Source organism: Strix aluco, chromosome 6 (assembly GCF_031877795.1).
Source record: "Strix aluco isolate bStrAlu1 chromosome 6, bStrAlu1.hap1, whole genome shotgun sequence".
Taxonomy (NCBI): domain Eukaryota; kingdom Metazoa; phylum Chordata; class Aves; order Strigiformes; family Strigidae; genus Strix; species Strix aluco.
This window is the reverse complement of record NC_133936.1, coordinates 23,847,968-23,978,508: the sequence shown is the minus strand read 5'-3', so window position 1 is coordinate 23,978,508 and position 130,541 is coordinate 23,847,968. Positions and strand designations below refer to the sequence as shown.

Below are 130,541 nucleotides of genomic sequence, written 5' to 3'. Positions count from 1 at the left end.
GTGTGACGGAAACTACCTACACCAAGCATAACCAGCACAACACTTCTGCCTCAGTTTGTGGAATGTGGACTCTTTGTGGCACATAGAGGAGCACTACCACATGGTGAGGCCAAATTTACAGAGTCTAATTCTAGTACAGTTAACTTGCTCATATTTTGAACATCTGTGAAGTCTAATGTGAATTGAATGTTAAGTAAATCAACTTAGTTTATTAGTAGAGCATGGCATATTGCCATTTATGTCAATTCAACTTCTTTTCCACACCACATGCCTTTTGTGTATTTCATGCATGCTTGAAAGACATTATTTTTGGAATCGTTTTCAAGGGTTTTATTATGTTTATGGGACAGATTCTTGTATTTTTCCTGAAAATCTGGGTAGTTAGACCCTTGTGTGCAAAGCTCACAGAGAAAAAAGATCAGATCAATGAGAGTAAAACAACCCAGAAACTACCGTGCATAAATTTTATTCATTTAAAATTCTAACTTTAGGTGGTACTGGGAAGCCTTTCGAGTCAGAAAATAAATGCTCAAAAATAACAGAAAGAAAAAGCTCCTATTTCTCAAACAATTAAAGCACAAGTAGACAAGTTATTGAGCTTTTATTACTGCAGAGCTGAATGTAGCCTAGTCGGCATCTCAGAAGTAATTTGGGGAAGAAACTTAGGAGCTAGGGAGCAAGAAATATTTTCTGACTATTACTGATATTAAGAAAGAGGCAGCTGCTTAAAAATGCTCAGTGGTTTGGAATGTCAGCCCAAGTACTGGGGAATGACTTGGTGGAAACGTTCACAGCCAAAATCATCCAGTGCACCTCCATGCTTCCAAACCAGGCCTTCCATAGGCACACCAGGTTGTTGTGTGACCTGGAAATGGGACACATTAGCAGCATAGAAGAATTGCTACGCACAAGGTCTAAGCGTGTAGACAGACACTTTCAAAGTCTCATTAGGATACCAGTCTTTGGAAAGATGTGGTTACAAAGACAGCATAATTTACTTTGCTGGCATGTTTTGCCACAAGGCTATGATAGATCTCAAGCTCTCTGGTTTTTGGTATGTGAATATACACCTAGAGCTACGGGTACAATAAATATATCAGAGCTAGATTGTGCCTCAAGGCAAATATTCTGTTGATTCTACTGTCCTTCGTGTTACATCTTGTGATGTTTTGCCATACTCATCTACTCACCCCATAAGACATCCATGTGAGCAGCTCTGTGGTTTTATTTTCATGTGTAAAAAAAGTTGCCGTAATCAGCTTTTCTGTAACCTAAACTACAGTTGTTATGACCATATTAAAGTACAACTTTTCAGGCTCAGCCTGTAACTCTGCTATTTGAGGTTTAAACCTCAGTGTGGAGAAAGTCCATAATGAAAGTGAAGCTCTCTTTCATTTCCTATGATTCAGAATAGACATACTTGAGAATTGCCCGTTTTTCCTTCCCGTGCTGTGACATTTGAGATCTGCTCTCTGAGTGCCAGTGGGAGGCTGCGGACTCACCAGCCCAGCGTTATAGATGATATCGCAGTGATGGTAAACCACTGCCTCAGTGCTGGCTTGGAGGCAAAGATACACCAAATGAGTATGTTGGGTGGTTGTTGAGGACTCTACTGACGAACCTCATCAAAAGCTCATTAATTTCAGAAGGAAGGTGGTTTTTCAATTATTTCAGTGCACTTTAGATTAATACCCAAGACATTCTTCCTGTTTAAAGTGTTAATGAAAATATTAAGAATCATGGTATAAGGAGACACTAAATGCAGGAACAGAATATTTTGAAGGCAGTAACCTGCTTTATGGCCACTAGTAGTACTACATTACTACTTAAATAAAGATATGGGGGAAAGTGTTTTATCCCCTATGCAGGTACTTCACTTTTGCTGTAAGAATAACACTAAGAATTATATAGGAGCAAAATTTTAACTGTTTGTTTCCAAAGCATGTTTATTTGATGGTCCCTCAGTTTAGTCGTTACCTCTCAATTGTATTTCCTGCATTAAAAAGTCACTGTGAACAACCTCTCATCCTTCTGTTCCAAAAATAAGAAGTGCAGACCAAGCCAGCAGCTTTGCAGTCAGAAAGCCTAGGAACCAAATTCTGAAATAGCTTCAGCTGTGACACTTAGGAAATCAGCCAGTCCGGTTTCAACTCGTGTGAAATTAGAAACTTCAGTCTACCAATAAAAGGAATGGACACTTTTTCTATCTTCCCAGACAGTACTGATATGCGTCTTAAATATGTCTAATTGAATCAATATACTGTCAAAGTGAGTCAGTCCCTTAGTAGTAGTCTCTGGAACAGTGACAATCCACCAGTTCCTAATGATGTTCTTGAAGCTATTCTAGAAGTGACACTTTGAAGGCAAAGATCTTACAGCAATTTTTAAATTAGATCAGATTTTTGAACATGGGGTGGGCAGGTCTTTCTCCAGTGCAGGTGGAGTTAATGCCTCCTATTCACCAGGCCCCATTTTTTCAGTCATCTTAGACTACCGCAAAACTTGGTGATTGTTTCTGATAGATCACTTGTTTAGTTGGATTTGGGGAATTTAGGTTTCTTTTTTCCACTTGCTTTAAGGCTTATGGTAGGAAAGACTTCCGTCATAGGTACATCTGGACAACGTATTATTGGATTCAAAAGCTAAATTAAAAATGAGGGGGAAAAAAGGTTCAGTTCAAGCAAAATGCAGGGTTTTTGTACTTTTCTAAAAAAAAATAAAATCAGTTTCTGTTAATGCAAAATATTTTCTTTAGCCTAAATGTTTCACTTTATAGTTATTTTGTCTTCTAAAATATTTTAAAATGAGAACTTTATTTTCAAAATAAAAACTGAATGTTTTGATTCATAAATGTCAAAATAAGCTCTAAATTTGACTTATTTTTACCTACCCTTAAAGCTATTTTACAGATTCATGGATTTGGAAAATAATTATTATTTCTCTGAAAATGTTGATGTGAACTTAGTATTTGCATAAAATGCCTTTTAAATGTCTTTCCCTCACATTTCCAACATAACTGCTGATACATCTAGTAGTGGGGGACTGATTCTTATTTTCTGTCTAATAAGGCTTGCAAAATGCACATTTCCTGATACGTTGCAAGGACTCATCATGGAAATTGTCCTTATAGGTATCAGACTAAAATTATTTTCTCTTTGTTGTGTAATTTATACCATAGACCTAAATTCTATGTCCTATCTCCTCCTTTTGTTTTTATTTACACTGTTATCATTCAGACTTAGCTATTTTAAAAATAATTGAATTTTTGAAGCTCAATTTGTTTCATATTTTTCTTCTGGTATATATACATATTCTAAACCTAGATGATGTCAAGCAATACTTGGACTGACAGAATTTCAAAATACTACCTTATTTATTTGAAATTATTGATAATCGAAGGAAATAGCTCACCTCTGTGTAAGATCATGCTTCTCCTTTTTGCTTTTCTAACATAACTACTACTTTGATATAAGAGATACGCAGCTAGAATGCTTCTGGTTTGCTTTCAAACTGCATTGGTTTAGCTTTATATTGTAATCTAAACTCTAGTCCCCGTATACTTGTCTCTGCTTGTATATAGCTATAGTTTTTTTTAAAAGACTAAGGAATCTGAATATTAAAATTAAGATACCTTATAAGGGCTCAATTTCAAAGGATTTAAGCTTATGTCATAACTCAAAAATATATTAATGTGTTATGTATACATAAATATGTATAACTGTGATATAGACATTTTAACAGAGGGCATTTTAAATAATGCTATGAAACAACATAGATGTATAATGTTATTTAATTTGTTTTAAAAGTGATCATAGTTGTGTGTGGAAAGGATTTATTTCACATGATTTTCATAGAATTCCTGATTAGAATTCATATCAGGGATTGCACTTTTATTGTATAGAAACACTTTGGGTTTTGTATGAAGCTGCTTGGTCAGACAGAAACTAGCTCACGAGAATAAGAAATTGTGCTGTGAACTCCAGAATTAAAGAAGCCAGTTACTCTCCCAATGTGTGTCTCTTGGTTGACTGACTCTGTCTTTAAAAAAGGTGCAACTTCAAAATAAGGCTTTTCTTGTGACTAATATATTCGGCAGGTTTCAGTCTTGCGTGGCTTATACAGGATTCTCTGGTGGCTTATAAGGGGTGATCTCTTGCTGTAACCTTTCCCTTCATTGATCTTGCAAGGTCTTTCTTTCTCCTCTCTCCCTCTGGCTGCCTATTTTTACAAAACTGGTAGGACCATAATTATTGTTGAAAACTCTCAGCCTGTGTCAAATCTGGTCGAACTAGTTGGCCAGTTTTCAAAAGTTCTTGCAGAGTAGGAGGCACTGAGAGGCACACAGAGAGAGTACGACAGCATAAGCTTTCCTGCATTGGAAATTAGTATAATCAACAGTAGCAACAAACTTTATTTCCTAAAATCCTGTAAATTTTGTAAAGCTGTGTCAAGAATACTCCAGTTATTGGGCTGAAAAATGCAGTAACGGACTTTTCTGTTCCAACAGCTTTTGATGGGATGCCCTTATTAAGACCCCCTGCCTCCCTGTTATGCCAATATCTGCCTATTAAGCATGGTCTTGAACCACCATTTCACACAGTTCTACAATGTGGTCATTTCTTTTCTCCCCTATTCATTTTCTTTTATGAATTTCCAATGTGGCAAGTGGCTTTGACAGTTTGGACACTTCAGGAATGGAACTTGTAAGGTGAGCAAAGTCTCAAGCGTCTTCTATCCAGCCGTCCTGGCAATAGAGACTTCTTTCTTTTAATGCAACTTTGCAATTCAACTGCCAGTATTTTATCTTGAGGCTTAGGAGATTCTGGAGACTCAAGACTTATGAGATTCTTCTAATTTTATCTCCAACATGTCTTGGAGCTGTAATGTAAGGAACCGTCCTTAGTTCACAAAGACCATTAGTAACATGTGCTGGCAGGCCAGCTGCACTCAATGCAGGTTTCAGTGATGTTCCACCAACCTCCATTTAACGTTTGTGGTTCTGTGGCCAGAATATGTGGTCAGGGTATTAATTCACAGCATTTCTGAGGAACAGCATCCTGGGTGGGCTGTAGAAGTAAGTAATGTAACTAGTCATTAATTAAATTCACCCTTCTGCAGACAGCCCCCTATCCTTGAAGGATCTATCCCTTAGTGAACAAGCAGCAAAGAAAATACAGGTTTATGAAAGTTAATTCAGGAAGATACACACTGATGTGTTTACTCACCAGCATGGGCCCTCCCTGGAGCTCTGCATGACAGACATGTTTGGGAATGAGAGAGGGCAATCCTCCTTTGCTGGAGCTGCTTCTGTTTCTAAAATTGCACTTCATATCCCACATTTAAAGTTTGCTATGGCATAAATATTACTGCAGTGAGAGAGAACCAGGCAAGCTGAGGGCTTGAGTCTTGAGTGTTGATGCCTTGTTAATAGCACTGCTCATTATGATAGTTTTCTGACTAAAGTTTGCTTGCAACAGTATAGCTTTTTTACTTACTTGCACTAAAAATACATCTTGTTAGGGTTTGTACTAGTAGTAAATTTTCTTCTTGATCAAAGTGCTAGTTATAGGGTAAGTATTTCATATTAGGCCTACAAAATACATCATCCTCCAGTAAGCACAGCTCTATTCAAAGGGCTTTTTCTTTATAACTCGGCTCAACTGACCACAGAATGGGAGAATAGGGGTGGCTCAGAGGTGGTAATAGCAGTAGAAACCAAAAATAAAGCACTGCTGTTAGCCATTTCAACTTGAACTACTGTCTTTTACCAACTGCTTCTTGAATGTGCTGGGGAGTAATTTGAGGAAAGATAAACAAAACCTGGAGCAGGCACTAACTTACTCAAAACACTGTAGCTCCAATTTTAGGAATGAAAATAAATATTAAACATATATATCATCATATATAATGGCAAAGACAGACACAGTGATGTCTCAGGCTTTCTCTGTGGTGCTGCTGGCATCCAGTAGACTAATTGCCACATTATCCAGCACAATTTGAATGGAACTGAGTCAAATTTAATTAGCTCCTGTCTTTAGAGCATTTTTTCATCCACAGCAGTTGTAGTCTTCAGGGTCCTGCTGTGCAACTGAAATGTTCTACACAAAATGCAAGCTGTTAGGGGAATCCCATTCTGAAATCTGCCCTAGTTTACCATTACATACTGTAACTCCTACACTAGTGGTGGTCTGGTTTTTGTTTATCACTTTCTTCTAGGTTATCTTTACATTCTTAGTTCACATGGTACTGTATGGCAGCCTGGCCTGTCCAGCCCTTAAGCCTTGGAAATGCCCTTCATGGATTTGACCATATTTAGACCCTGAGCTTTTTTCTTACAGATTTTTGTTCCATATCTGTCTGCAGTCATTGCCTCACTGCCTTTACCAAATGACTTGTCTCCTCATCTGCTCTGAAACTTTTTGCTTTTCCTTCATTGATAAAATGCTGTTGACCATTAAATACCATTTTGGACTTTAGTTCTGTTTTATTTTTGTGAAGAAGTGCTACAAAGTAATGATTTTAAAATGCTACTTTATTATTTTAGTTTTGTATTTAACATAAGTACAGTCTTCTAAAATTACAGATTACTTTCTTAATTCTAATGATAGACACCACAAAATTGTCCACCAAACTTATAGAAGGTGGTCTATTTCAAATTCAGAATTGCTGTTTGAATTATACTGAGTATGACAGAAATACTTCCAGAACATTTTAATTACTCCTAAATGATAGAAAAATATTTTCTTAAAATACAACTTTAAAAATCTACAGAAACAGTTGTGGAACTCTGAATGCTTAATTATTCCTTCTATTCCTGGCTTTTTGCAAAAGTATAAAAAAACCCCACTGACTTGTTCTACTTAAAACTGCTGATGTAACTCACATTAAACAGATTAAATACAAATTTGGTGAGACTGCATTTCAAATTACATGATAAAACTAAAATGTGGATAAAGCAGATAAATTTTAAAGAGTAAAAGTTCAGAGAATTAAGTTTTGCAATGAATGCTGGAGACATGGTTTTTCTCACACAGGCTTCTTCAGCTCAACTGATCATCGGCTTTAACAGTGTTGAACTGTTACACTGGTTGTTGAGCTCTCCTTGCCCTGGGAGGCACCTAATCCCTCTCGGCTCTGTTCTATCCCGTCAGTTGTAGGGATCTATAAAACAGTAATGGAGAGAGAGGGAGCTTTACCATTCAGTCTCCAGCCAAAGCATTGCCTGCTCAAGTTTTTTGGTTTCTAAAAAGACTTAAGACTAAAATATTCGTGAGTTGATTAAAGTATATTAATGGGGTGATGATACCGGCTTCAAAGTTGTTTGATGTTTGGTTTCTCATGCTCATCTTTAATGAACAGCAGCAATTGAATCCACTAGTACCAATAAATATTAACCCAGACACTAAATACATGCCCCATTTTAGCTACATTAATCGTTCAACTGAAGTCTAAAAGGATGGCTGTCCTTACAAGCTGAAAGAATATAAACCATTTAAGAAATTATAATTTATCGAAGTTCAGTTATTTACATATTTGTTGGATCTTTCTTATGGGATAATTTCACACCAATAACAGAATATCACTCTCACCCAGAGTTCCTGAAAGTCTTTTTCCTTGCTCAGTTCTGGTTTAGATACCCTTTTGATGTACTCATAGGGAATGTCTTGTTTCTGTTAGCATTGCCCCCAAAGCATAAGCACAGGCATGTGTGTGCAAGAGGAGAGAAATTTTGAAAGAGTTAAGCAAAGGCAAGAGTAGCCACAGGAACATTGTTCCATTCAGAAGATGCTTAATCACTCTCTGATGACCACTGAAATGGATTCCTTTTGCGATATATGCTCTAATCAGAGTGAATACTGAAATAAACACTGTAACTCAGTGGCAGTTTAAACACCTGGGTTTGCAGAAGTGGTCTCAATTGTATTTTTTTCTTGGAAATACTTTCCTCTTTGTCTGTCTTCATTAGATTCATGAGGTCGTACACTGCAACACCGATTTCCTTTTTCCCCAAGATTTTGAGCTGCCCCCTTGAAACCCCCATTTTTTTAATATGCTTAGATGACAAAACATAGATGCTTCTTGCTCAGTGCAAATCATTTGCTTACTCACTGTTGTTTCACAATATTTCAAGGAAACCACCAGACTGAATGTGTAAGATACTCTCCCTAGGTTTTATTGCAGTTATTCGCTATGATGAAATCATAAACTACGTCACCTTCCCAGACTTCTTGCTCAAATTCCAGAGGTCTTTATCTTGAATTCTTCTGATCTTTTTAATCATTGTTTCTGCAAACAATTCTATTATTTCTTTCACGTGGGTTCATCTAGAACGCAATTCAGAGTTTTTCCTCACTAGAAACCAATCAACTCTGATAAATATTGTTCTTCCTGAGCAGCACTGCTAGCCAAAATAACCTATACATTTTCCTAGTTAGGGTAGGAAATTGTAAGGAAATAAGAGTCCTTTGATGCAATTAAATCTGTTTTCAGGATCTGTAATTACAATTCGTGCTTTCTCAAGCATGAGACAATTCGAAACACAAGAGTATCTTCCTGCTCCAGCCTCTTTTAGCCAGCACTCGGTACAAAGGCCTCTGACTTTCCTGGGCAGGCTTTAGGCTTTGTTATTATGTTGCTCCTGAGCTCTGCCTTTGTTTTCTTTGCACTGTCTCCTACGTACTGCCAGGCTCCCCAAGCAGCATGCAGAACGTTCTCTGCCCACAGTGTTCAAACTGCTGAGCAACCTTGTATTTACCTTTGGTCTGTGAGAGAAACATTTGCTCAGTATTCTCTTGCAGCCTGATTTATTGAAAGATGGTGGTTACGTCCTGCAATTTCAATCCTACCTACAAACACTATATGAATGACTTATCTCAAGAGGATGTAGGAGAAAGATCACTGCTACTTATTCTAGATAAGACCTACCTATTCTGAAAATAAGAAACATTTGTTAGTCTTACAGTGAAACTATCCATATTAAAATTTTATTCAAAATGGTGTTTCCAAGTGTATCTAAGACTGCTAGCAGCAGGTCTCGGTGAAATGCCATTGTCTGTGTGATGTTTGAAAATACAGAAGAAAGTCTCAACAATTTTTTCCCTGCTTGTATCAGAACAATAAAGCATTAGAAAATTGTATCAATAATGTTTTCTTTTTATTGCAAAATCATGATTAAGGCTAATTTGAAACTGTGTCATAGGTTTTGAATCAACCTGTGAAATATTCCAGGCATTGTGAGTCCCAGTTAAGTCAAAGTCAGTTGGCATGTCTGGGAGAATGTATAAATTTCACCATTGATTTGAGTAACAAGCCAGTGAAACAATTATTTTCCAAGGGTTAAGTATTTAGACTTCTAAATAATTGTTACACAATTTGGTAACAACAGTTGCCAAATAATTGGTAACTACCAGTGCTCGTTACTGGTCTCCTATTTATTTTGTATGATTTTTATATATGCTCAGTGGAAGTAGCGATACTAGAAACTAGACAGTCATCCAGATTCTGTCTTTAACTGATAATTAGGTTGAAGCGAGTGCTTTTATTTGGACTAACAAGCCAGAGAACTGAATACGCGCAATACTGCTTGCAAATCTGCGGTTATGACTGCCCACGGCTACCGATGACGGGCATCATTTCCTCCGTCTTGGGGAGCTGCCGTGACTCCCCGCCCGGGGAGCAGGCGGGGGAGCAGGCGGGGGAGCAGGGCAGGCTCGCCCGGCCGTCCTGCGCAGGACTCGCTCGCAGGGGGGAGGACACCGCGCTGCCCGGCTCCCGCGCGGAGGAAACGGGCAGCAGGTGGGCGCGGGCAGCCCTGGGCCCCTCCGACCAGCCGGGAGCTGCCTCGGCTACGTACCGGCGCTTGGGTGCGATACTCACCTGCTCGGGAGGGGTTAAAAACATGATTTTTAACAGGAAGGGGGGGGGGGGAGGAGAATGTTTGGCATTGCAGTTACTTCCGGCTGTCAGTGCCTCGGTCGTGGCAGCTGCCGCGACTTTCCCTCCGCCCGGGAACGACGCTGCTCTGCGGTGAAGCCGGGGCAACCGCTACCCCCGCCGCGGCGGCCGCCGGGGCTTTGAAAATACCGCGCACCCCCCCAGCGCCGGCAGCTCGGCGCTCGCCTTCCTTCAGAGACACCCTCACCCCCGTGGCCCTCCCACAGCGCCCGCCGCCCTCCCTCGCCCCGGCATCCCCCGTCCCAGCCGTTCCCCCGCCGCGGCGGGGCCGGTGAGAGACCCGCACCCACCGGCGCCGCGCCCCGCCCTCACGGCCGCCAGCAGGCACCGGGCAGCGGCGGGCCGACCCCGAGCCCGCTCGCCTCCCCGACATGGTATCACCCGAAACCCGCATCCCGCTACGGCGTGGTATCTCCCGGGGCGGGAGGCGCTTCCCTGGGGCCGGGCGCGCCCGGCAGCCCCTCTCCTCCCTCACGCTGGGAGGAACGAGGGCGCGCCCGCCGCTCCCTCTCTTTGTGTGCGAGCGAGGGCGCGCGCGCGCGGGCGGGCCCGAGACACAGCGCGGAGGAGGGCGCCGGGCGGCGTGAGAGCCAGCGGGGCGGGCGGGCGGCGGTCTGGAGCGTCGCCGCAGGGGCGGGAGGAAGGTGGAGTGAGGAGCGCGGGGCGGCAGCGCCGGGGCGGGGGGGGTGGGAGGGCGGCTGGCGGCGGATAATGATGGCGTGGTGTGCGCGGCCGCTGGGCGGCCGGGAGCGCTGAGGGGAAGGAGCCGGCGGGACCCCCGCCCCCAGGTAGGCTGGCTCGGAAAGTTTGGGGCGAGGTGCCCGGGGCGGCCCCGCTGCGCGCGCCCCGCAGGGCCCCGCGGCGAAAAGGCGCCGTCACGGGGAAGCCTCAACTTGGGGCCGAAACTCGCGGCTTCCGGGCAGCGCGGGGGCGGCCGGGCCCCTCCGCTCCGCCGGGCCGCGGTGCGTGCGGCCGGGTTCGGCCCGGGCCCAGCCTCCCCCGGGCGGCAGGAAGGGCCGGGCGCTGCCCCCTCCCCCGCCGCCCGGCCCGGGACGGCCGTTGGCGGGAGGGGCGGGAAGCCGGGAGCGGCGCGGGGGGGGGCCGCCCGCCGCCGCATCCCCCGCCGGAGCCGCCAGGTCGGTCCCCGGGCGGGAGCGGCGGGGTCCGCGGCCCCGGCGGACACAATGGGCTTCATCCCGCGGGGAGTTCTCGGGCGGCGTTTCTCACCCCGAGTTTCGGATTCGTGTCACACGACGGCGAGGCCCCGAGTTAACGCAAACTCTGTCTCTCTGCAGATGGATTTCAGGATACCGCCATCCGCACTGGGGATAATACCCGATGTGGCCATTTACGCGCTTTGATTTCTTTCTCTCCGCGTCCACTCCCCTGCGCTCCATTTCAGTGCGAGCGGGGAGGCCGGCCGAGTGAAAGGCTGCTTCTCGGATCTTCTGTGGGATCTGCTCTGCCTGGTGTTGGAGGGTGGAAGCTTTGTGCCTGGGAGTCGTCCTTCCCATTCTTCTGCAGGAGTCGAGGGAGCTTTCTCTCTGACAATGATGAAAACCGAAGGCAAAGGGGAAAGGACTTTAAGAAGTGCTTCTCCACACCGAAATGCCTATAAATCCGATTTCCATGCTATCAAATGCTCATTTGATGGCGTAAACAATCCTGAAAATGCTTCCAACAAAACAGGTTTGCATCAGAAGCTGAACACTTCTTCCAACGGAGGGGGAAATGACCCACACAGTCGAGGCAGAGCTGCCACTTACGGCAATAGAGTACACAAGATCAAAAATATGTTTCTGCAAATGGGAGGCTCATCTTCCACACCCTCTTGTGAAAGCAGTCCACCTGCTGAGACCAAATTGATCAGCCGGGCCACAGCAGCAGAGTACGGACCTTCTCCAGGTAGTCCATCTTTCCTCATTGTCCAAAAAAATAATCTTCTGAATACAAGTACCAGCCCCTCCAGCAGTCCTGTAGATTCATTGTCTGTGCCTTCTGCTGCCGACAAGATCATCCGTAGCAATGATGAGGCAGACTTGGACAAAGTTGCCCTGGCAGAAAAATTTTCAGAGACCAGGAAGCTATTTGAGAGAAATATAAAACAACGGAGCTCAGTCGACAGATACTCCCCCAGCAAATGTGAAAGAAGTGAGGATAAGAGGAGACGCAGTTCAGCTTCTGATTGCAACAATGCGGTGGACCACTTCAGTTTTAATACAGAAGCAAGTCTTCCAGTTGCACTGGAAAAAGTTGAAAATCAAGGTAATGAGGAGTTGAAGCAGCAGCATCCCCACGGTGGTTCCAAATCCTCCTTCCTGAATGCTGGGCCCATTTCTAGGAGGCTGGAAAGCTTTCTGGGTGACAGTGATACTGAAGAAGCCAAAGAAATTTCAAAAAATTACAGTCCTCCGAATCAGGACCCTTTGAGAGGCCACCACAGTTTGGATTCATCTGCTGTTGCTGAAGGATGTCCGGAGAAGGCTGTGTCAACCAAAGTGCCTGTGATCCTCAGAGATGAGCTTAGTGAGGCGTTTGGAAAAGACAAAAGAGAACAACTGGTACTTGAGAGAAGCCTGTGGGGTATGGGCAGTACGCCTGGTCAGGAGGCTCAGCGGAGATCAGACGGTGTTCTCTCCAAGGTTTCCCCCATGGAGAGGACTTGCGCAGAGCTGGTTGCACAAGATGAAACCTCAGGGCATGAAAAAGAAGGTTTGGAGAAAGATCACGTTGTTCAAGAGGATCAGCTGCTCAGATGTCAAGTACAGGAAGGAAAGAGGAACGACTACTCCTTGGAAGTGGTAGAAGAGTTTATGAAAGGCAGCGAGACTGGTCAGGAAGAAGAAAGAGATGGGATGTCTCCCATTACACGAGTTCAGGATGTTCTAGAGCAGGAGGGGGGTATTGAAGAAGAGGAGCAAGTGGGAAGGCAGAGCGAGAACTTCAGTGCTTTTGGAATAGAGAATGCAGCTTTTGATGATGACAGGGATACGGAGCCAGAAAACCAAGGGCCTGAAGGCAAAGAAATTTTGGAGGGAGAGGAGGAGGAGGAGTATATGTATGACAGTGAATATGAGGAGTTTCCTGGACTTTCTGAAGAGGAAGATCCTGAGCCAGACCGAAAAGTCAAGTTCTCAACAGCTCCTATCAAAGTAAGTATATTTGAATTTTTTTTTTTTTAATTGTTTTGCAGTCAAAAATACCCAGGAAATACATTTTTGTGGTGTTTTTTTCAAAGCTCTAAAAACCTTTCAAAAAGTGTAAGTTTATGGCTTTTATTCAGATTTGAATAAGAGAGAAGTTATAACTTCTCAGTAATTGTATAATTCACAAGTGATTTCTGAATCAGCAGCTTCAGATAGCATAGTGCAACATGTGAGATTTTACTTACTGGACAGTTTCAGGAACACTAAACTTTTAGGAAGAGATACAAACACATGACCTTTAGTACTTGTCTCCATTTATTTAAAATTGAGGCATTGCATTAGGAAGGATTTTTTCAGTTTTACTTTCTGTACAAAAGTTAAAAAAAAACTAAACAAAATAACAAAAACCCCTAAACAACAAAAACCCCTGTAGCAAACCTTCAGATTCAACTTCAGACTTGTTTTCAGAATTAACTGTGAGAAAATATCAAATGACTAGTTCCTGTTATTTAAGATTTTAGAATTCTCTCTAATAATAACCATATATATGTTGGGGGTTTTTTTATACTGCCTTGGTGAACAAGTTGTAGGAGTGTTAACATGAGCATTTTAGAGTTAGGAGGTTGCAGAAGTAGAAGTTACAGGGCAGACTGGATAATGAGGAGTACTGTAAGTTACAGTGCTAACAAAAAGATTTAGGTGTCTCATCTTCTCTCACCAAAAATACCCACAAAATAAGTCATTCCACAACTCAAACCGTGTTTACCCCTAGTCTCGTAGACTTCAGTTATTCTAGTCTCTCTTAAAGTTTGGGAGGTGAATTGGGAGATGCAGACCAGGATGGAATGGGAAACTGTCCAGGCTTTCTCAAGCACAATTCCCTTCTGCTATTACATGAATGAAAAATACTGTCTTTAATAAACAATTTTTACACTTTGTTCATACAAAGTCAGGACTCACTTTTACTGATAAGAAGGATGTGTTGACTCCTGTACCTCCTGCAGTGGAGAGCTGTAATTTCCCAGTTTGCTAAACACACACCAGTGCTGTACCCCAGAAAATATTTTGGCTGTGGCAAAATACGAGTTGTGTTGCATGTGTTTTTTCCTGTGGTCTCTCCATAGACAGGCTGACTTTATATGGCTTTCTTATATTTGATGCTGCTTTAGTGGTGACCTGGAGCACTGGAGGGGAAAGTGCAACTATTGAAAACTGCATAATGAGTCTGGTGAAGGCTGTGTGAGAGCCTGAGGGGCATCAGTCCATTTCCCCTCACTTTTGTGCGCTGAGTATCTGAGGAGAGTGCTGTGTAGAGTCTGCTGTAAATGTGTGCTCATTGACTTTCCTGCTGTAGGCAGGGTTTTACTGATCATTGATGAAATCCTACTGAAGCAGTGACTCTAACAGACTTTTCCTGCATTCCCTGTTATGTCTATGCCAGACTTAGTTGAAAGCATTAGTGGAAATTTCTGTGCCAACTGTGATGGAAGCTCTTGTGTAGACAAAACTCAAGTTTTTGGTAACTAGCACTGTTCAATTATAGCTGCTTCTCTGAAAGCCACAGTAACCAACCTGTACCAGATTATCAATTACACAATGGAGAGATGAATGGTTGGTAGCAACTCTTAGCAGTTTTCCATTAAAAATAACATAGTTCTTGTCGTAATATCCCACTTGGATTGGCAGAATAAACTGTACTTAATAGCAATATGGTCACAGAACTTTAAGGCCCTAAAATTAAAGCTTGTGATACTTGCCTTCCTTTATCCCTTTTCGGTGAAACTTGACTATATCTTTCCTATAATGGGTATAGAGATCTCTTTCTGTATGTCATTTTCAACAGCTTTTTTCCCCCTGTTCCTCATGCCTAAGCAATGATTTCTTTCCCGTTGTCTGCCTTTTTGTTTCATATTTTCTATGATACTTAGTGGGAATGAATCCTGGTATATGGTTTTCAGCTTTTGTGCTCTGTAAAATAAAGAATTTCAACTTTTTTTGCACTTCCCCAGAATCTTTGTTAGTAACGTACCTTTAATATCTCATGAACTTTTTAGAAAATCCCACTTTTACCTCACAGAAGGAAATCTCTTTTGTTTGACTTTATGAATAGATTTTAGTGCATCTTAAATTGGAAGAGAAAAAAAAAATCCTGAGTGGTAGCAAAAGCTTATTCCTGGGCCCTGCCACAGCTTAGAGCAGTGCCATAGTAAGAAATGTATCCTAGTAGCTTCTTTTTTCAGCTTTATTTAGACTGGTAAGTTTGACTGACATGTGAGTGCCATTCCAGACATCCATAGCCACTGGAGGAGAAGGTCGGTGTTTCTCCTCCTCTTAGATGCTCCTGAGAGAGGCCAGGCTGGCCTTGACATTCTTACTGTTTTCCTTCTGCATCTCTCTAGTGATTATGGAAAAACCATCTCTGTCTTTTGCAGTTGTGTTTAGCAAGTGTCTGATAAAGTCAGAGAACTCAAAACATTCAGAAAGTGTTTGAGCAAGAAAAAGCACGTTCTCAGATCATCAAGACCCTGCAGTGATGGAGCTCTGACCATTGTACTTGATATACCCAAAAGGGAATTTGGATATGTGTGTAGGTAATGGATATAACTTACACACAGGCACCCTAAGAACAGTATTTATGCTGCAGCAGCAAAGAGAACTTTATTAATATCTCTGTGTCGAAGTTTCTAGTAAGTTGTACAGTTGGCAAGGCTTTTGAGTAAAAGAAGGAGACTGTGAAGCTCCCAGGGGATGTATAAGGTAGCTAATACTGTTAACACTGTATCTGACCCATGCTAGAGATCTGTAGTTGTTGACATCTGTAGCAGGGCCTAAGAACATAATTTGATCGGATAATTTCAGGAAAGATGGAACATAATTATGCAAATACTCCATTATTTTGTGTTGCCCTGTGCCTGTGAAAATAAGCATAGATGAGACTTTTTAAAATAAATCTTTCAATTCTGTAGAAACTGGTGATAAAAAATGTGTGGGAAGATTTCCTTCTTGCTGTGGGTGACCTGACTCTTAAGTCCTGCTGCTGTTTGATGTCTGCAGACTTTAAGGAGCATTACGTCTTGGTTGCTTGTTTTTCCTGCAGTAGTTAAGAGAGTGATACTGTACAGCAGAACTTCACAGACTGGGTTTGTGTTATGGTACATGAGCTATTTTTAGTCTCTTGTTTCCACATATGAAGCCAGTAAGGAATGTAAAGCACACTCAGCTGTCCAAGGTATTTTCAAGGGAACTGAATTTGTCTTTGTCTTGAAGTTTTCTGAACAAACTGTGTAAACAATCAGCATTACAGACAGTGCAAATAACATCAGGTAGCTGTGCTGTCATCCCTTTATATTTCACTTTGCTTTTGTGATGTAGAGATTAAACTCACATTCAATTATGCAATTACCTTGAAAGGCTTTAATTAACATAAATGTGATGACTGAGTGCTGTTTGACATCTGTAATTTTGAAACTTTCCATTGGGAAAACAAATGTCTGTTTCCAAATTGACTTCTTGAGATGTTTTTACCTCTGACTGTGTCAAACTTTGTCCTCGAAACCTTTAACAGCACTATGACTAACTTCTGCAGTGATTTATGATCCTTAGAAATTCTGTAGCTCAGGTAAACTGAAAAGATAGTACAGCTGCTATTTGCTTCCCTAGGTCTGTTTCATTAACAGTGTTACCCAGTTTACATTGCATGGGACTGTCTGTCCCCAGCTTTTTGTGAATAATACTTTCTTATAAGGTTGTTAAGTCAAGAACACAGTTAAAAAAACAAAACCAAAAAAAAAACCCAACAAAACCCAAACCTTCTTAAAGGCTTTACTTTTATATTTGCCACAGTTGAGCAGAAGTTTAAACTTTTCTTAAGTAAGGAAACCAAAAGCAGTTTCATAGCTTGTGTGTTGTCCTAACCAGCCAAGTATCAGCTGCTTCTGGGCGAAAATACGGAAGTCCTTCATAATATTGCCATTTGTCTTGTGCATTGGAATAGAGCTGTTTTATCTATAGCTGGGACACAAACAGTAATTTTCTTCAGGCTGGCATACTCTTCAACCTTTTTAGTACAGAACTGCTTACTGTGGAAGTTAATGAAGCAGTAAATGAAGATACACTTGAATCGGATTTCCTGTATAACAGAATATCTGTAAATGCTTACCACTTCTAGGAGATGCACTTATTTTCTAGGTCAGTGTGTAGTCTCCTGAACACTGTTTTAACAAAATGTTTCAGAGTAGTGCTAGAGCTTTATACATCCTCTGATTTTTGGACTGTAACTTCTTATACTTATGACATCATACACAGAAAGGGTTACAAAATACGATAACTGGTGGAAGATACCCAAACCCTGGAGTTTCCTCAGTAATTAAGAAAATTGTTTGTCAGCCATTGGTCAAGTACTTCAGTAAAACAGTTCTGTGGCATTAAGAAACAAGTATGTGATATGGATGTAGGTTGATCTAGGAAAATAGAGATTTGATCTGACAGTAGATTTAAACAGAATTGAGTTGTATGTGGGATTTCATCTGCCTTTTTTCTTGACATAAATAATGTAAGTGTATTTCCATCATGCTTTGTTTGGGATCTTTTGCAATGACAATTTGTTTGTTGTAACTCATAAATCTTAATTGTTCTGAAGCTCTGTTTATCACTTGCATCAACATTACAACATTTGTAACTTAACATCCTAACAATTTTTCTTCATATTTTTATCTCAAATTTAAACTCTCCATGGTACTTTTCCGTGACTTTTCACAAAAAGTAACCCTGTTGTGTTCTGCCTGCATCTGAGAGTATGGTATTTCTTGCTGGTTAAATTAACAGCATGAGATGTTAAAAACATGGATATTAACTTGAGGAAAAAGGTACATATTTTCACACATGTGAAAATTTTGTTATTTTGGTGGAGTTTTTTTAAGGAAAGATAATCTTTAAACTCTTATGGAAATTTAAATTTTCATAAAAATTAAACATTTACCTGGTTTTAGAAAGTTCCATATCCAGTATTTCTGATGCCTTTCTGGTCCTTGTTATGTTTTGATTCCGTGACCTTTGTTCAACTCTCCAGAAAGAAGCATTTTCAACTCAAGCTTTTATTGGCTTTTTTTTTTAATCATAAGTCTTCTGTTTTGATTTTTAGGAAATATTTGATATGTAAGTTTTACAATGCTAGATTGCTTTGTCATTTCAAGAGTCTTTGGGTGAGAGTCCAGTGCCAGGGTATGGGGCTGTAGAGCAGAAACTAAACCAAAACAGAAAAAGCAAAGAGTTTTTTATATCCTGGCCCACCACTGGAGCAGCTTGACTCTTTACATTAATATCTCAATGTATTTCTAACTGAACTATTCCCTGGATGCAGTTATATGACATACTAGCTGCCCTGTTTGATGTACTTGATGATGCTATAAAACAACGCTGATGTTATGGATGTCAGGTGAGATGACAGTGAGGATGACAGGTTATCACCTGCCAGTCCTCACTCCTTTTTCAGTCCCTCCAACTTCTAACTTCCTAGCAGTTTCACCCGGATTTGACAGGGAAAAGAGAGATATTTTTTAAGGTATTTTTAAAATACAGTTTGCTTTGGGGAGAATTAGCACTTGTGTCAGAGTTGCTGATTTGTGCCCTCACTGATGGCAGTGCTGCACCTTTAGTTCAAGTTACTTGTTCTTTTTGACTTAATGTTAGCTGATCACTATGCATGTCCAGCCTGTGCTGTGTTTCACTCTGAGAATACCTGTGGGGAGCAGGAGGGAGGAAAGGCAGTGAATAGGAGGCATTTGAGGGTTTCATGGGAGATATAGTCAAAAGAAACACTGAGGAGGTGGGGAAGGTCAGCAAAGATAAGCAAATTTATAGGCGGCGAGTTCATTAGTGCAACAGTTAAGCTGCTGAAAGATTTAGCATCTTTTTGATGATGATTACTGTTATTAACACCTGAGAATACTTAACCTAGACTGATAAAGAATGAACAGGCAGTAGCTGAAACTTGTTTGTAGTTTACCTTTTGAGAGATGGAAAAAAAAATTGCCCCTTTTCATATCATTCTAACATAAAAGAGAAGGTGAACACTCAGAAGGACATCAGTAAAAATAAGTGTGTCCCTGTATTATCCGAGTACATATTTTGTAATCTTGACATCATGAAGGTGCAGTGTAGCAGAGTTTTTTTACAGGTTTCGTATACTTTTATTGAGTAGTAAAGTATTATTCCAAAAGGCAACATGCAAATTCTGTAGATTTAGTTCTCAATCATGTTCCTCCATCCACCCTCTGATATGTCTTGCTATAGTGAGATGATTTTCCTTTTCAGACCTGGGGTATTGGTCATTGCTAGTGACAGCATTACTTCAGATTAGTTAATTGAGTTGATCTGGTATGGCAGAATTATTTTGTTGTTGTTTCTTCTTATGGTCTTTAGAAAACAGCCAGGTGGACTATATTTGTGTTCATTGTTAATCTTTTGAAGTTCCTCCTACCAATTTATTTGCTATTTAGATGTGGTCAGGTCAAGATTTTTCTTTAGGTGAATACTAAATAAATACATGTATCTAATTCTTCTGGATTACCAGGCTTAAATTGGTGGTACCAAGACACCTGTGAAGCTTATGGATGTTCAGAAGTGAATCACTTTCTTTATATGCAGAGTCTTTCAGGAGCCAAGATTTTTTGGGGGTGTCCCCCCTTTATGTGGTACTGGGAGTAGTTTTTGCCTCTTCTGGTCATGTCCTATTTATTCGGAGTCTTTCAGTCTCTTAGAGAGCAGTGCTACCTCAACTGAGACAGTGGTGGAGTACAACCAGATCACAGCAGAGCTCCACTTCCATGAAGGGGGAACATAGCTCATCTCTCAACTTCTCCTCTGAATGTTTGAAATTAAATAAAATCAGTACACGGAATTGGAATGGATGCTTTTCTCTGTCTTCAGTATTTCTTTCACTTGGATTTAAAAATTAAATACCCAGAAGTGAAAGAGTGTTCCCCCTTCTGGAGTAGGTAGCAAACCCGACTGAACCAGATACCACATTGCCTTTCTTGCTCTTTCATTAGCTCCAGTGTCTTTGCTACTGCAGTGAAATACAGAAGTTTTACTGAGAATTAAGTAGAGAATAGTGAGACTGGTAAACAACTTGGTTTGTTTATGATGAAGTTGTCTATATGAAATTGTACTGTAGGTCTGAAGCAAGGTTGCAGTTATGCCTTTATGTAAACTGACTTGGGAATTTTGATGAAGTCGTGCAAAGCTACAGGATCAAGTGCCAAAGTGTGCACAGCCTGCCTGTCCACCTGTTTGGTAACAGAAAATGCTGCATTGAGTGTAATGGCTTATAATATTAATCTGTTTAACAGTTACCAACCACTCTGAATGCTTTTTGAAGAAGAATGAAAGTGTGTTTAAAAAAAAAAAAAAAAGAAAAAAAGCAAGGTGTTTCTGTTTGCTGATTAAAGGATTTGATAGCATGAATTGACTTAAATCAGGTATAGTCACTTTTCACTTAAAATCTAACAAGTAGTAATATAAAATACTGTGTAGCTTTCGGAAACAGAGGGAAGAGTGGGTAGCGGTAACAAGATGTCTACTTTGACTGAAGAGGGAGATTGTAAGAGTAAACTGTAAAGTGTACGTTATACTTCAGTCCTACTTCAGTGATGCTGTTTCAAATGATTATTCGTGTTTGCTTGGGCACTTCACATTTTGCAGGGTATTGCAAAGGCGGTCAATTTGAAAAGCTGAAACTGTTCACCTTTAGATAATTTTCCCTGAACTGTAACTTGTGTTTTGAACATGCGGCTTTATGGAGTGTCAGTAAACTCGTGTGCTTGAAGCCAGAATTGTTTCACAAGAAACATGAACGAACTGGTGTAGTCATTGCTAGGTGTGTGTGGTGTCCAGGCAGGAGTGTCGGTAACACTTCAGTGCCTCTCTCAGCTGTCGAGTGTTACTTTAACTGCCTGTGCAGGTGCTGTGAGGCTTTCCAGCAAATACTGCGGTATTACATGAGAATTTTAAAGTGATGTTGACATTGCTTCCGTTCTGATTAGTTGGGAACCCTTCTGGACAGTTATTGGTTTCTTAATCTTACTGTTTAATTACTTTTGTAATGTTATGCTTTTGATCAGGCAGAAACAAATCTCTCTACTAGAAATGAATATGGGAGTGGAGGTCTTTGGCTTGTGTTTTATGATTCCGTAGCAGTTTCGTGAAAAAACGTGGTAAATAAGTGTTTAACCTCTAACAAAATTAACATTCTGCTAAAACTAACATAGTTCTTGAGTAGAGCTTTTTACGTCCTGCTAAGAGTTTGTATTAAGCAAGGTCATTGTTGGTTGCCTGTGATAATGCTGTTTTCAGTGATAGCACTAAGATGATATAATGGAGATTTTTGGTTCTGTGTGGTAACAGGAACTGAACAGTAGGATCTTTTAGACAGTATCATAGAATCATTCAGGTTGGAAAAGACCCTTTGGATCATCAAGTCCAACCATCAGCCCTACTCTACAAAGTTCTCCCCTACACCGTATCCCCCAGCATCTCATCTAAACGACCCTTAAACCCATCCAGGGATGGTGACTCCACCACCTCCCTGGGCAGCCTATTCCACTGTCTGGCCACTCTTTCTGTGAAAAATTTTTTCCTAATGTCCAGTCTAAACCTCCCCTGTTGCAGTTTAAAGCTGTTCCCCCTTGTTCTGTCACTAATGACCTGTGAGAAGAGACCAGCACCAACCTCTCTACAATGCCATTTCAGGTAGGTGTAGAGAGTGATGAGGTCTCCCCTCAGCCTTCTCTTCCTCCAACTGAACAGTCCCAGCTCCCTCAATCTCTCCTCATAGGATTTATTCTCCAGGCCCTTCACCAGCTTCGTTGCCTCCTCTGCACTTGCTCCAGCACCTCCATATCTCTCTTGTATTGAGGTGCCCAAAACTGGACACAATACTCCAGGTGTGGCCTCACCAGTGCAGAGTACAGGGGGACTATCACCTCCCTACTTCTGCTGGTCACACTATTTCTAATACAAGCCAGAATGCCATTGGCTTTCTTGGCCACCTGGGCACACTGCTGGCTCATGCTTGTCAGTTAGAACCCCCAGATCCTTCTCTTCCAGACAGCTCTCCAGCCACACCTCCCCAAGCCTGTAGCAATGCATGGGGTTGTTGTGGCGCAAGTGCAGGACCTGGCACTTGTCCTTATTGAAGCTCATCCCGTTAACATTGGCCCACCAATCCAATCTGTCCAAGTCTCTCTGTAGTGCCTCCGTATCTTCATGCAGATCGACACTCCTGCTTAATTTGGTGTCATCTGCGAATTTACTGATAATGCACTCTATGTCCTTATCAAGATCATCAATAAAGATGTTGAACAGAAATGGTCCCAACACCGAGCCCTGAAGAACACCAGATGTGACCGGCCACCAGCTGGATTTAGCTCCATTGACCACCACTCTCTGGGACAGTCCCTCCAGCCAGTGCTTGACCAAGCAGACCGTTCGCTCATCCAGGCCATGGGCAGCCAGTTTTTCTATGAGAATCCTATGGGGAACTGTGTCGAATGCTTTTCGAAAATCCAGGTAGACAATATCCACAGCCTTTCCCTCATTCAATAGTCGGGTCATTTTGACACAGAAGGAGATCAGGTTTGTCAGGCAGGACGTGCCTTTCATAAACCCATGCTGACTAGGCCTGATCCCCTGGTTGTCCATTAAATGACTTTTAATGGCACTCGAGATGACCTGCTCCATGACCTTCCCTGGTACTGAGGTCAGACTGACAGGTCTATAGCTTCCTGGATCGTCCTTTCTGCCTCTCTTGTAGATGGGTGTCACATTTGCCACCCTTCAGCCCAATGGGACCTCCCCAGATAGCCATGACTTCAGGTAAATCATGGAAAGTGGCTTGGCGAGCACATCTGCCAACTCTTTCAGCACCCTTGGGTGTAACCCATTCGGTCCCACAGACCTGTGTGCATTCAAGTGGTGTAGCAGGTCTCTGACCATGTCCTCTTTAATTGTGATGACATTGTTCTGCTTCCCCTCCCCATCTCCCAGCTCATGAGGCTGGGTGTCCAGGGAACAGCCAGTTCCACTGCTAAAGACTGAGGCAAAGTAGGTGTTAAGCACCTCAGCTTTTTCCTCATCCTTTGTTACCATGTTTCCCTCTTCATCTGATAAAGGAGGGAGATTTTCCCTAATCCTCCTTTTGCTGTTAATGAATTTATAGAAACCTTTTTTTTATTATCCTTAACAGTTGTAGCCAAGCTGAGCTCTAGCTGCGCTTTGACTCTCCTGATGTTCTCCCTGCATGACTTCACTGCATCTTTATAGTCTTCATGAGAGACCTGGCCCCTCTTCCAAAGGCAATAGATTCTCCTTTTGTTCTTGAGATCCAGCCAAAGGTCCCTGTTTAGCCAGGCCAGTCTCCTTCCCCACCTGCTTGTTTTTCGGCACGCGGGAACAGCCTGCTCCTGTGCCTTTAAGACTTCTCTTCTTGAAGTATGTCCAGCCTTCCTGGACTCCCATATCCTTCAGGGCAGCCTCCCAAGGGATTTTGTCAATCAGTCTTTTGAACAGGTCAAAGTTAGCCCTCCGAAAGTCTAAGATGGCAGTTTTACTAACCCCTCTCTTTGTTTCTCCAAGGATCAAAAATTCAATCATCTCATGATCACTGTACCCTAGATGGCCTCCAACCTTTACTTCCCCCACAAGTTCTTCGCTGTTCACAAGAAGCAGGTCCAGGAGGGCACCTTCCCTGGTCAGCTCACTCACCAGCTGTGTGAGGAAGTTATCCTCCACACATTCCAGGAACCTCCTGGATTGTTCCCTCTCTGCTGTGTTGTGTTCCCAGCAGATACCTGGGAGGTTAAAGTCCCTCACAAGAACAATGGCAGGTGACCGTGAGATTTCTCCCAACTGTTTATAGAAAGCTTCATCCACCTCACTGCTTTGGTTGGGAGGTCTATAGCAGACTCCCACAGCAGGATCTGCTTTAGTGGTCCTTAACCTAATCCAAACATTCTCAACCCCGTTATCACTATACTTGATTTCTGAGCTGTCATAGCATTCTCTTACATACAGGTTCCACTCCACCACCTCTCCTTCCCTGTCTATCCCTCCTGAAGAGCTTGTAGCCATCAATTGCAGCACTCCAGTCATGTGATGCATCCCACCACATTTCTGTGATAGCTACTATGTCATAGTTCTCGTGCTGCATCATGGCTTCAAGCTCCCCCTGTTTGTTGCTCATACTGCATGCATTGGCATAGATGCACTTGAGATGAGCTAATGAATCCAATACCTTTTTGTGAGTGTGGACCCCATTCCCTACCAGACCCTTCTCAGGTGCTTCCATGGTTCCTAAACATCTTTCCCTTCTCTCAAATGAAATGGCAGAGGGAGAGCCCTCACCAGTCCACCATCCTTCAAGCTTTGGCATGCTTCCCTTGAGCTTATTCCTAACAGGCCCAGTTATCTCCCCGTCCCCCCTCATATCTAGTTTAAAGCCCTGTCAATAAGCCCTGCTAACTCCTGCCCCAGAATCCTTTTTCCCCTCTGGGACAGCTGCATCCCACCTGTCTCATTTGTCACCAGCAGACCAGGTGCCTTATAAACCTTGCCATGATCAAAGTAGGTTGTGTTGGTTTTTTATGGGTGCTGAACTTCATGATGTTGATATTAGCATCTTCATAGAAGGTGAACTGAATTTTGCATTCAAAAAGTGATTCATTTTCTTGGTGTGAAGAACGCCAAGAAAACGTTCTTGTGCGCTGTCTCCAAATAAATATATTTTTCTGTCCAAGGACTAAGTATATATTTGAAAATTTTCAGTTATGTATCTTAACAATTTAATTTTTTAAAAATCCTTAAAAATTCAGGCCTCTGTCAGAACTTTTTGGGATTAAAATTATTTTTATTCATTCTGAAGAAGAGAGGTCTTCAGTGTAAAAGGAATTTTTTTTTTTTCAGATAGCAGGGGTTTCCATCATTTATTAGCTTGACAGGATCCAGAAGTTGTTAATGTTCTGGATATAACAAGCTACAGTAAAAGGCTTGTAAAATTCACAGGTTTCCACAGTAAATTTAATCTGGTTTCTCCTGTGTTGAGATAATAACTTGTGTTTGCTAAAGCATATCTTTTAAAAATATCACTTGCACACTAATAATTTTATGATCTCTGGCTAGCAGTGGCTTCTAAATAGTAAGATTAGAATTTCTTTTGTCCCTAATGCGTTTGCAACTAAACCCCGCCAGACACAGCGCAGAGATGAACTGTTTAGCTTTCTCATCAGTCTTCTAAACTGTGTAACTTGTAACTTATATTATTTATTACCCACATTTTAACTGAGTTTAATGTTACTTTTGCTACTTGGCAAGAACATCTTGCTGAGCAATTCAGTGTTTGCTATATTAGTGTCAACAATTTTACTGTTTCCATCTCATAAAAGATGAATACCATGTTATGGTTCCACATGTACACAAAAAAAATTTCTGTCTTTTGCCCTTGACTCTTCAGCCATGGTTTTCTTAGTGTGGTCTTGCTTTTCTTTCTGTTATTGCAGCGTTTGGCTTCTGGTTATCCATCAGTTTTGCTTTTCCTCTGTTTTTTGTAAATTTGTGTTTTTCCTCAAAATTATTTTTCTGAAGTCAAGGGGGTAGGTGTCTTACTATTTTGAAACAGATCTGTCTTGTCTTAATTGTTAGCTTATGGTTTTTAGAATATTACCTACACTTTCTCACACGCTTGCCATCTGTCACTTTAAGAGAAAAGTAGGAATTGTTTCTTTTAGTGGCTTAGTCAGAATTGATTTCAGATAGATTTTTCTTAAAAAGCTAGTGTGCATAAATACTAGTAGTCTTCATTTGCATAGTTATGTTTGTGCTATTTTATGAATAACTACTGTAAACATCACTGGAATCTAAGCCACCACTAATTTTAAAATCAGTGATCAATTCCTGTGATCAATTTTGTGTCAAAATGGGCAAATTCCATGAGACTCAAGTACAATGCTATTACTTTCAAGTTGGAAAAATATTTAATAATTTTTAGAAATTCCAGAGATATTTTAGTGCTGGCAGCCTAGGACTTAGAGCATATGTAATGCTGTTATGATGGTGCAACTTTGCTTACAGTGCTTTATAAATGGTCGTGTATGGAACTGGTCATTTCTTTGCTAATGTAATTCTTCAGTAGATAGTGACTGCTTTGCATCATCTTCAGCTTTGTGAGTGAGACCACTAAGTTATAAAGAATCAAGAGAATACAGTTGTTGGTGTCTCCAAAATGAGCTACTACCATTCTCCACATTTTGCTCATTCAGTCATTTGAATAGTTAGTGATTTTTAACATTTTAGTCATGCTATTAATACTAGATCATATGTACACTTATAAATAAGCAAACTTGATTTTTTTTATGCCCCAGTATTTGATTTGTTCTCGAGAACTCAAATATTCTCATTAAAAAGTTATTTGTCCACTCATGACTTCCTTTTTATTATTAGTTTAAAATTAATCTTATTATAACTTGACTATGTTTTTAGAGAGATTAGTTTTTCTGTTGGGATGGAAAGGAACCAAACTAGACTGGTCTTGTTCCAAAGGGAGAATAGTGCTTCCTTAAATGCTTCTGCTTCATATCCTATTTATTGATTTGGGGGGGTGGGGAGGGAGATTAGTTGAAAGAACTTGGCCACCTTTTTCCTGATAGTGATAGAGTAAGGTTACTTGAGACCATTTGGATGGTTTTCTTTGTCTGTTTTTCAGATTTTTCTGTAAAGTTTATGGAAGACAGATCCTGTAAGTGCAACCCTTGTCTTTCTGTGTCCAGTTGTTGCCCACTGGTGTCTGTGTGGTAGTCCAAAGGAGTCTATTAGTTTATTTTCATTTATGCAAGACTTAGGAAGAATAACTTTTCAGGAAGGTTCTTTTATTGGGGGAAACGTAAGACTCCCGAGAGTGGGTTTTTTCCTTCCCTTTCTGCCAAGTGGATCTAATCTTGCTATATATGCCAAGTTTCTGGAGTAGCTGTTTTGCAGGATTTGGCAAAGCGTTTGTGAAACTGTCCTCCAGCTGTAGTCTGGAGGTGAAGCAGTAAGCTCCCCATGGGAAATATGGAGTTTATATTAGTTGCTTTTTGGTAATCTGTTTCAATAACCATTTTCCTGTGTCTGAGGCTACTGCCATGCAGAGCTAAAACCATATACTAGCGGATGTAAATTCATTGGGAAAACGTTAATTACAGCTAATTACAGTTAATTCTGTCTTATTTGCATGATTGCAGTTACCTGTCTAGGTAGTCTTAGTGTGAAAATGCAACAATTGCAAAAATTTAGTAGGCCAGTGTAAATTAACTTTGTGTCAGCACTGCATGTTCTTGATTAGAGAGATGGCTGCTGCAGCTGCAACCCATAACTGTTTTTTGTCTTACAGTGGTGTTGAGTAAAACACTCAGTGCATGCAAAAAACTTAAGCAGATAAACCTTGTTTTTAGATAAATGGGGTTTGGTATATTATTTTTTCTCCTTTTTTTCTAACTTATGAATTTAAATACAATTAGTGAGCATGCTGACAAGTAAAATTAACCCTGCTACATGTAGCTCATTCTTCCTTTCTAGATTTCTGTCTTAATTCAAGTACTTTGTTTGCCTTTTATTTTTAACAATTCAGAAATTCAGCTGGAGTGATTACTAAAAATAGTAATGTATGTGACAAGGCATTTCCTTTTCCTGGGAAACTGCGTGATTCCCTTGCAAAATCAGAAAACTGCATCTGTTTGAAGCACTGCAATTGGCAGATGGTGTGGGGGGAGGGAAGAAGAAAGGAAGAAGGATTTGGGGGAATGTAGTCCTAAAAAAAAAAAAAAGTCGCACTATATCAAAGAGGAGGTGTCTGATTTCTTTTAATGATTTGGTGCATTTACAACACAAAAATTGTTCAAGGAATTGTTTTGAAACTTCTAAAATGTTACTTCTGTGCAAGTTGGAAACTGTCTTACAGCAGCGGTATTTATTAAATTGATGGTTGTTTAGAAAATGGGATCTCTAACAATACCACTTTAATTTCCTTACTGATTTTCTTTCAATTATATCATGTTTGGAAGGGGGTGGGAAAGCACTAAAAATGTTTTCTGTTACCTTTCTTAGGTTTTCAGTACTTACTCAAATGAAGACTATGATAGACGTAATGAAGAAGTTGACCCTGTGGCAGCCTCAGCTGAGTATGAACTTGAGAAGAGGGTGGAAAAAATGGAAGTGTTTCCTGTGGAAATTGAAAAAGGTGCAAATCAAACCTTGAACATTTGCAAGAGATACTATGCGCACAAAAGATAAAACAAATTGAAACTATTTTCCCTGAATTTAGGTCTTGAATTTTTGAATGTGTGTTCAGGCTTTCATTTGTAGCTGGTTCTGTTGAATTTAGTGAATGGACAGGCCTGTACTAAGTGCAAGTTATTCTACTTAATTGAAGTTAGGGAGGCTACATTACTGCACCAAAATATAATACAATTCATAAATCTTGCCATCTCCTCCAGATACTGTGAAACTTTGAATCTAACAGGCAGTCATAACTACAGAACAAAAAGGCTTTGAATAGTATCTAGATAGAAAATATGTTGTCTTGGGTGGGGTTTTTGTGCTTTTTTTTTTAAAGTAAGTTTTCATATCTTTTGTGTGGAAGGACTTGGAACACTTTGAAACAGCTCGCTACTGCTAAGTGTTACATCTTGTGTTATGCAGCTAATGCTAGATTTTTGAATCCCTTAGGTGACAGTGGTCTGGGCATCAGTATTATTGGAATGGGAGTTGGTGCTGATCAGGGACTGGAAAAACTAGGTATTTTTGTAAAAACAATAACAGATGGTGGAGCTGCTCAGAGAGATGGACGGTGAGTTTTTTGTTGAATTGATTATGCTTTTTACAAATTTCTAACTGAGCCCAAGCATTTTCACTGGATATGCTAAATACTGTGAATAAAAGTACAAAAACTGAATGCAGCTGAAGAAATACTACATTCCTGCTTTATGTTAATTTTTTAAAAAACAGGTTTTATTTAATATAAGACATTTTTGCAAAGTAAGTGTAGATCTGCTTACAGCATATATGGGAAAAACTTAGCATGTTCCCATGTGTAAAAGTGTCACAAAATCATGTTGACACCCCAGGAAACCAATCACTGTGTAAGTAGTATAACACACATCAAGACAAATACTGCATAAATTTTAATTGGTGATTTGCATAGTAACTGAGGATCAGGAGATTGTTTCTAAGCAATGAATTTTGGACTCAGAATTTCTCATTATAAATATTGGTGAGTTTTAAGTGATGCTTGTCATGTCAAAAATCTGTCAAGCCAAAATACTTTTGTTAACTGATAGCTAAGCATTTATTTATTTTGCAGAATTCAAGTAAATGATCAGATTGTTGAGGTTGATGGCATAAGTCTAGTAGGAGTTACTCAGTTCTTTGCAGCCACTGTATTAAAAAACACCAAAGGCACAGTGAGGTACGTATGTTTCCTATGAAATAATACTTTCTTTTTGCCATTTTTCATTAATGGAGAATACAAAGCCATAATTGAAAGTTTTGCAAAGATGTTGAAGGCAACAGTATGGCAAACTAATTTCTTTAAGAATATCTTGAGCTTTTTGCTGCGAGGTAATTTGTTTTTCTTCTGTAGGTTTCTGATTGGGAGAGAGAAGCCAGGGACTCAGAGTGAAGTAGCCCGCCTCATTAGTGAGACCTTAGAGCAAGAGAGATGTCTGTATGAGCAGCACTATGTTCATGATGATACAGAGCAGGTAAGACATCCTACATGCTTACATATTTTTAAAAGTACCTGATTACCGCTACGTGCAATAAATTTTTTAATTTGATTAAATTTTTTTAAAGCAAAAAAAGGATAAAACAGGAACTTGTTAAAAACAGAAAATACAAACTTTCATACATTGCTGTTATCAAGGCACATGATTATCACTGCTTGCTATGCTTTCAATTTATCAATAATCCGAAAGATACTTTTTAAGTATCAGTTGTGAGTGATTGTTTTGTTCATGGCTTACTTAGCTCTCATTTGTGAAACTTTGATGAAGGTGTTTGCAAGTCATCTTTAAATCTTACCATAGGTATAATAAAGTAAAAGAATAGTAATTAGTTGAGAAAAGTTTTGCAATTGTTTGGATTCCTTGATTGTGTGCTTTTGTTATTGTTACTACCATAATGCAAAGTGTGTGTGTTACAGAATGTCATGATTTTCCCATTTTGTCAGGATGATGATTATGATGATGATGACGATACGTATGAGTCACACTTACATGGAAAATCTGTAGAAGTTTTTGATCTTCCTGAAAATGAAGATATCTGTTTACCACTGGATATGGATTCAGCACAGTCTCTTCTTAAATTTAAAGAGGTGTGGTAGCATTTTCTTAAATATTCTTTATGATGCACTGGGGAGCATCTGAACCATGTAAGAGTTGGATATAATCTCCTTCATGTCCCCCTCGTTGTGGTTTTGGGTTTGTTTTCCCAAAATCGCCAATAAAACTCTCTGGTAAATGTCCCTTGAAATGTAGGTCTTCTGCAATTTTCTAATCCCAGCTTCCTTATACATATGTATATTAAATGGTCCTTTGATTTAAATTAAATTTTAAAAAGCCCTTGGAAACAGACATTAGAACCCAATACCACCTCCCTGCTTGTTGTGATGTCTGAACATTGCATTAAATAGATATGGTACTTACTTCTCTTAGTTCTTCTTTGGCCCATCGGACTTTGCATTTATTTGCTGCGTAGTATAACGGCTTTAGCTTTGGGGGAAGAGAGAGCATGGTGTGACAAGAATGCCGGTTCTGAATGGTCTCAGGTGTTGTGGTTAGGTGTTCTTCAGGAAGACAAGAAAAACACATCTTATTTCTTGCTCTAGTCCCTGAGGTCTTCTGGGAAATCTCTGTGTACATAAAAGCACTTGATTCTGTAGATTGGCATGGTTTTGACTTGGAGGGTTTTTTCAGGTGATCCCTTCTGGGGTTTTTTATGGTGTATTTTTTGGAACTAATGAGTTTATAAACCCCATAGGACATTCCAGACTGAATCCCCACTTAACATAGTTGGAAAATTGGATTCCAGTTTCCCAGGGTTTTTATAAAGGACCATATTTGCTTTATTCAGATCTGTGGAACCCCCTAGTCAGGGATTTAAGTGGTACAGTCTTTGGCTCTTAGGGGTCTGGGCTTCTTTGGTAGATTTAAGTCCCTGTTATTTTCACTTGGGAGGAGAAAAATATACTGCAAGGAAACTGTTTTGTCAGGAGCAGTATTTTGCAGACCTCTTTAAGTTTGCTCCCTTGATAACATTGATGACGTTGAAGAAGTTGAAATTTCAGGCTATTGATCACTAGAGAACATCTATAGTTTTTCTAGGTTAGGAAGCATAGCAGCAAGCTACAGCATCTTTTCAGAAGTGCTATATTTACTTGGGATACAATTAAATTCTCAGCTAGAATCATTGCTATGCTGTTATTAACATAAATCTAAATAAAAGGTAGTCATGGAATCATTTGTTTTAATGTGTGTTTGGTGCACTATGCCTTGCCCAAAAAAAAAAAAAAATCCACCCAGGATTACAGATGGAAAGTGAGATACAAGAAATAACTAATGGTTGTTAAAAAAAAAAAAAAAGTGCTTTTGCACACATATGTGTGCTGTTTTCTTAAGACATGTTAACCATAATCTTTACATTTGGCTTAGGTGTATCCTTTATCCATTTCTAATAATCCTGTGAAGATCTGTGGTGTAAAGTACAAGGCTTAATTTGAAAACAAAGCCACCATATTTATTTGCAAGTGCTGATAAGTAAAAATATTTAGTACTGTTAATTTTTTATTTGATTCTGTGTACCAGTTGTCATCATAAGTGCATTGCTGCCTTTTCATTTTCCTGGAACACTGAAACACTATATTAACCTCCTCACTTTTCTTAATGTGTAGACAACAATGTGGGATTTTTAACTATAGATGATCATGAATTGATTTTTGTAGCAAATAGAATACCATGGAACTTTCTTTGGTTTTGACTTCAACTTTTTTTTTTAATAAAAAGCTCATGATCACTTCTGTAATTGACAAATAAGTAAGTTGATTTTATGCTACTATAAAAATGGTTTGAGGAAGAAGGGAATCATGAACAAGTAAATCTAGCATTTCAAGTGTCATTTTGTGTGTGCTCACAATTTTTTGTTTCTTTCAGCTACAATTAAAACATGCAGTCACAACAGCTGAAGTGAATCAACTGAAGGAGAAAGTAAGTTTTCAAAGAACCTTATTATTTGGTGGTGGGTTTGGTTTGTTGTGGGTTTTTATTTCTACCTATGAATTTTACCAAGAATAGGCTGAATGCAGAAGGCAGCAATCAGTTTTAGGCCTCAGGCTTTATGTAGTCTGTTATGCTAGACTGGCATTTCTAAACTGAAGAGCTGTGCTCAAATTAAAAAAACAAAAAACAAAAAAACCCACAAAAAAACCAACAAAAAACAAACCTACCAAACAAAAAAGCCCAACTGCAAAATCCCCCCTGTGCCACTATAAAATTAATGCTTCAGTATTACTGCTTGGAGTAGAACTGAATGTAGAGAAGTACTGTATGAAACAAGCTCCCAAACAAATGTGAGAATATTTTCCGTGGATAGAACCTGTCTTATTTCAGTATAGATCTGGCACTTACAGACAATGGTTTGTGGCTGACTTTCTGTTACCAGAAGGTTATTTCTGTTACCTGGTTTCCCCTCTTTCCCTCCTCAAATTTCTGACTGCACTGGAGAGAGAGTTTTTTCCAGCTTTTTTTCTTTTTGGTGAGGATTGGTTCAGCACCTCTGCTTTCTCTGCAAAAGGGTTTCTTGTTCTTTTTGCTGCTTTTTCCATTGATGGAGATCTGTGCATGGCCTTTTTCTGGAAATGTTTGTTGTAGGTGAGCAGCTTTTTATTCCATTGCTCTTCTGTGTTGCCGTGCCGAGAAATGTGTACCCTAGGACAAGTTGAAGCACATTGCTGGGGGCAGTTAGCAAGTGGGAAGGGGTTAGTGCTTCAGATTGCAATAACTTTGAATAATATTGGGGTTTTTTCTTGCACTCTGTAAATGTTCAGAGCTCCAAGTGTAGAAAGGCAAGGCAGCCCAAGTTTCTTCATGTTCTTATCATAGTTCTGATTTGATTTCTGACAGTGTTCCTGCTCCTTGTAGTATTATTGAAATTTGGCCCAACTGGATTACTAAAATGCTAATATTAAAAATGTCTGTATTAGCACAACTTACTGCCCCATTTTTAATTCAAGAAATTCTTGGTCCTTTCAACATTACTGTTCCATCAGCAGGTGATCTTAACTGGCTTCAAAAAGCAGTGATTTTCTCAGTGTAAATGGTGTCCCCAAAGGAGGCATGGGCAAACTAAGCGGTATCCTGCCTGCTCACTCCTCCAAGGCCTGGAGAACTTCACCTGTTAACATTCCCTTTTATAATGTGGCTTCGGTCAAGCTGAAGCAGCCCCATCCCTTTCCTTTGTTAAGAGAATGTTTGTGTCTTTATACATTAGCCCTAGGAAAGCGAACCATGGGTATATCATCATTTACTAGGAAGACCAAAGTATCAGGGAAGGTCAACTGGTCTCATTAGCTTTATTCAAAAAGCTGTTGGTAAGAAAGCAGTAGGACAGGGAGCTTGTCTTATACAGGTTAAGATACTGTATCTCCAGTTGCCTTTGAAGTTAATCAGAGTAGGCCTCTCCAGAGGTATTAAGAGATGGTGAGATCTTGAACAAGTCAACATAAGCTAATAATAAAGGTCTTTTATCTCTTTAAAACGAAGCAGTACTAATGAGGAAGTAGCAAAAGCCTCTCGGGTTTGAATTCTAAACTTTCTTGGATTAGCAAGGGTTGGGAAAGTTGATATAATTTCTTTAAAAGTTCAGTGTCTTGTTTTAATATTACTGGTAAGTATTTAATTGCTATTCTCTACTTAAACGTGTATAAACAACTGGTTTTTTATTTCATCTTTTAGTTTAGATTAATTTCTTAAATATTAATCTTTTCAGTTAAAAGTTGTTGAAGCAGAAAAAAATGAATGGAAACTGAATCGAGCCCAGCTTCAGCAAAATTTAGACGAAAGCAAAGAGAAAATTAAGAAGTTAGAGACCTACTGGTTAGAGGCACAGAGTTTGTGCAAAACAGTAAATGAGCATCTTAAAGAAACTCAAGAACAATGTGATGCCCTTGAAAAGAAATACAGCAAGGCCAAGAAATTGCTTAAAGATTACCAACAAAAGTAAGTACCCCAAAATACCAGGTCTCTATTTCTTGCCTGTATGTTTTGGACATTATGGGAAAAAGTGACAGCAATACCTAGGATTAGGATTTGCTTAACACACTTTCTTTTCATTTGTCAGAGTTTAGGGAAGCAGTGGGCTATACATGCTAAATTCTTCCATACCTTAAAGTCACCAGCTTCTGGAAAGGTTCCCCAAAGATTTTGCTGCTGCTTTTGATTCTAAGCTTAGGAAAAATGATTTGACATTTCAGTAAAAAATTTTTAAAACAGATTAGTTGAGAAACTGTAATGCATCTGTACTTTTGAAAGGACTACTTGAAATTTGGCATGAGGTATCTGGCAATACCTTTTGCCTTTTGTGAAAAACCCTCTAGCTGTGACCGACTTAAATGTTCCAGATAGGGTAGGCATCTAAGGGTATATAATAAGGGCCAGATACATGTCATTCAGTCTGAGTTAGGAGTGTTATCTTGTAGGGGGAATAAAAGGAATTCTGAGAAAAATTAAGAGTTTGGGATATGTATCTAGCCCATCAAAATGACAGCATAAAACCAGTATCTTCAATCTGTTAACAGATTTGGGGTTTTTAGTAGAGATAATGTTGCTTATTAGATACACCTGTATAAGACTGGAATCCGGTTGTCATGCCGTTGTGTCTATTTGTTCTACCTTCTTTCCTCTTAGATAAATGAGATTGCAAAATACTTGAAGTGTCTTGATAATACAGAACACAACTGTTGCTTTTGGTAGTTATTGTAAGCATATAACTCTCTTGTCCCCAGTTTCTCCACTTGCTATTTACTTTTAAAGGCAGTTTGCACGATCTTCTGCTCCGTAGTCCACATCCAGAAATGTTACTTTTCACAGTGCATTTTTGTGCTGTTTGGTGAGCTTTTTAAAGGTCTCCATTCCCCTCTCCTCCCAAGTGTATCTGCATGGAAGTTCAAAAGCACGTTAAGATGACTGCTAACGTGCTAGTTCCCATTTCCTTGCTGTTTGTCAAATTCCCATTACTCCTTTGACTGTCCCTGAAGCTTTTGCCTTTTGCGTAGATGATCTACACTTATTTTCTGGTTTTGTGTGTTATTACATCTGCCTTTCAGAAAAAAGCAGCTTTTATTTTTGTTTCTTTCTTGTAATCATTGGCGTTTTTTTGTAAAAGCCATTGCAATTTCTGTAGGATGAACCAAGTAGAAACTTGAAATGCAATTTATTTTCCTACAAAGAATTTTACCAAAGCTTTTGGAAGGAAAATCCTGTGTGTGCGGGTATCTTTGTGGAAGAGAATAAGATACAATGATTGTAGTCATGCAGACATTTCACACTTTAAACATATATGCAACTTGCCACTTTTAAAAGTAGAGAAATGGTTGTAACTTTGTAGAAAAAGTTTACCAACACATCCTTTTTCAGCCTAGAGTAAATTATAGTGTCATATGTATTTTCTTTTGAAGACAGTAGAAGCATTACAAATACATTGAAAAAATCTTTTTAGTAAATGCATCTGTGCATATTTCATGTATTTTTCTACATTTCTAGATATGACTGTTTCATATATATGTATATATTTCTTTCACCAGAGAAATAGAATTTATGAAAAAAGAAGAGGATCATTCAAGGCTACTTGAAGAGAGAGACCAGAAATATGCGGAACAGCTGAAAATATATCAGGAAAAAGTAACGCAGTATTATGTTTTGAAATAAACTTCTGCATTCTTGGAGAGTTGTATCTCTGAAATTAAAATTCTGAATTTTAATTCTTGCAGATTTCAGAGCTTGAAAGTAAATTAAAAGTATATGAGAGAATACCATATGTGTTTGGAGGTGGCAGCTTATTGGAAGATGGCTGTCAAAGTCCAGGCCAATATAATGAACAGTCAAAGATAAGAGAAGAAAATGAAAAAGAAAGAGAGTCAATAGAAGAAAGACTAAATTCTTCAGATATGTTGATTTCTGGTAAGTAGATTGTAGGATCTTTGATTTGCATTTAACAAAAATTAGGAGGTAGTAGTGTAGTGGTTTTTTGTTGTTAAAAGAAGTTAAGTGTTTGCTATTTCCTACTGACTGGGTAAATGTTTGACCTGAGCCAGTGTGGATATTTTTTTTTTTAAGTCCCCCAACATTTCCAGTATTGTAGTAATGTATTTCTTAAATGCTGGGGCAAAGAGGTAAATGAAGGGAGATCATCTTCACTGTTCCTCTGATTCTCTATTAGTGGGACTAAAACACTGAGATATGTCAATTAAAATCCCATTGGGTTTGAAGCTATGATTTACACCAAAACTTGCTGTGATTTTTTTTTTTTTATTTGTCTTGTAATTTTATGCCCAGAATGTTATAAAATATCAGATGGTGATTCAAAGGAGAAGCATATTTTAAAAAGATTTGGTAGATGCTTATGTACTTTGTAAAGACTTTTTATCTTAAAGAACAAGGATAAGAAAGTACATTTTGGGCACAAATCTCATCTGTTTGAGAATAAAATTCAGTTTTCAAGCCATAATAGAACTACATCCTGATGGATAATTTTTTTTTTTATTAAAGAAATTGGATAGAAATATCTTTTAAATTAATTAGAAATTGCTATCACAATGTGTTAAAATATTGTTGTATTACATAAAATAATATTTAACTTCTGAATGTTTTTCTGGACAGTGGGTTGGAGAACTTGCCTACCAGGTTTTGGTGTTTTTGTTGTTTTTTTTTGAAGTAGTACATATTTGTTGCAGATTTTGATGCGTTTGTTGGGGATACTCCCAGATTAGACACCAGTGCCCACAAAGCAAAAGCTCAGCTTGCTCTGAAAGTAAAACGCCAGCCACCTTCTCGATCAAAGCTGAAAGAATCTCTTGGGGCTGGACAACAGACTGCAAATCTACAGGTACCAATATTCATAGATAATCATGCATTCAGGAGCCTGAATGTATGTTTAGTTTTATCTGTATTTGCAATTGTAAGTATTGTCAATGCTGCATTCAGACTGTGCCAAAGCATCATATTTTTATGCTGTATCAAGTGAAAAACCCTGTTCAGGTTCATACCACATGTGTGATCTCTGACATATTCTTTGTGGCACAGTTAATTTGAAGTTAGCAAAGAAGTATGCAAGCTTGTTGTATTCTACTTCTGCTTACTGAAAGATTTTGATATAGTGACAGTAGTATGTTGTGAAATATGTTTATCTATCTTACAATTCCTTTATCTGAAACTAGTTAGTTACCAGTTTAGTATACCAACTAAACACTTCTGAAATGCTTCATTATTCCATAAATAATCATTTAAGTCCACAAAAGGTATACGAGTAAAATGTTCTAGCACATTTCTGGAAAACAGTTAAAGAATTAAGGTGTATGTAGTTGGTATATGAGAGCACCTGTCACAGAGGGGGAAGACTGGACTACTTTAGTTAGACTGAAAAGTGGTTGCATTGAATTGGAACGGCCAAGATGTACCAGAATGTTTCTGATGCTTTGAGATGTGCAGAAAGATGTATGTAGAGGTGGGTAACAGAAATCCTCTAAAATCAACTTCATGTGATGTAGATGGTATCTATTTCTGAACTGAGGGAGCTTGGGTGTAGCATAGCATATCCTTACATCCTGGTAAAAGATCAGATAGTAAATGATTATATGTTGTGCATATCATAAAATAAATTTTGAATTTGTTGAAGGATGAGGATTCAGAAGATACTGTTCTCAACAGAGAACTTTCCACTGTGTACCTAACCAAGACCTTAGAAACAAGTGAAAAATTAACTCTCCCGCGCCTGGATGACATTGATCGAAAGAGTGAAAAGCCTGAACAAACAGAAAGCACAGAAAGTCCTCTAGAGTCAAGTCCTTCTGCTTCCACACACTCTTCTCCAGTACACAAACCAAACAATGAAAATAGTACAACCACCACTTGTTCACCTCCTCCTGAAGAGATGGCTCCAAATTCTCCTCAAGGGTATCCCAAGAATGTTAAGCAAAGAGAAGCAAAAGGGAAAGGGAAAGAGGCCAAGGGTAAGACTTAAGGGTTTATTATTATTTTAATCCTTTGGGATTAAAGTATTACAGATTCTAGATATAAATGAATATTGAACAATGAACTACTCTGAGGGAAAATTAATTGACTACAAAACTAATTACATGTTCTAAAACCACTTGTTAACTCTTCAGGAAAGTTTGAAGTTAGCAAAAAGTTCATTGTATTCTATTTTTACTTACCTGAAAGATTTTGATACAACAGTAGTATGTTCTGAAATATGCTCATCTATCTTCTAATTCCTTCATCTGCAACAAGTTAGTTACCAGTTTTCTACAAAAACTCAGCAGTTCTAAAATAATTTATAGGGCCAAGTATCTAAAAGGTGCCTGCAAAATAAATGCTGTTTCAGTTAAACAGTTAGAGAAAGGAATAGGTCTAAGACAGTTTGGTAAAAACTCAAACCTGTAAATTTGGAGAGTCTAAATGGTTGCCTTGACATAAGCTTGAGGGGAGCTAAGTCATTGACTGTGGATAATCAGTAAAGATCCTAACGCATTTCTGCAAAACAGTAGCCTCGTAAGTGGCAGTGTATTGAAGAGTAAATTTGACTGATTTCCCAATTCCCAGGAAAACTCAGTGTTGTCTTTGTGCTTCCAGGTGTTATCCAGGTCTTTAAACAAGATAGGGATCTTGAATGTTGTGGGAATTACTGCATTATTCATCTCGCCCTTTTAGACTGTTTCTCACTAGGAAAAGGTTAAAGGTATTCTAATCAGCCTAGTCACTACTAATCATTATTTGATAGAAGTATTTGGCTTTTTTTCTTAGGAATAGTTGAAAAAGGGGTCAGATAAAATATTTTAAACGCTTCATATTTTCTTTAGTCAGCTAGTACAATATATGAAGGCAGATTATACTTGCTGTCCTTTCCATACAGCTTGGACAAAACTTTTCTTTTAATACCCTGAAAACGGGATTTGTTTTATACTCTTCTCATTCTGTGTGTTTCTAGAGAGTCTTAAACAAAAATAGTCTCTACTCCAACTTCTGTATGGTTTGTTTGTTTGTTTTTGCAAAAAAAAATCTTATGAAAACAAGTACCTAATATTAAAGTGATGTTGCTTTCTTTTCTACAATTTTTTTTGTGATGGCTGAAGCATTGCAAACGTTTTCTTAAAATTGACAGTGTCACTGGAAGAGCTAATTAGTGCAGTACATCAAAGATGAGGATTAGTATTGAAAGCTGAACCTTTGTAGGCAAAATGACACTAAATACTAGATTGTTGCTTTCTAACCATATTTAAATGTCTACCTATTATTTAATTGAAATAATTCTTTCTATTACCTTCCCATCCATTCATGTATCGGTCTGCATTTTAACCTGTTGTACTGCATTTTAGAAATTACCTCTCTTCTTAAATATTACCTCTGGAGAGAGGGGTGGAAACAAATGTCGATATCAAAATTAATTCTTCTGGTTTTGTATTTAAGTTGACAAGAAAAATAACCAGTTTAACTGGTAGTTATAATTTATTGGACGTTACATGTTTAGAAGGAGTGGTTAACTAATTAGATAAAGTGCTGATGTTGATCAGAAACTACTGATCAGATATGGGAACAAAAAAAAAAAAAGGAAAATCCCCTGACTGTTTATCATGTAAACTTTGAGATAACCATTATATGTTTCAGGAAGGATTATTAGCTGAAGGGGTGGTGGGGAGTTGTCCTCAGTTTTGTGCAGTAAACATGATTTTTGTTTTTTCTAATCCTTCAAGGGATCTGTGTACATTACTTCATGTCAGGAGTTGTCTTGAGGCAGAGCTTAAAACCTACTTTGCCTCACAAAAAGCAGGCTGCATCTCTTTCATAGCCAGCTTAGTTATGAAACACCTGATTTGCAATACAAAACATGTTTCAGTTATTTAAAAAAAATAGTCTAGTAGCCTGAGAATTTAAAAGGAAGTATGTTCAGGACTTGCAGTAATCTGTCACAATCCATTGGGAAGAGGTAGTGTGTTAAACGTTTAAGTCTGTCACTTGATTTCACTCAGTAATTGAGCCGTTGGAATTGAACATGCTCCCTCTGGTGAAAAATTGGATCCTAGCAGGTTGTGTTCCAGTTTTGAAAATGCCACGGTCTTGGAGGAGCTTCAAAGTCCGAATTATTTCTTTAGGATAGTCACAGTTTGTAACTCAACTTGTTAGGATCTGTCTGCTCTCCAGGTACTGGCTATCATGTTGGTTAGGCACACTTTCTGGAGCTAGCAGCTTGCATACACAGCTCATGTTCAAAGTAGCTAGCCTGGACTAACTACTGAACCAGAAAAAATGCAAAAGGAATATCTTACAATACTTCAAGTGTTATAAAGGATGATTAAATGCTGTACTTGCTCAACTGTTGGTTTAAAACTGAGTTTTTCGTGCATCTTATACTGGTTATCTAGTTGATGTATTTTGAAGTTGACATTTTGCAAAAGGAGGAGGTACTTTTTTCTAAACCTAACTTAAACTATCGTTCATTTGTAATTCATTGAAGCAAAATACCGTGGTTTTATTTTTCTGTAGACATTATAGAATTACTGTTTATCAAAAGCAATATTTTTGATCAGTCATAAGTAACTGTTCTATTGCCATTTGTCAATAGTACAGCACAGCCAGAACGATGGGAAGATGGCATAGAGAATAACTTATGTTGAATGGTTGAAGTATTTTCAGCTAGTATCTTCATGTGTAAATGTGAATTTTTACACTGTTACTCAAGTCTTAGTATCTTTCTTACTTACAAGCATCATCATAAGTGCTTGAAACTTGCAAGTATTTTTAGAATAACGACTTTCTTTTTCACTCCTCTGTGAAAAGCGGAAGAAAAGAAAAATGAAGACAGGACAGTAGAAACAACTGAAGGAACATCAGGAAAGTCCAAAAGGAGATTTCCAGATTTTGGGTAAGATTTTATTTGTGTTCACTTGGAAATAAACGATTTTCAGTGTTACTTTTGGAGAATATCATGTTCTCTAAATTAAAAAAATGTTGAGGAAATCCAGCAATGCTACTTCATAGCTACAGTGCTACTTCATGTTTCTACCACATTTTGATTTTATTTATCTGTACTTCTTTCTCTCAAAGAATTTCTTAGGGTTCTTCAGTTTTTATCTGAATACATGGTTTATCTATGAATTAAATTGCAAATCCATGCATAGTTTTATGCCAAAATATTGTTGGACCCTAGACTCTAATGTTATGCTCTGCTGGCGTTACAGTCTAAAATTAGATACCTGTCTTGCCTTAATTCCTTCTGCAGTAGAGGTGTCGTTACATAGGGTTTCGCTATAGTAGCTGCTGAACTGTTCCTTGGAGGCGGGCAGCAGTGATGAGTGGATTTCTGAATTTCATTTAGATGAGATTGTGAACAGGCGGAAAAAAAAATGTGCAAGCTGCATATTATCTGGAAATGCAGTGTGGTAACTGAATTCTGGGGATCTGGGAGAAGAGTTGGTAATTTTGCAATAAGCCTTGTTCGTTTGGAGCCAGGGATAAAGCTTGTTGAAGCCAGCTAACATCAGAGCCTCGGACTGGTACGGCAACAAGTAAACCATAATATATAACGTAAAAATGATAACTTATTTGACACACAGAGAACGTAGTTAGTGACTTAGTTCAAGTTACTCTGCGTTGCATGTGAACATTTATATAGCAACAAAACTGTGTTGTTCTTCTTGGTTGTATCCACTACATGCTAAGTTTCTTTGGACATTTTCTGTGTTTATTTTGATTATATGTGGTCTTTGAAAAAGGTACATTCATAATTCTGTCGTGGTTCTTAAATAAAGTGACAGTGCTTCTTGATTGCGTAGATAATCTGCAAAATCACATTCTGTGTAACAACATAGATGTGGCTTTTTGTAACTGTTGAAATCAATGTAAAAAATAGTTTGCTGATTAAAAAAAGTTGCACTGTGTAAATGTAAACGCTTTATGAAAATGGTGTTTTTTCACTTCAGCGGATTACGGAAATCTGGAGGCAAGGGCAAGAAACAAGAAAAAGAAAATCTAAGAGGTTCTCTGGATAGCAGGTAGTCGTTTTGTTTGTTTAATACATACATGCTGCATTCCTAAAATTTTTAACCTAAGAATTTCTTTAAAACTATCATTACTGTTTGACCTTAAAGTACATTCAAGTATAACAGTGGCAAAATTCTGTGAAGATTAATATAATGATGTGAAGATGAGCTTCTAATCTCATGAAATAAGAAAAATACATAGTATAGAAGAGATAGTAGAGTTACATTTTTAAATGGTTCATAAGTTTAACATGTTGTACCATATCTTAAATATAAAAACTGTATTTTGCTTAGGAAGATGAATATTGAGTAAATTAAATTTGCAAATTATTTGAAACTGTTAAATGGTTGTGTGAAATTCTGCAAAAACTCTAAATTTGTGTTCAATAACTCAAATTATTTTGCATGGATATTTAAAGGCAAGTATCACTTTTCATTTTAAATATCAATTTTGCTGTGAAACAGGTGAAAATGAGCAGTGTGTGTTTTGAGTTTGTTGGTTTGTGGGGGGATTGTGTGTTTGGGGGGCAGGGTGGGGTTTTTTGCTGCTGTTGCTTAAACACAATCTTATTTCAGAGGTTCCCGAGAACTGTTGGATGACTCTGGCAACAATCTGTCTGCATCAGATTCAGATTCCCCTGTTCCTACTTGCATGCCTTTCTCTTGGTTTGGAGACAGCCACAAAGAGCCTCAGATTTCTAGTAGCAGCCTGCATGCTACTCAGAGCGGGCAGGACAGTTGTGAACATGGTCAAGAGAAGAACAGAAGCAAGGTAAAGATGACTAATTTGTGCTTTGAATATTTAAGCATTGCATCTTGATAAAGTAAAAACATCAGTGTTTAGTATGTGGAAGCTTGATGACTTAGTCCTTGACCACATCACCTCTTACAAACATTGCTGCAGAAGTTTGAGACTTTACAGACCTCACAAGCAGAAACCGTGTGAGTGTTCCCATTCCCTCCTGTTCAGTTGAAGCATCAGTGGAGGCTATTCAGGTTGAAGTAGCATCTAAGGAACAATCACAGGGCATGTTTTTTCACTGGTTTGTAGCATTAAAAGTAACACTAGCTTTAGGATAGTATAGTTTTAAAAGCCAAATCTGTTTCCCTAATACAGTCTAATACTTGGAGGAAGTGTACATAAATAAGAGGTCAGCTTCCCAGGCAGTTGGCCAACCAGTTCTTACCATACTGGTATGTAGAGGTGGAGTACCAGACAGGTGGATGAAGATAGTATCTTCATTTTCATTAACAAATTTAGTATTGAAAGCCAAGAGATACATCTGTATAACACTCTTTCTTCTAGGAAACTGCTTCTGAGTAACTGATAATGTTTTAAAGCCTTTTAACCAGACCTCAAGAGTGAGGCTACACAGTTCAGTCTGTAACCATAAAGTTACTGTTTTTACAGTTTAAACTATTTGAGAGAAATGGCTGTAAAAAGAAGTTTAATGTGTGTGCTGTCCAAATATTTTGTTAAAACCTATTTCAATGTAAGATTGTTAGTAACAATCATATTAACTTACCTTCATTCTGGTTTCCTTGGGATTCTGTCAGATTCAAAATTGTAGCTATTTGAGTAACCTCATAAACTAGGTTTATTCTTGAGTTTCAGGTTCTTTGTTCACTCTGATTGTCAAAAATACCCTTTACTTTTTTTTTCTTCCTCTGTGTTATTAGAGAGAAATGAGTTACAAATCTAGAAGAGAAACTTGCTTGGTTGTAGTCCATGAAGTCACTGATATTTTGCATAGATAGCAGATAACAACAAGTTGGCTTTCCATGTTTCCAGATGCTGATTGCACTAAAATGCTGTTATAATGCATTTTTTTAAAATTACCTTCTGTTTTCTTAGCTTACTGCTGTCACAGGGACTGTAAAGTCACACTGTCTGCATACATAGTTTGGAAAAAAAAAAAAAGGTGGTTTTAGAACCATACAATACCTTACTATAACACAGGAACTTAAGAAGAATAGGAACTTTTTAATCTCTGAAGTAGAACAACACTTCACAAGATACTATCCAGTGTGTGTCAGTCTTGTATATTTACAGCTCCTGCATAGTTTGCTTCTCTTGAAGCATGCAGTGGCCAACAGATTTTTCTGTAAATAATCCAAAGATCCTGGGACTGCAAGATCCATGTTGGAGGGGATATGCATGCACTCTGGTACAATTTTTGATTAAATAGGACTGCATGGTTGATCTCTTAATAGGCTGTAGGAAAGCTATCAAGAGATGCTTTCTGTATAAACAAACATTCAGTGGTTTAGCTTTCAAAGTTATTGGTTCAGAAGAACCCATTCGTCCCCATTTCATTCCTCCTTCTGTCTAATCCAAATAATTTTTCTGAGTGTAGTAAAAGTCCCACTGCTGCAATTCTACTGTAGGCACCCATAATCTGCTTAAGCACCCCTGCATGTGTTTATATATATATACACTTTTTTGGCAATGAGAAAGGTGTAGATCTTACCAGATTGCGTGCTCTTTCTCTTTCCACATTGCCCTGAAATAATAGCCTTTTCTTCTCATCATTGTATACTTTATCCAAGTTGATCATCGCTTTAACCTTCCAGCTGGCTTCTTGTCTACTGTTTTATTTTTTTGGTCTCCTTCTCATGCTCCAGTATGTAATTGCTGCTTGCTGCTCTTTTCTTTTCCTTAGTGCCAGTTGCAAACCAGCAGCTGGAAAAATATACAAGTCCTCAGCTATATTCCTGCTTTGATAGAAAGCTGACCCTGTTAAAGAACAGATTCTCATACATTAATTGATCCTAAAATCATACTCTGCCTTTCCAAAGTCAGGCTGTTTTTACTTTGCAACGTTTGGTGTCTTTTATGAAGATGGTAATGTGACAGTTGCTACTGCTTGGGATGACTAATCTTTGTAGATCTTAACCTGCAGTTGATCATTAAGTTTGCACTACAGTAACAAGGCTTTCACTGGTAAACCTCGCTAAAACTGAGAAAAATGTGCTTGACCACTCAGCAGTAAGTCTTGTTACTAAAACAACATAACAGCAGGGACAAAATCATCTTCCCAGAATTTAAGGAAATAATACTCCTTTTTGTTGATGTTAACTCCATAATATTTATTGCTTTTACATCTGTAGTATCCCATATGATCACATGAAAGCATTTCTTAAAGAGCAGGTAAAAGTAGATACCCTAAAATAAGAACTTTGTCGTGTAAAAATACCGAGCTATTGTACTGAGTCTTTCACATTGTGTATAATTTCTGTAGTTGTGTTTTAATAGTGATGATGTAAGGAATGTAATTATATTTTAACTGTTTTCTGTTTCTGCAATATTTGCCTCTTAAAATTACTGTGCCTAGAAAGGTTTTGTTTTCTTAAAGTGATACTGAGGTTAGTCTTAAACTTATAATTTGACAATCAACTTCTTGTTGCTTGTGAAAACTAGAAACACAAGAACTAAAATCCTGTGATCTGAGTGTTTGCAGACTGGTTAGCCATATGAGATTTTGAAATTACACAGTTCTTAAATTAGTCCCTTTACATAATCTGCCCCTTGATTTAGTCCCATTCTCTGATACAATACAAACATATATATACTGTTCATATTCATTATTTTTCCAGAGCATTATTTAGCTTCTGTAAGCCTGTATGCAGTGTTTCATTTTCATTGCAAGGAAGAACACTGTGGTTTAAACTATTTATATCCTAGTATCTTAAATTTTAGGAAGCATATTTATAAAATATCTTCTATCCAAACTCTGTGCTCTTAGAGAATCAAAAATCTTTGCAACTGGCTCTAAATCCTTAAAATGAAGTTATACTACTTTAAACTAAATAGGAGCAGGGAGAGGAGAAAACATTACAACTGGTGCTGAGATGCTTTACTTTTGGCTATGTTTTCTTCATATTTTTTCTAAGGTCTCATTAAATACTTTGCTCAAATATCATCCTCTCTTTTTCTTGTACAATTTTGTTTCGGAATTATTCTCAACTGCTCTGCAGAGGTAGAAGGAGTGAATTGAGGGTGGCTAAAACAAAAGCTCCTAAATCGATTTTTCAGTTCGGGTTGAAATTAATTTGAGAATAGGTTGATGGACTAAGTATTCTGTTGCTTCTGGTAATTCTTTTTGTATCTAAAAGACTAAGAAGTTCCTAAAATATAGTGTAATTAATAAAATAATCTGTGTGGTAAATAGAACACCGTTTTTCAGTCGTGTACAGTACCACACTCCATGAAAAGGTAGCAGGAAAACTCAACTTGTGATTTGCAGGTTTTTTTGTTTGTTGGGTTGTGGTGGTGGTGGCTTTTTTCCTTGGTTTTTAGTTTTCTTTACTCTTTTACTTTTTTACTTTTTTTTTTTTTTTTTAAAGACTGGAAATGCGTATCAGTAATTTAGGGTAAAAGGGAGTGCGAAGATCAAGTATGTGCCCCCAAAACAAAAATAGAATAATCTAGAAAATTTAGAGTTCAGGTTAAACTGAAATCAGAACACAAATTACAAAAGTGCTCAATGAAGACAACTGCAAAAACATAGTTCTCTTATAGAAGCAGAAGTTATTGATGAAAAATGTCTTTAATGTCAGCTTAATTTAGTATCTCAGATTATTTATGCATATAGGGATACGGTATGGAATCCTTACGAAGTATAGTTAGTTGATTAGAGACTTACAGAAAATTAGAGAAAATAATGGTAAATAATTGCTTACTGTTCGTAGGCAACAAAGAGTAGTACTGAGAAATAAATTTTAGAAAGTCAAAAGTAGGAGGCATGGTTTTGGCAGAATTACTTTTCACTCACTAAAGAAAAGTAGCGTAGAAGTCAGGATCTGAGTTGGAAATGGAGATAATCAAGTTAGAAAATATTCTGGGAAACACATACATTACTATTCTTTAGAAGCATTTTCTTATCAAATCTGCTGTGAAGTTTTCAGGTGTAGCATCTGATTTTTCTCATGGTCCACAACTTGAGTCACACACTGCTCAGATAACCTGCCTGAGGTTGTATGAGTACTGACTGGTGGCTAAGTTTGCACCTAGATCCTGCTGCTTTTAGATGCTAAGGCAGTCATGCAGATCCAAAAGCTTCCTTTAAACACAGACTAAGTGTAATAACTGAATGTAAACAGTAAATGTTATGAAGATTTTGCATTCTTTCAATATGATAGTTCTTACATCAGTCATATTTCTAACCTGAATTTTACTTTGTTACATATTTTTTTAAAAAAATTAATAGTACTTTGTTAATTTAGTAAAAGAATATATTTGTCAAAATCTTATATTTCAGAAGAATTTTCTGTTTTGAAAGTAATTTATTCACATTGTCAAACTGCTTAATTACTGTAGATTTACAGTGTTAAACCATTTTTTGTAAAGACATCCAAGTAGTTGTTTAACATCTAAAATGTTCGGATTTGTTACAATGTTTTTACACTGTTTGGTACTTTAGCTATAAAGAAGATTTAATATAGCTTGATAACAGTCCACGTATTATAAAAATTCTTCTAAAGATATGTGGTATTTTTCATATCAAGGTAATTTTCAGATGACTGTGCCTCAAATGCAGCCACCTCAAAATTCAATCACAGGATCACAGAGTAGTTTGGGTTGGAAGGTACCTTTAAAGGTCATCTAGTCCAGCCCACCTCCAGTGAGCAGGGACACCTTCCACTAGACCAGGTTGCTCAGAGCCCTGACCTTGAATGTTTCCAGGAATGGGGCATCTACTACCTCTCTAGGCAACCTCTTCCAGTGTTTCACCACCCTCATCAGAGCTGTTAAAACTAACAGCAACACGATACAGTATCTTAAATAAGAATTTAAAGTTCTGGGAGAGTTTGTCCTAAGGTGAGCTCTGTATGCTCTATTCATGAACTAATTTAAACCCTGATCTGCAAGCTGTCGACAGCTCCTTGCTATTGCAATTCTCGATGTATGTCAGGCAAAGACAGCCTATTTGTTTCACTGTCGACTACAGTGGTTCTGTAGTGGGCAACTAGGAAGTCTAAACCTAGTTCTCATTTTCAGAAACTAACTTATGGGGGCACTTCTGGGCCATGGGAATCTTAATGACCATAAACAATTAGGACTGATTTTTATCTCACCAACAGAACAGCGCTTTCTAAAGCACATTCATAGTGCTTGTGTAGATTTCAGTTGAATACAAACTCAGTATGAATAATTCCACCACATAAATCTTAAATTGCTTCTTCCTGAGTGGGGTATGCCTGCTGAAAAAGTAACCACATGTATTTCCTTGTGTACTTTAACGCTATTTCAGGTTATGACTGATTGTCCACACAAGGTGTTCTTACTGGAGATGTTGCTTTAAATTTGTTACTTTGTTTTTGAATTCAGAAGTTTAACAAAAACAAGTCAGATGCTTGATGTAGTGAGTGCATTTCATATGTGATCTAAAGATAACTGAGTCATAGTATTTTTTTTACCAAAAATCAAAATTACTAGAATGTCTCCTTATGACCTGCTTTTCCAAGGAGTGAGTTAATAAAACGTTATTTCCACTTGTTTGCAGAGTAGAATTGTCATAGATGATACATACCATAGCAAGCCAAGTTGTGAACTTTCAGGGTTAGTGACTGAACCAAATCTGTCAGGTCGTTCACACACTTTAACCTTCTCTTCAAATGAGGTGAGTTTCAAAGTGTGTATATGTGTCTTGTTGATGTTGTTGTTCACACTACAGCATGTTTAATAGAAACAGATTTGTGTAATGTGAAACTAGATGGCTGTTTCCATATTTGAATGTTGAAGAGCACTGTAAAGAATTGTAAGCTGTTACTGAACTAAGGACACGGACTGGTAGATGGTATATCACCCTTTCTGTTCTGATCCTAGTTATAAGAATTAGAATGAACTCTTTCTAATCAAATTGCAGGTTTTGATTTTTAAATATAACACCTTTCTGTTCCACTAATCTAAAGCAATTTCATGGGTGAATGAAAACTGCAACATTTTTGATCTTGCCTTCACATTTGTGCAGGTTTGTTTTACCATAAAATTTCCTCTCAATCAAAACAAACAACAGGAAAAAAAGGAGAAAAAACCCAACAACTAAACAAACCAGAATATACTGGTTCTGATATATAGGTAGAAACCAGATACCTGAAAATCAGTGTTCATTCCCCTGGAGAACCAACTCCTTTGGCTACAGCTGAAACCTGAAGTCAACACTTCGGTAACGTTCTGAGATACTGTCTCATTCAGTGTTTGACTGATGGGCGTCTTTATAAATTAAATCCTTTATAGACTGGGAGGAGTCATTAAAAGCTGAACACAATCATCTTCCAGAATTGAGTTAGAGGGCTTGCCAAACTGGTAGTGATAATGTTTGAAGAAAAAAATTAAATGATGGTTCATGAATGTGGGGGTTGGTTATTAGCTATGTTAAACCAGGCTTTCGTGAAATCTTCAAATATTCCAGTATTATGTAGGAAGTCAGAACAATCTTACAAACAATGTTATAAATATTAAATCAAAAATTGTATAACTAGCTTACAGGTTTCAGTAGTGGATTAATTTCTTGCAGATTTTTATCAGAGGTGACAGTCATAGATCTAATGAAAACCGGAGGAACTCCAGTTAATATCTATCCTCGCAAGTGCTCTCTGCACTTTTTTGAATGAAATGGTTCATGAATGAAATATGTTTCTAAAACTTTGAAGCGGTATAAATCATAAGATTTTAACAAAACCAAATATCTTCTTGAATACTGTTCTTTGATAAGTGTTACAACTTTCAGTAAACTTCTGGTTCTAAAACTCAAACGAAAGTTGTCTATTACCAATTGTGCTTGTGTAAAGTCATGATTTAAGCCTTTTTTTTGTTATGGATGAGTCTGATTCTAGCATTCTCTCTAGTTCATATGTTGCTTATGCACATAGCCAATAAAAGTTGTTTGTACCTTTTGCGTAATTCCATTGACTATCAGTGTTTGTTCTGAGGATAAATACACTCAGAGCTGGTTTCTCTTTTGGAAAGCAGTATGTGTGAAGAAGGTAGTTCTGTTCTTGTTTTTTTTTAATTAGAAGTACAATACATTGAGGTCTAGGAAAAAATAAGTAACCAATCTTACAGCAATTTTGGGTATTTCAAATCCTTAACTTAAGCTCTTCACAGGTAGAATTTCTACCTGGTGCTTGTTGTTCGGATGGGTTCATAAATATACACTAGGGATCATGCTAGCCAGTGTGACAACCCCTGCTTTCAGAGGAACGGGCTACGGTATGCTGCCCTATGAACCCTGGAATTGTTAGTAGACAGGAGATGGAAGCACCTCTTAGAAATCTAGACAGGAGCAGCACTGAAGAGTCTGCCTCTGCTGGGCAGATACTTACAGGCAGTTTGGGGAAGTGACTGTGTGGTGAGAGTTAGGTAGGTAGCAGCCAGCTAGTTACAGCAAAGGCACCTTCCACTCACAGTTGGTCACTAAGCTAGCTAGTAATCCCTCCTACCCTTCTAAAGTTTTTAGTCTGTTAAATGGTGTGATGGCATTGGTGTTTTCTTGGGTTTTGCATTTTTATCTTTAGACCCTTCAGTATTTCTGTACTTGCTTTCTGAATCACCTGTGTTTTTATGCAGGAGCACATGATTTTCTCATGCTTCCATACCTTATAAGTAGTTTTAGTTCTGCTTTCTGAATTTGCAGCTGATCTTATGTGTGTGTGTGTTGGCTGTTTTGGGGACTGTAACTGATGTACAGACAGCTTGGGACAGTCCTTCTGCCTCTGGAAGGACAGTGAACAATTGGGAAAAAAATTATGTAGAGGTGTTATTTAATGACCAATAGCATTACTCAAAAATCAGTGCTCTTCATCTTATTCTTTTACACTTTTCACTTTTCTATTCATATACTGAAAAAAAAAAGTTAAATGTGCTTTTCCCTTGTGCAGTAGTGAAAAATTCAAATTATACAGGACTAAATATCTTCCTGTTCACTTCTGTGAGGAGATGATGTCTAAGTGTTTTAATACAGATTCAGTTTTTGGTACAACAACTTCTGGTTTTAGGTTGTGTCTTTACTGATATAAAGTAGGAGGTGTTTGTTAGCAGCTGATAATGCTGAAAGCCTAGACTGGAATTAGTAGCTCAGTCTGGAGGACTCCTCTGAGGTACAAGTCTGTTAGCTACTCTAATCTGTGCTGCTTGGAGGAACTGCTGCAGAGAGCCCCTGAGATTCTGTCAGGGGACTGCATTCCCCTGGTGAAATGAATGAATCTAGGGCTCTTTGTTTGACAGGAGTACACCTTCTTCAAGTACTTATACTTTGAAATTTCAGAAGCAAAGTTCTTGCATGGTTAGTGCAGATTAAATAAAACTAATGAGTGAGTTCCAACTGGAATGAAACTTTTTACAGATTTCTCAGTGTAAAGGAGATAAGTATATAGATAGGTAGATATATACACGCACCCCAGAGGATAAAAGTATGTGTGTGTGTATATATATATATAAAAAAAATATGTCACAATATATATTTCAGTATTTCTTGCTGCTGATAGACCACACACAACTCTGGCATACAGGTCAAACTTGAAATGTAAAAAGTTTCCCCTTTTTTTGTGTATTATTCATGAACACTTGCTAGTATGAGACAAAACACAAAGTTACCAATATATATTTTTGTATTACAATATCAGGTTGAGGAGTGCTATTACCTGAAATGATTTAAAATAAACGGGCATTTTTAAATTCCTTTAGTAATTTATACAATAAATCTTCTTTCTCTGTACGAAGCATCTCAAGCTTGATACAGCTTGGATAGAAAACTCACTGGGCCCCAGTTGTCTTGACACAGATGCTGTATAGAGCACTTCAAGCAAAACCTCTTCTAGAGCCCTTGGCTGTTGTTTTACAAAAATTGTTGTTCTTTTGCATATCAGGAAGGTGGATGTGTTGTATCTGTGTATCTTGTTATATCTATGTAAGCATTTTAATTTGGATTACGAGTTAATTTTTGAAGTAAATCTCCTGATTGTCCCCACTTGCCTTACCTTGATTTATCTTGGAAATCAAATCAGGTGTATTCCTGGTACATTCCCACTGAAAATCCTTCAAAATGCTTGCAGGATGGATTTTAGGACCTCAGCACAAACTGTTATGCTCTACAAACTTATTTATCTGCACTACCTCCTAATGTAACCACTGTCCTTTGTTTCACAGACCAGGGAAAGAAAACAATTTCTAATTATATGTAGTCCTCTGATGCATCAGAAATTTAAAATTGTATTTGTTTCACCTCAGATGTGTGTTCCATGTTGCACTCTCAGTTCTAGTTTACAGTATGACCGGATTGTATGACAGGCCTATGTCTCGCTGTCTTTCACTCGCAATAGCCAGAATTACTTTGTTACATTCAATCAACTCTCCCAAATTTTCCATCAAGGGATTTGGATTTTTGTGAGATCACTCTGGTTGGATATGTAGTTGTTCACCTGAAACTTACAGGGTCATGTATCAAATCCATCACTAGAAAGATGCTTATTTCCATGTTTTCTGTTTACAAATTACACGTGTGTGGCTCGCTGGAAAAAATGGGCATACTTCTCTCTGTTTTGAAAATGTCTTTGATAAGTAGTGGAAGCTGCCTCATGGAGCAGTCCACAAGTCTAATTCACTCAATCATGAGCTAGTGAGAGATCATTTTGGATAGTTAATAAAACTTCTGGTAACTCTGATGTTACCAATTCAAGTATTGCACTAGAATTCTTCTGTACAGATATTGAGCTGTTTTATGTAGCTTTTTTGTGATGAAGTAATAAAGCACTTCAGGACATACAGCAGTACCCTTTTCCCCTCAGAAGCTAACTGAAATTGAAGCAGGGAGCTTCAAAAGCTGTGTGAGCAAGGGTATTTTCAGTGGAAGGCTACAAGCTCTTCTGAAATGGTCTTCTACTAGGCAGACCCTTTAAAATGATGATGTGATGGCATTAGATGAAAGAATAAACAGTCCTCTCTATTTAGAAATGCACCAAATTTAGTAAAACTGTACCTGGAACAGTCACCAGATTTACTGACTACTAAAATTGCTTTTATTCTGGATTTCGTTTACTTAACAATAATCAATAATACGGTTGAAGAGCTACTTGATTATTCTTAATGCTGTGTAAGGCAGTATCTAACATTAGGATTGAGCTACCTTAACTGACTGAGGAAACTTGTTCATTGTTAGGGTACATCAAATTTAAGTGAATGCTTTGCTATATAATTTCTTAGAGAAAACCAGTTGTGTTCTCTATTTCTGACTTAGTTTGTGTTGAATGTTGTGGTGTCTTTTTGTTTATAGCAAATTCCTAGGCAAACTGACTGTAAACTGTGATCTCAAGAACTTAAGTCCTTTTGGAGCTAGAGTATGTTTAAAAATGTATTTTATTAATCAAACTCAGTTGGCAACTGGAATTCAACATACAGTCAAGTAAAATATTGCTTACGGTGACTTTTCTCAATTGGTTAGGCATTAGATGATGAATTTACAACAACAGGAAAGCAAAATCAATGGCACAGTAGACCTATTTGTGAATGGACCACCCAGCAAGTGTGCCACTGGTTAATGGGAATGAACATGGAGCAGTATATTACAGAGTTCACAGCTATGAACATAGATGGACAGCAGTTAATGCAGCTTGACAGCGAGAAGTTAAAGGTATGTGAATATCCCAGGATAGATTTGTAACTGTATAAATTTCACTGCTGATTTAGACATATTTTTAACCTACAAAGTCTATTCTCCTGGTTTTGTGGCTTTTTAAGGGATAGAGTTTTGCTTTTGAAATACTTGGGAGACTATACAGTTAGATGAGAATTTAGTAATTGATTGAACAATTAAAGACAAGCCAGTTTTAATCAGAAAAATACCAAGTATTTCTTCCTTGTTTGCATCTTGAGGAAATCAAAGTAAGCATAATTTCCCAAAGGGGCTTGATACATCTATCCTCAATCTCAGCGTAAGGTCACATCAAAACAAGATCCAGCCAATTTAAATGCATAGAACTGCAGGATTCACTTTCAGAAATCTTTCTTCCCTATCTCCTCTTCAGATGGGAAGGCTAAAATCTTATCTGGTGACCTTCTAAATGTTTTTGGGTTTTATTCCTGCTGAAAAAATCTATTCTACATTTTTCTTTTGAGCCTTTTCTTGCCATTTTACCTCTGGGAGCTGCATGGTATGTATCCCTTATAGGCTATTAAACTCTTTTGGGGGTTTTTTGTCATTATCAGACTGCATTTTGAACAGGCAAGATGTGTGACTAAAATGAGGTTCATTGGTCTATTCTGGCATAAGGAAAATTATTGTTAATGATCAACAGTAGGATTTGAGTGTTTTAGGGAGGAAAAAAAAGTGTCTTAACTTCAGTCTCCAAAATATACCTGCATTTTAGAACAGATGTGCAACACTAAACGTCCTGTATTTTGTCAAATATTTTCTTGGATACAGAGGAAATACGTGTTACGTGTCTGTCAAATGCCTCTCTATTTGGGGAACTTTGAATGTTGATACTTAAAGCTTAGTTTACACCCAGTGCCATTCAGAGTTCCATAGAGTATGAGCGAGTGCTGTCTGTAACTTGGCATCGGGTGCTGCCACCTGCTGATCAAAAATCAAAGTGTATCGTTTACTTAATACACTTTCTAATAGTACACTCTAAAATCCTTAATGTTAAAAATTAGAGACTAGTTACTGAATATAAATTCCTCTTGTATAAAAAGAGCTAGAAAATATTTTGAGACTACTATTTATTATGCTATTTGCTTGAAATTCTCATTTGTCTATGTGTTTGTAAATGCACCAAGAAGCTGTTACTGCACAACCAAAAAAGAATAGGCCCTTGTTTCCTTACCTTGTTTCCCAGATGATCATTTACAATGCTCTTGAGGACTTAAATCCTTATTTTCCAAATAAACAGGCTATCTTGCAGCAAAGTGATTAACGCTTTTTTAAACCGTTCACGTGCAAGCACTGATGAGTTATGTAGGAAAAATTAATTACGAGGTTTTTTCTTTTCTTCCTTCCCCCCCCCCCCAAAGGCTTTGGGAGTTTCCAGTCAAAATGACCGATCAACAATAAAGAAAAAAATTAAGGATATTAGAAAAACACAAGAAAAACTGGAAAAGCAGAAGGAAAAGGTTCAAAAGAAGGAGAGAGAAGTTCGCAAGACTGGCAGAGTGGTAGCCACTCTTGAATCAAGCTGCTGAAGTGACCCTGTTTTGTTTTAGTGCAGACTTGCTTCATCCTGAGGAAGTTCAGCAGATTTGTATATAATTGTACAATTGAGGGAGGAGGGAAAGTGCAACAGTTTAACATGGTAGGTGGTTTTTTTACTTTTTAATTATGGTCCCTCCCAATTACAACCCAATAAAATGAAATGTTTTCATTATTTTTATTCCTAGTTGACTCTGCCTGTACTAATAGACGATAATTTAACTTTCTGCCTTAAGTGATATTTGTGCTTTTAAGACCTCATATGCCCTTTTCATTGAAATTGATGTTTGTGAAAAGTAGAATGCAGTATTAAAAATCATTCCAATATTAGTCAACCAGCATTTGATAGAGTTGAATCTGATAGAGGGACAATAGAAAAATCCTGCCAACAAATTCAGTCTGTGACAGTCTGTTTATCTGTTGCCACTAAAGATGTATAGTAAAAATTAAGTTTAAGAAAACAGTAATGTCAAATTAATTTAAACAGAAAGCATGTATTTCAAATTTATGGATTATTTTGTTTAAATTCTTGTATTTCTGTGTTTTTCATTCAAAGTTCACTGTAGTAGCACATTGTTTTTGATTTCTGTGTTGCAATTTACTGAGAGAATAACAAGAAATATTAAGTAGTTTTCACAAACTACATATACTAAGCATAATAATAGGTTTTCTGTACACTACCCGTATGGTGTTGGGACAAGGTTTAAACCTATAAATAAGATCTTTTTTAACCTATTTTTCCTAAATAATACATAGTTTTATAGATTTATGCTATGAATAAGATCAATTTGCAATACATGTATTTCTCTTTTCTACCTGCTACAAGATTTTTGCGGACCAAATTTATATATTTGCTAATTTTAAACTACACTGTTTTTCAAACTTAAAATACTGAGGGAAGAATTGTAGGAAAAATTATCAGTGAAGCACTGGGTTTCTGCATTGTATTTGAATGTTCGATTGTAGATTACAGATTATTTCTCTTTCTTTAAAGGAGGATTTGATTCTCAGAATAGTTTAGTACATGAATTGGTGTTTTGTATATTTACATACTATTTTCTAGAGATACTGCAACAGCACTTCCTTTAATTAGATTATTCCAGAGACATAGACTAGTTCAAATATGAATTCCACCATAGAATGCACTAGAACAAAACTTACATAACTCATTTATGTGGACCAAGTTCTCCTTTAAATCTATGAACTGTTTTTCATTTTAATTAAATGAAAGAACTTCACTGTTGCTGTTTCACAGTTTTGGTTTTTTTTGTATAAATGTCTCATGAATTTCAGCAAAAGAACTGTGTGGAAATGCTTCTGCACACTATGCATTTCCGAAATAAAAAGTCTGAAAATCTTGGTAAGAATTACTTTTAAAAAGACGTTCAATTTTCACTTTTGTGCATTAAGAAACAATTCTCTGGTCAAGATTTAACTTAGTTTCCAGTACCTTTGAGTTTGTACTTCAAACTTACAGTCCTTGAGCCAGAGAGGAATGCTGCCTTACTGATAAAAGAGAAGGGAATTAGAAGTACGGAATGATCAAATGCTTAGGATCACACGTGTAAAACCACTGTTCAATTAATTCAGTCAAGGAAGCTTATTTCTCAGTTAAGTGCTTTCAGCTAGAACAGAGAATATTGATACAACTATGTATTACCTTTTTCCTTTAAGCTTATGGAACTGAACATTGCACCCTGTGAAGAGTGTGTTTCTCGGGAAGGAGACTAGTGGAAATAATGGTTTCAAAGACTTGCCTGTGTGCAGAGCTGTTGTAGCTAAATGGGGGCTATATCTGGATGATAAACTCACCTGGCACCTGAGCATAAGAACATTGATTATCACAGATCACAGCATTTAACATCTGTTAGATGCTAAACAAGAAGGCTGGCTCCATGGAACGAGCTTAGTACCACGCCACAAAATCACCAAACTGAAAGTTTAATTTTTAAAATAGTTTTAATGAATAATTGTAGTGATTCTTTTCAAAAAATTAAGTTAACACAAACCAAGATTAATTTTACAGTACAAGACTGAGCTCATTTGCATACAAAACTATTAATCTCAGAATTTTGATAGCTAGTATACTGATTTTTCTACAGTGATTCACTTCAACTTAACCAGTGTGCTAGCAATGACTACAGTACAGTAATGAAACACAAAAATTATCTTCTGAACTTCTATTTAAAACAAAAGTAATCAAAGATCAAACTTGTAAGTAGGGTTAAACGTAGTAAACCAAAATATTACTATGTTTGTGTTTTTACCAGAGTCATTCAGGGTGGCAGGTGAGGAGATAGATATAATTACACAGCAAGTTGTTCTAATAATCAGAATTCAATCGGTAGCTAGCTGAGAGCATGAGAGGTTTTATTTCAATAATACCATATGAAATACTTTAATAGACTTTCTAGAAAACAGACTGTGTAGTTCTCAGATATTACTAAAATCAGTTCAATTAAGTTAAACATTTAAAACAGCATAAAATCTAGAATGTTCAGCTTCAGAGTTGAGTTTTTAAAATCCCTTGTTGTAACTTTCAGCTTTAGTTTAGCAAAAGCAATAGCTGCAAGCATTCCCTCTAACTTTTGTACAGGCCACTTTACAGTATGTGGAATTCCTCACATACCTCCTCTTGCAGGGTTGAAGAAGAGAACAGCTATAGATTCTCCTTGCTTGTAGCCATGCAGATTCAAAGGTAGGCCTCCCTCAGAGTGTCACTCTGTGTATATAGCCCATTCTGTAAATCACTCCTGTTACACTGACCTACATTAGCTTGACCAGGGTATAAAACCATTTTCTTGTTTTGCAGGACTAGGCTAGAGAGGTAGCAGGTGATAATCTTTAATCTGGCTCAGCTACAACTAGAACAGCATGACTTCAATTTCTAATACCAGCTCTTCCCTTCACTTGCGGTGTCTCACCTTCTGCTCTGTCCAGAGCTAGTAAACTAGCACAGTTTAGGTTTATTCTTTCTGAGAGGGATTATGCATGCCTGCTGCAGAACAAAAGTCACAGCATTACATGCAATGAATTAACTGAAAAAAGGATTAGTTCTTGGCATCTTGAACACTTCAGGAGTGATGCAGTTAAGGAATGACAGGGATCGAGGTGCAACATAAATGTGTATGATTTGAACAAAGTGGGCACAATAGGCATTAAAACAAGTTGAATCCTTTATTAAAAGAAGGACTTTGTACCTGAAATGTAATACTCGTTCCGCTCCCTCTCTTTCCCAGTATGTTTTGACAGTTTGCCTTGGACTGATGAAACACATTCTGCTTACCTTATTTATGTTATAGTGTGACTTCCACTTACTACATAAACAAGGCCAGAAACACACCACAAACACAAAGGTCTTTTCAAAAACTGTGAATTCCACTTTTTCGTAAATACTCCTGAGAAGATAGTTTCTATTGTCAAAGTAACAGAGATGGCCCTATTAAGGACAAATTTTTAAAATCTGTTTATTAAAATAGTTTCCATTTACAACTGTAACCTGACATACCCAAGTCTGAGATCTTACCAGGGCTAGAACATTGATACTGCATTTTGGTATTACCTACAGAAATAGAAGCAAATGCAAACCAGCATACCTTTACTGTACACAAGCCAACACTATCTGCTAATTCACAATGATCATGGCAAGATACATTTTTCACATGTATTAAATATTCACATTACAACCAAAGAAATATGACTGATACCACATACCTGAGATACATTATACCAGTGGTAGCAGCTAGAACTGATTTTAAATTTTTTTTTTTTATTCCTACAGACCTGTGATTTCTACAGCTGCAAAAAACCTTGATGTAGGCAAGGTGTGTAGGCAACATATATCTAACTTTGCAAAATTAGACTTCAGCATGCAAAAGAATAAAAGAATAGGAAGTGTTTTACAGGTGCAAAGGTACAGCAGTGAGCTCCTCTACTTCTTACATGAGTTTTCCATTAATCAGTAATATTGTCTAATGGAAGAATGCTCCAGTGAGCTTTTTCAACAGTTCTTCTATTAAAAAAAATTTGTAAGTATATGAATTAATACTTTTCTCACCAGATGTGGTATAGATTGCATTAGTCCCAGTAAAACCTGAAATCACTGCTCCTTTGACTTAGCTACTGAAAGTAGTCATAAATAGAAAGTGGAACAAACTAAGTGTGGCATTCTCACTTAAAATTTAAAAGTATGTACAGGTTTGGGGTTTTTCTTGGGTTTTGTGTTTGCTGAGTTGTTTTTTTTTTTAATTCCAGAAAACAGTAATTATATTAAACCTTCTGTTACTCCACTTAAAATTACTTTCACACATCAAATGTGGCTCAGCATCTTGGTGTGAATCAGGTCTTCTAAATTCCCTTTACAGACATACCTACTTCTTATGAACGGTTGAGGAAAAAGCTATATACTGCGAAAAGTGGTCATGTCCTTTGGCTCACTGCTTGGCACACACCAATCATCTGCTTCGTGGTTTGCTTTATAATGTTTCCAGGCTGCTTTATTATATACAGGGAGTCGTTCAATTGATTCTGTTGATAAGGCCTGTAAGTAGAGAAGACTGTAGCTGATGATTCTTTTTAATCAAAGTTACAGTAACAGAACAAGGAGTTCCATTACCAGGTAGATTAGAGTTGCTGATAAAGTTAAAATGGTGAAGTGTTACATCATACCTTTATGTAAATAACTGCATCTGTACCATAGCCTTCTAAGGAATACAGTTTCAGGTCTCCTTGGAAGTACTGCGCATACAGACGTGATATGGGTAAGCCATAACCAAATCCAGCCTGATCCAGGAGAAAAAGTGTATTTTCGGTAATTGTATCTATCATCGGTGGTGTTTTCTTTTTTAACTTAATAGGTAAATAGACAAACTAAACATGATGTTTGACTGTAAGAGCAGGCGTTCAAATGTTAACCATTATGCCTCCCAGAAATGGAAGAATCCATGAGTGATTGTGATTATGAGAAAACTGTTCTACCCCTTTGTCAGACAGCACTGCTAGAGAACACCTTGTATTATGGTAGCTTCTTCAAAAAGAAATGACACCATTAGAGAAAACTGTACTGAGTCTGTCTTACGCCTCACAGAGCTGCTAATCTTAAGTACTCAGTGTTCTGAAGTCAGATAAATTTCATCATCAATATATATAAAAAAAAAGTCCAAGAAGCAATGTCTATGAATTTGTAGCTTATACTAAAATTCTATCAAGCCCTGTCTGCAGTAGCAGGACATAGCCCTGAAGTGTTAAGTATATTTCTTTATATACTGAATTTTAATCTCCCAATGAACATACACACATCTCTGTAAAGATCTAGTGTTTAATGAGTAGCACAGTCGTCTAGATGCAGAACACTATATAAATTTTAAAAACCCATTTTGAATGATGCAGTGTGAAAGAGTAAATTCAGGAAAGCTGTTCACAGCTTCTTACTGAGAGCTAAGGCTTTATTTCTTGTGCATCTATTAAGTTCACATGAGACCAAAGTAGATTCTTCGTATGTCCTGTCACATCTGCATATCTTCATCCTTGCTGGGGGATGGTACAACTGACTACACAATACAAATGAAACTATGGATTTGATCCAAAATCATTGCTATAATTACTTTTCCTTTCATTCAGGGGCCACAACAAGAATTCAGAGTCCTGTCCTTACTGCAGTACATGCAGCATAGCTAAGTGTTCTGCTTGAGGTAAATGAGCTTTATGTTTCTTAGAGAAAAACAATCTTGAACAAGTTTAAAGAATTTTTGGTATTTTAGGATTGTATGCAATTTTCCAGTTATTTTCAGAAAAATATTTGGATTAAGCTATAACATTCAAATGGTGATACTCATTATCTATAAAATCAGTACTTCATAGCTTTGGCTAAATGGTTTCTTTTGTGACAACTAAACATATCTAAGATGACAAGGTATAAAAGATGTGCATACCAAAGGTGTAGCTCGTGACGTCTCAACACGTGGACGTGGTGCTGTTGAATACATGTAGTTGAACAGTCTGTCAATTTTCCTCATAGGAACACCTCCACCACGATCACTCATCTGGTACAAGAAGGAACATGTAGCATTATGTCCCTGAACACATTTTTATAAAAGACAGCTTCTTTCAAACAATAATCCAGAGAAAGCTCAAGTAAAACATAATATAAAGTTGTCGCTATTAAACTATGGGTTTTCTTAAATTCTCATCTCTCAGCTACAGCAATGCCCAGAGAGATGAATCCTTCCCCTTCATCCCTTATCCAAACCATTAAATGAAATACTGCTGTAAGAAGCATTCATCATCTTTTGGAAGCAAGGAAATTCTACTTAAATTGTGCATTGCTTTTATCTTGTTCATAACTTTGTCTGAAGTCAGTATCTATACCTTTTAGCAAATGCCAGGTTCTGTGTATTTTTATCTTTATTCCTCAGGAATACTGCTAGTTAAATACAATCTATTAAAACCTATTATTGAAGGAGTAAGTCAGAAGAGTTGTTTTACTACAGTTTAGTTAGACCTATGAGAAAGCCAGTGCTTGCAGTTGGTCTTTGAAATCCAACATGGATGTTGTACAGAAAAAGAAGAAACTACTCTGCAAACTGTACTTCAGGGAGGTTTGATTTTCATGGAATATACATTTATTTCCCTTTTTTCAGTTGTTTCACACTTGTATAGCTCTGCATTGTCACTTACAAAATGCTGATATTACAACTGTATAAAGATGCTGCTTCATTTTTAGTCATGGTTGCTTATAAGCTAGGCAAGACATGAGCATGACAAAAGCATAGAATTCTATTGCAGAGCCTTCAGTGTGACTGTGCAACCCCTTCATGAATTTCTTCCTGATGCAGTATGTGAAATTCCATAATGGTCTTGTTTGTTAGTTACATACTACATCATCACATACAATCTATTGCTAGAACCAGATCACCAGCTAAAGTTAGTAATATGCTATGACAGAGAAGAAAACCTAATCAAAATAACCTTCAAAATAATAAAAAAGTGGGTACCTTCACAGTTAAATCCTCATTTCCCAACGTGATGTGTACATGAATTGGAGGATAAATGCATCGATCAGCATTATGTTCCATGGTGGCTCTCATTGCATTCTGCAATTTTCAAGTACAACTTAAATCCTGTTCCTACCACTTCGTTTATCTTAAAATATCAATTTCAGAAAGTTATTTTTATCACATATTTCAGAATCAGGACAAATATATATAGTTTTAGAATATTTTTTTAAAATATTTCTTGTTTATTCAGTATCAGTATTTATATAGTTTATTAGAATACTCAGACTTCAAATATTTAATTTTTTTAGAACATCTGAAATCTGATATTTTAACGCACAGTTTTATTCACCTTTATAATGCATAGTACGTGCAAAGATCAAGAAAAGTCTAGGATTGAACTGCCTGAGGAAAGCTCTATAGGACCTGTTACACATTATACCAGATTTGAAGATGTTCCCAAAATTATGTATCTTATTCTCACTTGTTTTAATAATTCATGTCTTTATATATTTTAAGATTTTTTTGACAAAGCTGTCTACTCAGGTGTCAGATGCATTCAGTGGCTAGGCAAAGGAGATACACCTTCCAAAGCTGTTCATTGTCTATGCAGTTACTGTTTGTCTAAGTAGTACAATTTAGGTATCTTCCTGCAGTCAAAGCAAGAGGTTTGTATTTGTAAAAACACACTGCTATCTACAATTGGTTCAAAAAGTCAAACAAGTATACATCTTCATTTAGTGAGACTGTAAAACAATTGTGTAAGGGTAAGTGTACAGACCTTGAAAAGTTCAAAAACCATGTGATAGAGATGTGAGGGCACATACACCACTTGCATGGGCTGTCCTGGTGATTTAACTGGAGAAAAGAGAGTCTAAATAATTAAATAGCAAACTAGGTATCTTTTATTCATTCCCATAGTAATTCAAAATGTATATTTGTATCAGTGAGAGAATTTACAAGAGAAGGAAAATTCGAACAGAATCTTTTGAGAAGTTGTATGTTAATCAAAAGTCATACTCAAGATTTTCAAATGTGCTTGCTGCTTTAATCTTAAAACCCACTGTGGCTTCACTGATTAGGGTGTATAATAGTTGCTTTCTAATACCTGTGAGGAGGTTATCATGAAGATTCAGTCAGGCTCTTCAGGTGGCAAGAGAACAAGAAACAGTGAGTGTAAGATGAAATAACAGAGGTTCAGAATGGATAAAAACTTTTTCACCATGACAGTTAAGCATTGAAACACGTTGCCCTGGTATGTTATGCAGTCATCATCCTTGGAGGATCTGTAAGACTAAACTGAATAAAGCCCTGAGCAACCTGGTCTGACTGCATTGTTATCCCTGCTTTGAGCAAGAGGTCAGGTTAGAAACTTCCTGAGGTCCCTCCCAACCTGAATTATCTTACGATCCTATAATGCACCAAATAGTAACTACAGCACAGCCTGTTCTTGGATTCATTTAGAAATTAGCTGACTTCTAACCACAAACCTTAACAAGAATTATATAGATAATTCTGTCTATAAAACTGGCATAGTTTTCAAACTTTTTTTAGAGAATAAGTTCTAGAAAATATATCGTGGGAACACATTCATTATATCAAAAATTAAGGAAAGGTTGCTCAAAATTCTGGCTCTTAAGGTTCTTTCAGTTCAACAAATTAATGATTTCTCACCAGACTGTGTTAGTGCCCAGTGTTTTATGAACATAAATGTTGAAGACTAGTGATGTCAAAAGATCTAGAACAAATTATGTACCCAGCAAAAATAAAAGAGGGAGGAGAAAAAAACAAACACCCATACTTTGAAATATGTCAGGTTCCTGTCCTCAAGTTAATCGCTTCCCTTCATGCCTTTACCCCCAGATCCCATGCCTAAGGTTTAAATAATTGTCTCCACTCTCAGCTGTCAGCAAGGAATGTGCATTTGGCCTGGATCAGGTTTAACTCACCTTCACAATTCATTGAGCAAAAGGTCACTCTTTTTATAAAAACAGAACTGTTTGTTCTGGCTTCTGGAGCACATATACCATTAAATGACCCCTCAGTACAGAGAATTAGCTAGCAGGACTGATAGTTTCCTACAACTGTTTTTAGTATGCTCCAGAAATGGAAAGAGGTAAACCCTTTAACCTAGATACAGAATGACGGGTTTCATACAGTAAGAAGAAAAGATCTGTAACATGTAGTCAAGGCCACACCTTCTTTGCCTTTAGCTTCATAGGCCAAGTTACTGTGCTTGCACTTTAGCTTTTGCAATTACTTGTAGAAGCAATTTTGATTGCTTGTTTTTGTAGGTCTGTCTGAACTTGGCATTTAGTATCTTGAAAAGTACTCTAGTGAGAAGTGTCGGAAAGGCTCTTTAGCATTCAGCAGGACTAGGAGGATAATAGCTGACCTCTGAGTTCATAGCAACACAGTTGTAAACTGTTTTTTCAAGTCACAGCCAATGGGTTCAAGTTTTACCATGACTTGAGCGTACTATATCTAATTACAACTACAAGAACATGATAGCTAAATAAGCAAGAGAAATTAGAATGGAATGTTTAGTATAAATCTTAAGTGTCACAGAAAATGCAGAGTGAGATGGAGTAGTATAGGGTGATGACATACAAGAAAACTTAGGGAGGGAAGGAGGCTGCTAAAATCTGTTCTATCAATAGCTGTAGTGTCAAAAACTTCTACTGATTTCAGTTTTCTAATTAAAGGGAAAAATAGGGAAAGGTTTCTGCCAGATTAAAAAAAAAAAAATCCAGAACTGTTTATGACAGTAGATATAGAAGACACATTAACTGTATGAAAAGTAGGAGAATGTTTCACCACCAGCTACTTTAGAAGGCATCACTATGTTCAAGAGAGTGCCTCATCCCATATTCACTTACCATTCAACTCTTCAAGGATGAGTTCTGGAGAGCTCATGTAATATAAATCACAAAGTCTCTTAGCACTTTCATAGCCATCTATAACAAAACCACAGAAAGTCATATTTCCCCCTCCACATTCTTTTTTCGCCTTTACAGTTTGCCAAAAACAAAAACAAAAATTGAAAACACAATGTGTCAGGGAGGTTTAGTATGCTCTGATAAAAACTGGGGTTATAGGAAAAAGTGACAAAACTGTATTACACTTTCCAGGTAGGAAAGAAGAGTATACAAATATCAAGATGTGTATTGGCTCTCAGTGTAGAAATTCATGTAAGTTTTCAGGATTCTTGTTCTTATCTGCTGAATTTACCTCTAATAACTTCAAGAACATTGCAGCTAGGATCAATGCTTCCAATGTGTTTTGGATGAGCTGGATTAATTTTCCCACCAAACAGTAAAGCTGCCAAAAAAGAAAATATTATTTAATACCCAATTTTATAATTTTAGTTTGTGTCTTCAGTTTTGCTAAATAGAATTTTATCAGCAATCTGTAATTCCAATTAAGAATTGTATTAAGACTGAGTTTATAAACAGCAAGGCAAATAGTGTACTCCTAAGAAGCATTAAAGTACGTATGAAGCACTTAAAAATGAAAGGAAAATATACTGACATAGTGCAGGTATTATTTCCCCTCCTTTCAACAATGGCACTTACAGTGTTGATTAAGGAGCATTCTAATTGAAATGCGACTCATGTAGAAACGGTCTAAAAAATACTGCACGTTCTGTGAGGTCACTGGATCGATGCCAAAGCTTTCCTTGTACTCTATTACTCCTTGAGCCATCGTAGGAATGACATCATTGTGTCGATTCCGGATTTTTATCACAGTGTCTGTAAAACTAAAATTAATACATTGTTAGTATTTCACTTTAATACTCTGGCAAACATTATCTGCCTACAAAAATGAAGACCACTATGTACATAAGTATCACAGGTGTGCCTACAGCAATAAGAAAACAGGTCAGTCTTTACAGTGTATTTCACGTGACTACCATTGAAACAATCACTAGTCAACCATTATTGATTATTTATAAAATTATTATTTATTTATCATCTTGATTACTGCCAAGAAAAAGAGAAAACTCTGCCAACCATTTTCATGCAGATCATCCCATGCCTGTCAAATGGCAGTTATGGTCAGCCAACCATGACCAAACCAACTCTACAGGTGAAAAGTTCCATATGTAAGTTCCAACACTCTGAGTAAGGAATTGGTAAACATTTGGTCAAGTTTAACATATTCATAGCTTCTTCAGCATAACAAAAAAAGCCCTGACCAGAATGATGCAGCATAAAAGTGCTTTGTTTCACGTTTTAATGTACCCTCTTTTTAGGGACAGGGGGTGACATTACTACAATTCTTATGTAAAGACTGGAGATAGCTGAAATTTTTCTTAAGCTATCGTTTTCTTGCCTGTCCTTGTACATAATACTAACGTATGTGACAGCAAATCCTTACCTATGAATAGCCCCTGAATCTTCTGAGCTTTTGTCCTTAAAGTCAAGGATCTCCTGAAGACTTTGGACATACCTTTAAACAAAAGAAACACGACAAAGACCAATTCTAACATGCTTCCTCAGATCCCTTTGGTTAACAATTTATGGTCTTCCAAGGTTGCCTGTTTCCAAATCACTGTATTTGATATATCCCATTGACCTATGCCCTGTGAATTTTGTTAGATCCTTTTGAATCCATTCATGATGTTTTCTTCCAAAATTTCCAAAGCACTGAACTCCACAATTTAATTAGAATGCATAAAACATCTTCCTTGTGTTTTAAACCCAGTAGGTGATCATTTATTTGCAGCCCCAGTGAGTTCCTGTTATTAGAAAATCTTCCCAGCTTGTTCATGATTTAAGTATTTCTGCCATCTCTTCCTTAGATGTGTATTTTCCAAGCTGAAGAATTTGATTTGGTTTCTCCTCACGTAGAAATTGTTCCAACCCTCTGATTATCCCTCTTGGTCTTTTCTGTTCAGGATGGAGTGACTAGAACTGCATGCAATTCAGAGGAATAATGGGCTAACACAGTGGTACAATTATATTCCTTCCCATTTGTTACTTAGTTCCTAACACTATTTGCCTTCTTGCCCATCAAATGACATATTCAGAAGAATATCCCCAGTAGCATCAAAATTTCATTTTTCAAGCAAGCATACAGGGAGGGGAGGTTCCTCTCTGTGCTCTATTTTGCATTTGTCCAAGTGGAATTCATTTTCCACTTGATCAATGTCATTTAGTATCATGAGAATTTAAGCATTCATGTTTCATTAAGAGACTTCATCTTCATTGATAGCTCTTTTTATATTCAGTCATCTAATCAATCCCACTTATTCACTGGCAGGTTTTCTGTTCTCTTAACTTTAAAAGCCTTTCCAGATCACCACGTGCCTTTAGCAGTTGCCAAGCAATCTGTTTGTTTTGCTTTTAACTTACAAAAATTTGTGCTTATATGTAAGTTCCTTACTTGAAAGCAACTTTTATTTTTCAGAGTATTTCTTTTTATTTTAATAGCCTCGTGTTCTTTCTGTTGTTTTACGTATTTTAGCTTTGGGAGCTCCCTCTTTCTTTGCATTTTCTACACCTTTACTCTCAATCTGAAATAACCTGTCTTTTAAATGGTTTCTACTATCTTTTGCAAGCATTTTATGCTTTAGCCTGCTTCTGTTGGTTTCTTCAACTAGCTTCCTAATTTTAGCAAAGTCCCCTATTAAACATTGTTCTGGTGGACTTTTGTTTTTACTGGATTCTCATCCATGACTATCTGCAATACTTAATGATTTTTAATACCTTTGTGGGTTCTCTAATTGCTCCTAAAGATTTTTTTCCAATTTAGTTTCTGATTTAGGTCATATTGGCATATTTACGCAATCTAAATAAGTGACGTTCATGTAACGAGCACATGAAATGTTCTTTCTGTAGAAGAGAATGAGTTCCCCCAACTTGTATATATGCAGAAGGTCACCCTTAAAGGTATGAAATGACACTGTTCTTACCAGCTCTGCACCAGCTGAACTGACGGTGTTCTTAGGAGGTTGTCTGGAAGCAGACTTATTTCCTTCATTATGTTTGCCAATCTCACAGGCAACTCTTGTCGCAGAAACATAAATGAAGTCTTTTCACAAGCATTTTCAGATCCTAAGACCAAAATAAATACATGACAACATCAGAATAAAGTCAGAACTTACAGTAGAGAACTACAAACTCTTACCTTCTGCATAAGATATTTGTGATTTGGTTTTAAAGTTGACTCAGCCAGTCTGGTAAGCCAATGCTTCTTTCATGGCAGTGGCCCATTTATATTTCAAAATGTAAACTCATATTGAAACCTACCAGCCCTGTTGCAGTAACCAGAATCTTCAATATATAAAGAGTAACTAGTCCAATAGTTGCAGACGCATACTATTCAACTTTAAATATCACTTCTATCCATGTAAATTGTTAATTTTACTTGCAGCAAACATTGACTATAACTAGCACTGATCAAAGAGTATGTCATTCTGAGCATGCCAGAGGGGCAAATGAAACCAGCACTAGAAACTATTTATGGGAAGGATGCTCGAGAAGGTATCGTGGTCCCATACACCCTCCCTGCCTGATCGCTGATCTTGCTGAATTACCATAACTCATATTGGAATACTTTCAGAAAATGAATTCTGTAATATTTCTCTCATTTGCAGCTAGATCTGTTGTAGTTTAAATTCACTGTCCTACAGGAACAGAAGACAGATGAATGAATTCACATGAATGCTGAGAGAAATGGAAGTAGGACAGCTACTGTGGTTAGTCATTATGATAGTAGTTTTCCCATACATTTACTTTTTAAATTTTTTACATTTTTAAAAGCTCAAGGCTAAATTAATGCACCTGTTGATAACTGACCTGTCCTTTTATAAGGACAGGTGTCATCTGTGTGGGTGGCAATTAAATGTGGTTGTTAAGATCAGGACCTGAATTTACTCCCACAATGCTTGTTTTAGTAGGTGAGAAAGGAGGCTGCAGAGTGGGGAAGACGCTAAGAAATGCTGTACTTTATTCTCAGCTAGCCTTCTTTCTGGACTTCAAGAGTGTCATGTAAACAGTGTCTGAACTTACTAACCTGTTCATCTGCTGCAGTGAAGTACATACCTCAGGCTTGGTGTTTCACAACAAGTAACTCCTAAAACTTAACTCTGGTGAACTCTGCTCAGTTCACTCCTTCCATTTGGCAAGGGGATTTGGGGAAGAAGATTAAAGGAAGGGACATGGAAAAAAAGGAAGGTAGGAGTGTCTTCAACAGGAAAAATCTTCAGCAAATTGAAATGGAGTAGTTTAATGCATCCAGACCCACATACATCATAAACTACACTGATGACAGAATGTTGGTTAACTTAATAAAAAAGTGAATAGCTTACAAGAAATTCCTCCCCAGTGACACTTACCAGTATTATGCGTTGTCTACATATGACCTCTGCCCAGAAATCTTTCATTCTTCTCCCTAGTCAGATTGCATTTCAGGCATGACTGTTACTGGCCTTTCCCTTTTCTCAGGTAAAATTCCATGAACAAGTCAGATTGAAGGTATTAGAATGTAAAGATAATCTTCAAATGCCTCATATACTCAGTAAATGACATTCCAGAAATTAGTTTTGTATCTGGAAGCCGTATCTTTGCAATCCTGGGTCAAATACAGAAGACAGCTTAGGGTAAGCAAGACTTCAGTGAATGGGCAGATGACTTTGTTTCCCTGTGCAGCTATGGTCTACCTAGGCAAAGAATGGGTAAGACTCCTACAGAAAACACTGTGCACTTACAGCCCAAGATATGACTGATGTATGTGATCCAGACCTAAATTTGCTTATGGCATATTTGATTTGTTAGATTGAAACCTGGAGGAACCAGAAGCAGACTTTTTTTTGTTAAAGTTAGCATTACCAGATTTTATGGTTTCCTCTTTGACTGCTCTCATTAGCAAAAGGAGCCAGAAAAATCCCCAGTGAAAACACCATCACATTATAATGGCTACAGAATGTCTTGCAGACAAGTACTGTCTCAGTGTTGCACTCTTTTTTTTTTGCCTCTGTTACTAGTTTTTACTATCTGTTATTAAATCCTTAAGTGAAAGAGAAAAAAAAAAGTTAAGTTTTCCAGATTATCTTTACCTTATGTTCAGGTACTAATAGCAAAAAAGTAGCCTAACTTTTGACATGAGGAAATACTGTCCCTTGAACATAACCACAGATTTTAAAGTAAGCGTTATTTTATCAGCATTTTAGTGGTAAAATAATACAGGTCAAAGCGAACTCTAAACTGCAAGATTCTTTCCTTAAAAGTATAGTAGCGATAGTATATATTCTGGTGGGGTTCCTGTACAAATCTGGAGTTTAAAATATTGGATACATTTTATTGCAATGTATGAAACACTGAATAGATGGATGAAGTGACAATAGATAGTTAAGAGAAACTTTTCTTCGGAAGTCTTCCTACTTACACAAAGTCTGGGATTCTAGGATTAGTTCTCAGTTATATTTTACTTACAGAAACATAAAAAGCAATACAACTATTAAGTAGTTAAATATTTATGTACAACATTTATGTAAACATTTACGCACATGAGTGCCTTGTGTATAGAAACAGATTGTATTATAGTACGGCTCCATCCCCAGGCTTTGAAAAGGTTTCTGGGTGTGACTTACAAGACCTTTCTCTCTGCTCTTGCTTTGAAGCTGAACAGAACTATTCCTGTGATCCTTTCTGTTTCCAAGCAGTCAAACCTGGGAGCATTACAAGTTGTTTTAGTGCAGAGTACAAGACTGAGTATCCTGTTACCGATTTACTCATTGTCAAGGCTAGATTCCCAGTCCTCCAGGATGGCTCTTGGCGTTTGCGTCCTGCTCCTTCTCTCACACATCTAAAAACAACATTTGGGTAAGGTGTTTTTGTAGGGCACTGACGTGACTGAGAAGTGATGATTGTTTCAGCTGTCGGCACCAGCTGAGGTTAAACGTTTCTCGTGTTTGCTATACCTTAAAAGGCTGCATGCTGCTAGCTTACAAAAGCTTAACAAATCTCACCTGAGTCACTGCTCTAACAATTACCAATTGCCATAACTGCCCCCACCCTCTCCTCAACGCTGCAGGATTTGCAGAAAACAACAAACTACTTTTGCGAATGCCAAAAACTCCAGCTGAATTTCAACCTTGCCACAGTCTCCGGGGAAGAAGCCAACTGGGCTCCCTTCTGGAAGGAAGCAGAGCCTTTTTCTGCCAAAAAGGCCCGTATTAAGAAGTGATAAGCAACAGCAGACAAACACGGCAGCACTAACACGAGCTGCAGGGGAAGGCGGGGGGGGGGGGGAAGCTTGTGGCCGCGCCGGAGCCGGCCTGCCCCCGGCCCGCGGCTGACCGGCGCCTACGGGCAGCGCGGCGGAGAGGCGGCGGCGGGCCGAGAGCAGCGCGGCGGGGACTCACCGAAGTCCAGGAACTGCTTCATGGAGAGCGGCGAGGGGGAGAAGCGTGAGTAGAAGTCCACCTGCTGCGGGATGCTGCCCGGGGAGGCGCCGCGCAGCAGGGCGCGTAGCAGCCTCATGGCGCGGCTCTCGTCCCCCCGCCTCAGCCCGGCCCGGCCGCCATTTCCCGCCACGCCAGCTCCCCCGGCCCCTGCCCCAGGCCGCGGCCTCCTCTGCCGCCCGGCCGGGAGGAGGTGCCCGAAGGGGTGGGTGTCTCCTCCCGGCCCAGCCCTACGCAGCGGCGACGGGGCGGAGGAGAGGGCGGCTCCGAGGGAGCGGGGCGGGGGAGAGGGGGGTACCCGGAGCAGCCCGTCCCCCCTGGGCAGGGTCACAGGCCCTGAGGCGGCGGTCGCGCTGCTGCGGCGCCTCGGCTGTCGGCCGGGAGGAGGCGGCGCGGGGTTCCCGGAGGAGCCCGGCCTCGGACAGGTACGGTGGTGTTACGGGGGCGGGTGCCGCCCCCTTCCCGGCCAGAGGCTGCGGGGTGCTCACCAGCCCCTGGGGCGGGAAGCCGTGAGGAGACCGGAGTCAGCGGCCTCCTGCGGCGGCGGGTGTGAGGGGGCGGGCGGACGGCCGGGGCGCGGCCGGCGGGATCTCGCGGCGGGCGACGTGTGCGATCCCGCAGTGAGGCCGAGCGGTGCCGGCGCACCGGTGTGGGCAGGCTGCGGCGGGCGGGTGAGCTGGGAGGCTGGCCGGCTCGCGGCGGGCGGCGCCGGGCTGCCGCTTCCCCTCGCTGCGGCCTGCGGCCGGGCCAGGCGGGCCGAGGCCCGCGGGGGGCGCCTCGATAGCAGCGGGGACGCGGCTCCCGGCGTCGGTTGCCCGTGGGGCTGACGCGGGAGGTGGCAGAAACCCACAAAAGCACCGGCTCTATTCATGCGGCTGCCGGCCGGCGTGAGGGCAGAGCCTGCCCCTGCGGCCCCTTCCAGCCCTTCGCGCTCTGCGCGGTGTCACAACGTGCAGGTGAGAAAAACGAGGGAAGGGATAGTTTTGTTTCAGCTATCGGGAAAAAGAGAAACAAAAAAATACAGAGGGAAAAATAGGGCTTCTGTCTTTAACAGATATAGCCCCGATCGGTCAGCAGTGAACACCATACATGTCCGTATTGGTTAAAAAGTACTTGGACTGTGTGTCACACTAAATCACTTTGCCGGCTGTTAGGATACTGATGCAACATGTGAGGTACCAAACACTGGTATTTAATCGTTTCTTGTCCTACTCAGGTAGAACTATCCAGAACATTAACAAAAAAGGTAGTTAAGAGTGATTATAAGTATTTTTGATAAACTTGCTGCAGTGTAGATATTGAATCCTGTAATTCAAAATTGTATACAATACAGTACAGTAGTGGATCTGGCCCTACCTATATCATTTGCTTCTTTTGTTGTGGATACTTGTATTTGCCCCATAAATTTATCTTATTAAATTAACTCTTAAATATTGCTTGGTTTCCTTTAAACATGCCTTGTAGCTGTGACTTGTCCATGACTTGATACTGGCAATGGATATCCAATGGCTTCTGCTACAGCAGGAATCATTTTGCTGTTCCTATCACATTGATCTGTTCAGTGCTTTGTTGAATTGCTTGGAACCTCCCATTAGAGATGAAGGTACCAGAATGAATTAAGGGCTTTGTTTGTTTGATGTTACATTGAAATACAGAAAGCATTGATTCAGTCAGTCTGTCTCTAGAGGCAATTTTCTGAGCAGTAACTGCACCAATAATATGTAAGAATGAAGCAGTAGTTCAGGATCAGAGTGCTTCATCTGGTTTGTAGCCAGACTGTACCTGCGTCTTGTGCTGAAAAATAAGTGGCTTGTTCTGCTCTGGCCAGGGAGCAGTGGCTAATGGGGTGAACCAACAGCTTGTCTGTCTCTGAAAGTCTCCTACAAATACAGGTTACTGACAGTTTTTGCTTTATTGCTCCTTGTAGGCCACCCCTAGACGCATCAAATAGTAGCTCATGCTACTCAAGTTTGGGATAGTTTGGAACTCCTACTTACGAATTACTGTGCTTATAACCATTTTATAATGGCATCTCAGTTGTGAGCCAGCAGCAGTTTAAAGCAGTGCCTATAAGCGGTAAGTTGGGTATTTCTAAGTTGTTGCAATTTCTTGTGATGGCTCTGGATTGGTTTCACCTTTTATGCCTATATGTTACTGTCTTGATGTCTGATGTTTCAACTTACAGGCAGGTCTTAAAAAATGGCCTACTGCCTAAAGTTATCTTTGGACAGCAGTCGCCAGCCAGATGTGGCAAAGGCTCTCGGAGGCTTTTAAATAAAGCATTACACTTTGTAAGCTAGTGCCCACTCTCAATAATGTAAACGTGAGCACTTTTCTCAGGGAAGATCATACAGGATTGTGGGTAAAGAATTACAGATAATTCTTTAAATGCTGCGTTCAGAGAAGAACAAACTCTCTCTGTTTACCTGAAGGACTTTTCTAGGTCTTGTTTAAACTGCTGATCAGGTACTGATCCATGTAAACATGTTCTGTTAAAGTCGAGAATATTTTGAATTCCCTTTTTCTCTTCTCCCCCTTCCCCATCCCTTTTTAAAACCTGTTTCTCTATTGATCTTCTGGGGGCTTACTGTGATCTGATCCAGCGTGATACTGGCTGGAGTTCTGATGTGCCAATTTCTGTAAATTCTTATGCAAACCAAAAGGAGAAATGTATTATTTTTGTCATTTGGCATTTTTCTACATTTCTAGCATTTAGTTTTAACCTAAGCAATTACTTTTTTTAAAAAATTTAAGGCTTAGTAAGATAATTGGAAGCATAGCATTCTTGAGGGTGTGCCATAGAAAGACTTCTTGGTTTGCAAAGGTGATACTATAAATAACCCCTGAGTGGGAGTCATTGTTCTTGGTTGCCACGTGTACTGGTGGGTTTTTTGTTTCCTCCCTTTCCTCCAAAATAGGTGCATCATAGATTAAGAAGAAGACTTAAGTTGCAAGGTATGGATATCCATAGAATATCTCTTTCTTTTCTTTCAATGGTTTATATGCTTTGCTATGATGCCTGCACAGTCCTCTGGTCCATCTATCCATGTCTCTTCAGCTTGTGTACTTACTCTGCCCGAAGGCTTGTCATTGTTCTTAGGTTTTTGTCAGTAAGTTCAGCTGCTTTTGCTATGCTAGAAAATTCTTAGGGGTACATTGGTTTGATGTGGCTTTGGTCTCTTTTTTGCAGGAGTAGAAATAAAAATATAAAAATGGCAACAAAGTTGGTCAAAAATACAGAGTGGCTTCTGTATGAGTTACTAAAATTGTAGTAGAGTCAACAACATACAGATGGGTTTCTTTGTTTTTATCCAGTGTATAATTAAACTTTGGGATTTGTGAATTTTTGCCATGTACAACTTTGTGACTCAAGATCAGAAGGCAGCTGGGAGAAATTTTATGATTATCATGGACGGCCTTTTCTTCCATAGGAAAAATATGCTACATAGCTACTGAGCACTCACTTTATGCGGAAACAGGAACAGCAAACTGTCACCATCAGGCTGCTTACCTGTTGGCCATTGTCAGAGGTGGGATGCTCAGTCAGGTGGATCTGTGGTCTAGTCCAGGGTGGCTATGTTTGTGTTGTTCCTCCTTGCTAAGCCGGAATCAGCCAGGGGCTGTCTTGTAAGCTGGCTGGCAATGATATGCTACTGAGCTCTGTAACGTTAACTGTTGGTCCCCTCCACCTCAAGAAACCAATATCCTGCAAAAATTGATTTTAGTCAACTTAGCAGCTGCTTTATTTCATATGCTCCTGGCAAAAGTATTTGACTTGTCTGTCCCTTCCTCCCCTATCCCCTGAAGACACTGAGACTGAGAGATAAGGGGACATAAACAGCACTGTATATCAATGGTGAGGGGGCTGCATGTTGTTCTGCGATAGTCAGGTAAGCAGCAGCAAGGACACACCTGCTTGTTAAAAACTCAGTTCTCTGCCTCTGTCTCCTCAGATCTCTGGGGCAGGTACAGCCCTGAAAAGATGCTGCTTGCTAACAACCATTTTGCAGAGCTAGAAAATGAAGGAGGAAAGGGCTCTGTCTCCGAGTCTGGAAAATGCAAACTGCAGGTCCCCCACCCCTGTACAGTGACAGTATCACACTCTGGCTGGGGATTAAGGCCGATTTCTGTGGTGGTCTCTCAGGGTAAGAAGATTTTTTTTTTTTTTTTTTTAAGTGTTCTTACAAGGATTGTGGTTAGGACTCCAGCAAGGCTTATGGGGTTATAAGAGGTGTATAGTATTAATTATGAATCGACAGTCTGGGAAGACATAAATGGACATTTAAGGATGTCTGAGGACTGGGATAAAAACTGAGGTGGCTGCTTCCACAGCCACCTAAGGGAGATACACTGCTGGCCTTCCGCTTGTCACGCGTGGGCACGTTGTCTGGCAAGGCGACTGAAGCATGTCCATGTGCTGCCTCTGGCTCAGAGCACTGGCTGCCGTTGCCTGGTTGTTTTGTCGCAGTTTGTTCTCCTGGGCTTTGCAAACCAAGTGCTGACACTCTCACCTACTCTCTGCTGGGAGAAGTTATTTCAGCCATTTGTGGGTAAGCAGCTTTCTGGCTCTGTGTAGTCATGTTTATAGTGGTCGGCGCACGCTGCTGCAGTGAGTTAGTTAGCATTGTAAACTGGCTGCGTGCTCTGAATGGGGATGGGAGTTTTCGTGCCACTTTCAGAAGCTTCCTTTCCCCTTATGTGCCCATTCCTGACATCTGTGTTCGAGCACCCTGCTCTGTCTCTTCTTCCATGTACAACTTCTGCACAGGTGGTTACTGAAACTATGCTGTGGTGGTCCCTTCTCTCATTAGTATGTCTCCTGTGCTGTAACAGTTAAACATAGGTGAAGGTATTGCTGTTTACTAGCATTCTATTTATGTACCGTAGGCTACACTGTGTGTGTTTGTTATATATACACACACACATACTAAACACACACACTACATGTGCCTATATGTACTATACTTGAGAGGCATATGTATACATATATACTATACATATACACTATTATGTGTAGTACTGTACTACTGTGTACATAGTATGTAGTACATCTAATACTGTATGCATATAGTATATATGAGCGTATATAAAACCTAATATACTACACTGGTACTGTACTTCCTATGATCAGCTACTTAACTGTTCTCCCAGTCTGTATTTTGTCTTCTTGTAGGCAGATGTTTGTGGGTGTAGTTATGTAAATAACTTTTTAATAAAAGCAGGTTGAGTCCACATCTTTGACGTGCTCTTAAAGATGTAGCAGCATCTTCTGGTTCTAGTTCTAGAAGTTTCTTGGCGGCAACAACAAACACCAGTCTAGCAACTATCCAGCTAACCCTTATCTTTAGGCTTTATTGGATCAAAAGGTCTTTCTTTTCAGCAAAGGTGAGTGAAGCACCCTGTGAGGGTTAACATCTTAAAAATGCAGACAAACCACAGGTTTTCTGTTGGTGGGTTTTTTCCCCTGCATCTTTTGGGTTTTTTTGTGTAGTTAAAGCTTGTACCCTGCAACCCTGTAATTGACGGTCAGTATCGGACTTCCACAGCTAAACACAGATAGGTGTGTGAAGTCTTGGACTAATTTGGGGAGTGCATCCATCCCTCTAGTTGTAGAAACATGGGTCTGGCAGGGGAGCTCTCCGGAGGCTGCCTGCACTGAAGGTGCCCTGGGCAGCACAAGTGAAGTGTGGAGGGAGGGGGTGGCTCTGCCCCACCTGTGGGAGCTAACACTTGGTGCTCTGCCAGACCCTGTGCCTGGCTCTACTGATGCTGTGAACTGCAGTGAGCAGAGAATTCCAGCCAGGGTCACAGGGGTGTTACCTCCTGCAGCTGCCTTATCTGGCCCTCTGCAGCTGGGAGAACACTGACAGTTAGTACTGAGAATGAGACAAGTTGTTAAAGCTTGCAACTTTCAGCTTACTCTTCTAGTGAACTTAGCTATGGCTACCCCAGTTAATTATGATAAGCAATCACTATTACCAAAACAATGTTTAATTAAAAAAAAATTTATTTCACACTTCTATACAAATATCCACAGGTAATTTCTAATTGTGGAATGATGTAGCATTGCTAGCAGGTGTAAAAAATGTTTGAGAGAAAAGTATACCAGTGACATGACTGACTTTTCAAGAACTTCCAGTTTAACACTGCTAAGACATCATGTTCTTAGGGAGGGCCACAATCTTCTTTTAAATGCAAGGCTATTTGTCAAGCTTCTTAGCCCCTGATTAGCCCGGCTTCTGATGCTGTTGAGCCTTCCAGCAAAGAAGCTCAGAAACTGGGTAACAGCTAAAGCATTCATAAAATGACGGTCACAACATACTGAGATTATTTAGTGGCAGGAAGAAGAGTCTATTAAATTAATGCACTTTCTATAATGATAACTTTTTAGGTGACCACACCTTCCAAGAAGGTATGTTCAAAGTTAGTAGTAGAAAAAAGACACTTGACAACTGCCCTCCTAGCAGGTTTTTACCCTATGAGGGAAAAAAAGTACCAAGAGGTTTTTGCATAGTTCAAATTGCTAGCAATTAACGTGCATACTTCTCGAGCAGAATTTTGTTTCACATGAAATAAACAGTTGTGAACTAGATCTTTATTCTTAACATAGTACCAGCGCTTTAGAACATGGGTAAAAAAGTAAACTCTTTAAATAGTTTTATCAGTTATGTTACACAATAACTAGATTACTGATAAACACAACATTGTGGTTCTACTTTGATCAACATTCAGGCATTCAAGAAGAAGATTCAGTAGTCTCAGCATGGATCAGCTCAGATCCCCAGAGTTAAGGTAGGTTAGGCATTCACAGCCTCCTTCAAGTGCTGGGTAACAGTTGCAGTAGTCAGTGCCTTTTGCCAAACAGGGAGTCCTTACGAAGCTGGAAGGCTGTTTGCAGAGAACCTCTTGCTTTCTTGCAGTAAGTATAAAACTATGTAAAAACCCTACTTCTGCTTGGTGTCCAAATGGTTAAAGAGTCTGAAGTAATATACAAATCATATTACAAGACCTGATGATTCCTGTTGCATAAAGTTGTAAGTATCAAGGAAAAAAAGCCCCCATACACATCACTGGAATAAATATTTACAATTTTAGAAAGCATTGGCACCTTCAGTGACTTATTAAAAATGCAGTGAAAGCCTCAGGTCTCATAATCTGAAGTTCAAAAACACAGTGGATTTGAAAGTTCAGTTAAGTCTTTGGCCTAACAGTTAGTCAAAGACAATGATTTATAACAAAAATAAATATAAAAATGACTAAAATATATATATACAAAAAGTACATCTAATATTCAAGCCTCTCTTTTAAAAAAAACCTGTGTATATTTGCTGTGAGCAAGAATCACACAATCTGATCTTAAAAGAATTGAGCAACATGACCTATTTATTGCACATGTAATTTAAGAGGGTGCTTTTTGTTAAGCCCTAACTACTGCAGCAGGCAAGGTTTATGACTAGAGTAGATTTGCAAATCTTCAGATTATATTTGAACGAAGTGTGTTAAGGCCACTGTGTGTTGATAATGGACTATGCATTGAAGGAACGATGGAGAACCTGTTTTGACCTTAACCATGCGTTCTTTGCATGCCTAGGAAGAAGGTCAGGATCACAGGAAAAAGTCTGCTGTAGTGGCTTTGCGTATTTTGCAGAAAAGACCCCAAATCAATACAGTATCTTCTGAAGTGTGAGTTAGATTTGAGGGGGAAAGAGGCAGTTTGGAAATTAAATAATGCAAATAAAGTCTGTTGAAGCAATTTTAACTTGTGCAAACAAAAGCCTCAATATAAGTAATAATATCTACAATCAAATGGTGAATGTCCATAGTGTTCATAGGTCTAACCCCATCAGTATTCCATTAATGAAAATCTTAAACTGCTCTCTGAACTTTGTGGATGAAAAGAATTTTCCCTAAGAATAACTTTCATTTTCATTCCATTTTGTGAACCACTGTTTTGTCTCAAGGTCTTTGCATTTCCCATCTTTGATCTGTCGCTCTTCTTTTCGAATTCTTACAGCATGATATCGGGGGACACTGTCTTCGTACCTAGATCGCTGGAAGAACCCACACTGGGGCACAGAAGAAGAATAGTTTAGGTTTAAGTTGCTGCCAAACTACTACTGTTATAAAGCAATAAATTCTTCATTTGCACAGATACACAGGTAAGAAAATGGTAAACAAAAATATGTAGGCCAAAAACATAGCATATGTAGCTGTAAAAATGTGGGTCAGCAGGTCTACCACCTCAGTTGTTCCAGCAGCAGCTGAAGACAAATGGCACAGTCTGACAATCTGGTAATTGTAATACCTTCAAAATATTCCCTCTGCTAACTTTCTAAATTGGGTTTACAGTCTTCAAGACTTTAAAGTCTTCTTACAAAGCTATTCATTTATATAATGAGAATTTGATGCTACACAAAGAAGTAGATACAGTTCAGGAAATCTTGCCTCTCCTGAATCAAAGGTAGGTATGTACTTCAGTATCTGCATGTATGGTGATGGTGATTTACCTTTAAAAACCTACAGAAAGATTTCCAGGGCCTTTACAAAGGCCAGTAACAAAAGTTATTACTGTAACAAAGTCACTCTAGGGCCTTGTTTTTCAAAGCACCATCTCAGCTACAGTCACCTGAGCTAACTCCACATCCACAATATTAGAACATGAGTCTTGCTTAGTTTGCCATAGGATAAAAAACAGACATAACTTGAAAGCTTTGTAATGTACCATGACACAAGTCTCCCTAGATTAAATCTTGTACAGCTTATTTGTGCCCTGCAATTTTTTATTCAAAGCCACTTTAAAAACTGCCTTTAAATATTGAGGAATGGTCTGAAATTAATTTTCAAAACAAAATGGAGTTATGGCCATGGCATTACAAAGATGATGATTAGTAGACACTCAGATTTACATGCTTATGGGTCACTGATGTCAAGATTAAGGTTAAGAGACATTGTGCCATCTAGCTGTCATTAGATACTGCTAGAAAAAAAAAAATTGAAGTGGCAAGGTTTTGTTCACAGTATTTGGGCTGGTGGGTCTTTTGTTTTTGTTTGGTTGTGGGTTTTTTTTAAATAACATTAGAACTTACATGGAACTGAATTTAGAAAAAAAAATTGCACCAAGGTACAGACCAAATCTTCAGCCATCTCTTAGTTAAGATTTCATTAAACACTGTTTTGACATATTTTAGTTAAAAATTCCTCCCCGCCCGCTGCTCCCAAGCATCACTTATTTATGTAATGTGCATGTGACATGTAATATCTTAAGTTGAGTAAAGGGTGCTGGAAGCATATATCATCACGTGTCTAGTAGCTTCAGCAGAGGAAAGTGTGTTCCTAGAAAAGTATACCTTAGAATTGAAGGAAACCAGATGTTTCCAGACCAATTAAATTTTCATTATGAAAACCCCTTTCATTATAAGTAACATGTATCTTTTAGCATGCACTAAAAGTTAGTACAGCAAGTTTATCATCCACATGGTCTTATTCTGCAGTGCTGATTACCATCTCTCAAGCTTAAAAAACTTATTTGTACTGTTAAAACATAAATTTAAAAAAACAAACCGAAACTAGAAACCACTGCAACAGGTCAGTGTGTTTTCTAAAGAAATAAATAAGCTTTTTAGACCAAGGGAAACACCTGTGTGTGTTCACGTGCACCAAAAGCTGAAAATATATTGACAGAATGAGCAAGCAAGTATGATAGTTTGAAATCCAAAAGTTAATAGAACATATGCAGTAAAAGCTTCATAGTTAGCCACCGCAACCATAGCATGTGCCACAGCTAAAAATTAAAAAAGTATCATCAATTACCAATTACAGAAGTAGATCAATACTATGCATCAGAAGTAAGCCTCTCTTTATCAGATGGCTGAGCATGGATCTCAGCCTTGTGATATGTGGCATCATAATGATCTTTCTTATTTCTCTTGAAGAAACCACACTACAAGGAAGCAAGGTATTTAGTCAATTTTTTGTGGACTGGAAGAAGTCAAACATATTAAAACTGACTTAAATTAACTCTGAACTATCTTCCCATTATCCCTTCACAGGAAAAAAAAATATCACAAGAACTCAGCTGTTTCTAGATCTGAGAACTTATTGGACTAACTTTATCTAGAAAATAATACAATAACCTGAGGTAAAGAGTATTATTTTAGAGGCATTTTGCTACATTTGTAATGCATCTGTTGTGGGGTTTTTTTAAGAAAAGCTTCTATAAAGTATGTCCATAACAACTAAAGCTGGCTGTGAAGAGCAGAAACATGTCTATGCAGAAACCTGACTGTGGACTAGTGCACAGGATAGACAAAAACATAGGGTAGAACAAAAACAAGTACTGTTTTGACCTGTACAACACAAGCATTGGTCTTAAACCAATCATGTAACTGTCTCTGAAGTGCCATGTTTATTCTTCATAAGATGCACAGTGTTTGTCATCAAAAGAAGCAATTTACACTGTGTGTGCGTGTGTGAAAAATGTGTGTATTTTCATGTGCATTAAAACACTAGTAGTTACAACCTAACAGCCCACCCAAAGTATTACTTCATCAGGAAGATTTGCAGGAGGGGCCAGACATTTATGAGATAATAAGGAAGCTGGAACTATCCCGTGAGAAGTAACCAGCGAATAGTAGCTCCTCCGCAAAGCTAAATTGCTGCTGCTTCTCCAGAAGAAACTAAGTGACAGACAGGATGTTCTTCACATCATCTTTCTTAATAACCTTGTGTTATCCCATAACAGCAAATACTAACTGCCTCTGCCTGTAAAAACTGAGAATAAAAGGACTGCCCTGTTATACTTGGAACCACTATTAGTTGTAAAAATGCCAAAGCTAGTTAGAAAAATAGGTACTTGATTTTTCTTTTGCAAATTGTTAACCTTTTGTTACACACACTTATCTACTCCTTTAGGGTTTCTAAGATAAAAGCCAATACTACAGAAATTCACCAACACACTTAGCTATGTATTGTTTCTGTACCTTTTGGTTATTTTCATCTACTATCAGTTTACTGGTGTTTTTAAGGTTCTCGGAACAAAGCCCTGCTAAAAACATTTGTAAATAGTTCACGTGAAGTTTTACACATAACTGCAGAAGCCTCAATCAGCTGTATCCATCCATATCAAAGTAACTGTGGTCTCTGAATATGTGTCCCACATTTTGCCCAGAGCTCACAATACTTCCTTTTGAGGATGTGGAAACTGAAAAATTTCATAACAAGTCTTCTGTGTAACCATCTTCATTCCAAATGTTGCAAAACTGAAAAACTGATAAAGGTAATGGATGGTTTGGGTAGTTTTGCTCTATTTTGAGTCCCAAATGCAAACCAAAATACTTAATCATTTTTGCTCAATTAGTTGGCTGTCTTGTCAGCTGTAGACCAGGAAATGTAAAATAACCAGATGAATAAAAACTCACCTTCCATAGTAAGAATACCAACAGTGCAAGCATCAGTATTCCAGCAAAAATAGCCACCGCAATGATCCACCAAGGTACTCCTGTATAAAGTGCTACTGGTTTTGCAGGAAAGACAGTAACACGCACCTAAGGAGGAAAAATATGTGAAGATGGAAAGAGCATTTCAGAAGTATCCATGTTAAATATAAAGCTGCAATTTATACAGTCTTTCCTCTAACAAGATGTCTTCTCTCTCTTATCTACAAAATGTTTCTGAAGAAAATGTTCCTACTGGTATCATTTCAGTAAGGTAGTGAATTTTTCCAACCTGACTGAAAGATAAAAATGATCAGTAATTCAAAACTCAGTTAAAAAGCTAAACTTTTAGCTACTTTTGTTCTAAAATGGTTTGAGGTTTTTTCCCAGTCTTTGAGATAAGCTGGAAACATCACAACCACATATGGTTAGCATTAGATGTTGAACCTACCTGAGCAACTTCATTTGTGAGTTTAACATTCTTAGCTGCAGCAGGAACACTGATTGAAGCCCTAACAAGAATGTCCAGGTAGTTCATTTTGGAGTATTCCTGTTCCAAAATAAAATATGGACCTTAGGCACAGAACAGGAAAGAACTCTGACCTTCCAGAAATGACAGGTAGAGGACTTACTTCTAAGAAAGTACTGTTCCACAGTCTGGAACGCAGCACAATGGATGCCTTGCTGTCTAAACCCTTCAGGGGACATTTTATGTCCACACAGCGTGCATTCACATTGCAGTCCTGCAATTACAAATTTCTACGTGTAAATAAAAATTGGATTATATGCATCATATTTATGTGCAAGTATCAAAATCTGTTCGTACTGACAGCAATAGGAGGGTAACAATAAAGATGCTATTACCTACTTATTTTGCAGAAATTCTTTCCTATTTCTCTCTCAGCAGTAGATAATCAAAATGGTCAAATTTTAAAAGCATCGATACTTGGATTCAAGATAAAAACAAAGCAAAGAGATACCATCTTTCACCCTGCCAAACTCGGAGGTGGGAGTGTATCTGACAAGACTGTCAGATGGTTGGTGCAATATGCTTACCAAGGTCTTGTATTTTCTTTCTGAGAATAAAGAAAATGTCTTGCTGTCTGTAATCTGCTTCTCTGCAACCTCACGTTTCCTTCTTGTGTTATGGGATTCCTAAGGGGGGGGGGGGGGGGGGGGAGCAAGAAGAGTTTAGTAGTTTATCATAAGAATCTCTTAATTCTAATCCCATACAAACTTGCTTGAGAAATTCTTATTTTATTTGTTGTACATAAGTAAGTTTAAGTGCAAGTCCTTTCTCTTTAAAAAGTACATAGAATTCCTCCAAGCTGAGGAATGTGACAGCAGTGCCCATTACAAAAACAGTCACCAAGAGTTAGCATCTATCCTTTAGCATATTATCCTCATTAGCTATTATGAAGTCTCCTAATAAGCTTAACCCTTGGATAGTTCATGTATTGTGCCTGTGAGCTGCTTAAGATAAAAAAAATCCTGGGGGCAAGCTCTTATGCCCTACTATCACATGCTGCGGTGCTTTCATGTTGTACCAATTCACGAACAGAAGGCAGGGTAACGTACCGCAACATGCAAACTATTGATTTCATTCTCAGGTTGACAGGAGACTTTTTCCAAGCCTTTGGAATCTATTTTCATCAAATAAAGCAGCCATTTGCCATTACTGATTTCTTTTGGCCACTGGATGTCCAGGGAAGCGGTACCAAATGTTTTCAGTGGTCTTCCCAAGTTAGTTACCTGTTAAAACAAACATTCTTTAAACTGTGAAATGCTTTTTAAAGGGATTTTCTTCTTGATCAAATGTGTTACTGACCTGGGCAAGTTTTAAGTGTGCAGCTAGCAGGAAATTTAAAAGCAGATGAAAGACACTCAAAACGGTATAAAGACAAAGCATATACTAAAACTGGCACACTTGGATAGCAAGTAAATACAGAGTTTAAAACATACAAGTATGAAAATTCTCTAACATGAACTTGAAGCTGTTGATTTGTAGAAATCTATCTTCATGTGAAACAACTCCAGTTTAGAGTTAACAAATCATTCAGTTACATAACTGTGGCAAATTGCAAGGTTATGAGAAACTCTGACATGCAAAGATAACCAGCTCTTACTCTCCCAGGTCTGGAAGTTGTTTCCCAACCTATTTTTTGCTTTCTTAGTGTTACTCTTCATGATAGCAAGTTCCAAACCAGATATGCTAACTGCTTCTACTTTAATACATGCATGCAGGTACAGGAGGAAGTAAAGAATTAACACAGGTCGACTTTAATCCTGATAAACTATTATGTACCAAGACAGCGGGGCTTGCATTAACGGTGTACAAAAAGCAATTCTCTTGCTGATAAACAGAGTTTTTACAGAACCAAAATCGCCTCTCTCAGCCTTCTCCTTGATTTGTCAATTAGGCAGAAGACCAATAGAGGGAAATAGACTTACACGTTCATAGTAGCTCCTGCAGTGTTTTCTTGTGCCTGCTCAATCCTGCATGCACAAAGTACACATACCCGCTGTCTGGGTGCACCAGCTAACACCTGGGCCTGCCACAGTTAGGGTTCTGGGTTTAAGTTTGTTCCCTGCCTCCATAGGGTTTTATGCTGTACAACTGAATGCACCAACTGCTCTGAAATAAAAAGTGCACAGCCAGTCTTAGGCCGCTTCCTCAAAATACAATCAAGGCCTAAAGAAGCTCTAGTCTGCAGTCAGACTGCATGTTCTGATCAGTAAAAAGGATTTTGGAACAAGAAATGCCAATTTTAAATCCAGCAACTTTTCCAAGTATTCATAGGCATAAAGAGAGAAGCTGTTCATTTGATCAAAAGCAGCTTTTGTCATTAATCAAAATTACTCACTCTGAATTCATACTCTATGAGGTTTCCAATATTATCTTCAGATTTCATAGCACTCTCACCAACGATGTTACCTCCAAAATATACCTGAGAAGGCTTAGCAACTCTGTTCAGGTGGGGGTGGGGAAGCAGAATAATCATATTTTAATGAAGTCTGCAGCAAAACTGTTGTCCCCAGCCCCCCCCCCCATTTGTTGTGCTATCAACACTTACCCAGTGAGTGATAAAAGCAATTCAAGAACCACTTTAGCACTGGCTGTAATTGGAGTCGAATTAACTTGAGTGCTTGTTCTACAATGAAAAGAAAACAATGCTGGTTTTTGTACAAATTTAGCGGTCTTCACTTTACTACAAAATTGCTTTTGTGAATTAAACAAATTAATTCAAAGTGTTCACAACTGTATATAAAAACATACACTCAAAGAAAACTTACGTTTCTAACTTCAGATTAATGTCCAAGTCTGTCGTATCAACATTCACTTTAGTGGTACTTAAGATCAGATAAAAGGTTACCTAGACAAGAAAGAACATTCATTAAATATGTAAACATTTTATAAACTATATTAACATACACAGTATTACAGAAATACACCATCAAGTTCTAGAGTTAAAAAGACAGATCCCAATCAAATTTCCAGTTATGACACACACAAACTTTGGATGACTGCAGTCAAGAATCAGATTTTATAACTTGAGTAAAGTAGATGCAACTTACATTGGAATTTCTTTTGAAAGGATTTCCAAGTTCACATTCTGCTTGAGAACCATTCTGGTTAGCACCACATGTTAGCTGTTTTTCCTGATTAAACAGAATGCATTTAAAAGTAAAAATATGCTGAAAATATTTAAAAATTTCAGTATCTTTTCTCTTAAAAATACTTACAGGATAACCCCTCATCTCCCTGAATGCAGAATATGTCAGACTGTCTGGAAAAGTTGCAATAAGTTTAGCTTCATATGCATCTTCACCATCTTTTTGTGGATTTTTTGCATCAGATGGACTGTTTGTCACTGTTATTTCCAGGGCAATATCTTTCTGGTCTTTCAGAACAAGCACTGGCATGCCATTTTCACTACACAAACAGAGTATACAGGGTTGTGTGCATTAGGAAAACAAATGTGTATGGAAGTTTGCTTACTAGGGTTTACCCAAATATAATTCCCTCTATTAGGGAAGAATTACTGTAAGACCATAAACACATGACTGGTCCTAGGTTTTTTTGCAGAGCAGTATTTCATCTCTGAAAGTGGCCAGCAGTTAACAGGATAGAACAGACTGATCCACCCCTCAAGTAATCAAGCATTTATAGTGTTTCTGAACCAGCACTTGCATCTGGCTCATGTTTAATAGTGATGAACTTTCTCTTGAGTAGATTTACTGACTTTTTTCTTGTAAAGCAGACATGGTTTTGGCTTCTGAGTCAGGCACTCACTGCTAAAGGTAACTGACTGTTGACAGTAAGTAAACATGATCCTTTTGTTTGTTTTACACCTCTTTCCTGATTTCACTGGCCCTCCCGGGCTACTAGACTACAGTATATCATGTCATACTCATAACAAAATTTCATCTCAAAAATAGTTAACAGTATCACCCCAAAAAAACTACTGACAAGCTGCTTTAGAATCTCATTTCTCCAGGGGTTAGAAACTTTTTTCTAACTTTTAGCCCACACCAGCACCGTTGTGGCCACTTTGTATCCATCTGACCAGCTCTTCTTCTAAAGCTCATCCCCACTCCCCCACCTTCCTCACCCTGACAGATCAGCACTACTACACAGGCCTGTGTTTGCCAGACTTAACAGAAGATAGAAGCTGCTCTATCTGCCAAAATCCTCTCCTAAAAGTTCTTTTAAGCACTTGTTACTTTGAATTTTAGCAATGTATTAATCAAGGCTTACATTGGTAAATAAGTAAATCTGTCTTCATTTCCTTCTCTAGTGCAAAACCGGTACTGAAGTTTCAGATTGCTGTGACATTCGTTGTCTTCTCCACATCCTTCTTTTAAAAACTCCACCTAAATAAAACCAAAGCACTTTTACTGCATGCCACATGATGCTAACTTAAAACAAGATTTCTGATGTGCACTGCATAACTCTAAAGGTGACTATGAGGCAGAGATAGATAGTTTTAAGTGAGAGGTACACTTCTAATGAGGAAAAACATCCTTAAGTCTGATTCTTCAACAGATGTTGAGGAAATGAGATCTTTACCCAAGATATTCCCTCTCTTTTACATCACTGCTGCAGAGCTCAAATGCTGTTACAGCATCCTAGCCATGGAAGAATTAGACTGTACATTATTTTGTGATGTGGGACAAGTGTTCACAGCAGGAGATGATGGATTTCCATTTTTAATCAAAAGTACATTTCCTCCTAAGCTTGTTGGGGAGAGAAAAAAAAAACTAGCAGCTATACCATCTTCACTTTTGTTGCAAAAGAAACACAGGACGTAGTTCGTAACATTTTGTAACAAGTTCATAACAAAATATAAAATATAAACCAGTTGCTAGAAGACCAGTGCCACCCCAGTTATTTCCTTCAGTCATAATTTAGTTTTCTACAGTCCTTAAAATTCAGTCATTTATTGAAGTGCAGATTTATGGGAAAATGTGGTATGGAAAGGCTTACTTTTGTGGTCTTTGTTTCGGATTCATTTGAATTTAGAATTGGTATAAGATCCGGAAGCGCTTTCTCTTTTCTTGTGGATGGTGAGTTAGACTCCAGGCCAGCAATTTTAACACTGACTGATATTGGAATGGGGCGTAGCTTATCTTTAATTTTTTCCTGTTAAAATATTTTAAATGCCATAGTTAGTGTACAGTGCAGAGAAGAAGAAACAACACAAAGACTAGCTTTTGATACACATTTTAGAACAAGCAGTAAAGCAAAATCTTTTCTACTGCATTTTACAGTATTAGACCATATAGACGCCCATCATTTTCTAAAAATGTGCAAGAACACAAGGAGCCTAGTCCTACTGTCTTCTTTTTTTCCTTCCCCTGGCTTCCCAATCTGATGATTTCTCTCACCATTAATTCCTAGGAACAACAGATGGTAACTCAGGCAAATGAAATTCACAGTACAACAGTAAAATAATGCACTTTCTCCCTATTGCTAAGTTGAAGTTCTTTAACTTGCTGTGGTCAAAAGCCACCTTGGAGGCTGGCTCATTACTGCTGAACCACAGAGAATTCTTCAGCTCCTAGAGGAATGCCACCATTCAAGGGCCAGTGTAGCAGCCAAGTCAGAGAGCACATACCAAGCTTGCTTGTCCTGTCCGTTCATCAAACCCACAAGTTAAAATTCTTTCCTAGCTGGTCACACCGTTACATTCTGTAACTATTACTTCTACTAGAAACAGCTCTCCATTTCTGGCATCTGTTCCCTATTGTTCTAAATTAGTTCAGCTCTATGGACCTCCAGAGCATGTTGCAGTGGCTACAACTTTTATTCATACTTCGTAAGAAAGGCAACAGGAGGAAGCAGCACGTGTGCAGGGAATAGTAAGGTACTACTTAACTATGGTGGTTTTCTAGTTTTAAAGCTTTATATTGCATGTGACTTTAAAGTTACATACAAAAGTACCATGAGGCTGAAAAAAAAAAAAGAGCATGCTTTTGTTTGAAATGGATCTAAATTAAATAAAAATAAATACTCTGCCTTACCTGCAGTACAAGCTTGGTTGTCACACACTCTTTTGAGTTCTGTCCCCTTAGGGTTGTACTTGCAGTAAACTGATCAGACAGGTGGTCTTTAAACCGCACCCTAGATGGCAGGCCTAACTGCCTCCTCTCGTTTTCTGCTTCAAATGTATAGTTGATCTCTATATGAAGAAATAAAGTAGGTCACGATAAAAAAGAACCCTTGCCTTATTAAACGAACTTCTAATTTCTCCAGGGATGATCTTACAGCACTATTCTAGAAGACGGTTTCAGCCAGTGCTGAGCTTCACAAGCTATTTTCAGTTATTTACAAAACTTTCTCCATCTGTCAGTTTTGACCCTCTCCAGTTGAGGTCCAGATGCGTGTATCTAAAGGAAACTTCTAAACCAAATCCTTTTATTCCAAAAGTACCCCGTTACTTTACCAGCATGCAGAGCTGGCTGGAAGAGCTGTAATTGCTGCTCTGGAGCCAGTAGAGGGCTGAGATACAAAACTGTAAATGCTCTGACTCAGCTGTCCCCGATTTCTGTTCTGTCCCCAATAGCACCTACAGCCAGCAGGATTTTGAGGTCAAGGTACCCTGGCTAATTTTAACATTGAAAGCAAAAGTGTGACTACAGCTTTCTAGTTGTATGCCGAGGCACGTTTTGATAGATCTGGACTCTGCATCTTTTAATCATCTCTGTATTCACTGAGCCTGTTCAGTGTTGCAAGGATGGGAACAGCACCAAGCGTGCCAGGCCTCTGGAGCATGCACAGCGGCACATGTGAGCCGCCTCTGCGAGCTGGAAGCACCTGACCTGATGAAGGACCAGGACCCTATTCAGGCACATCCTATGGATTTTACAAGTAACTGAGACACTCAAAACAACACAGGAAAAGGAGGTTTGGGCTTAAAATTCTTCTCATTTCCTCTCAAAATCCTACACAGTTTTCTGATGTGTAGTAACAGCAGCACTGTTATAAGAAAAAACAGGAGACTTGAGAAACTAATGCTTTACATTTTAAACTATATTTATGGCACAGTCTTCCAATCTCCTATTAATACAGTAATTTTTTATTTCAGTTACTGATTTCCACAAAACCATTTTCATGAATACCGTTTTATAGGGTAGGTCTCCAATAAGAAATAATGCTTACTAATGATATATAAAATGGACTTTTATAACTATTTTCTAAAGCAGCAGTAACCTGGAGAGGCAAAATGGTTTTGGTCTGTATGGCAGCCATTTGCTCACTGGCAGTTACATTACCTAGAAAGCTTCAGTTCAGTTTGTCATCCACAGAACTTCCTAACACACCAGCATGACTCTAAATACAATAAATTTCAAGAGGAAAATTTTCCACAGAGAGAACAATCAGCCACTCGAATAATCTCCCCAGAGAAGTGGTGGATTCCCCAACACTGGACACTTTTAAGATTCAGCTGGGCAGGGTGCTGGGCCATCTTGTCTAGATCGTGCTTTTGCCAAGAAAGGTTGGACCAGATGATCCTTGAGGTCCCTTCCAACCTAGCATTTTATGATTCTGTGTTACTCTAAATACAGACAGTGCAATAACTGATTGACCTTAGTATTGAATAACATTTTAAATTTGACAGTCACAGTCTGAGATGAGTCACTATAATTTGAGCACTATTCTTCCATGATACACTCTAAAGAAAAAACAAAAAACAAACCACGTGACAAACAAATCAAAAATATTTATCTTCAAAACTTACTTATTCTTGGGTTTAAATCACTGGGGTTTGCAGTATATTGAAAACATGCTTTTACATCCATCCTGTAAAAAGTGCCAAGAAATTAATATTAACTTTAATAAGACATGGTCCAACAGACTGAAAAGTTTTAACAGTACACTGAGTGATATCATCAGTCTTATGACTGTGGTTTTCATGCTAGAACAGTAATTTGCTGCTTACTAAACAGAATTACAAAGCAAGAAAAAATGGTTAGTAAGCCATTAGAAAAAATATTTTCTGGCATTTGCTCTTACATCTCTACTCATGAGAAAGCTGTTCAAGTTAAGATACTTGTAAGTGTTAAAAGCCTTAAGTGTCAAAGTGTCATTCTTTTCAGAAACAGACATTATGAACAGAACATACTCCACACCTTGTCTTTAGCACACTAGTCATAGCAAATTCAGGAAGTCAAAATGATCACATGTAGATACATTTGTTTAACCTACATGACTGACATATCCTTTCACTTTATCATCACCACAGACTGACCAAATTTTGACAACAGAAAACTCAATACACCAAGGCTTCTGATATAATAACTTTTTTCAAAATTACCATATTTCACTAGGGTCCTCGGGGTTCTTTTTCTTTAGATCAATTTTGTCAGGCTGTACTGTAATGCTTCTTTTAATGCTTATCACAGGCCGAGATCTTCATTTGGGAGAAGAATGGGGAATGAAAAGAAGGGGTAAAAAAAGAAGGAAAAGTTTCTGTTGATTAATAAAACAATCCATGTGAATCCCAGATGCCCTCCATGCCTGCACTGATTTGCAACAAAGATACCCCCAAAAACAGAGAGTTTGGCTTTAATAATGGTTAGAAACAAAAGGAAACTACTCAAAACTAAGCAAAGCTTAGAAATAAAAGAAAACTACTTAAAGCTAAGCAAAGCAAATCACAAAAACCAACTACAGTTGTATTAAATGCCTGACAGGGAAACAGGGCACATTAATGTGATGTTGTAGTTGTCATTCAACGCACATATGAAAAACAGAAAATTCAAAGTGATGGTTCCCACCCCAGTGGTAATTCAGCCCCTGTGAACAACTGTAGCTACTGAAGTTCATTCATATGAATGTTCACAACAGCTTTAATGTGGAGCCTGGGTGGCTGTGGGAAACAATGTTTTCATGTCCTGACTCCTCTGCATGTAGGCTGTAACCATAATTCAGCCTGACAACTCTTCCTTTCTCTTCCTTTTTGGAAGGGACAAGAAAAGACCGTTCACATGAACAAATGAATGAGCTAATCCCACTCTCATCGAAGCATCCAAGGGTTGTTTAAAACAGCCAGTAAGCCACCTCCTCCTTTTCTAGCAAATTTCTTTTAATCTGGCCACCCCCTTCACTGTTTGTCACCATAAAGGGTTTTTGTTCTCACCTTTGTAAAAGTTTTTGTACTGCCCTCATCAGCAAATTATTAAAGGTCCTTTTGAGTAAGCAGACTTAATAATCTAACCAACTTCCCTTCCACAGGCAATATGAGTTGCTTTTGCAGGGTGCTGTTTCAGTGTATTTAAGAACATTTCAATTACGCACACAGATGCTATACACCTTAGAGATGGGATCATCAAAAGATTGTAGGAAAGGTCATTCTGCCTGAAAGGTAGAGTGGTTTTCATCCCCAAAACTAAGATAACTCATTTTTGGAGTTTCTGTTCCTCCTCCTTTGGGGGCCTGACAGCAACCACCGAAGACCTGAACTTGATGCAGCATTCACAGCTCTGATGAGGAGACAGTCCTCTTCCTGCTCGTTAATGTACTGTTAAGTTGAATCACTAGTAAACTGGCAAAAAAGCCAAGGTCTGCAAAAGACCGTGACCTCATCCCTATTTAAGACATGTGCTAAAGAAGTCCAAAAGTATCCTATCTGCAGGGCTTCATCACAGCTGTTTCATGGACCCCACTGCAGGCTCAGCAAGGCCACATATGCCTCACTGCTTTTGGATCCTCAGCTACAAAAGAGGGGTTTGGTTTTGTTCTATCTTCAGTAAAGCAGGATTAGATTTATAGAACAGCAGCAGACAAAAGCTCTAGCAAATGTATCAGTTTTTCTCTTTCTTAAAGCCAAAGAATTACTTATCACCCTCAATTCCATCAAAGGACAGAGGCATCCAGGTGAGCTACCACAAGGCAAAGCTAGGGTACAGATATGCTACACGCGTCAGTGCTCCAGTTCACCCTCTTACTCTGTACTGATTGTGAGGCAGCTTCTCAGTAAGAAGAGGGAGATAAAGTAACAAACCAATTTATGGAACTTTTCCCCTCCAGAATTTCCAACTTCTAGACAGAAAAATAATCTCCAGGCCAAACAGCTTTTTGTTACTTCTAAGCAGTTTGTTTTTAAAAAACTAAAACCAGAACCTTGGTGTAATTAGTTACAGTTCTGCATATAATACCTGAACACAGATACAGAATCTGAAAGGGAACCAACAGCAATATCAGGGTAGGAATTTTTATCCAGGTCCATGTTTCCAGCAATAGAATAGCCAAAGAAATCGGTGCCTGTTTTTTCACCATCAAGAACCTAAAGAGCAAACAGATTGAGGGAATTCAGACATTTAAAAGCTATAAAAGTGAAATAAGTAACAAGTGAACATCATTGTTTTATGGCCAGAAAACAAAGAGAGAGATGAGATACAAGGAAATAGGACCCCTGCGCTCAGGTAAATGACACTGAAGTGCCAAGAGGATCTGCTTTTCTTCCAAGAAGTTACTTTGCAATAGCAGTGAGTACCAGAAATTACTGGTTTGCATAGAATTGTTGCCTAGCTTATCTTTATAGTATTTATGCAGTATAGGCACTTGAAACTGAAAAGGTATTCTAGAAAGTATTTTAACAGTATTCTAGGAAGTGTAATCAAGTTCTATTCTCACCTTGCAAACTGAACACATTGGCTCTCAAGAAAAAAAGAAAAAGGCATAAACATTTTTTATTAAGAAAGTGAAGTATTAGTAGTGAAAGAGAAAATGAAGAAACTAATTCTTTTCAAATCCCCAAATTTCTTTCAAAAAACCAAAACTTACACATCTACATGCCTTCTTCCCCTCTCTACACATTATCGGTGCCAAAGGACTGTCCCAGAAAGAAAAATGTGTATTAAAATCAAGAATTCCTAATCTTTCTGGTCAGTAGTGCAATCTTTGAAGCGTCCTGTGACTTTGCTGCATACCCACCACCCCACTGATAGTAAGGGAAAAGGAGAAGATGGATAGCCCTGTCATTCCTTTAAATTTTATGCAAGACTAATTACATACAGTAAACATTATTTCATTACCTGGGCTGGTTTTGTATTTATTCCATTCTTGGATCCATGATAAATGTATACTTTGCCGAAACCATCATATGGAGCCCCTACTGCAATATCTGTTGAAAATAAGTAGCAACATCTAAAATAATCATTCTTCTTCTGCAGCTTGCAATCACGGTAAGGGTAAGGTTTTCCAAGTCTGGTATTTAGCAAAGAAGTCACATTTTTATTGTCATCATTTTTCACTCACCTGGGTATCCATCCTGATTAACGTCCCCAACATTTTCAACTGCAAGACCAAACATGGAGTCCGTGGTTCCATTTAAGCGAACAGGTTTTACCCCTTCCCATTTGCCTTGCCGGTTAATGTAGATGTACACAGCACCACCAATATCTCCACTTCTGTCAAAATATTGCGGGGCTCCAACAACAATGTCTTGCCATCTTAAAATTAAAGAAAAAAAACCCAGTGCTTTTACAGAACTGTGAAACATAACTGACCTGACTCTGGCCTCAAGGCCAGCTAGCCAAAGAGCTGCTGAACAAAGGCTAAAAGTACATTAAACCAGTTGAGCAACAACAGCTCCACTGATACTACAAGCTGATTAGATTCCCCCTGTTACATACAAGGACCTTCTTCAGGTATGAGATTTGTTTCTTCTTTCTTTGTTTACACTAATTGTTTAAATTTAAATAAAACTCTACATTTCTAATTATAGAAGAGTCTGTGTCCTGACTGGTTCTCTGAGATACTCGCCATTTCCTCCAGCAAAACATGAAAGATGGGATTTGGCATTCCTTGTATTTCTTAGGTGAAAAACCAAAGCAGAAATAAGCCAGATTGGCATCCTTCAAGATACAGGCAGCAGGAGTTACCCAAGGCCGTACCCATCATTGTTGAGATCCACAACAGCAACGTCATAGCCAAAAGAAGAGGCCAGCCCTTCTCCTTCAAACATGTGCTCAAGTGAAAGTGCTCTCTGATTTTTCTCTTTTTTCAGTAAAACAACTGCTCCGCTGTGGTTGGCTCTTGGGGCACCAGACACAAAAGTCATCTCATCTTGGGAGACAATTCCTTTACCAGAGTCCAAAGAGAAACCTTTAGTAGAGAAAGAAAGAAATAAAATATAAACAAACTAACTAACAGCTTGTATTGTTAATGGGAAAAATAAATTCCCCTACTATATTAAAGTGGTATACTGAACAGAGATTTTGTCTAAAACAGAGTTTGATATACTGGCAATTCTCCATTTCTGTTTGGACTGGTGGGTACACGTTTACGAGCCTACGCTTCTCTGTACATTACGTTTAAGTATTTTCCCCACAAAATATTTCATTGCTCACACAGATCTACTTTTCACGGACACCAAATATAAGATCATTTTCAAACACACTAGCTTAGAAATGACTACACTTACCACTTGAATATAGCTCGAGTATTTCACCTCTGGTAAAATTATTATAAAACTTCCTAAGTACAAGTCAGTATCATTCTATTGCAGACATGCAAAATGTACCGCACAAGCACGGTATTTTACATGCATGATGTATACAGTATTTGAGAATCACCTTACACAGTAATGGTGAAATTGGCAATTTAATGCAGCCCTAAAGGACATGTTCAAATGAATTTAGTCTTACATATTCTTTATAAAAGTCAACACGTTTTAAAATATATGAAAAACTGAGTTAAAAGAATATACTGCATGTACCTACATATCCAATAAAGGTCGAAGTAGAAAATTACACACATTGCAAGAAAGAAAGATACTAGCCAGCAGATGGAAACCTCCCTTCTGAAAAACTTCACCACTACTACGAAAATTCTCAATTACAGCAATGCACAATGAGACAGTTTCAGAAAAATTCAGGGAGTCCCGTCTCGGGGAGGGATGAGAGGGTTTTGGAGAAATGCATGACAAATCAGTGTTTCTCTGAAGCCACGTTATTTTGCCAGCTGCTCTTCATCTGAATCCCTGTTTTTACATGCTTTTACTTGCAATGTATTTGAGATGAGGGGGGTGGAGGGGAGAGGATCATGTCAGAGGTCTGCAGATTATGTCTGACCAGATGCTGCCACATCAAGTGGTCACAAACCTAAGTAGCTATTCATCGTTACATCCACCGATTTGTCCACCTGTATGCCGGGAGGCAATGTTTTGTATACAAACTGATCTGGATGAGTGTCAGATACAGCTGTCAAAAATAGAAGACCTGTAAACACGAGTGAAAGATTGAAGAGAAAAAAATACAGTTAAGCAAAGCAGCTATAACCATGTTTATTTACTGTCTAAACAGAGGGAACAGCAATGCCAGTGAAGAGCAAGCTTGCCTGGAAGTGGTTTTGATTGTGACAAATGAAAGACAGCATTTACATTTAGGAGATAAATGCATTTGTTATGAAACTGAAAAAGGTCAGTATTACTCTGTTCACAGCAAAAGACACCTCCACAGCACTCCTCACCTTACCAATTCTTATTTCACCAGAAGAGGCTATCAGCTTGTCTTTCTAACATAAGCTCTTATGATTTTTATTTTTTTTTAAACTCAGTAATTACTGCTGATATTTAATGGAATTTTATGTTCTATTTCTTCTAACAGATATGTAGCTCTAAGCTGGCTCTTTTCTTGACTCACTTTTACTTTTTATATTAGCAATGCCCTTCCCATCTGTTCAGCTTTCCACCACTCTCACAGAAATCCCAGTTTCAGGTTACCAAAATTGCATTTGTTGCATATGCCAAAAGCAGGGGATCAATACACCACAGAAATCTGCATCAGAACAGAAAGGTTCTTTACATTTTACACTTGAGGCCTTTCCAAAAATGCAGTGTAGCCTTTTCTCTGCACCAGCATATCTCACCAGTGTACAGTAACATCCACTGGCCTAAGGACAAATTCTTCTTTCATGTGTGTACAAAGTGCAAGAGACTCACCTCCTGCAACACACACACACGCTTAAAATATAAAAGACGTGTAAAAAGGCCACTGGAGTTTTAAAAACTTGGAAGAATAAAAAAGCTGCACTCGCCTACCAGGAGAGAGAAACCAGTCTTAGCAGCTACATCCAGAAACTCAAATTTTGATAAAGCTTCTGACACCACATGGCAGAGACCTTGTGACTACGGACCACAGATCCATACACTGAACCATTAGAATGATTACAATCACTCTCTGAGATTTCTGTAGGTCCTCACCACAGCTCTTAAATCTCTCATGACATTAGCAGCTCTCCTAAGTACCTCAGCAGATTATCATCTTACACTTAAAACTGGTTCATAAACGTGGAAGGAGATGTGAATTATCCAAAACGGTTAACATGTTACAGGGTCCACAAACGAAGGATTTTCTGCTCCCTTTTTGCATCATTGCATCAGGCTGTGATCACAAATGTTTAAGCAGCACCTAAAGAGATTTACCACATGTACTTAATCCTACCTAAGTAACTGTTAGCTGGAACAGGAACTAGATTCTTATCTTGGCGGCTCTCATCACCAACTTCGTAAGGCCCATCATCAAAGATACCCAGATCATAAAATGTCTGATTCTTTTGCTCTGCACGAACCACCCCTGAAGAAATGAAATGATAAAATAAAAGCAAATGCATGGTAAGGGAGAAAAATAACAGATAAATGGTTCCCAACTAACATTAATTACAATGAATGAGATAGTGACTGCTGTTTAAATGGGACAAACACAGAATAGTGCACTGGATGAAAGTGTTTTCAAAAGGCAATGAATTTCTAAGTTCTCTGTGGGTGCCAGAATCTCACGCTGCTCTACAGAAAGGCCATGCAATGATCTGGAAAATGTGATGTACTAAGAAAATTCTCAACAAAAACATTGGACCAACTTGGTCAGGAACCACCCTCATCCCACAGTTCTCAACCTCATAAAGCCTCTCTTAAAAGGGAGGTAAATACACAGGAATACAAAAAAAAATTTACTGTTCAGCTATGACAAACACTGGTGATATATTTAGAAAACATTATTTAAGGGGAAAAGAGCTATTGTTCAATAAAATGTGTGCTTCCCTTTTATCAACAGGAACATTTAACATCTTGGCAAGCATAAACATGTTTTCCCATGATACAAAAGAGTACTCTTATGACTGTCATAGCACTTCTCTGCAATTAAAGTAAAACAGTGTCTGAACTCAATATGCTATTTCAGCTTGGTCAGATTTTGTTGACAGATATGTGGAAGATTAAGTTTTCACTGAAGTACACCTTGTGCCAGAGCTTAACTCAAAAGATTTTGCATGGTTCATATAGCAGGCACAGGTGTATGAGGGGAAAAAATGTAATGGTTGCAGGATCAGATGTTCTAAAGAGGGAAGTATTTACAGCTGTTGGTATAATGAAGTGTGACGGGGAAATCACTTTAAGAGAAAGAGATAGAGCTGGCAATTTAAATGCTTCTCAGTATAAACTAACAGAGAAAATCTATGGGATTTTTCCCTGAAGTTTTGGAATATCTCCCAGATGATATAGAGTACTTGGCTCTTAGTCAGACAGATCATCCATGGAATTTTACATGGATATCCATGGATTTAGATACAAATACATGTAGTATTTATTGCTCTGTTCAGTTATCTTCCTGCAATCCTCCAGTATTTAATTTGGGAAGTACTACTTTCCACAGACTTCACAAATAATAAAGTGGAGAATACTGCAGGATAAACAAAGATCTCAGTGCAGCTACCTAACATCTGCTCAAATGCAGGAAAAAAGGTCGGTCAAATAACTTTAAAATAATTTAGTAATTTCTTCCAGTATGGAAGTTACAAAGCAAGCACTCAATCCCACTGTAAGATCAAGATTAATAAGGGAAAAAATTGCCGTATATATGTACAAAGTTTCATTATCCATTCATAAGTACTCCTTCACAGATATTTAAAGGAACTTCTGTAAATACTTTTGATACAGGAGCACAGCAGTTCGTGAAAACAGGATAAAAATCATTAGAACCCCATTATACCCTCCCCCCTCCAAAAAAAAAAAAAAAAAAAATTTAGGATGCAACCCTTGTGAGCAATCTCAGAGGAAATGAGAAGGGTAGGCAGGAAGGAAGCCAGGTCGTACCTTTCCAATTGTAAGTGCCTGGGGCACCAAACACAATATAATGATAGTCTCTAGTAAAAGTAGCAGCAACACCTTGCTGACAGGAACCAAACTTCTCATGGCCTCTTAAACGACCATCACAAAAACTCCATACTCCGTTATCCATATCATCCTTAATAGTGAGATCCTGGCTCAGCACATAGCACCTTCCAATGATATCCCGGGTTTCCTGCACTGTGTTTACATACTGCCTTTTCTCATAGCGATGTGCACATGTCTGCAAGATAGAAGAAATAGTAAGTGATGCTTTCTATATGTCTGTACACAAGTCATCAAAGAAGGCTGGTCTCCTTTAGCAATACTTCATGCCAGCAATGCTGTAAGTCAGTCACCTTGTAGACACATCCATGTTGCAATGCAGAGTCCACTGTTCCCTATGGGCAACGAACAGGAAAAGCTGGGCATTCTATGGATACAAGTCAGAGCAACCAGCTTCATGGTCAAGGAAGGCCACATGGTTAAATCCCGCTTCTCTGTGGCATTTAGGGCTTTCAGCCCTAAAGCCTTCCCTCATACCTAACCCCCTCTCTCAAGAAGTGAGAGAACCACCCTATCTCTCATAAAGAAAGAATTGGCTGTGTTTCCCCACAGCTGTCAGAGTTAAATGACTCACATGCTTGTGAAGGACATGAGAAGCTGGTTCAACTACATCTACCTGAGACTATTCAGAACTCACCCCTTCCAGGAAAGTGCCACAAAGCAGAGGCTGAAAGCTTCTCCAGTGAAGGGGAGGGAAGACTGTTCACCTGGGAACAGAATTCTATTCAAACATTTAACACAAAGGATGAATAGCCACTGGGTTAAGTGATGTAACCACCAAACCATTGTAAAAAGAGGTGGAACAATCAAACCCCTTTGCCAGCAGTGGGTTTTGCAGAACCAGATGTAGTAGGTGTGTGAAGAGCACAAGCAAGCCAAGTTTCTCAGCTGACATACCTTTTCTATGGTTCCTATCAAGGCTCAAATATTAAGCCAACACCCAGCTCCTCCACACTTAGAGCACTGCAGCACTGCCCTGCTGCACAGTGACCTTCAGGCTGCCTACACCTCATTTAGTAAGTGCATTTCCCACTTATCACTTACAAAGAAAAGTTCCTTCTCAGAAAAGACAAGACAGTATTAACTGATGATTAATTATTCAATGAGCAGGACTCCTTCCATCTGCCCTTCCCCCCTTTGAGTTCTGAGGCAGACTGAAGCAAGTTATTACTGCCTCTATATCCTTAAATAACTCCAGATTCACACCCTGAAGTCACCTGCCTCAATTTGGAAGCAGTTGCATTAACCTACAAGAATATAATTAGATGGGGAAGCTTCACTGCACACCCATTTTCTGATGTAGCTGGTATCCTGCAGCACCAGAAGAGGTTTATTTAACTGAGAAAGAGCTAAAAAATTAACATTCTCTGGTAACTCCTGAAAGCTTTTTCTCTCTGTATTATATTAAATAAGGAATAGCTAGTAGTCTTACTGAAGTGCAATGGCCTTATTAATTCACAGGAGCAACTCAGTCAAAGTCCCTGATGAAAGTTAAAGTGAGGCTGATCATCTTGGAAAACAGGCTGATGACAGCCTGCTACTTTTACAACGTTATCACACTATTTTTCCCTATTTCTGGTATTCAAAAGAAACAATCTGTATATCACAAAAAAAATTAAGTGGACACCCTGAACTGTCCATCCTAGATTGTTACAAAGGTTATAAAGAAAGGCTAACTCAGTTTGTAAAAGGCTTATATTATTTTTCTATCTCGAGTGCCTTACTTTGCTAGGGAGACATTTAAGTCTGTCCTTACAAGAAATCACAGGAGTAAACAGAGGAGAGTTAGCTTTCAGACAGCTGCATAAAAATTCAGACCATTCAGAACATTTACTGTAGACCCAAAATGTTTTTATAAGTTAGTCCTTTAGACTTACCACCACATTTCCTCCTGGCCCTTGACTCTGGACAGTTACACCCATCCATTGGTCTTCTTTACTCTCCATCTTCGGGTCAGCTGCAGGGTATCATAGTACAGCTTCAAACATTAAGTTAACTACTTTTTTTTTTCTTTTCTTTTGAAGTCCATGTCAGGACAGGCACTTCATACAATACATGAGACAGTCTGCAGGTGGCAGTGCTGTACATTTTATCACTAACATCCATTTCATGAAACACTTCTAGCCTATTACTTCATATCACATCAATTTACAGAAGAGTAAGAAGCTACAACTTACGCTGATGCAAAGGAAGTTATGTATAAATCCATAGAAGCTACTGTCCAGTAACACTGCCTCTGGAAAGGCCCACATCAAATAAGGAAAATCAGACAACTGTTTCAATCCAAAACAAAAGCACTGAAGAACTTACTCTCCTCATCAAATATGACACGTGTGCAGCGTGTATTTGGAGATGCAATGTCACAGCTGTACAACCCTCCTGTTCTGTTGGCTTGTTGAGATGGAAAGGCCTTTTCCCGAGGAGCTCCAACCAGCAACCTGCAGGGGAAGAGAAATAACTTTTAATATACCCTCTACAGATCCCTTAAACAGAGGAAGGCAACAGAATCAGGAAGTGTTTTCCCCATGTTGCTAGACGTTTGACGTGCAAACATCTGAAGATGAATGAAAAGCTATATCAAAGCACTGTCCCTTAAAAAAAATAAAGGAGGGGGGCTGTGAAGCAGTAATAGTTCTGCAATTATTGGACCTGCAAACCAGTAAATGTATTGTTATTACTGCTATTATTGTTGCTGTGTTCACTAAGAGTGTTGAGAAGAAAAAAAAAAAAAAAGTAGGTGTCTAGCAGTTTTGCAAAAAACATCCTTCTATTAGTGAGTCAAGTGGGGTATTTTTTGCCTTAGCAGAAATTGTTCTAAGGGTGGAAAAAGTATTGTTACTAAAATGATCACAAACCCCCAAAACAGTGAACACAAGTGCTGTCTTCTGGTTTTATGCCAGTCCTGTGCCACTGTTCAGCTGAATTTATGGGCATCTTAGTACCTCCAAGCCATGAAGCAAAGCAAGATCCCTCCTGGCCCAAGCAAGTGTTCACTGAACTATTCCAAGTACTGTGTAAACATGCAACTCACCCTCTCTACTCTTTTGGCCAGATACTCCATTTTGAAGCTGAAAATGTTTTTCTCCAACAAATCTCTCATCAAGAACAGGCCATTTCCACAAAGGACTGATTTTTCCTATAAAAAGGCCACTCCAATGAGCCCTCCTTGGACACTGTTCTGGTAACCAAGTGTGAAGGCTCTTATTTTAAAAACTGAACAAAGCAAATTTTTTTCCTGTATCAGTTGTCGCCCATGAGTATTATCACAAAATCACCAGTAGACATATTTACTTGCAAAATAAGGGGTTTCAGCCAAAAAGATTCTTACATTGTCTACGTTTCTTTGAAGTGTCACACACACACACAAAGCACAGCTGCCTCTCAAGCGGCTAACTGAAACCAGTAACAACCAGTATGCAAGTTTGTGGAAGAAACAAGAAACACCATGCTCAGCTGAAGAATACGAGGATGAGATAAGAGCATGTGGATAGGTGCAACACCACAGGTACGATCAATGGATGGATGCTGAACCAGACTCCAGGTGTTTCCTGACCCTGGTACAAAACCTTTGAGAGAAGAGATCCCCAACATTACAGTGTCATGAAGGGCAACACTGGGACTACAGTTGGATCCACAAGGCTTGAAGAGGAACTCACACCCTCTTTAAGGCTTCAACTACAGAGTTTTGCTCAAGAGAGCAGCTTTTCTGCATGCTTATAGCAGTAGTGGGACAAAGCACACTGCTGTCCCTTGGAATGCTTTTCTTACTAAAAACAAGACTCACTTTTATTCATATCAAACATATAAAACTGGATCAAGTTGAGATCAATACATTACTTATTATTAAGAAAACATTTATTCAATGCCACTAAAGTAATAAGACACAAAATGAAATTGATGTATTATGAGAAAAAACACTTTTTTAAAAACAGAAAATTAGATTTGTATTGTGACAGCACCAAGTTTTCACCACTTCTATAGGAGTAAATTCTCCCACAATCCATAATGCCCTCATGAAGGTAACCCCCTGAATGGTGAAACCTTCAGGTAGAATATTTACTTTTGACTAATACACATGTAACATCAGGACCCACAGTGTGGGTGGGGTTTTGGTTTAAAAGTGTTTCCTTCTTTTCCCCCTACATATGCCTGGCATCTTTTTCAAAGATTTTTTCAGAAACACAGCCGTCATCACAGGAGTTTGTAATCTAAACAACCACGCTTTTAGAAAGGCCATTAATAACTTCATTTTCTAATTTTGGCAACAGTGCATTTAACTGCAATCTCTTAAGAGAAATTCTTTTGCAAAGCATCTGTTTCTGAGCTACTCCTAACAAGGGAATAGATACATTTTCTCCTCAGTTCTGTTATCCCCCAGGGAAAGACAGATGATTTTTTTTTTTTTAACATTAAGAACCATAAATTTAAGAAAGTAGAGGCACTGATTTCCTAACTTAAAAAGTAGAAATAATAAAAATTTCTCTAATTCAAAGCTTGGGGGTTAAAAATGATGTATTGAATTTCACTTACAGAAATTCGATCAGAAACCTTTTGTTTCAACACTATGAACACAACTAAAAGCTTATGGAATTTAAATACTTAATTTGGTTTAATTCACCCATCTCCATACTACTGACAGCAGTGGTGCTAAATCAAGAAAATTATGACCCTGTTTTTCTCTCTGGGGTAGCTGGACTATCCCTTCCCTAGCTAAATGATATCTTTTACATGATGTGACCATGACACTGATGACACCTCAGCCAGAGGGAAGACCTACTGAGGCATCAGGCAATAAACAGCGCAGCCAACAGAAGATAAGGTGGAAAGATGACATAAGATGCCCCAAACATTTAATGGCATCTCAAACACCTGTTGAGATCAATAGATGAAAAATTGAATTGTTCACCCTTCTCAAAAAAAAGCGTCACTCCAACATGATCTCAAAGGAGACAGGCAACCTCACATTTTTCCCAGCGCCTATACCCCCCTGTCCAAATCTTGTATGTTATTTTCACCTAATTTTGCATAAGTTATTTTCCACTGTAAACAAAGCATTTCAAAGCAGATTTTTTTAAAACCCTCTAGACCTCAAAGAACTTTTGTCAGGAATCCTGTCACTAGTCTTCAAGGCTCAAACACAAAAATCTTGATTCCTGTTAGGTACATCACTGCACGTCCTCATTCACCACACAGTTCAACAGCAGCACACGCTATGAGCAGGCACTGCAAAGGATTAGATCAGTTTGCAGACAAAGACCCATTAAAAAGTGGGGTAACTCCTTTGTATTTCTTCACTGCCTATCTGCCCCAAAGACCACAGCAGAGTAGACCGAACCTATGCTTCCAGGTTCTGCAAAACAGGTTACTAAAGATCATGAGGATTATAAACGTTATGAGAAATATCAACACTATTAGGAATGTAAGTAAGAAAGTCACATGCATCTAATCTTTGGCTGAATAAATCAAGCAAAACATAAAAATCCCTTGTCGAGCACATTGTGACTTGTGATCAACAGAGCTGCTGTTCACCTTGCCTACTGTTCAAGAGGTATGTTTGAAAAGCCAGAATTCTATTATAGAAGCCGAATTACTTCATTTAAAAATAAAAGCGTGCATGAAGCTAAGAAAAGTATGACATGGACCATGCACCAGTGTGAATTTCAGCATGACTGCAGCAGTCCAAATGAATCAGCTTGTACACTGAGCTGTGCTACGTGCTCAACAGAGTCCATCCAGACTGAGGACACATTCCAGTCATTACTGTATGGCTACTTACTCAGCTGTGTTTTAACAGAAGAATTTTAATCAAGTTTGAGCTCATTACACCAAAAACAGGTTAGGTTTTTCTGCAGCTATGCATGTTTCATTTTAGCTTTCTCAGTGGCAAGCAATACCTCTTTCTGCAAAAGGGAAGAGGTAAGGGGGTGTGAGGAGGTGCTCTAGCTATTGCTATCTCCTTATATTGGCAGATGAAACTGAGATTAAAACCAAAGAACTTCCTCTGCAAACAGAGACTGACAAAAACAGGTTTTTCATTTCTCTCCACCCGTGATCACAGTATGATTAATTTTTTTTATTTGTTGGGACTTCTCCCTGAAGGTGTACAAGGGCTACAGTCACTACTTTCAATTGAGAGCTGAATGCCCAAAAGTCAGGTTCCAGAATCCGTATTTAGATACCAAAATAACGCCCCAATGTTGAGACTGCAAAGTCAAGAGATAAAAACCCCAGAGACTCCAACATGTGGACATTTCACTGATTTTCTACCTCATGTCAGGTTTGCCTTATTGCTATGCAGAGAAAAGAAGCTCAGCCATAGAGTATACCGAATATAAACATGTCTGAATGTCAGTTCCTGTCGGAGGCTTTGCTTTTTACAGTTTGAGTTATGATGCCTTAGTATCTCATGTTTACCATATGATCTAAAAGTCAAACAAAAAAAAATATTACTATTCCTCATGTAAATTACAGAATCAGATGCTTCGTACTACTTGAATCCTGATTTTCCCCATTCATCTTGCTTAAATATATACTATAAACTCATTAGGTTTTCCTTGAGCCAATCAAACTGCACAGGTGTTAAATTAACTTCTATTAATAGTTCATTACATCACACTTCTGTAGACTAAAAGAAGTGTCTATCAAGTGACAATGTCAGAAAAAAATCAGAATTCTCTCATACCCTGGCACAAAACTACAATGCTCTTTAGCTTCAGTTATACCCCATAATTAAAATATGCACCTTCCAATTTCAAACCAAATAAATCAGTCCTGTTGCTCTATTGGTTAGAATTAGTTTAATTATTGCTTTCTCTTAGTTACTTCTTGGAGATACGTGATAATGACTGAAGTCCCACTGCCAATTATGAGCATCTGCTGGCTTCCAGGGACAGATTTACTCCCTTACAACCCCAGATTCATGGCCAAACTTGAGATAATCCTATAGGATTAAAGCTCCAGGATTGGCATGTAATGCCAGTTTAACTAACTGACCTCACTGAGAAGCAATTTTGGCTCAGGTGGATGGTGCCTGCATTGCACAGATGTCGGTGACCCCAGCTGTACCTGCACGTGCGAGGTGCACCCAGAACGTGCAACAGGGATGGGCACAACCCCTGCCTCAAGAGAGGGACAAGCGTAGCACCACATCCCTCCACATAACCCTACACGCAGCTACACCCGCTCTATTCCACTGCGATATTACATTACACCTGAATGAAACAGCTGAGGCAAGAAAAACTCCATTTCATCAGTTATGCTGCACACTACTCAAGCCTCTGAAAAGCCATCAAGACATCTTACTGACCTGGATCTAGATCTGGACCAGACCTTTGGATAACTGTGTGTAGAAAACATGCTTTATATACCCACACATTTCCAAGAAGTGAAAGGCAGTGGGATCTGACTGCCAACAGTCTGGCAGGCACCAGGCCTCAGTTTGCTGACTATTACTGACCAGTATTCAGCAAGAACAGTTGCGTGAACATCAAGAAGAAAGGCTGCAACTTAATTTAATCAAAAGTAGCCCGAAAGGAGTTACTAAAATCCAAAGCAAAATACACCAGAAATAGCTTTCCATTTTAACAGATAATATAGAACATTAAGCAGTAGGGTGAAGATTTTAAAACCCTCCTTGCTTTCATTGGTAATTTTTGAGAAGTTTAGTAGATGGCTGTGGCTCCTTCTCAGCTCATGAAAACAACAGTGAGAACTGGGAGTAGTTTCTGCTCACAGCTATCTGAACTCCCTCCAATATTACTCATGAAACTATCCTGGTCGCTTCCAAAAGAAAACTGCAGTTAAGATGAGAAAACCATATCAAAAGAAATCCAGAAAACCTCCAAGCTCCTGGAAGTATTCCCTCATTCCGCAGTGAAATGCTTTTCCTCACTTACAGCCTGGAACTGACTAAGGACAACATATGATTTTCACAACGACTTTAGAGAAGAAAAATTATCAGCGATTGATTCTATTTTGGAATAAACACTTACTCAGAAGAAATCAAGTCAAAGGAGGGAGAATATCTTCAACATTTTTTGAAAGCAAATCCTTTTCATCAAAGTAAGAGGCCTCCACTGAGTAAATTACATTTTGATTTAAACAAATACAAAAAATACCACAGCCTGCACTGAGCTGAGATACTCTATCTCCCAAAGCTTTCTTCATTCCTTAAATTCTTTCCTTTTCCACAGTATCTTCTACCCCAAACAAGGCACCACATCTTTGCCATCCTTTTTTTAAAAGTAATGGCAATACATCAGTGGTGCCAGCCCTGAGCTTTAACAGACTGGAGTAGAAATCACTGAAAGTGTTTCCTGGGTAACAAACCATTAGACATTTCCACATATAGGTGGAATAAAATAGTCAGTGGTGTAAGTAATTTCCAATTTTGCAACCTTCAATGAGCACGAATGTCCAATTTAAGGGGTTGCTGTTCTCAGATAACAATGCTGTCGCTGCAGACTTTGCACTGCATTGTGTTTTCAGAAAGACTCCACACACAAAGGGGGCCCAAAGTGATGAAACTAAATGCTATGAAACTTCTTCCATCCCTGACTAGACAGACTCCTGCATCCTTTTCCTCTCACGCTCCCAGTACTTGGGTAGATTGAACAAAATGAAGAAATTGGAGTAACTATCACTAACTCCTATTTAGATTAAATTTTAGCACCAAATCACTAGTCACAGTCACTAGTTGTCTGTCAAATGTTTAAAATCTCCAGGCAGAGATCCCTGATTTCAATGTGGACATCTAGAGCCCTCCATTGGAGCTGTATTTTCATTCCTCTGCACTGGTTTGGTCTCAACAGTTTTTAAACTTGACGAAAGGGGAGGATGGGAACATCTTAACCCCCACAATAATTCAACATAACTGAAGTTGGTCAATGGGACAGACGCTGTGTTTGAATACTGGTGGCACTGTGTGGGGTCAACAGCACCACCTCTACTTTGTGCCTGTATCTGGCTTCTCGCAACAGGAACAGGACAGGAGTACCACGGCTAATTAGCACAGAGAGATCATCTCTCCATCCACTCCAGGACTTGAGCTGAACCACGGGACTGGGCTTCTCCAAAAAAAACGCTCTCCCAGCAAAATACAGCCAGTAACTATGTCAGCAGGGAAGTTGTTTGTGACACTTTTTACAGAGATACCCATCACTGCCAGACTGTTATTAACAGCTATTTTAAGTGACTATGATTTTCCTAATCAGCTACTCCACAGTTACATTTTCCAACTACCAGTACAAAGCCATGACCAAGTACACCATTAATCTCTGTTGCCTGGAGGCTTGGCACTTGAAGGATTGCGATTTTCATCGTTCAGTCTTTTCTAGGAAGCAGATTATGATACAGGCCGGGAAAAGAAGCCAAAAGCAGCATAAGGACTAGGGCAAGCTACTACAAAGCAAAACTGGAACTACAAAGATACCTGTTGTTCTTGAAAGGCCACTTATTATTGACTTTATATATAAACCCTTTCCCTTCACAGTCCAGAGCCCAACCTGTATCCATTTGAAATAGGTTTTGTAGATCCCATTTTCACTGGTAGAAAGCATTTTTCCTACAAGAAACAAGTCTTCTCCAAAGTCACGTTTCAAAACACAGTTTTCCATTTCAGACACCACCCTCTGGCGTTAACCAGGAGATACCTCAAATCTTTCATACAATCAAATAGCAAGTGAAATCTGTATAATACTTAGAGTATTAATTTCTCCCTTACAAGCTATACATTCCTTCAGATTTAAAAGAAAGAACAACACCTGTGCCAGGAACAGACCTGAGCATGAAGTGATACTGTAAAACATGTATTAGACAGTTTTATAATTAATCTATGATAAACTTATAGAAGAAATAACATTAAAGGGATTTTAACTCAGATTTTCTAACATGGCAGTGCCTGTTACTGCATGAAATCCTCTTATAACAACATGGGGTTTAACTCAAGAAGTGACAAGTGCACCATTTCAAGAAACAAACTTGGGAGCTGAGGCCCTAGCACTTCCAGCCCAGCCCCTGCCCACAGCCGCCTTGTCTGCATCATGCTCACTGAAACCACACAAGTCCCACCACAGCCCCCTGGGCACAACCCAGCTACTCTCCACTGCAGGCAGCGATGGTGGGCGAAGGCACAGGTCCTGACAGCAGCAGAACAAGCGAGCAAAGGTGGCTGCAATGAAGCAGGGGTGACCCAGCAGTCCCAGCTACCTGGAAGCACAGTAAGAGTGAACTGTCCATCCCTGCTGCCCCCACACCACAACCTCACTCTCACGCCAACAGCCCCCATGCACCAGGGCCCTGGCCCATCGCTCCTGTGGCAAAACAGGCTGTAAAGAAGCGGCTGCTGATACTACTATATAAAATCCTGAGTTAGTGCCGTGATCAGTATTTTGTGGACATGCTCACTCTACAGGCCCAAGTAAGCAAGTGCAAATCAGGAATTACCACCTCCTGCACCTGAGCTGCTGGTCACGGACACCATGGAAAACTTCTGAATTGAAATCTAAACTTCTTCACATTTTTGCAGGTCTTGTCTTTGTATCCCCCCCATAACACATGCCATCTCCATTTGAAGTTCATGAAAAATGAAAGGAGTATCACATCATCTACTAGGTACATGTTTTAGAAAACAAATCAAATTATGGGAACAGTTACTCAGGCTTCCCCCCCCCCCCCCCAAAAAAAAGGCAATCTGAAAGCGCAGTGCTCCCAGTCAGTATTTGAATGCAGTACTTGTTAGAGAGGTAACAACCATAACAGGCATACACTGTTCATCAACATGGCAAAAGCAAGTTTTTTAAAAAACTGCATGAGCTTTAATACAGCGCAAAACAAGTATTTGGGTTGAAATGTCATTCCTCTACTTCCTGCACTGAATGAAGTACAGTTTCATTTATGACCATAATTAAACCATTAAAAGGTATGAAAGAAGTACAAGAGGGACGGACATTTCACAGTAGAATCAATGGGCAAAATAACATGCTCCAGCAACTAATCCCACAGCTCTGCAGTATTTGAAGAGTGACTGCTCCCTAAGCTAACCCAAGCCATAGTTCCTTCACCTCTACATCAAATTTATGAGATGACTCCTGTTCCTTCTTTTCCAGACTTACCACCTTCTCCCTCTGAATTGTAGGGGGACAACCAAGACAGGCAGAAACCTCCTGCACTAAGTACACAACAATAGAAATAGTAATGTGTGACTTTGGGAGATTCACTGTCTGAACAAAAGACATTCACGACATTCAGCTGAAACGTACTAACCAGAGCCCCGGTGGGATGCTCACCCACACCACACCACACCAACACTGGCACTCTGAGCTAAGCTGTGCCCTCCCAGCTGCCAACATAAGCCCACGGCACCACAGAGAGGTACCCTGCGGCAGCCACCTAAAGAACTCTGCATGTGTAGAAAAGGCATGTATGTACCTTCCTGATAAGTAATCCCTCATAAATGTTTCAGAGAACGAGCACACAAGCAGCCAGCAAACACATACTTCAACAGTCGAAGGTCATTTGCACACCAAAGCACAGTTCAAATTATTCTGAAAGTCTTAAAACATCATAGCCCTGGGTTAAACGCCTATAATAGGATCCACAGTTTGAGTAAGGCTTTTCTTCAAGCCATGAACTTAATGACAAAAGCAGATGTGTCACTGGGTACATGTATTGACACAAGTCCCCCCACTCCTTCAAATTAACTGAAAACACAGGCATTCAAATCACTTGGAAGAACATTACTCCAATAAGGTATTTTTGTAGAAGAACCAAATTGTACAGATGCCCATGCAGTTGGGATGCTGAAGCAGCCTTTTTTTATGTGCCATGCAGATACTGAAACACTGATCAAATAGATCAACAGAAATAAATCATATATTCACCACAAACTTCTCCATATACACATTTGTGGAAAAAGAAGCAATTATATTTTACTATGAGTAGGAATGTACAAACTCTGAGAATTTCAATGAGCTTGCAAAACCTAAGAACAAGATTTTCCTGTTTGCAGAATAACTTACATTTGCAACTATGCCAAGAAACCCACTGCATTCTCTTCCACTATATACTGCTCCCCCTCCACATGCACATATGCTTAATTTTCACATGCCTCCTCTCACACATACTTTTTTTCCATCTTTCACCACTCCCTACATTCTCATTTGAGCAGAACCTGGAATTAATTACTCCTTTTCAAGTATTTTTAACACCCTATGTTCCTGTAGGCTGAAAGTTGTGCAAACAGTATTGCAGCTATTACTAGGACCGGATCTGATCTGACAGCAACAAAAGCATTCTTCCGCTACATGCACGAATATAGCTAGGCTGGAAAGACAGAAGAAACCTACCTCTTCAGCAATGGGGCCACAATACATAACTATCAAACATTTCTCAAGCAGAAAAATAAGTTGAGTGGATGAAAACTTTATAGGGACTTGCATAATTACACCATATTTGTAATAGCAGCTACAGGAGTTGGCTATATAAGAAAAAAAAAAATATTTTAGCATTTTTGGCCAAGAAAATAATGTGATTTTCACTTAAGGTTTGTTTCACACTAAACAAACACAGAAAAATAGAAGCCATGATCTCTTTTCACACACTCTACTAGATATCGCTAAGGTCTAAAAGCCAGCGTATTTAACCACTATGCAGCTTCACCAGCATCACTGACAAAGCAAAAGACTAATGAATCGTTATAATTCTCTTACAAGAGTAATGTGAAAAGAGCTATGAGAAAAGAAGGACTCAGAAAATTCAACTACGCAGGATGATAATGTGCTTGCTATCAGCAACAGCTGGTCACCACTTTTGAGCACTTCCAGGATAAACATGAATTTCCCTCAGACCTTTGACCCAGCATGTGCTGCTGAGCAAACAACCTCGGGCATTACAGGGCTGAGTTGTTCCCTGCATATTTGCTATCTTGTTTTGCTTTGTTTTTTAAAGATATATTTTATAGACCTGCTTTTCAGGAGGGTAACAATGCCAGCTGAAACCGGCAGAAGCTAAGCACATTTAGCTCAGTTTGAAAAAATGGTTTTCGTCTTCACTAAAATGGAAACACCACTCAGTCTCTGTAGCAAAGTCTACCATTCCTGTGGACGTTATCTCATGCTCATCATTCCTATTTGCTGTTCCTTATTTCTTAAAAAATGTCCAAACTCCTTGAAAGCAGAAAACAAATGCAAAGAATACAGCTGAAAAGTAACCTAGAAGTTCCCTAGCTGACAGTGAAATCCAGTGCAGGATCCATACGTGTTACCTTGGAGGGACTCAAGTATGTTTTTATGCCATAGACAGCATCTACACAGGGTCCATCCCATGAACCCCTCCCTCTTGCTTTTGTTCTTGATCCTACAGACCTTCTCCCTTCCAGAGTCAAAACATCCTCACACACATTAGTACAACTGCTTAAAGGAAATCAATATTAGGAAATTACATATTTTTAGATGCAGTTTTGTAAGAGGAAACAAGAAAAAGAGCCAACACTCCAACAGAGCCAAAAACGGTCAGTCCATACTAGCAAATGCTCCGAAAATCACAATGTAAGAACCAGTACTTTTTGCCTTTTGCTATCATTTTGATTTAAAAAATCTAATCTCAGGTACTTCACAGCAGAACACATCTGGCCTGCTCTTTAAACTAAACCAACATAACTGCAATTCTCTTTTCCAAAGCAACAGTTATGGAATTCTCAAAATGGTCTTAGAAAACATGGTACTTGTGATACCTTAAACCCGAGAGAAGTGCGTTTTACCAAGAATACAATACATTTTATGGTAAAGTTGCGAAAGAAGCTTTAATAACCTATGGAGTTTAGTTCATTTATTTTTAATGTACTGAATAATTCCCTTAAAAATGGAAGTGAGACTTTTTTTTCCACATTCATGTTTACTTTTCTAGGATATATCCTTCTGCCATTACTTTCAAAGAAGCAACTTGCTTATACATATCTCAATCAACAATATCCAAGACTAATAAATGAATTATTCAATGTTTTCCAGACCATTCTGTATACTAGTTTCTTCAAATATTCCTGTGCCTCTTACTGTACCTACCCTTGCTAAATGCCACTATGAGGTGTTAATTTTCCACCTAATACTTCACAGTACAGACCACCATCTGCTCATTCAATAATGTGGATTTTTGCTTACTTGTTTTTAAATAGCCATTTACCCAATACCCTCATCTCAGTCTTGTCCTTTCTGCAGGATGTGTCCCTAAAACATGGCATTTTTATAGTTATGGCTAGAATGATTCATCCAGCCCCAGGCTGGTTCTGAAACATTTAAACAACAGCTGATTTTAAACAGCAGTTCTTCTGAAATAAATGAGGTATCTCCTAAGAAAACTTAACAGATTGCATTCCTTACAAAACTGACAGTTGCTCTGGCACACACGGAAATGTTTTTGGGTAGAGTTTAACAGAGGAGAAAAGAATGGCCATGCTGACTGGTGAACAATTTACTGCTGTAACATGCCAGGCAACCCAATATACTAATTTGGGAAATGTTCTGTTTTATTTTGTGGTGAATCCAGACAGCAACAAATTAGATCAGTAAACCATTCTTCTCTGCTTGTTATCCTTTAAGAAAAAACACTTATGAGAAGCCAATCTACCTGTCCTGTTTCTGCAAAAGATTTTGTTATTTACAAATTACCATTAGCAGCATTAACAACATACACTACACAGAGAATTGCACTCATCTTAGCAAGCCCCATAACAGTGATTTTGTGCTCTTTTTCATTCCTATTTTAAAGAAATAATATCACTATAAATTACATTAAGATTTTTGGATGAAAGAGCCTAAACAACTGCAGAATATTGATTGAAGGGCAGTCAATAGTAATGAGACTTCTCACAAACTTAAATAAAAATTGTTTCATTAAATAAAAACACTTAATTTGACAGTCATACTACAAAGGTTTATATTTGTCTTGTACAGTTACAGATCAGATCCATCAAACAGTCCAGGTGCAGACTGATGTGGTTAGCCAGTATTTCTGAAGAAGATAAAACACAAACTATTTATTATTTCCTGTCACAGTACAAGACATTTTTCTACTAGATTGTAACAAAAAAAGGGATTAATTAGGACTCTACAGAGGTGAATGGTATTTTTAACAGTAGGCCATACAGTACATGAAACTCCACATCTGGATGAAGATGGATCCATACCTGATGTTAGGGTTGCCTTATGGTTTATTCTTTAAGTATATGCCAGCTTAGAGTCATCCAGGTAGCACAAGAGTGAAATTGATGCAGAAATTGTAGCATATCTTCCAGTAATAATTCTGACACAGCTGTGCCTCAGTGCCCAATACTACCAGTACATCTCATGTCTCTGTGCACACCTGTTTGAAAGTTATTTGCTGCATTCAAGACCTCAGAAAATTTGGAAAAGGAAAACAGAAACCAAAGGAAAACTATGTCCTCAAATAAAAATGCTAAATCTTAAGATTCCAGCTCATTGGTAACGTACAGTGCTCCCTTTAATGTCCCTGTTGCAGAACTCCTGGCACATCTGTTCCAAATCCTGCTGCTTTGGAACAGAGCAGAACACAGAAAGCAGGCCTTGTGCTGTGCATGCTACATCCTTCAGATGCTTGAATGGTTCACTCTACACCCCTGCATCTTGATCAGTATTTGCTCTGTCTCCCTCGCTTTCTACCCTTCTGTAGCTGATGAGGTCACATTTTAAGTCTAAAGAGCACCATAAGATAGGGAAGCAATGAGCTTCCAGCAGCTGTCTGCCAGCTGAAGCTTTCAGGATGCCAGTGCCACAGAGGGCCTTGATTCTTCACTCAGCTCCAGCCCACACAGCTGAGAACGGGGGCAGAGCATGCACGCAGCACTGCACGCCCCAGTCAGCACTTCATCTCTCACTGCAGGAAGGGAACTGCAGAAAAAATTGCTTCTCCAGCTCACTCCCACCTCAGGTCTTAGAGGGTAAGTGTTCATGCTCCTCAAACGCATTTTACCCCATCCAACTTACAACTACAGTTCTCAAACCAAACTATATGTGAGACTAAGAGGGTATAGGATGACTTCTCGCCCCCAATATTTAGAGCAAACACTGTGAAGGACTACAATTCCTTTTCACAACGGAATGCCTCACGGACAGTTTCATTGAAGGCTTTATATCAGACGTGCACACAGACACGTCTAGATCACCCACCTGTGTCTACATCAGCTTAGTTTGAAAAGCAAGAGAATAGCTGCTGGTCTTTCCAACTGTGAGCCCTCCCCCCCAATGCTTTTCTGCCCAGTCTTCGGGCATCATTAGGCACAGCTGTCAGGACCCAGAGCCCCTGCTCAAGAACACAACTTGTCAAGGGGAATGCTTTCCCTTTGTCCTTAACTCATATTTTGTGCAGTTCATTAGTTTTCACTCACTCGGGTAAAGAGAAAAGCCTTTCCCCTCCTTCCCGAGATAAAGGTCTGTCCTCGCCTGCATTATGTTATTTTGTTCCAGTTACACTATTTTAGCCTTGCTAGTTTTAGAGGATGCAAGATTAAGTTTTTGATCTGTTTCCGAGACGTGTCTAATACTCTGGCAGCAATACAGCTCGCTGGGCTAGCGTATGCTGTGTTCATCAAGGGCTGATGTATATCCTAATATTATTTAATAAGAACTACCTGGTATAAATTCCATCCTTTTAGAAAGGGATGAGTACAACAGACTTGGACCAGAGGAACTTAAAGCAATTTTGGTTAATTGAGCCATCATTTATATTTTAATGCTCTTGGAATGGCTTGGCAGGTCCGTGTTTTACACAGAGTAACAACTTACAGAACACCCTTCTCTTTCCAAACACACAGGCTGAAGAGAGAGGAATTTGTGCCTCCACAAATTTCGACTCACATCTATTGAGACATTTAAGAAAGCATAAGCCAGAATGCTTCTAAATGTGTAATCACCTCCTCCTTGTAAATGTTATGCTCTGGCAACCGCACCAAAGACATGGTACCTTTTACATTAGAAACTGCTTCATCAATCAGGCTCAGCATACATAAAAACAAAAAGCTATGCAACTAAGGAGTCGTATCAGGTACAAGCATCTTCCAGTAAGAGCATAACAATTTTATGAGCTGTAATTGAAGCTGATAGCCTAGGCTGTTTCTCAGAGCTGGAGTCTGCCCATAAGCCCATTTATCATCACTGCTGACAAAAGGCATACGCTATAGTCCTTACTCATGGAGGGCTCCCACTAGCACAGCAATGAATTTTGTTAATTCTCAGTAACACCAGCATAAGAAAACACATCTACCACAGGGTTACGTAAGATTCTATGCACTTACAGGTGACCATGGAAAAAAAAACCTGAAAAGTATATCACCTCTTGAAAAAACAAGTTCCTCAAAGGGATGGAGGACTGGGATAAGAGGTCTGCCACTTACAGTGTGGGAAAGCTAGCTTTACACTATGAACATCTGTCACACCAGTTAACACTGGAGTGAAGCTCAACCTGTGAACTCACACAGCTAACAGCAAAGGACTGTACTGTAGCATATCTTTCCTGACACAGCCTTTTTAGAGGCACCTGGACTAAACTATCCTAGTAGAAGCACATTTTTGTTGTATGACCTGACTTCACTAGTGCCTTGCAGGGTCTGCTCTTTTTCTACAGTGACAGAAGTGGTTACACTAGTGCAACTTCCTAGTGCTTATCAGCTCAAGGCTCCGTTTCATCCTTCTTGCCTTAGTAGAGTACTGCAAGACTAAGTGCACATTTTTTTCCTGTTCCCTTGAGGAAAACAACCAAAAAAAATAAAAAAAAAATAAAGATGTTAACCTCTTCTTTTCCACCTGCAAAAACAGGAGTCAGATAGTAACAATTATATGATAGTTCCCAATCTTTTGAATACCTGACCTGTAAACCTATCAGCTGTGTGTCTGCCACTGATAACCCACAACACAACTCAAACTTATCCCTGGGAAAAAACTTACATTCTGCAGTTTAACTCCACCTACAGCAACTCCACATTCTTCCCCCTTATGCAATGCAAATTTATTTTCTCACTTCTTTCATCCATGATATTAGTATGATGGATCTTCTTAAAAATCTTTCCCTTACCACTACAGTGAAACTCTTGAACTACTCCTCCCTCCTCCTTCCCAACTTCATTTGCTCCTGACCTTTGCCTCCGGACATCTATCTCAAACATAGACAAACTCCTCTACTATCACAAATTAAGAAAGTAATCAAGCATGCTAAGCAGGTTATCCAAGAATAGCTTGCATAGACAAAACCAGAGACACACAAGAAAAAAAAAAAACTACATGCAATAAGGCAGTAAGGACACAGTCTTCAAAAAATAAAAAGGAAAATCAATAATAAATCTTTTTTTAAAAAATTGACAGAAGCACTAAAGACCAGCATTATTAAAGCATTTAAATCCTGAAGGTGTAAATATGCACTGTTATTAATTCAGTCTACCTGAAGCTTGAATTACACTACACCACTTCTGCAAGCAGAAATTGTTATTTTCCACTGCAGACCAGCATAATCCAGCTCTTTTGATGCTGGATCAAAGTGTCTATGAGCACAAGCCCTCAGTCAACACAGAAGTACTGGCTAAATACCACTCAGGATGCACTGCAGCAGTACAGCAATGTCAGCAGCCCTGCTGACCTAAGGCAACTTTGTTATGTATTGATATAACAGCTCACAGTGGAGATATGCAGTATCAGCAAAACCTGTCACAAGTAAAAATTTCAGTAAAATACTGCAATTTTTAGGACTTTATGGCTGCTAATGGTCAGTGCAGTATTGACATAAAGTGCCTATCCACAGCTTTCAACCACACAGTTTTTCAGCTGATGAGATCTTGATTGTTGATAACTACAATCTCATCCTTTTTTGCCTTAAACAGTAACAAGAATCCTACATTAGTTCAGCTCCATACTTCTACTGAAAATAACATCAGAATTATTTGCAAGTAAAGTAATACACAAATTTAGGTATTCTTGGGACTTGAGTTCTAATTCAAGACACTTGCTTAAATCATCGTGAATTACAATCAAAAAGGACTGGAACAGACCTGCTGGACATCTTACATGGAATTTAACACTTCAACATGTGATTTATATATATTCTATATATAATTATACATAGGTGACTACAGTCACTATATATAGTAAGTAGCTTGCAATAATATAATAGTAACATACTTATAATATATGTAGCTAATATGTATATATTTCTAGTGAGTGTAGTCCCCATTGACAGATGCTAGATGCATTCATGTTCTCCATCTCAGAACTACTTAAACTTTAACCACATTACTCCTATAGCTGTGCTGTCCTTGAGTCTTAAGCCCCTCCAAGTTAAAAACCTTCTTCCAGTTTGCAGACAAAACGCACTGCTGTTGTGCCAGGACCCTTTCACAGAACCAGAACCCCCTCATTTTCATCATATTGGCAGATTAAAAACAGAACAATCTTATACAGGGCAACAAATCCAGCTCTCCTAGAGATGCATTAGCCTTTTCCGCTACCCGATTCACAGTGCTTGACAATGAACCGGAACTGTACACAGAAATCCAGGCAGGCTGCCCTTAGTACCTCCAATGTTAATGCTCCCCTGATGCACATTAAGATTGCTTCAGCTGTCTTGCACACCCACAAGCCATTAGCAGTCCATTTTCAGTCACTGTGAATTAATAAAGTTTTTCTCCTCTCCAACTGACAAACTTTCCAACTTTTCTCACCTGAAAATATTCACAAAGAGAAATAAAATCCTGTTACTAGCCCACTCAGTACTATTTACAACTAAAGTCAAAGCAGCTGAACAGTCATCTACCCATACTGTTGGGAGTTAAGTAATTCCTCATTAGCAAACATGCCATTAGTAGCTAACACTAATAAATGAAAAGATTGCCACTCAAAGCTAACATGCAATCCACAGTATCCTGTGACTAAGAAAAAAGGTGATCAAAAGCAAATACCACGTTTAATCAAAGGCTATTTCAGCTGTACCTTTCTTTGTCACACTTCCTAGACATTCTCCACCCTCATCTTTACAGAGGATTTTCATAATGCTTAACACTAATAATAACATAATCTGGTGTGAGGAAGAGGAACCATTTCACTTAAGAACCACTTAAGTGAGGCAAGAGAAAAATTACACATCATTTAGTTTGTTTTACCAAGCCTTGCTCCAAGCCACAGACTGAAACAGCCCTTGAACAGAATTCAGGTATTACACCTTCTCTCATATGCTTGTTTCTCCAAGGATTGACTGATCTTGTACATGTCTGTTTCAATCTGTTTCTCATTCTGTAAAACTGGGGGGCAGAGGTGTGTTCGGGTTGGCAGATTTTTTTCGAACGAGAGTCCCTGCCAGATGAGAACCCAAGTGTCACTTTTAATTAAGTTTCAATGATGAAATGGGGTTTGTGTATTTTTGGCAACTACTTAACAGTGTTCACACTCAAACTGTAACTGAGCTTTGAAGTTAGCATCCATCTGAGAAGAAGGGGTAAAAATAAATACTTCTATCTGACTAAGCTGCACATAAAACCACTTTTGCAGTAGAGGTAAGACACAGACCAAAATGCAGTTAGGAATGCAGAGGTATTACACTCCTGAGAACAAACTACTAAAATTCCTGCTGTTACAGATAATGGGCAGCATACAGGCATTAGACATACTTGTTTCTCAGTAGGAGACCTCAGTATGACCTCCATTCCCATAACTTTCCACCTTCACCAAGTATCTGGACAGCAGAAACTGTTTGTTCCACCTATAAAGAGTCAAGCTATTTAGAAACTACACATGGTTTCTGTGGAACAGGCCACACAAATTGCTCAGTATTAGTTCAACACCACTCATTTTTATCTGATATAAACATGCAGCCTAACATGGCTTCAAGTTTCCCCACCAAAACTCCTGTTTCATAAGGCAGAATTTACACAAAATAAGCGAAACGCACCTCTGTCCCTATGAAAGATAGTTCAGCAAGTTTAATGTCTTGTTCTCTTACAGCCACACACTACTACTTACAAACAGAAAAATGATGCTTAAAGCGACTATAACATCCCTGCGTGATGTAAAAAGCTTCATTCCAAAAGTACTACCTAGCAGCTACCCAGGGTAACGCTAAAAATCTTTATGCTAAAACTCATTAATAGATTTTAAAAATGACCAAGACGTCTCATACTCACAAGTGCACATCACCATAAAACGCGGTTTCTCTAGCCTGGTTTTGTCTCTATTAGAGACCCTTGCTTCTCATGAAAGCCTGGATTCAGAAAGTCATGTCAAGGCGTCTGGCTCTCCTCTGTCCCCAGACTTGGATTGCCTGAGGAAGCACTTACTATACATACAATACAGAACTTTCATGCTAATAATCTCTGAAGCATTTCAGCCAAATATTACAGACTAGCTTGAATACTGTGACCATTCTTGTGTTTCTACTGACTTCTCAGTAATTGGCTGTCTGCATATTCTGACACATTCTACCAGTATTGACCATACAATGGGAAACTAACAAGCCTCAGGCACTGCTTTCTTAGAACTGAGACCGATGCGAGTAATCCTGTCAAGAATTAAGATAAAGGCCTCTGAAAAGGAGCTCACAGATTTGTATTTCATTCTTCAGGATACCATCGGTCATTTTGTCTTCTAGATGGAAGACAGAATGTGGGCATTTTTGATTTCTACTCCTTTACACGCTGTAATTTTTATTAAAACACACAGAACACAAGCTTGAGCAAAACGGGCCCACAGCACTTTTAAGTAAGTTTAGCAGCTAACTTTATGAAGGATTCGACTTCTTTCCAGCTTCCTTCTCCCATTAACTCTATGGGGATTACGGGCTTGTCGTCCCTTTAACTAAATCTAAAAACTTGGGGAAGCGACGTTTATTCAGTAACAATACCTTATACAAGACACACTCCGTCCAGCACAACTGGATAGGGTGGGGTCAGGCACTGCTCAGATATGGTCACAAAGAGGCAAGGATCCTGAAGATGGGCAAAGGAGCCTTACTTTGCTTTCTGAATTTCCCCAAAGAAGTTCCTAGCTCTCACCCGTATGCCACCAACATTGATTTATTTTTCCCGACTTCCTTGTACCACCTCCCACCTGCACTCCCGGGCAGGTCCCGTCTTGAACAGCAGCCCCTGGGTTACCCGAGGCCGGGTGCGCACAGGAGGAACCAACCCGAGAGCCCGGACAGGCACGGGCGGAACAGGTCGGCGCTGCCTCGGGAGCCCGCCCCGGGCTCCAGCCCCGCGGCGCCCCGCTCCGCCCGGGCCCCGCCGACACAGCCGCCGCCGCGGCGGGACACCGCTGCCGCGGCTGAGGCGGGAATGTTTCCCAGCGGGGGCTGCTGCTCGCTTCCCCGCCTCTCGCCCCGGCTCCCTGCAGGCCAGCGGGCAGGGCGGGGCGGCACCTCGCTCCCCGGCACGTTCCCGCCGCTCCGCCCGGGCGCACGCTGCCGCCGGGCGGCCTGCGGCGCCGCAGCACCCCAGAGGCCGCGGCAGGTGCCTCCCCGTCCCTCCGAGGGGTCCCCCCCCCGCGGGGCGCCCCGCCCGGCCCCACTCCCCCCCAGGTGGGGGACTGGTGGCCCCGGCCCGGCGCCAGGAGAAGTTTCCCAGCGGTGGGAGGGAGAGGAGGGTCGCCGCGGGCGGCCCGGGACGGGGCCAGGCGGGGCGCGGGAGCACTTACAGCCGTTTCTCCTGCGGCTGCAGCTGCCGGTGCATGGCCAGGGAGAAGCCGAAGAGGCTGCCCGGCTCCCCGCGCCGGCTGATCACGTTGGCCGTGTCCAGGTTGAAGGCGCCGGCCAGCCCCGGCTGGAGGAGCAGGTAGAAGAGGAGCGCGGCCGCCATCTGCTCTTGCCGGCCCCGGGAACCTGCTGTCGAGCGCCGCCGCTCGCCGCGCTGAGGGCGCCCGTTGTGCCCCGCCGGCTCCGCGCGCCGTGACGGAGCCCGCCCCGCCCCGCCCTCCGCCGCCGCGGGCTGCCCGGCCCCCGAGCGGCAGCTCCCCGCCGAGGAGCCCCGCGCCCCCGCCGCGGGGGCGGCGGGCACGGCACGGCACAAAATGTCCCCGGCCTGGCCCCGCCCGCGGGTCGCCGGCCGCTTCCCGGGGCCCGCAGGGGGACAGCGCCTGCCGCGCCGCCGACGGGGGTGTCTTTGCTCTTCGCAACTGAAAATAGAGCCTTGCCGGGGGCGGGTCACGGCCGCAGGTGAGGGCCGGGCCGCGGGCAGCGGCGGGGGAGGCGCAGAGACCCCCCCGCGGGGCACGGTAAGAGCTGGTACCGGTCTGGGTGATCCTCAGCGGCACCGCAGGGTGCTGACCCTGGGCGTAACACCCTGCGGAAAGGCTCCAGGGTTGATAGAGCTCTGGCCAGCATGAGCCCAGCGTACAGGTGCTTCTCATATTCAGCCTGTATTCCCCAAACAATATATCCCTAAGGAAAAAAAAAATTTAAAAAGCATATGTAGCTCTGTTTCCCAGATTTTTCAGACAGCACATGAGGACAGAGACTCAAGAGTACATGGGTCTCTTCCAGCATCTCCTATCTGTGAACAGATCTGAGAATTCCTTACCCCTATCTTTTAATTGTTTGAAAACAATATGTGGGTTTGGATCCCAGATCATTTTATCTCACGCTTTCACCCATAACTCCGAAAAGGTATTTGCAGGCATACGTTAACACACTTCTTGCACCTGAGAGAGAGGTTTTAGTCTGTCTGTAACAGAGTCTCAGTTTAGTGCTCTGGTTTAGGGAAGTAGATACAAGGGTTTAAAACCTCACAAGTGCCAAGCAGCATGGACAATACTGCGTTGTTCTTTCCTACCGATATCCAGCATATGAAGAGAGAAGCTTCTCTTCTCACACAAGAGATTCTAGAGAAAGTGAGAAAAGAGCAATTGAGACAGAGCACTCCAATATGTTGATACTCCAAATAACTCCTTCTGGAACAATACTCTGCCCCCATGGAGTTAATCCAGGCTACTTTTTCCAGAGTAATTATTCTAGGATAACTCCATGTATAAACAAGCCTTCGGCTCAAGTCCAAAACACCCTTGATCAAAAGAGAGGAGAAAACGCACCAGAAATGTGCATCTAATGTGGAAACAAAACATTTTGTTAAATTAGGTTCCCAGATATTTATTGCTAATAGAGTCCTTCCCTGCTTGCTCTTCATGCCTAACTCATTCAAAGTCTTAATCCAGTGTTCAATCACTTCACAGTCACTGCCACAGCAAAAAACCGTACTGGCATGAACACCACCCTACGGTTTCACTAAAGGATCCATAAGAGGGAAAGGTCCCCGGCTAATTACAAGTAGGTTTACTACAATCCACGTATTTCACAGTAATTAGTAAAGATTTGAAAACAAGTCTTTTAAAATAGCATTGAGGTCTGTACCAAAGTCCTAGCAGTTTGCCCTTCGGGACCATTTAAACTTGCATGCTTATAATACTCTTATGGTAACTATAGTTACTTTTTAAGTAATGCTTGTACTCAATAACTTCTGTAAGGAATCACAGAAATACTTTCATCCAGAGCCATCTGAATGATACTGGCATGTTAGGTTCATCTGACTTCTCCCTCTCCCTCCCTCGAACCAGCGCTGCCTGGGCATGTTGTACCTGTTTGTTGTTATCCACAGAGGTTGCTGAGGGGAGACAGAGTTTTCTCATCTCCAGATGCAGTAACAAGCATTCCAAGACATAGTTATATTAAAACCTGTCTCAAGTGACCACAGCAGGAACAACAGAAATAGACTGTATATAGGGTGGAGCAGAACTGCATACAAACAGCTTAGAGCTACCTTGGATGGTCTCTCATCATCTTGTACTATTTTCATTTGCTCTAGATGAGGAAAGAAAAAAAAAAAGTTTAAAAAAAAAAAAAGTCAGTTTCCTTCCTTTGCTCTTCCTCCAAAACAAACACACTGTGGGTTATCTATAACCTACTTCAGGAATTCCTCTTTTGTACCATCCCTGTATAAAGGGGGACCAAGATTAGGTATGATGACCAATTAAACGTGAGCACTCTGCTATGCACAGTAACAGGGCGATTCTAAGAAAGGCAATGGCCAGATCGAAGCTGTCTCTTTTATAAGAAATGCTCTGCTGCTGCAGAGTTTTCAAGTTGTCTGCTTATTAATAGTGTGTTGATACTCAGCCAAAAGGCTACAAGGTGTTTGCCTGCTGTGTCTACATAGTAGCGTTGTCTACAAGCCTTACTGCCAGCAATACTTACCTCCTCCATACAACCATGTAGTTAATTACAAAGGGGAAAAAAATAATTTCTGGAAAATAGAAGAGGTGGGATGGAAAAGCTAGAGCTTGGCAAGACATTTTAGGCTTTCCCTAGAAGGAAGGCAAAGCACAATGCTGTACACTTCTTTGCATAGTATGTTTTGTTCATATAAATGATAAAAGTTCAGAAATACACAACTTGTGGATACTCAGCTGTGCAGCTCTAATGCAGCACATCAAATGGTTCAGAAAGGCCAAAAATATGTAAACATCCCCTTCCCATTTCATTAAAAAAAAAAAGAGGCTTGATTTTATATTTGATGTAAATCCAGATGAAAAAATTATATAGGCCAAAAAGCTTTGGTTCACTGTGCAAGTTCTAAAGCTATAGAATCATTTCAGTTCAGAAGCATAACCTAGTTTTAAGTGTTAGTAGCCTGGATCAACCTTCTGGATAGTTTCTCCTGAAGACAATATACCTACCATTTTTAGAATTGCATGTTCTCCAAATTATTTACATTTATTGAACAGGTGCACCTCATCAGCTACAATAAACAGTTGAATTTTTATGCAACCAGGCTATGAGACTGTTTTTCCCAGTATATCCTCTACGGCTGTTCTTGGTTCTCTGTCAACAATGGCATCAGGACTAGCAAACAGCAGCACAGGAGATAAAGGTGCTTACAGCAGTTACGGAGACAAACTGCTCAACACCATGTAAGCAAAATGTTTAGCTCTGAACAGTCTAGAAACCAGATACTAAAATAGTTGTATTCGCACACTTGGTATTCTGAATTATACAGAACTGACACTCATTGTATTTATATAATTTATAACTGAATGAAGAATATCTCAATCTCTCTTTCTTTACTATCTTTTCAGAAAGATTCCTAAAGTAGAGCTTTTTTACTTATTGCTATATTTAAATCAGATTAACTACAGTTCCAGATGTTGCCTTGTTCTTATAACTTTTCTTTTTCTCTTTGATGTCTAAAACATCATTCTGCCATTCTTTACTAGCTTGCAAGGTAAAATATTTATCTCTGTAGACAAATTATTTAGAATTTGACATGATATTCCAGGTTTAAAGTCTTTAAGTCTGAGTTTTTCAGATTTAGCATCATGGCTTTAACTTAATGTTTCTACATAATATACAAAGTACTACACAAATAAAAATATGAGCTGAAATAAATATTTTGGTCCAGACTCAGAATTTTGGCAAGCACTGCAATCAGGGTTATATAGCAGTTCTTTAAGTCTTTTACATTGAGATAGTATTTTTCCACCCAAATTGTCAGATACATTTCTTAAGTAGTTTCAGAATGACCAGCCTGAACTGTTTGGAGAGTAAACATCTTTGTAAACATACTTGGAGACACTGTATGAGTGTAGCTAGGCAGAGATCAGAGCAATGCTGGTGATAAATGGGAACTAAACACCTATAGTTTGGATTGCTGCAGAAGGAATTAAGGATGTTCCTTCAAAATTACTGATAACTAAGGCATAAAACTGCAGTCACTTTGAATGTGTGCCTCTATTCACTGCCTACATACACCACTATATAAGATTCCCCCCAGCAAGGGCAGCATAAGCTTAAAAATCATTATACACATCATAGGCCCCTTTGCAGTCCCATTTTGTGTCTCTTTCAGCCAGACATATATATCCCCAAATCTCTTACGTCACCACAGGTGAAACTTGTAGCACTGACTGCAAGCCAGATCCATCTATACCATGCATACTCTTTGATCCACTACACTGTCCTGCATGTGAAACCTTGATTGTCTTTTACTATTGTTCACCAGGGCAGAGAGACATAACCCAACACCAGATGCAAACTTTTGGGCATTTCTAGCCAACCTTCCCTCAATGTCAGTCTATATGTGCATCATCCAGCCAATTTGGGCCAAAGCAGCCAACCACTGCTCGCAGGCTAGCAGAGGAGATCAGAAAAAAAAAGCAAGGTATTTCTTGGGTAGGTGCTGGCAGGGAGCAGGGGAGGAAGAGGTTTACAAGCAAGATATTCATAGGATCTCCCTGGAGATTCTCCCCAGGAACTCAGGAAGCAAGATGAACCTTCATGGGACATGTTTTAACTCCATCAAGAGCCAAAAATAATCATTGTTCAGGACAAAACACTTTTGTTCTCCTAGCCCACACAGACTCTGACTAGAGTCCTTGGCCATCACCCAAAGCACAACTCCACACAACCTTGATAACACTTACCTCCAAGAGCTGCACTGGATGTTGGACACACAGGACCTGGCCCTAGGACAGAGGCTGCAAAGCACAACACTAGGAATTACAGTCACTTGAGGAATCTGGTCTCTAGGTCACTATCTAGCTTACTGTAACAACAGAGCATAGCTGAGACCCCCCAACTTCCCTGCAGCAAACTAGTGGAAGCAGCTGCTTGGTCATTACCACACTTGTTACACCTGCTCCCCCCATCAGGTCCTGGATCTGTCCCAGCTGTGAGGGCAGCCAGCTGGCTGTTCAGCTCCCATGGAAGAGAAAAAGGATGACCATTTAAAAGTATTTCTTTTCTGGACAAGATGTAGTTTTAATTAATCTTAGTCTTTTAAATCAATTCATGATGAACAAATCCAATCTTCTGTTTTACTCTCACTTGCTAAAGTGCTCACTAACAATGAGAGTCTTAATTATGCAAAGGCTGTAAAAAAAAAAAAAAACACCAAACCCTAAATGAAGTCTGTAAAGGCCCAGTCCGCTCAGGATTTGAGCTACTGTCTGAATGAAAATCAGGTTGTTCTCTCTCCCTGCTTTGGCTGGATGTGAATAGCAGTTATGTGGAGGCTGAGAACACACTGTAGTTCTCATAAGCTCCCAGCTGAGCGATGCAACCTTCAGTTTCTGGAGCTTCGTAAGTTATACAGAAACAAAGCATTCTTCTACCTTCATGCCAATCTACCTGTACTGCTATTTTACATGCAAAAGCTATCAGATACTTTCACTTTCTCATTTAGTCCAACAAATTAAGAAAAATCAACAAATAAAGAGAATCTGTTACCCAAGGAAGAATTTTTTAAAATACCACTTCTTTATCCAACCACTAACCATTTACATCCACCAAAGGAAAAAGACTGAGGATTGTCTACATATACAGTACTTTCCAATTAACTGCTTATGTTTAATTATTAAACAACTACACCAAGCTTAAGAGGAAGAAGATTGTTTTTTTTATTCCAGAATCAGACTGCTCACACATGAGTTAATCAGGAACAATTTCATGTTTAAACAAGCACTACAGAAGTATTCATACAAAAAAAAATTAGTTCCTCTGCAATTCCAGTTTTATTCAATGAAAAGATTCATTGCATGATGCTGCCATGACCAGGCAGGCTTAGTGAGTGAATTGCACATCTAATCAGTTTGGCAAAGGGGTTTATGGAAGCTGCTATGTTGGCTTCGCTGACTTCAAGTGATTTGTTCATTTGTTGCAAACAACTAAAATCTGGGGCAAGGAAGGAAAGGTCACTCATTAATTATGAAAGTGAAAATTTTTATATTGTATTGGAAGGGTTTCAAATGGAGTTTTGACTTTTGTATTCATTGTGTATTCAGTTCTCTCGCTATTTTCCCCCATCTTTTTATACATCTAAATTTCAAGTGCCCTTCCTAGGAAAAGGCAGAATTACTTGTGCCTTGTAGGCAATCAAAATTTAAGGCACTGAGTTTTAAACAATTATTCCAATAACATAATAAATTGGTAAAAGATTTATGCCATAAACACATTTCCATATTTCTATACACTGTAACTACTCTAATGTTTATTTTCAGACCATCACTTGCCTGGTCATTCTCTCCAGATTAATTCTGTCAGGAGAAATTTTCTGAGTTCTAAAAATCAGGTTTTGAACTTTCATATGGTATTCACATTTAAACAAGTCCAGTCTTATTTTATGTAATAAGAGGAACTATTCTAATATACACATTATAACAACTACATATATTTTCTTCAACTGCAATTAACAGTCCCTGTGTGGGTGTGCTGGGAGTTCTCTGCCTTGTTTATTTACATGTCTCTCACACAGGCAGTCTCAAAGAGAACACCCCCAAACCTATTCGAGCTCATTCCATACATCTGGGAACATGAACAACTGAGGAAGGCAGGATGACACAGTCAGGGAGAGGTGTTCTCAGTTTTCACTAGGGCATTTCTTGCACAGCACACATATCACTTTTTTTTTACTTGTGGGTGTGTGGTTTTAGTACATACCAGACAAATAGTATGTTTTCCAGCATACAAGCAAGTAAACTTCTGTGGATTTCTGACCACACTGAGTGAAGTACATGCATCAGTTCCTATTACTCAACTTTTTCTGAAGTCAATCAGCTTCTCCAAGGATCAAGGTCCATTTCTAAGCAACCTAATTGGCAGTTAGATCAAGGCATGATTATTTGCTTCTTAAGTGCAAATAAAGGTACCCATTTTACTGTGGATCTGTTCTTAACATCGATCAAATAAAATGCAGTTATTCTATAATAATGATGTGTTCTCCATGCAGAACACAAAGAACTATCTCAAAGCATTTTCATTCTTCCCTTGTGAGGTATAGCAGTATTATAATCTCCATTTCCAAGTGGAAAAGATTGATGGTCTAACTTAAGGGCAAGAGAGTGACCCAGTATCACAGAGGAAAACTGCAGCAGAACCCACAGCCAGACCTGGTTTCTGGATTCTCCCTCCTCCTCTGCCTTGTTAGAAAAGCTCTGCCTAAATCTGAAAATTCACAAGTTCTCTTCTGCACAGCTATCAGCTGCTAGCTGGGATACCAGATCATATGCACATTTGGCTGACAGTCCCCATCCTTTGAGTAATGCGCTGTGTTAGTAAAAAGCATGCTTTTTGTAGGTAAGCACTAATGTCCCTTGTGACGCTTTCTGACTCTGTCTCTGGGAATTTTTGTAGTACCGTATGGGTTGCAGCTGTACTTATCAGAGAATAAGTGTTCAGTGTCAAAAAATTCCTTCTGTTCTACTTCATCACTTCATTTTCACATAATATTTAAAGGCTCCAGGAGTTCTCTCTGTTCCACTCCAACCTTCAACATGCCAGTTTTCAAGCCCTTTACTGTCACCCCTGGAGCCAACTGACCATTGTTGGGAGAAGGAACTGATTTGTCTGTATTTGTGGAAATACAACCACCAGATCCGCCAGGTGTGCAGCAG

At 39.1% G+C, this 130,541-nt stretch overlaps 3 protein-coding genes and 1 long non-coding RNA gene across 14 annotated transcripts; 2 read left to right on the top strand and 2 right to left on the bottom strand.

Annotated features, from left to right (window-relative positions):
• Nucleotides 1–10,625: 10,625 nt before the first annotated feature.
• On the top strand, nucleotides 10,626–56,854 carry LOC141925275 (neurabin-2-like). Of its 3 annotated transcripts, none has more exons than XM_074829123.1 (19): nucleotides 10,626–10,742; nucleotides 11,250–13,106; nucleotides 28,233–28,365; nucleotides 28,854–28,974; nucleotides 29,488–29,592; nucleotides 29,767–29,887; nucleotides 30,355–30,498; nucleotides 32,333–32,386; nucleotides 34,167–34,396; nucleotides 35,980–36,076; nucleotides 36,166–36,355; nucleotides 37,129–37,280; nucleotides 38,070–38,403; nucleotides 41,228–41,312; nucleotides 42,370–42,441; nucleotides 43,006–43,201; nucleotides 48,936–49,052; nucleotides 53,871–54,059; nucleotides 55,442–56,854. In XM_074829123.1, the coding sequence occupies exons 2-19, from the start codon at nucleotides 11,505–11,507 to the stop codon at nucleotides 55,607–55,609; spliced, it is 4,110 nt and encodes a 1,369-aa protein (XP_074685224.1). In that variant the 5' UTR covers nucleotides 10,626–10,742; nucleotides 11,250–11,504; the 3' UTR covers nucleotides 55,610–56,854. The 3 variants fall into 3 exon arrangements, with proteins under 3 accessions (XP_074685224.1, XP_074685226.1, XP_074685225.1); XM_074829124.1 differs by lacking the exon at nucleotides 10,626–10,742 and adding an exon at nucleotides 10,983–11,090; XM_074829125.1 differs by lacking the exon at nucleotides 48,936–49,052.
• Nucleotides 56,855–57,556: 702 nt separating this feature from the next.
• On the bottom strand, nucleotides 57,557–72,443 carry PDK1 (pyruvate dehydrogenase kinase 1). Of its 3 annotated transcripts, XM_074829121.1 has the most exons (13): nucleotides 71,979–72,443; nucleotides 71,338–71,419; nucleotides 69,951–70,186; nucleotides 68,526–68,667; nucleotides 66,989–67,060; nucleotides 66,184–66,368; nucleotides 65,840–65,929; nucleotides 65,488–65,565; nucleotides 63,390–63,466; nucleotides 62,609–62,707; nucleotides 61,547–61,657; nucleotides 60,285–60,398; nucleotides 57,557–60,156 (listed from the first exon to the last, which is right to left on the bottom strand). In XM_074829121.1, the coding sequence occupies exons 4-13, from the start codon at nucleotides 68,633–68,635 to the stop codon at nucleotides 60,016–60,018; spliced, it is 1,077 nt and encodes a 358-aa protein (XP_074685222.1). In that variant the 5' UTR covers nucleotides 68,636–68,667; nucleotides 69,951–70,186; nucleotides 71,338–71,419; nucleotides 71,979–72,443; the 3' UTR covers nucleotides 57,557–60,015. The 3 variants fall into 3 exon arrangements, with proteins under 3 accessions (XP_074685222.1, XP_074685223.1, XP_074685220.1); XM_074829122.1 differs by lacking the exon at nucleotides 69,951–70,186; XM_074829119.1 differs by lacking the exons at nucleotides 69,951–70,186; nucleotides 71,338–71,419.
• LOC141925274 (uncharacterized) lies at nucleotides 72,350–84,558 on the top strand. 4 transcript variants are annotated; one of them, XR_012623797.1, is made up of 5 exons: nucleotides 72,350–72,442; nucleotides 73,945–74,093; nucleotides 75,971–76,162; nucleotides 78,750–78,809; nucleotides 80,032–80,169. It is a non-coding gene; the product is annotated as an uncharacterized LOC141925274 (long non-coding RNA). The 4 variants fall into 4 exon arrangements; XR_012623800.1 differs by lacking the exon at nucleotides 72,350–72,442 and adding an exon at nucleotides 84,357–84,558 and having other exon boundaries at nucleotides 72,451–74,093; nucleotides 80,032–80,176; XR_012623799.1 differs by lacking the exon at nucleotides 72,350–72,442 and adding an exon at nucleotides 72,451–72,973.
• Nucleotides 78,007–125,025, bottom strand: ITGA6 (integrin subunit alpha 6). 4 transcript variants are annotated; one of them, XM_074829118.1, is made up of 26 exons: nucleotides 122,802–123,031; nucleotides 102,436–102,563; nucleotides 102,003–102,082; nucleotides 100,048–100,303; nucleotides 98,402–98,533; nucleotides 97,061–97,177; nucleotides 95,852–96,062; nucleotides 95,214–95,407; nucleotides 94,991–95,079; nucleotides 94,112–94,239; nucleotides 92,269–92,364; nucleotides 91,693–91,754; nucleotides 89,975–90,132; nucleotides 88,938–89,093; nucleotides 88,209–88,324; nucleotides 87,194–87,383; nucleotides 87,026–87,109; nucleotides 86,744–86,823; nucleotides 86,524–86,601; nucleotides 86,314–86,416; nucleotides 85,028–85,201; nucleotides 84,506–84,604; nucleotides 84,082–84,192; nucleotides 83,901–83,999; nucleotides 83,435–83,560; nucleotides 78,007–80,083 (listed from the first exon to the last, which is right to left on the bottom strand). In XM_074829118.1, the coding sequence occupies exons 1-26, from the start codon at nucleotides 122,960–122,962 to the stop codon at nucleotides 79,925–79,927; spliced, it is 3,387 nt and encodes a 1,128-aa protein (XP_074685219.1). In that variant the 5' UTR covers nucleotides 122,963–123,031; the 3' UTR covers nucleotides 78,007–79,924. The 4 variants fall into 4 exon arrangements, with proteins under 4 accessions (XP_074685219.1, XP_074685217.1, XP_074685218.1 ...); XM_074829115.1 differs by lacking the exon at nucleotides 97,061–97,177 and adding an exon at nucleotides 81,828–81,957 and having other exon boundaries at nucleotides 79,952–80,083; XM_074829116.1 differs by lacking the exons at nucleotides 97,061–97,177; nucleotides 122,802–123,031 and adding an exon at nucleotides 124,734–125,025.
• Nucleotides 125,026–130,541: the final 5,516 nt, after the last annotated feature.

Bases quoted from the DNA above. Each gene is read 5' to 3' on its own strand.
- LOC141925275 (XM_074829123.1), top strand. From the start codon at position 11,505: ATGATGAAAACCGAAGGCAAAGGGGAAAGGACTTTAAGAAGTGCTTCT. The intron at 37,281-38,069 runs GTACCAATATTC...AATTTGTTGAAG, and splicing joins AACAGACTGCAAATCTACAG to GATGAGGATTCAGAAGATAC. The intron at 54,060-55,441 runs GTATGTGAATAT...CCCCCCCCAAAG, and splicing joins TTGACAGCGAGAAGTTAAAG to GCTTTGGGAGTTTCCAGTCA.
- PDK1 (XM_074829119.1), bottom strand. From the start codon at position 72,096: ATGAGGCTGCTACGCGCCCTGCTGCGCGGCGCCTCCCCGGGCAGCATC. The intron at 65,566-65,839 runs GTAAATTCAGCA...GTTTTGTTATAG, and splicing joins TGTTCTTGAAGTTATTAGAG to ATGGCTATGAAAGTGCTAAG. The intron at 63,467-65,487 runs GTAAGTGAATAT...TCTTTTCTCCAG, and splicing joins CATCCTTGAAGAGTTGAATG to TTAAATCACCAGGACAGCCC.
- ITGA6 (XM_074829118.1), bottom strand. From the start codon at position 122,962: ATGGCGGCCGCGCTCCTCTTCTACCTGCTCCTCCAGCCGGGGCTGGCC. The intron at 100,304-102,002 runs GTAAGTCTAAAG...TCTATCTTGCAG, and splicing joins GGCCAGGAGGAAATGTGGTG to ACATGTGCACATCGCTATGA. The intron at 84,605-85,027 runs GTACGTTACCCT...CCCCCCCCTTAG, and splicing joins TCAATAGTTTGCATGTTGCG to GAATCCCATAACACAAGAAG.